The 144,179-nt window shown below is 39.6% G+C and overlaps 1 protein-coding gene across 1 annotated transcript; it reads left to right on the forward strand.

Annotated features, from left to right (window-relative positions):
- Positions 1 to 44,626: 44,626 nt before the first annotated feature.
- On the forward strand, positions 44,627 to 109,382 carry LOC124613915 (hydrocephalus-inducing protein-like). Its single transcript, XM_047142662.1, has 5 exons — positions 44,627 to 44,639; positions 56,450 to 56,674; positions 93,806 to 93,951; positions 99,528 to 99,708; positions 109,181 to 109,382. Exons 2-5 carry the CDS (start codon positions 56,471 to 56,473, stop codon positions 109,325 to 109,327), a joined length of 678 nt encoding a protein of 225 aa, XP_046998618.1. The 5' UTR covers positions 44,627 to 44,639; positions 56,450 to 56,470; the 3' UTR covers positions 109,328 to 109,382.
- The last annotated feature ends 34,797 nt before the right edge of the window (positions 109,383 to 144,179 follow it).

Consider the following 144,179-nt stretch of genomic DNA (forward strand, 5'->3'; position numbering starts at 1 on the left):
TAGCAACTTAATTGTCGACATCCCCCATATTACAGGTATGTTGCCCTCTTGCAGACATAAGTTTAATATATCTGTTATTGGTTGGAGTAGTAGGCTAGTACAACCTTTTATATGTTCATTATATATCCTGTCAGGGACTGGAGCCTTATTGTGTTTTAGAGACGTTATTATCTTGTGCACCTCTTCTGTCATGAAGGGCTTAGTTTCCGCTAGGTCTGTCTCCACAGTGATCGGTTCATATCTATGTTGAGAATGTTACTGAAATGTTTTTCGCAAACTGTCATATCTATTTGTCCACTGCTTTGAGCTTTTCATGGCCTCGGTGCTAAGTATGGGTCCTTTCTGGCTTCCTCCACCATATTGATTGCTTCCTCTTCCATGTAATCCTTTCGTTTAGTCTTCAGAAGATTTTTGTATTCTTTTCTGATTTGGCTGTAGGATCTTATATCCTCTGGGCTCTGGCTGGATTTTGAAATATGTAGTGTCTGGAGGGTGAGCTTTCTTTTTCCATAACATTCTTCTTTGAACTGTTTCTGTGCTCTCCTTTTGGAATTGTACATTAGGGAGACTGAATCGTTTTTATCATGGTTATGGTGCCCAATTCAATGCCATTTCCCTTTATGTGTTTCTCAGATTCTTTCCATTCTTCTGCCTTCTGACTTAGTACATGGCTATTTAGCTGCTGTGAGGCTTTAATTGTTGTGGCTTATACTCTGCTCTTCATGTTTGGGACGCAAAAGTTGGCCACAACAGCATAGTGTTTCATCTGCTGAGTAACATACTTTATAATTATTTAACGTGATGTTGGATCCCTTGAAGAATATTAAGTCTATGGTGCTACATCCTGAGTGTGCAAAGTATGTCCATTTGTCTGCCTTGTTGACCAGGGTCATTTGTGACTGAGTAAAAAAATTGGTACTTTGAACATGAGTGTCCTTAGGAAACTACTTTCAACTGTCCACTAGTCTTTTTACAATCATCACAGACATTAAAGAGCACAGAATACTACATATACTTCTCTTGTTCTTATTTGCCCATACATGAAACTCTATGGACTATACAGCAAGTACTTGTCTGCAGCCGTTCGGTCACCATGTCCATCTTTTTTTCTCGTGGCTGTTCTTTTTTGACCTGCACATACAAATAAACTATGCACACTTGGCTGGTCCATTTCTCCTATTCATCTCTAAAATATTGGGTGTTCGATATGGAAGGCCGAGTGATTATAGAATTTCCTCCAAAATTCTCGAAGCACTACATATTCCCCCCCTTAAATCGAAAATGCAATATTTTATAAAATCATTGTTGTTGTGGTCTTCAGTCCTGAGACTGGTTTGATGCAGCTATCCATGCTACCCTATCCTGTGCAAGCTTCTTCATCTCCCAGTACTTACTACAACCTACATCCTTCTGAATCTGCTTAGTGTATTCATCTCTTGGTCTCCCTCTACGATTTTTACCCTCCACGCTGCCCTCCAATGCTAAATTGGTGATCCCTTGATGCCTCAGAACATGTCCTACTAACCGGCCCCTTCTTTTTGTCAAGTTGTGCCACATACTCCTCTTCTCCCCAATTCTATTCAATATTTCATCATTAGTTATGTTATCTACCCATCTAATCTTCAGCATTCTTCTGTAGCACCACACTTCGAAAGCTTCTATTCTCTTCTTGTCTAAACTATTTATTGTCCATGTTTCACTTCCATACATGGCTACACTCCATACAAATACTTTCAGAAACTACTTCCTGACACTTAAATCTATACCTGATGTTAACAAATTTCTCTTCTTCAGAAACGCTTTCCTTCCCATTGCCAGTCTGCATTTTATATCCTCTCTATTTCAACCATCATCAGTTATTTTGCTCCCTAAATTGCAAAACTCATTTACTACTTTAAGTGTCTCATTTCCTAATCTAATTCCCTGAGCATCACCCGACTTTAATTCAACTACATTCCATTATCCTTGTTTTGCTTTTGTTGATGTTCATCTTATATCCTCCTTTCAAGATGCTGTCCATTCTGTTCAACTGCTCTTCCAAGTCCTTTGCTGTCACTGATAGAATTACAATGTCATCGGCGAACCTCAAAGTTTTTATTTCTTCTCCATGGATTTTAAGACCTACTCCAAATTTTTCTTTTGTTTCCTTTACTGCTTGCTCAATGTACAGATTGAATAACATCGGGAGAGGCTACAACCCTGTCTCACTCCCTTCCCAACCACTGCTTCCCTTTCATGCCCCTTGACTCTTATAACTGCCGTTTGGTTTCTGTACAAATTGTAAATAGCCTTTCGCTCCCTGTATTTAACCCCTTCCACCTTTGGAATTTGAAATAGAGTATTCCAGTCAACATTGTCAAAAGCTTTCTCTAAGTCTACAAATGCTAGAAACATAGGTTTGCCTTTCCTTAATCTTTCTTCTAACATAAGTAATAAGGTCAGTATTGCCTCACGTGTTCCAACATTTCTACAGAATCCAAACCGATCTTCCCCGAGGTCGGCTTCTACCAGTTTTTTCATTCGACTGTAAAGAATTCGCGTTAGTATTTTGCAGCTGTGACTTATTAAACTGATAGTTCAGTAATTTTCACATCTGTCAACACCTGCTTTCTTTGGGATTGGAATTATTATATTCTTCTTGAAGTCTGAGGGTATTTTGCCTGACTCATACATCTTGCTCACCAGATGGTAGTTTTGTCAGGACTGGCTCTCCCAAGGCCGTCAGTAGTTTTAATGGAATGTTGTCTACTCCCGGGGCTTTGTTTCGACTCAAGTCTTTCAGTGCTCTGTCAAACTCTTCACACAATATCATAGCTCCCATTTCATCTTCATCTACATCCTCTTCCATTTCCATAATATTGTCCTCAAGTACATCGCCCTTGTATAGACCCTTTATATACTCCTTCCACCTTTTTGCTTTCCCTTCTTTGCTTAGAACTGGGTTTCCATCTGAGCTCTTGATACTCATACAAGTGGTTCTCTTTTCTCCAAAGGTCTCTTTAATTTTCCTGTAGGCAGTATCTATCTTACCCCTAGTGAGATAAGCCTCTACATCCTTACATTTGTCCTCTAGCCATCCCTGCTTAGCCATTTTGCACTTCCTGTCAATCTCATTTTTGAGACCTCTGTATTCCTTTTTGCCTGCTTCATTTACTGCATTTTTATATTTTCTCCTTTCATCAATTAAGTTCAATATTTCTTCTGTTACCCAAGGAGTTCTACTAGCCCTCGTCTTTTTACCTACTTGATCCTCTGCTGCCTTCACTACTTCATCCCTCAGAGCTACCCATTCTTCTTCTACTGTACTTCTTTCCTCCATTCCTGTCAATTGTTCCCTTATGCTCTCCCTGAAACTCTGTACAACCTCTGGTTTAGACTGTTTATCCAGGTCCCATCTCCTTAAATTCCCACCTTTCCCACCCTAAAATCATTAGGTAAACTTATACCACATACAATTCTAACATTATACATTGCAACACAGCTCTTTGTACTTATTTATAGTAAATTTTAACTAAGTTTTCCTTCATTTTACTCTTACGCTAAGTTGACATCAAACTCGAATATTTCATGGTTCTCTGATAAGTTTTCCTAATATTTAGGATTCATTAGGACTCTGTCTCCATTTCCAATCATAAACTCCAGGTGTCACTGACCCTTTGTTATGGTTGCTCTTTAACTACGATTCTGTACTGTTTTTCTTTTCCTTTTTTTAGTACTTATCTATTTCATTATCTACAGTTTCTCATAGTCTGGAGGAACTCTGGGCAAATAAAATTATTCTTTCAGACATTCTTAAACATACAACATGACACTGCTAGTAAAATAAAGAATTCAGACTTACCAGAATAATTTCTGCAAAATGTGTGACTTTTGTCTTGATACTGCCCTTTTACTTTTAGGCACAGACTTATATCTTACCTATGCGTTGATTCTATGAATGCTCTTCCTCCTTCTGTTTTGGTAGATATGCCCCTTTTAACTTCCTAATCTATGGTACAGGTCAATCCCCTTGTTGGAGCTCCTGCCTGGACAGTATAGGTCAGCCTCTCTTGGGTCCGTCTATCTGCCCTTTTCATCCAATAAATGCTGGGTCCACCCTCCTCCTCCTTCCTGAGGAGGCATCTTAGTTCATTGCCCCAGTATACATCTTTATGTACACCATAATTAAATATTATCTGGTAAAATCAAAATCTACTTCATACTTTGTACTCGCTCTTTAATACCTCACTTCATATCCTAGATTCCTCCTTTATACAAGAACTTCTACACTTCTAGCCTACATCATGCCTACATCCGTATTCAATACATTTTATGCTTACTTGGGTTATAAGAGTCCCACTATCCTACACATCATCAGACTATTTAATAGACTGATCCTCCTTAATAATTTCTCCTCTGGCTTACATCCCCTTTCCTTATCCCCATATCCTCCTGATGCATACTTGATGTAGAATTATCCTAGCTTTCTATACTTCTGTACATATGTGATATGGGGTCATTATTAAGACAATGTAGAACCGTCACCAATAAGAACAATAGTCATAACATTTCTTCCACATCTAAACGTTTTTTGGTACTTGCGCATATGTGATGTAGAACCATCACCACAAATAGAAATGTGTGTATATTCTTCTATGTGCACATACTTTCCCCCTACAACACTTGACAGTTCTCACAATATTTCAATCTGTACTTCCCCTGTTTGCATCTTTGTGTTATGTTGTGTGTATGCTTAAGTGTGTTTGTGTACCCTGATTCTTCAGCCAACTTATGTGAAATAAGTTCAAGGTTATGATGCACCACGGAAATTGAGAAGGACTTCAGTGATAGAATTATATGCATGTGGAAAGAGGGAATGATAGATAGGTACTCAATAGAGAAGTAAGAAAGGAAAAAATAGAGACGGTTGCTAAGATCAAAGAAGTGAAAGAATATAGCCCCAAATACAGGAAACCCTTCCCACCCCCCTATCCCAGGATCCCTACTTCTTCAGTACTTGAGTGAGACACCAGAGGAGGTATGATGTTAAACGTCTCCTACAGAATGGACATTCTCACCTTAACCTTTGAAGCCCCCAAAGAAAAATCTTAGCAACCCCTACGGAACAGCAGATGTTGAAGAATCAGTCACACTTGTGTGCAAGGGTTGTCTGAAAGGTGTGATGTGTGTGTAGTGTTAGTCATTCTTTTACCTACACTACCCACCCCTTTCAAAATCGATACAAACCCTCTCATTTACACCACATTACATAAAAGGTATAAAATATTGTATAAAAAAGAAAATTATAGACTACAATTAAATATTTGTCTAGTTACTCAATTTATATTATACTTTTATACTCATAAAAAATCCTCTACTCAGTTCATGTCACCTTGACATCACTATGTTTAAATAGTACCATCATATTATACTGTCCACTCTCTTGATATGTGGATGGCAGAAGAAACTGGCTGGTGAACCACATTTATATTAGATCTTACAAAAGGTAAAAAAAATTATCTGTTACGTAATGTTTCATACAAATTTCCATCTTCTATTAATCTAATATTTCTTGGTAACTCTCAAAGAAGAGCTTAGGCAAAACTAAGACCTAACTGTATTTTGGTACTGGGAGTCAAGTTGCTCGCTGACTAGAGCAGAGCAATGGGTTACTTAAATACTCAAGAACTTTTTCTAACTTTACCTTGATGATTTAATGCTAACTACAGCAGAATGCATGGGTAACCTAAATACTCAAGAGTGTCTTCTAACTCTACGCTGATGTCGTGATTTAACACAGAACATGGAGTTGACTTACATCTACATCAGGCACTAATTGTTATGGATGTAGCTGTGTATATATTAAATCAGAATCCATCTGCATTTAGAGAGCATATTATGAGACAACTAATAGATTCTTCAGTCTTGACTTGGTATAACAACACAATTTATTCTGATGATTACATAATGTGGACCAGAAGCAAAATCAGCCCCTTTGAGACTACAAGAACCAGTATACCCTTCATATTAGTGATTTGCAGTAGCCATTGCTTGTCAGTTAAGTAAAAATAAGGATGGAGTAGCAATAGGACCATAGGATAGTATAAGAATGGTAGTATAATTTGAGATTTGAAGGGAATTCGGTGCACGAAAAGTAGTTTCAGAAGGAACACCGAAAACAACTTGGGAGCCATCACTCGTCACTCCATCCATTAACACAGAATGTTAACATCCCTGGGGGGACATATGTGACTTTGTGACTCTGCCCAGATCCCACGGATCTGACATTAACCTCACTCGATTGCTTACAGACCAATACTTCTCATTAAATTTTATGTGAAGGACTCCCCACCACAAAACAATTACCATTTTACTACAAAGCATGACATTAAGTAAAGTTATTCTATGTTCTAATCTGTCCTGGACAAGTTTGAATTCTTTCTTTGAGTTGTCTCTAACATTGTTATTATCGTTATGTTTGGAAAAAGCAAGAGTCGAAACGTTTCCGGAGATTATACTCTCAGTAATTTCTCGATCTATAATTATCTCAAAAGGTTCCACCAGACTACTTACATTTATCATGTCAAAGTTGTCCACTTTTTCTCTGACATTCTGTTCTACATTATTTACCCACAAACCAACAGCTCGTGTAGTAATAACTTCTATGCTAACACCTGGAATTTTCGACTGAATAATCGATATTACATCCTTAGGTCGATCTGTTTTCTCTTTCACAATATTCATTACCTGTCTTACAGAATTAAATGTAACATTACATACATTTTCACAAGATTCTAATATTTCACCAAATTCAGACTCTATATTGTTATACTTGGCTTCAATGTCAAATTCTAATTTACGGGTCAACTTCTGAAATTGGTCATCCTGCTTTTGGCTCAGGTCAATAAACATTTGATTCATCTGGACAGTTAAGGAACTGCAAATTTTCCACTTTAACATTTAATACGTCAAACTTAGAATCTAAAGCTTCACCCAGTGCTTATAACTTTCACTTAAAGTAGTATTTATCTCATTCCTCAAAGAGGCAATTTGAGCAGTTGAAGTTGCACTTTGTGCTTCTAATTTAGCATCTAATCTACTTATAGCTTCGCTCTGGGCTTTAATTAAATTTACTAATTCAGACAAGCCAGGCCCTTCATTAACAATTCTCATAGCCATGGCTGGTTCTGACGTCTCTCCAACTGATTGTATACTGTCCATGCTTCTATGGACTTTAGCACTTGTGAGCATATAAGACTAATTTCAATTATACCAATTACACAGTAAAAGTCCCCCTGCACAGTATTTTGTAACACTTCTTACTAGAGTAATAAAGTTTTTTTCCACACTCACCCGGCGTAGAATTCTCACTGCGTAGATGAGTGAATGTGTAACCAGCGACCATGGACAGCACTAGCACCGGTGGCATCGAATGTTGGTTTCAGTGTCGTCATTGGTGAGCGGACGCAAAGTCAACACCGGTGAGCAGCAACTGGTGCAGTCAGCATCGGTGGTTTATTACTGAGTCAGTGTCGGAACGATGTATGTGTGCGAAGACTGCTTACTCTCCACACCCAATCTTCTTAGTCGAAAAATTGAGGTCTTCTCTCCAGTTTTCTTCACTATCACTTTCTCAAGTATTTTACTGCATTATACTCAGAACTTTCTTCCACTGGTTTATTGGACTCAACACAACTATTGGAAACAGTTCTTATGTCTTTTTACAATCATCACAGACTTTATAGAACACAGAATACTACATGAACTTTTCTTGTTCTTCTTTGCCCATACACAAAACTCTGTGGACCATACAGCAAGTACTTGTCTGCAACTGTTTGGCCCCCATGTTTATCTTTTTCCTCATGGTTGTTCTTTTTTGACCTGCACATACAAATAAACTACGCACAGTCAGCTGATTCGTTTCTCCTACTCATATCTAAAATATTGCGTGTTTGAAATGTTGGAAGGCCGAGTGATTCTAGAATTTCCTCCAAAATTCTTGAAGCACTACAGTGTGCTTAGTAATCTTCCCATTTTTGTCTTGAAGAAGCAGGAAATACCTTGTTTCGGCCATCCTCTTGGTCCTTGTGTAGCTGATATATGTTGTGAGTAGAATCTGTTTATTTCTAAGGCTTTAGTTGTCAGAGTTTCTACAAGGATTATTATGTCATATGCATGCAGAAAATTGTTGTTTGTTAGTGCTAGTGTGCTCTTTAGCCCTTTCACATTCCACAGAAGCAGTCTAAGCTGGGAATCTGTCTCCCATCCCCTGGGAGTGAAAAAGACGGTAATGTCTTACGACTCCCTATGGCCATGCTTCTGCTGTGTTGATTTTTATTTGCTCCTGCATTGGAATCACCACTTTGAAGGCCTTCAATGTGCCTCTTGATTGAAGTTCTATTATAATGGTTACATGAATGCTGGTGAGGTGTTTTCTAACTGCTTCTTCAGTTGTGCTGCAGTGTAATTTTCCTATATATAACCAAACTTTGTGCTCTGAGGCTTGTAGTTGCCCTGTTGGTGGTTTGTCATGTCCATTTTCTAGTTTCCTTGTACCCATGATTGTTGTGGTCTTTGTTTGAGCATTGGCCCTGTGATTCAATGTTGAGGGATTGGCAGATATAACTGACCATTGCTTGTTCTCTTCCCTTGAATGTTCTTGGGGTATTGGTTCCTGGGTGATTTGATGCTCTGCCACAGATTTTGGCTTTGTTGTGGTTTTAACTCCCTCTCTTAGCATATTTCTTATATTATTGGAGAAACTTTCCACCATAATTTATAATTTTGTGTTAAATTTTTTGTGATCTTGTCCTCCATTTCGACAGTGGTAAGCCTACATGTGATCTGTATTTGCTTGACAGTTCTGTCATGTGGGGATTCACTGTCAGTCTCCCAGCTGTTGTGGTTCCATTGCTGTCTGCTAGATGCCAGCAGTGGCTGGTTGCCACTAGCAGCTTCCTGTGCCAGGCTGGTAGATGCCGCCACTTGTCCTGTAGATTGACTGCTGTCTCTCTCCATAAACTCTGTTTCCTCTTTTCCAACCTCACTTTCAGATTCCTTTTTTGCCTTAATTGTATCATCCACGGTAAGTTGCAGTTCCTTAAAAAATTTATAATGTCACTTACCATTTTATGAATGCTTTATTTTGCCTGCTTCTTCAGATATCGACCTTCTTGAGCAATATTCACTAAACATTCCAGAGCACATTCGAGACATGTCCTAATCTCGTCTGCCATCTTGCTAAAGTTTTTATCATTTCTGAGCTCAAGTAAAGTGTATCTCTCGGTTGTAGAATGGAATACTTCCTCTCTTCCTACTGTAGCCCTCAATGTGGTTTTACAACTGCTATTCGTAACGGCATCCACTACCACCTCCAATTCTGCATAGAATTGATTCTTTGATTGGGTGTGCTTTCTTCTTTGGGTGCATAACAGTACATCTCCCCAAGTCTATTGTTGATACTGCTATTATAAGGGTCACTGACAAAGACCAAGAGAAGCAGATACAGCTTTACTCAGGTAAAATCCCATATGTAATTTGTCTCTGGAATCACAATTTTCATAGAAGATTGTATAATTTTCAACATTGAAGGTACCAATAACCTGTCAGCAAACTTCCTGTAAAGTTACTAAATCCATCCTATATCTTTTTATTCCCATGACTAAAATAATTCACACCTGGGTTGTGGTAATCTACAAATATTCCACATTCCTAATCACAAGCATTCATGTATTTTGTATTATAAAATTTGAAGGTTTCCTGGTAGTCTGTTTACCATTACTAAGTTTTCAGTTACAGGGTGGTAACCTATAACTAACCCCCAACCTGGAGGACCAGGTTTTTTGATTCTTAGGTAACTTCCTCATAGATGAATTGTTTTCCCCACAGCTGTCAAGGTTCATCTCCCCTTTCCTTAAACATTAGAAAGGATGAAGGACAGGTAGTGAGAAGATAGAGCACTGTGCGACACACTTCATCTAGTTCATCAACTAAGACCTGGTGGGCATGGGAGATCCCATCAGAAGCTAAGCTATCACTGGCATAACTCTTAGTGTCATATCACAACCCTCTCCACCCTCGTGGGCAGTGCTACTTAAAGACAGTGTCTCTGGGAGAGGCTTCGAACAATATGAACACAGGGTGGGTCAGGAGGAAAGGTACAGGCTTTGAGGGGTGTTAGTATTAGTGATTCTGATCAAAAAATGTCTTATGAACATATCTCCTGTTCTCAACAGTGTCTGAGGAAACTAATGAAAACAATGGGGAACAGTACAAATGCAGGTGATAGTAAATGAAATATTGTGATCTAATGGTCTGTTTAACTGTGTACATTTCCTCACAACAGATATTCAGAAAGTTGACCTTCAACTGCAATGCATTTTGAAGCTCTTGTAGACAGCTACTGTGTCGCTGATCTGAGCACATTCATACAGCCCCTTACATGAGCACACACATGTAAAATATGAGCATGAAGTTACATATAGTAAGGAAGACTTCACTGTTGTTTCTATTGAAATGAACATAACTGGAATAGCATCAGCCAAGCTGATGTACAGGCTAATTGTCATTAAGACATATTGGAAAGCTACTGCTAGAAGCAGTGGGATAACTAAGTCAATGCATATTATTTGGTCTCTCACTGAGCAGGTTTGTTTAGTATTAATTTGACCACAAGCCTGAATAACATTTGTGAATAACAACTTTCTATTGTCATCTGGTTTTCATAGAACAACAGTGAAATAAGAATTGTAAAACTCAATGTCATCCTGAATATTATCTTTGAAAAGTTACTTAAAATCACTTCTACCTTTTACAGGACCTCACCAGATGAGATCTGGTTGAGATTTGCAAACCTCATTGGGTGCAATCCCAACAATCAATCTTTCCATCTCTTCATGTCCAGAAGTATCCCCTGACCCAGGGTTCTGGGTGAATTTCCTGAACTCTAGCTCTTTTCATAAACCTCACCAGTCCTCTTCCTTCACCCCTCTTCCTTCTCCTTCAACTCATCTGCCAGAAGAAAGAGCTAGTGGCTGTGACAGCTTGCAAACTGTAATATATTATTTTTGTTGATATGACAAATGACATTGTAACATGTTTTGGAAAATGTGACCACACTCTGTGAACAAGATTTAGACAAGTTTTCAATGTTTAATTTGCATTTCTGTTTAGTACATCAGATACTTGCATCATTTTGCCCCAATTCAAACTATGTCATAGTTACAAAAATTTGGATAACACCAGCAGAAAGAGCATCAGAATGGTGTTTCAAAAATTTGGGGCAGGTTCCTTACACCAAAACAAGTAAAAAAATTCAGTAAACTTGGGCTCTAAAATCCATGCCTGAGCTATGAGAACTTTTTCAGTGGATGAGATGTGTTTTGCTGTATCAAAGATGAACAAGTGCCAGTAACACGTAAGGTACTCATTTTAGAGCCCATTTTTACTGGACATTTTTTTCTTGAGGAACCTGTTTCCAAATTTTTAAATTGTTGTTCTGAAACACACTGTATGTATGTATTAAACGTTCAAGGCACAGTTCATAAACATTAAATATAATCCTAATTATATGAAAATTGCTTTCACTTTAATTACAATTGTGAGTGAACTATTCATCCTATGATTTGTTATGACATATCATTTTACTCAGCATTTTGGCACATATCTTTTGGTATTCTCAGTGTTAAACTGGTGAAGAATAATATGAGTTATTTATCACAATTAAGGAGAAACTGGCTGCCAGCTATAAAGCCTCACTGACCTCTGGACAGTGGGACAGTGTGCTACAAGCATCCGAAGAGGCAATATCTGCCTCACTCTGGATGACAGTTTTGGATTTTTGTGTCTTTTGATATGTGTTATCTTTCATGAATGCTGTGAGTCAGTAACTCTGGTAGGACAATGCATTCACTTGGGAATGTGCTTCTTCCTCCCCCCACCCCCCACCCCTCCCCCACCCCCAAGTGGAAGAGCAAATCTGCACTTTGAATTATTTCACAGTTCATGCAATTAGAGCTTTACCATAGCTAAGAACAATTTTGGACCTTGCACTGTAAAATCTGACAGACACACTTCCATTTTTCAAGCATTTTAATTTGGTGATTTCAAGCATGGGTTAGGAGAGCTTTCAATTTTAAAGACCAATTCAGGCAGTTTTATTTCAAATTATAGTAATTTTGAAACACTATATGAGGGCTCAAATCATGTTCCAGTTTGGATTATGACAGAAGTTAGGTCAGTCTTCACCACTCCACTTCTGATTGTGTGAAAGTGATTTAATAAATATGTGCGGTTTTTAACTGTTAATCACATTGTCAGGTGGTATTATTTATTTTTCATACATCCAGCCTGCCAAACTACTTTTCTGATTATACATATAAGTGATATTTAATTGAAGACTGAGTTTGGTGATTTCAAGCATGGTTTAGGAGAGCTTTCAATTTTAAAGACCAATTCAGGCAGTTTTATTTCAAATTATAGTAATTTTGAAACACTATATGAGGGCTCAAATCATGTTCAAGTTGGGATTATGACAGAAGTTAGGTCAGTCTTCACCACTCCACTTCTGATTGTGTGAAAGTGATTTAATAAATATGTGCGGTTTTTAACTGTTAATCACATTGTCAGGTGGTATTATTTATTTTTCATACATCCAGCCTGCCAAACTGCTTTTCTGATTATACATATAAGTGATATTTAATTGAAGACTGAGTTGGCTGTAAACATTGGTAAGTGACAGTCAGTGGAAAACGGAGTCATTGCATGTAAAACATGGTATGTGACACACTTTATTCACGTTACTTGTTAGTTCCACAATAAATAAAGATGTGGGATCTCTATCTGTAATTTGAGAGTCTTGCTAACGGCAGGTTTGTCAAGGTTTGTGCATGCAAACAATGATAAGTTCCAAACATATGGCTCTCATTAGTAGTAATAACTGTACATGCCAGGAAAATGCGTTTTAGAAACATTTTGTACAAATCTGGGAACTACAACTCAAATAAAGTTCCTAAATAAATTCCTAAAGGCAAATGTGCTTCAAAAGTTGTTGCTAATCAGATTAATGTGAATAATTATACAGAAAAGTAAACAATGTTAAGTTGTGTCTCTTACCACTGTATAGGTCCGCCCCGGTAGCTGAGTGGTCAGCGTGACAGACTGTCAATCCTAAGGGCCCGGGTTCGATTCCCGGCTGGGTCGGAGATTTTCTCCGCTCAGGGACTGGGTGTTGTGTTGTCCTAATCATCATCATTTCATCCCCATCGACGCGCAGGTCGCCGAAGTGGCGTCAAATCGAAAGACCTGCACCAGGCGAACGGTCTACCCGACGGGAGGCCCTAGCCACACGACATTTCCATTTTTTTATACCACTGTATACAGAAATTTATGTGTCAAAACCATGGGAAAAATGTTAAGGGCCACCATTGGCATTGTTTACATGCTGCAGAAAGGTGATGATAAAATTAATTTTATATTGTGCTGAATCACAGATCAATTTTTTGTTCTTATATTTAATTATTGCAAAAAATGGTAATTTCTACTTAACATTATAAAACAAAACAATCTGGACCACTCGGATTTGTATTTTTGAGAGGTTTCGTATTAATGTTTTGTTAACTAACCCAGCAAGTAGGCAGTGATATGTGAATCCCAATCCACGTTAAGTGCACTCAATTTGCAAGTGAACAATCCCAAGCACCCCTTGATATACTTTTAAAAACAAAATCTCGGATAGACTTTATGGTTTTAAAAATATGTTTTTGCTCTAGAAACATTTGAAAAAAAGATTCATCTAAATTAAAAATCACAATGGATGTGATTGAAATATCTTATTTGTGAGATTTTGTTGAAACTTTACTGTGAAACTTCTCAGATCAACCAAATTGTCGCATAGCACTGTACACAGCTGAGGTTTCAATTTAATTTTTATTCATAGGAACAGGTGTTGAGTTACGTGACCATGGCCACTTTGATGTTGATAAGTCAGAGCTTGATTCGTGGGCTGCATTGGTGGGAATATTGCATAAAATTATTCCGAAATTTCACAAGAGAAAAAAATGACTGTAGACCAAAGAATCTATTATGATGATGATTTACAAATGCTTTCTGAAGTTTATTTTTAATAAATCCTTAAATCTTTTGGGAGTATTTCCTCAAGTCATACTTTTGGACAGTAACCAAGATTTACGCTGTTGCACCTATAAAGTATGTCGATTTGGATTAAGGACAGTGCAGTGGCCCTTTGATATAGTTTTTCCTCTATAGGAACTTTAGTGTTTTACACTTATTAGTAAGTATATTTCTGAAAAAAAATAAAAATAGACAGAAAAGATGTCAATGACAAATAAATATCAAATTGAACTTATCTACTTCACAAATAAATGTGAACATGTACTTAGTCTGTTTTAATTGCTATCTTGTGGTCTAACATTCCAATGACATAAAGTGTGAAAGTAGACATACAAATTTACACTTCTTTACGAGATGACTTACTTGGGGTTTGCACCCACTCTTCTTTACTGGATATCTGGCTGCTGGAAACTCTCTTGACTTCTTCTCCATAGAATTATGATAGGTACAGGAACTTCAAAGCCTCTTTCTACTCATGAAATAAGTAGCCATACAAACTTTACTTCTCATCAATCAATGATGTATTTGACTTTCAAGCGCATTAACAAATTCTCACTTTCAACAAATTATGTAAGTTCCAGCAAGTCTCTCATACAGTCATATGTTAGAAACAACTTGTTTTACATTCAAAAGAAAGTCTGCTTAGACACCATGACTTCCAGAAAAAGAGTCTGAAAATATGTCTTGCCTCTAATAAGGTTGAGTCAAAAGTTCACACTAGTACTTTTATTTCAACAGTTTTTCTTATAATTAACAATACTCAGTGACACAATAAGCACAGAGTGGCATGTAAACTCCATGGCTCTTTATTACACACTCACTAACACATCTACGGCCGGCCGAAATGGCCGTGCGGTTAAAGGCGCTGCAGTCTGGAACCGCAAGACCGCTACGGTCGCAGGTTCGAATCCTGCCTCGGGCATGGATGTTTGTGATGTCCTTAGGTTAGTTAGGTTTAACTAGTTCTAAGTTCTAGGGGACTAATGACCTCAGCAGTTGAGTCCCATAGTGCTCAGAGCCATTTTTGAACACATCTACGGATTGCCCAACAGGTACTTGTCGGTGCCGTACGACCGCTGCGTCTACTTTCTTCCCGTGACTGATTTTAAAATGCAAACACAAACATGTGATGTGCAGTAGGTAGGATTTTACCATCCCACACTCATACCTAGAATATCAAGTGTTTGAAATGGTAGAAGGCTGAGAGGTTCTAGAATTTACACAGAAATTCTCAAATCCGAACATGCAATATTTTACACATAATCATTATGCAAGTAATATCACTCATAACAGTAATTTCAAATCGTAATAGCATACATCTCATACATATGTTTATAGACATATCTCTTCTTTCAGTAACAATTCTTTGTTCTTTCTTGAATATCTTATTTGTGAGTTGTTGAAACTTTACTGTGAAACTTCTCAGATCAACCAAATTGTCACATAGCACTGTACACAGCTGAGGTTTTCAATTTAATTTTTATTCATAGGAACAGGTGTTGAGTGACGTGACCATGACCACTTTGATGTTGATAAGTCAGAGCTTGATATGTTGGCTGCATTGGTGGGAATATTGCATAAAATTATTCCGAAAATTCACAAGAGAATAAATGACCGTAGACCAAAGAATCAATTATGATGATGATTTATAAATGCTTTCTGAAATTTATTTTTAATAAATCCTTAAATCTTTTGGGAGTATTTCCTCAAGTCATACTTTTGGACAGTAACCAAGATTTACACTGTTGCACCTTAGGGAGAAAAAAGGATGGGTATACACTCGCACATGCACACATATCCATCCACACATATACAGACACAAGCAGACATATACAGAGGCAAAGAGTTTGGGCAGAGATGTCAGTCGAGGCGGAAGTGCAGAGGCAAAGATGTTGTTGAATGACAGGTGAGGTATGAGTGGCGGCAACTTGAAATTAGTGGAGATTGAGGGCTGGTGGGTAACAGGAAGCGAGGATATATTGAAGAGCAAGTTCCCATCTCCGGAGTTCGGATAGGTTGTTGTTGGTGGGAAGTATCCAGATAACCCGGACGGTGTAACACTGTGCCAAGATGTGCTGGCCGTGCACCAAGGCATGTTTAGCCACAGGGTGATCCTCATTGCCAACAAACACTGTCTGCCTGTGTCCATTCATATGAATGGACAGTCTGCTGCTGGTCATTCCCACATAGAATGCATCACAGTGTAGGCAGGTCAGTTGGTAAATCACGTGGGTGCTTTCACACGTGGCTCTGCCTTTGATCGTGTACACCTTCCGGGTTACAGGACTGGAGTAGGTGGTGGTGGGAGGGTGCATGGGACAGGTTTTACACTGGGGGCGGTTACAAGGATAGGAGCCAGAGGGTAGGGAAGGTGGTCTGGGGATTTCATAGGGATGAACTAACAGGTTACGAAGGTTAGGCGGACGGTGGAAATACACTCTTGGTGGAGTGGGGAGGATTTCATGAAGGACGGATCTTATTTCAAGGCAGGATTGGAGGAAGTTGTATCCCTGCTGGAGAGCCACATTCAGAGTCTGGTCTAGTCCCGGAAAGTATCCTGTCACAAGTGGGACACTTTAGTGGTTCTTCTGTGGGAGGTTCTGGGTTTGAGGGGATGAGGAAGTGCCTCTGGTTATTTGCTTCTGTACCAGGTCGGGAGTGTATTTACGGGATGCGAAAGCTGTTGTCAGGTTGTTGGTGTAATGGTTCAGGGATTCCGGACTGGAGCAGATTCGTTTGCCATGAAGACCTAGGCTGTAGGGAAGGGACCGTTTAATGTGGAATGGGTGGCAGCTGTCATAATGCAGGTACTGTTGCTTGTTGGTGGGTTTGATGTGGACGGACGTGTGAAGCTGGCCATTGGACAGATGGAGGTCAACGTCAAGGAAAGTGGCGTGGGATTTGGAGTAGGACCAGGTGAATCTGATGGAACCAAAGGAGTTGAGGTTGGAGAGGAAATTCTGGAGTTCTTCTTCACTGTGAGTCCAGATCATGAAGATGTCATCAATAAATCTGTACCAAACTTTGGGTTGACAGGCCTGGGTAACCAAGAAGGCTTCCACTAGGCAACCCATGAATAGGTTGGCGTACGAGGGGGCCATCCTGGTACCCATGGCTGTTCCCTTTAGTTGTTGGTATGTCTGGCCTTCGAAAGTGAAGAAGTTGTGGGTCAGGTAATGAGGAAAGAGTTTTTAGGTAGGGTGGCAGGTGATCGGCGTGAAAGGAAATGCTCCATCGCAGCGAGGCCCTGGATGTGCGGAATATTTGTGTATAAGGAAGTGGCATTGATGGTTACATGGATGGTTTCCGGGTGTAACAGACTGGGTAAAGATTCCAGGCATTCGAGAAAGTGGTTGGTGTCTTTGATGAAGGATGGGAGACTGCATGTAATGGGTTGAAGATGTTGATCTACGTAGGCAGAGATACATTCTGTGGGGGCTTGGTAACCAGCTACAATGGGGCGGCCGGGATGATTGGGTTTGAGAATTTTAGGAAGAAGGTAGAAGGTAAGGGTGCGGGGTGTCGGTGGGGTCAGGAGGTTGATGGAGTCAGGTGAAAGGTTTTGCAGGGGGCCTAAGGCTCTGAGGATTCCTTGAAGCTCCGCCTGGACATCGGGAATGGGATTACCTTGGCAAACTTTGTATGTGGTGTTGTCTGAAAGCTGACGCAGTCCCTCAGCCACATACTCCCGATGATCAAGTACCACGGTCGTCGAACCCTCGTCCGCTGGAAGAATGACCATGGATCGGTCAGCCTTCAGATCACGGATAGCCTGGGCTTCAGCAGTGGTGATATTGGGAGTAGGATTAAGGTTTTTTAAGAAGGATTGAGATGCAAGGCTGGAAGTCAGAAATTCCTGGAAGGTTTGGAGAGGGTGATTTTGAGGAAGAGGAGGTGGGTCCCGCTGTGACAGAGGACGGAAATGTTCCAGGCAGGGTTCAATTTGGATAGTGTCTTGGGGAGTTGGACCATTAGGAGTAGGATTAGGACCATTTTTCTTTGTGGCAAAGTGAGGTTTCCAGCAGAGAGTACGGGTGTAGGACAGTAAATCCTTGACAAGGGCTGTTTGGTTGAATCTGGGAGTGGGGCTGAAGGTGAGGCCTTTGGATAGGACAGAGGTTTCGGATTGGGAGAGAGGTTTGGAGGAAAGGTTAACTATTGAATTAGGGTGTTGTGGTTCCAGATTGTGTTGATTGAAATTTTGAGGTTTTGGGGGGGAGTGGAGCTGGAAGTGGGAAATTGAGTAGATGGGAGAGACTGGGTCTGTGTGCAATGAGAGGAGGTTGAGGTTTGCTGGAAAGGTTGTGAAGGGTGAGTGAGTTGTCTTTCTGGAGGTGGGAAACCAGGAGATTGGATAGTTTTTTGAGGTGGAGGGTGGCATGCTGTTCTAATTTGCGATTGGCCTGTAGGAGGAAGCTCTGAACAGCCAGTGTGGATGTGGGAGAGGAAAGATTGAGGACTTTTATTAAGGATAGGAGTTGATGGGTGTGTTCATTGGCTGAGTTGATGTGTAGGTGAAGGATTAGGTGGGTGAGGGCAATGTATTGTTCAGTTTGGAACTGGTATAGGAACTGATGGAAAGAAGGATTACAGGCAGAGATGGGAACTTTAATTGTGAGGCCTTTGGGGGTAATGCCAAATGTCAGACTAGCCTGAGAAAATAAATCATGGGAGTGTAATCTGGCTAGGGCGAAGGCATGTTTGTGGAGGGAATGTAAATAAAACTTAATGGGATTGTTGTGGAGATTTTGTGAGGGTGACATGGTATTAGAAGGTGGAAAGTGTAACATGAGGCTGAAATGAAAATGAAAATAAAAATATATGGCGAGAGATAAGGTGAACTAGAAAGCAAATGGAGATCTGGTGTGAAAAAGGCGAAAAGGTGTTGGTTATAGCTGGGCTATGTTGATCCTGTGGTGAACCTGGGTTGGTAGACAATGATGTGCACAAAGGTTATGTGGTTGTGCGGCCGCCAAAACACGTTAAAGGGTGGAGCAATTCGGGAAAATTTCGAAAAAACTGCGTGTAAATGTATTAAAAGGAGTGGTTTTGTGGTGGCAGATTGTGAAAATGAGGCTAACAATTGTCTGACGAAGAAATAATGACATTAAAACCTGTGGGAAACGGCTAAAAAAGATCAGTGATGTGGGAAAAATGGAAATGGAAAAAAAGCGAAAAAAAGCGAAAGTTGTTGGAACTCGCCGAAATGGCTGTTTAATAGCTGAAAGGAACTATTTGTGAACTGGAAACGGTGGGTTTTGTAGCAGCAGTATTGTTGAAAGTGGAAAAAAAATAATTTTTTTGGTTAATGTTTTGGAGGTGGGTTACATATTATTGAGTATATATAGGTGGGATAAAATTGTATGGTAGATTCGGTAAAGAGGAGAAGGTGAATACAAAGTGAAACTACTTGCAAAAACAGAAATAGAAAATAAGATGACAGGAAAGATTTCGAAATGATACGAATATAACAGAGGGAAACATTCCACGTGGGGAAAATATATCTAAAAACACAGATGATGTGACTTACCAAACGAAAGTGCTGGCAGGTCGATATACACACAAACAAACAAACACAAACATACACACGAAATTCAAGCTTTCGCAACAAACTGTTGCCTCATCAGGAAAGAGGGAAAGACGAAAGGATGTGGGTTTTAAGGGAGAGGGTAAGGAGTCATTCCAATCCCGGGAGCAGAAAGACTTACCTTAGGGGGAAAAAAGGACAGGTATACACTCGCACATACACACATATCCCAACACATATATATGATATGTGTGTATGTCGAGTGTATACCTGTCCTTTGTTCCCCCTAATGTAAGTCTTTCATAGTATTGTCATTTGAGATATATATAGAACACAGCATTTTGTCACATATTGTTCTAATGCCTGTTTTTAACCAACCTTTCCTTCCACTACAGTCTGATTTGATGTATTCTGTCTTTGAGGAGAGAAGGCTTCAGTATCTTTGAGAAATAAGTACAAACATGAGTTGAATTTATCATTCACTGTGGCTGCGTGGTATACTTTATCCCACAGTTCCTGATGTAAACTATTTCAGACCAATAGATTCAGCATTTATTGATCTAAAATGTTTAACCATTTACTATTTTCCTCCATACAACTGTTATGGATCTCATTTGACCATTGTGATCAGACAAACCAGTTATTACAGCCTGTGTTTTCATGTCACTGTAATCTGTGGGGTCCAGGATCAGATTGTCAGTCATAGTCTGGCTGTGACCATTTACTCTTGTTGGGTATGGGATTCTAGGAAGTGGGTTGAAAGTGCACAATAATGATTCAGCTGTTTTCTGTTCTTGATTATTATTTGAAAGAAAATTAATATTAAATCACCACATTTTACAATCTTACTATTATTTCTACAGAGTCTGATACTAACTGAGAAAGGAACTTCTGAATATTTCCCACTGGTGCTCTGTAAGCTGTTATTATTATGAGGGAGCATGTTTCCAGTGCTCATTTGACAACAGGGCACTTGAAATGTTGTTCAATACAGTACTGAGTTATATCTGTGACTTATGGCCTGAAAGTATAGAGCACCTAGATTTCCACCCCACTTTGTCTTATGATTGTCCCTCACTAATGACAACCAAATCTGTAAGTGTTCAAAAGTATCTGATTAATTTCTATAGCTTCTAGGTGATGTTCAGTAAAATAGAGAGCAAAAGCAACAGTTTCACTTGTCCAAATATTTGGGAGAAACTAAGGTCTCACACTTGCATCTGTGTCTGCTATTTCTTAAAGAGCTCCAACTTTTTCATTTGAGAGACTTCTTATATTTTGATAAAATATTTCTCAGTAGTACAGATTAGTTTTTGTATTTCTGATCGGTTACTTAATGCTATGTTTGGTGTGATCTAAATCATTGTAAATGATTCAAATGGCTCTAAGCACTATGAGACTTAACATCTGAGGTCATCAGTACCCTAGACTTAGAACTACTTAAACCTAACTAACCTAAAGGCATCACACACATCCATGCCTGAGGCAGGATTCGAACCTGCAACCATAGCAGCAGCACAGTTCCGGACTGAAGCATCTAGAACTGCTTGGACACAGCAGCCAGCTAAATCATTGTAAAAAGATATATCATTTACTCCATAACTTTCTTTTTTCTTTAAACTAAAGATGGTCTTCAAATGTTAAGTATTTCTAAGATTGGACAGGTGCTGTCCTGTCTGCATGTAGTGTTTTTGGGAATGAGCTTCTCAAGCAATCTATTACCTGATGAATTTCAATGCAAGACACAGCAAGTGGGATGTTTCCAATTTAGTGGCAGTTCATCAGCAAGTTAAATGTGAAAATCATCTGCTTGCTGCAGTGATCGTTGAAGCTCAGTATTCACATGCTGCACTTAGCAGTTCATCTGGGGCTGATAAAAGCATTGCAAGATCAACACAATGTTTATATTGAAGCATGATGCTGTTTTGGCAATATTTACAGTGTAATTGATTGATTGATTTTTATTTGGTCCCATTTGGTAACAGTGGATACAGAGTAAATACTTATAATATAGACAGGCCAACTTAGCCTAATATATTATGATATTTAGCCTACATATTTACAATATAAAACAACATCCCTCAAGTTATTTACACACATCAGACTACAGTATCTTCAACTGTTTACAGTAATGCTTACAACTAATAACAGCACTACTCATTCTTTACACACATACTCCTCTACAAAACACACTTTTCACTAATCAATAGTTGTCACAGAGCCCCCTCCACCCCATCCCCCACTCCGCACCCCAACCCTCACCAGGGAGTGCAGAGCACAGTGGAGAGGTTGTCCAGAGGTTCTGTGGCAGTGCATAGAAGACCGACTGCAGCAAGACATAGTAATCTTCATGCCAGCAGGATGGCTGAATACAGCATCTGGCTCTAGAGACCAGAGGCACATCAGCTTGCATCTATTCAGCAGGAACATTGTTTTTGTCTTTATCCACTGAGGGGAGACCCAAGGGGACATCATCTTGGGACAAAGGGGGAGCCAGTGTCTTGAGGGAGTCTTAGAGGGTCCAAGTGGATTTTACGCACTGCACTGATACTGTTTGAGTTTTGCTGTTGAGCATGATGTGCGTAGTATTGGTGTCACACATGAGCACTTTATGTGACTCCAAGTACTGGGGTTGAAGAATCATCCTGTATCATGATGACGTGGCATGCTTCCAAGTTCTTACAGAGAACACATCTGCAGAGGTGTGAGGCTTAGGTGGTGGTGTCCGAAGAATACAGATGTGTGCACAGACATGCTCAACCAGGGCAGGTAGTGAGTCTTGAGACAGAGGTGGTACATCACTAACTCAGGAGGCAGGATTAGTGGCTCACCATACAGGATTTCTATGAGTTATGCACCCAGATCCTCCTTGTGTGCTGCACATATGTCTAGAATTATCCAGGGATGTGCCTTGGACCAGAGCCCTCCCTGGCACAAGTGTCCTGTCCCAGAATTCTACTAAGCTGTTGCTCTGCAGCTGGTAGGGCATGGTGTGGAACTTCAACACAGCACACAGAGCACACAGCCGGTCAAATAGGTTAGACTCGAACTGGTGGCCCTGGTCCATAGTCAGGGATGAAGGGCAGCCCAGTTGGGAGATCCACATGTTGATAAACACATAGGAAATGATATCAGCCATGATATCCTTCAGGGGAACTGCCTCCTGATACCCCGATCAGTCACAGACAGTATGTATTTGAAACATTGGACAGAGGATTCAGACCCAACTGCCTCAGCCTGCCAGGGAGGGGGTATGGTGAAGGTGCCAATGGGGGCGAGGTGTGCCTGCCAACATTGCTATATTGGCAGGGGGTGCATGTCCTCCTCCACATGCAGCAGTCATGCTTGACTCCCAGCTAGATATAACGTTTGATTACCAGTGTGGTAGTTGCTCTTACACCTGGTGGGCCAAGGTGTGTAAGGCATCAAAGATATCATGTCACAGTTCAGTCAGGATGACTGGTTGGACCATCCCTGTCAATGTGTTGCAGAGCACTGGTCTCATCACTCCAGGAAGGTGGTGCTTTTCAAGTGTGCGTGAACTTGATCAGACAGTGTGTAGCTATTGGTTTGATGTGTTGACAGCCTGCCGGCATGCCAGGTCTTTGGGGGTCGATAGGCATGGCAATGATATTGACCCATGAGAGGTAGTCTGCCACCATATTCTCTGCCCTGTATGTATCTCGCATCTGTGGGATAGTGGTGGAAGAGGTCAAGGTGAAAAACCTGCGGGGAGGGAGATCTTGAGACAGGTTGCAAATGGCATCAGAAAGAGGTTTATGGTCCATACATATAGTGAAAGGATGCCCTTTTAAATCTTATGGAAGTATCTGATCACCTCATAAACCACTAAAAGTTCTCAATCAAAAGCCGATCAATCACACTGAGACACTGTCAGCTTCTTTGAGAAGAAGTGGAGTGGTTCCGTAGTTCATCCATGTGCTGTTGTAGCATGAAGCTGATGGCCGTGTTGCTAGCATCTGCTTTGAGGGGCACATGTACTTCCAGGATAGGGAGGACAAGGGTAACAGTCTTGGAAAGCATGGTCTTCAGATTGTTAAATGCATCAATCATGTCATTTGTCCAAGGGAGACTCCATTTGTCTGATGCGTTCTTCATGGACAATTCATCAGTCAAGGATATTTGTATAGAAGCTCTGTGGGGGCAGTGTTGGTGATAAAAATTGACCATGCCTAGAAGCACCTCAGCTCAGAATAATCTTCTGGAAGAGGCAGGCTGAGAATGAGTTTGACCCAGACCAAAATGGTCGCATGCCATCAGACAAAATAGTATGACCCAGAAAAGTGATAGTGGTGCCACTAAGCTGTGAGTTTTCATGATTCATTTAGATGATGTTTGATTCCATGGCCACTTGAACTTGTTTAAGGTGCTGCTGATGCTCAATGGCAGATGATGAGAACAAGAGAATATAGTCAAGGTACACCTAGGCAAAGGGAAAGTTAGGCAACACTGAGTCGATAAAATGTTGCCATGTTTGGGTGGCATTTTTAAGACTGTAAGGCATGAATTACTACTCAAAGAGTCCAAATGGTGTAATGATATGAGTGTTTGGTATGTCGGTTGAGTGCATGGGAATTTGATGGTGCATCTTATGACAGCTGAGTACTGTAAACACTTGGGCACAATATAGCAACTGTGTGACGTCCTGGATGTGGGGAATAGGTTGGTACCAATGATCGTGCAAGAATTTAAGGTGCTGTAATCACCACACATACAGAATGTACATCTTTCTTTAACACAAGATGTACTGGTGAGGACCAGTTGCTGTCTGAGGGTCATAGGATACCTATATTGAGTGAGTCTTTGACAATGTCTTTAGCACAGCATAGCTTGAATCCTTTAAGGCACCAAGCCTTGTGTCAAACCAGAGCCCCTCTGTGGTATTAATTTCATGACAGGTACCACTACTGATGGTACCTGAGCAGCAGGTGAGGTGGGAGAGTGGTGGTGGGGTCATGTGGGGTGAGCTGTGTGCCACTGGTAGCTGATGAAACATAACATTGACAGGAGACAGATTGTTGGTGTGTGGGAGGTGCAGTTGGTTCCACCTGCAGTATGAGGAGGTCCCAGGTGAGGACCACTGTGATGGTGGGCTGGGTAGTGTGGCAAGCATGCTAACAGCAAGGACAATGTTGCAATCAATATGCACATCACACAGAAGTGTGTGCGGTTGCTGGGCATCATGCAGTGGTGTCCATGTAGTAGCAGTGGATGGAAGGAGCAGGTTGTCAGCCCAGGTTGTAACTGTCAGGTCAAGATCGCACTCAGAAGCCCAGACATTTGTAGAGAGGTAATGGAAATCAGCCGGTACACATGACAGTTTGTGAGACATCACCCTGATGCATGATATCAGATCCGAATTTTGTGTGTGAGGAGCTGCTGTCTGAGAGCCATTGAGCAAGAACTCAGACAGCGTGATCACAGTCTGGGAGGCCAGTGATGCACATTCCATGAGGATTACCAATTGCGGGGCATAGAGTGTGGCACATGGCTGTCATTACAGGAGATCAAAGCATCTAAAGAGTGGCGAAGTGTTGCAACTTGAAGGTCAGGTGAGAGGTCGTAGTGGTGGAGGAAGTCCAACCCTATAACAGGTTCATGGATTTCTGCCACATAAAAAGTTCATAGAAAAAGTGTATCGTGTGAAAGATGGAGTGATAACCTTATAGAGCCCTGAACGGCAATATGTGACCTGTTTGCAGTGAAGAGAGGTAATGAAACTGGAGAGGGATCAACAGGCATCACAGTGGCATGGATGACATTGACATCTGTTTCTGTGTCCATGAGGAAGTGGAGACAGGACACAATGTCATGTTTGTAGGGGCAGTGGGACTGTGCCGGAAGCAGATGCTGCATGACCTGGGCTGGTAAGCACTGTGTAGAATTGAGGCAGGATGTGGTGCCTAAACGCCTAAACGTGCCCGCCATTGGCATTTGGGTGACTGCACAGAGGTCTGCAGTTGCAAGTAGCGGCACTAAATATTGCGTGATACCAACAGTGCGGGTAGGTAGGGATGGGGCGGGGGGGGGGGGAGGGGGGGGGGGGCAGGGGGGGCGGTGTTGGCAGATGGGCCAGGTCATTGCTGAGTGCTCAAGAGCAGGTCAGGCATGGCTTCAGCTGAAGTCGGTGGGCATCAGGCTATTGATACTGGCAGTGTAGGGTGCAGGCCACCAGGCGGAAACAATGTAGCAATGGCAGACTGTCCCAGGCAGGTGTGGCTGTGGTCGCACGTGGGAGTGAGTAACAGGAAGGGTGCTGCCCCCACCACCACGGTCAGTGACAGTGCTCAAGGCATGCACTGGTGGTGGCAAACAATAGCGAATGCTTGGTCAGCAAAATGGAGGCATGACTCCAGAGGGGCCATGACATGTGAAATCAATTGCAGCTATAGCTCATAAGGAAGTCTGACAAGGGAAAGGGTCCAGAGAGTAATGTAAGGCATATCTTCACTGTCAATTTGTGGGGTGAAGGTGCCACCAGAGCTGTGATACCATGCACTCTCCTAACAGTTTATTGTGAAGAATGTGGCGTAAGGCCCTAGCAGGAGGGAGGTGACAAAGGTAGTAGTTCACTGATGGGGTCGATGTGGTCATGCAGATGACTGATTAAGCTAATAAACCTCGTGCTATTGTCCAAGACGCTATGGAAATTAATGGTATTGTCCACTAGAGCAAACCATGTCTTAGGACTGTCTTTTTGCAGGGCTCGCAGCTTGGGAAGACTTGGAGGAGTAATATCATAAGTGGGCAAGGAAGCAGCTGATGTGCGCTGAGGCTGGGAGCCATACCAGCCTGTGGTGTGGAGTCATGATTGAGTGGCACGTGGGTCATTACCAGAAGCAGCAGAAGCCTGGCCTGTAGTGAGATGCTTGTTAAAGTCTGCTATTGTCCAGAATTGGCATAGTCTAAACAGATGTGCCAGCAACAGGAGCAACGGAGGATTGCAGAGCAGGAGTAGGTGTAGGCAGAGGGGGAAGGGGGGGGGGGGGGGCATAGTCAATAACAGCATGAACGACACAGGCGAGAATAAGGAAGGGATGCTGCGGCCCATAGCAGCAGCAGTGATCATGAGTGAGGTGGGCATGAAGCATGCTGCGGTGCTGTGGGCCAGTGCTTTTGAAGTGGGTGCAAGTAGAGTATGTGCATTGCAGAGGCAACAGGAAATGGCGAGGAAGGTGCAAAAATGAAGGCTGCATCATGGCAGAAGCAACTGGCATCACCAAAAATCTGTGCAGTTGGGAGGGGAGATGCACAGGAGGTATGGGAGCAAAGGTGTCTGGTGTGGCAGAAGGAACCAACATCATTGAAAATCTGTGTAGGTGGAAGGCAAGATGTACAGAGGTGTGCCCATCTGATGTGGTGGAGGTGAATGATGTCGCTTCTAAAGCAGGCAGTGGAGCCGACTCAGAAGAGGTGAAATGGGATACCTGGTGGGTATGAAGGCAAACCAATGCAGCAGAGGTGACCGGCATCGCAGAATAACCATATGAAAACAAAATCATGTGAGTGGGGTCTGTTGTGGCAGAGGGGGTGAGTGTTGCTGATGCAAATTATGAGAACACTGCAGAAATAGGTAGCATGCTGCAGACATATTGAATGAGCCACATAGCTACAAGCTTGTCTCTGGGCCAGTGATGTGGTGTGGAATGGTGTGGCGACATTCTTTACAGGGATGGAGTTGGCAAACCTGCTGCTCGGCATGTTGTGCTTGGCATGCAGAGCAACAGGCAAGGTCAGCCATATTGTGCCTGGTGAGGCTGGCTCAGTGGCATCAGAAACCCATGAAACAGTCACACAGTTTCACCTTAGCTGTGAATGCTGAGGTAGATACAACAGCAGATTCACAGTCAAACTTCACTAAAAGCCTGGAGAAGTCCGAATGCAAAGGAATGATAAGGTCCATGTAGGTGGTGAACAGTAGGAACTGAAACACATGAAACAAAGGTGTTAACCACTCACAGTTTTTTAATGTTACTAACAGTTATTGGGGTCATCAATGTGGTTATTAACCCTGTGGCAGATGCATGGCAGCATATAGTATCACCAATTCACTTTTCTTTCCGTAGATAAGTTACTGCACCAAGCACACAGCAGTGGTGCTAGACATGCTTCAATGATATTGTCACATGATGACATTGTCAGGCAACAAGTTTCACTGTTGTCACACTATAAGATCCTTCATAATAGCTGTGACTGACCTGTGAAGTAGACAATGACACTGAAGTGGCACAGTGTACTGCAAGTGCCCAGTGATGTAAGTAAATGTAGCATAATTGCTGCTGAATGATTTGAAGATCAGAAGCTATATTCTACAGAAACACTTCAAGTAAATGATTATTTAGTTACTGAAGATTAGTATTATATTTCTCCTATTGTCTTGAAGTTTCACCCAAAGAAAAGAATTGACATTAGATGAAATTGAATGGCTTCTTCTGGAATCATCTGACAAAGAGGATTATGCTATTATCTTTGACAGTGATGACGAAGCACAAATAATCAAGGCTGCAGATTATTCCAGTGAATCTGAACAATCATACAAAGGAAGCAATGAAGGGAATGAATTATCAAATATGAGAGCCTTTTCCATATTGGTAAGGACCAGGAAACTCTATGGATAAATAACCCATTAGTGGTGCCATATCAAACAACACATAAAAATATAATAAAGTCTTACCTGGCCTAAAACATAATGCAACAGGGACTAAAACTAAAATTGAAAGATTTTTTTAATTATTTTGATCCTGAGATAATTGATTGTGTTTTTGCGAATACCAATAGCAATATATGAATAACAAGAGATCATCTGTGAATTATGTGAGGGATAGAGACGGAAGAAACGCTTCTGCTTCTGAAATAATAGCTCTGTTTCTCAGTGGTGTATAAAAAAGAGGATGAACAAAGGTGTTATAGCCGTGGACATTAAATGGCACAGGAATGATTATTCTGAGGGCAGCATTTAGCTACAAGCGCTTTCTGTTCTTACTCCGGTCACTGAGGTAAGATGATACTTCAACAATAAAAGAGCAACTTGCAATTGACAAAATTGCCATATGTGATCTCCATGATCTCCATTGTGCATTTTTGAACAACTTCAGAAATAACTGCAGCCCAGGGGAGTTCACAACAATAGACAAAATTCTTGTTCATTTTCATGGACACTGCGGTTTTGTACAGCACGTGCCCAATAAGACTGACAAGTATGGTTTGAAGTTGTATGCAGTGTGCGATAGCAAGACATTTTACACTTGTAACTCTGGAGTATACTGTGGCAGAAAGAATCCTGGACCATATCTTGCATCTAACCAGCCTATGGATATTGTGAAGAGATTAGTTGAACCAATTAAGGGCACTTACAGAAATGTAGCTACAGACAACTATTATAGAAGTTATTCCTTACGACAGTATGTTCTAGAAAATGGGATAACCTTCATAGGGGCACTGAAAAGAACAAGAAGGAAATTCCTCCAGAATTCTTACCAAACAGGATTCAAGAAACTGGAAACTGTCTTTTCTGATGACTAGATGACTTCTGTCTTGTTTCATGCCAAATGAAAAGAAACAAGGCTGTGCTTTCTCTGACATGCATGAAACGGATGAAACAGACACTTCTATAGTAAAGTATGTTGTAAATCTGGACTACAATGCAACCAAAGGTGACGTAGATACTGTTGATTACATGTGTACATCATATTCCACTCAGAGGGCAACAAGAATATGGCTCTTGGTCTTGTTCTTCTGATATCTGGGTATTACTGGAATTAACTCTCAAGTGCTGTTCTTTGCAAATAATCCAGATAAAAGGTTCAGAAGAAGAACATACCTCACAAATCTGGCCTTGGCTGTAATGGAGAGCCAGTTGAAAGAAAGGACTCAACTCTTTACTTTACATCAAAGGATTTCCGTCACCCTACTGATCAAATCCCCATAGATAACAAAGAGGTTTTTAGAAGGTGTCAAAGGTGCTATTTTTGTGGTGGTAAAAAATAACAAAACTACTGTGACTTGCAACAGTTACAAAAGATTTGATTGCAAGCAACACAGCCACAACACTGTGACTTGCAATGACCACAGAGCTTCTCCAGATGAACAAGTGTGTGATTCTTGATATATATTCACAATTTTTTTTCTTAATGGGATGTCTCTTTCTTTATTATGACTATACAGTATTTCTGTTCCTTTCACTATACATTTTTGTAAGACTTGCTTTAATAAGGGCCTGTAATAGCACTGAAATCTGTGGTTATAACAATCTTACATGAGCTCAAAACCCCTTCTACAAATACTACCAGAAAATTAAAAAAAAGTTAAATGGTATTTGATGTTAGGCAGCACTGAGTGCCGCATTAGCCCATTAGCATAATTATCTTCAGCGTGCCTGCCATAGAGTTAATGCAGTTAAGGTAATGTACATCACTAATAATGCATGTTCCAATGGCAATACCTTTATTAAACAATGAATAACTAGACACGATGCAGCAGAAAACATGAGTATTACAGCATGTGAGAAAGATGGCACTGAACTCCTCCTAAGAAAGTTGTTCACAGATAAAGTAGTAAGTAAAGGAAGAATAAAGGAGGATAATATTAGGCCTAATGAAGAGTTAGAGTTTGAGAGTGGCAATGAGGAAAAGGATCATGCTATCTGTCATTTGTCAATGTCTGATAATTTTTTTGGTAAGCAGGATGATAGTTTTTCCAGGGAAAGGATTAATGAGGATTTGTTGTATGAAGAAGATCACATGGTAAGTTAAAATTGAAGTGTGGTACCCTGTAATAACAGCAAGTGTACAAGGTACACATGTGAAGTGCTTACTGGACAGTGGTAGTGATTTGAATGGCATTTCACAGGCATTTTTTGAATCTATTAAGAACACAGAGGGTATAGCAGTGATGCATGTTTCCAGAATAAAAATTATTGGTGCTACTGGTAAGCTATCAAAGAGTGTGAATCAAGAGGAACTATTAACTGTGGAATTGGCAGGTGATTCAAAACCTCAGCATTGATGTAATATTTGGGACTAATTTCTTGTGCAAAGAGCAGGTAGGGGGTTCAACTTTCTGTGCTGGATTCATTATGTGGTGATAATGCTTACCCCAGCTGTCTGTCTCATTTGTCATGCTTCCTGAGACAGTCAGACTCTTCTCCTATCCTATCTGTAGTTATAAGTGAATCAGAAACAGTCTATCTTTGACTTTGATGTGATTTCGTACAGCAGGATACTTTGGTACAATGATATTTTAGAAAAGGTTTCTCCAGTACTATTTATATATATTATTGTATGTTAGTGATAAGTAATGGAATCATAAAAGGATGGAAGAATGAAATGAAGAAAGTATGTTGGTGTCATGGTTAAAGAATTTCTATCAAACAAAGAGATAAGATAAATAGAAAATGAAAGGTGTCAGTGTAATGTGGAGGATAAGGTGCAGATTATTTGTAAACTATAATTAACATCTGAAGTAATCAGGTCATTGGTGCAGCAGCAGAGGCAATATACAGTAAAAACCATCTTGAATACTGGGTTTTAATATTAACTGTGGTATAACAGAAGTGTTTGTGTTCAGTGCAGTCAGTATATGGAGATAACTATCTACCCATAGAAGTGTCATGATACAGTCTCTTCTAACATTGAGGACATAAAACTTTAACCATAGTTGCCTGGAGTAATGTGTGTGGAAAGAATGAGCAAGATTTGTATGTATCTCACCCTTCTGGCTAGAATCTCAAACAATTTGATGGAATACAACAAAATAATAGTTTTTCTAAGTGATAATTTTGTCTTATTGGTAATGAGAGTTAAGTTTGCTGTAGCATATGGATCTGTTACTGTGGAGTGTTTTTCAGTAGAATCAGTTTTGCATTGGATAAGCAGAGCAGGTGCTAGGGAGCCTGTCTCTGCAGTAGGGATGTTTTTTGAGAATGCACTCCACTAGCTAATGAGGTAAGAAAGGTAAGTAAAATAATGAGCTGACACACATGATTGAGTAATGAAAAAGATAACTGTGTACAAGCAAATGTGGTGTAACTGTATTGAGGATCTAAATTTTGAACTAGGCAACATTGGATACTGTGTATATTGTGAAATTCATGACACTGCAGCTAGAAATGACAGCTTACCATAAAGATCAATATTTTACTGAGGTACAAGTCACATAATGCTGCATTATCAGATCTGTAGGTTATCTGTAAACTTCTGTTTGTGTTCTGAGGAATTATGAGCTTAAAGTGGTAAAACTGGAACCATGAAAAGTAATTTTGCTGATTAACTGGTAACTGTGGTGCTAGAATTATGTGAGTATTTCTGACAGGTCAACTAACTGGTAACTTTTTTTTTTTAATTTTGTAAGGACTTAATTTTCTGGTTGAATGAGAGCAGTGCTCAGAGTTGAGTGGAGAAGTGGGGCAATGATTTGGTACAACTTCCATCCCTTTAATTTTGAGCTGAGTAGTAATTAAGTTATGTGATGGTGACTATCCTTTTTTCATAATGTAATGATTAGTAAAGCTATCCTACTGCACATCTTGAGTTTTTGCTATTTTGCAAATGGAAAAGAGACCCAAATCTTTCAAGTTTAGTTAGTTTCAGACAGTTATGACTTAGAGTAATGCTTTGTAGTGTAATGAGCACTTGATTTTAAAAATTTTACTAATCCCCACCTTTCATACTATAGTCAATTTTAGTGCTAATTATTGTGATGTTATGAGAACTGTGTAATGTAATGACTGTCATTTTTGGTGTGAAACACTTTTCTTTATACTTAAGTTGGAAGTAAAAGTAAATGTACTAAAGTAGAGTATTTTGTCTAATTTTTTCATGTACTGTGCTGGAGGAGAACCACCTCCTAGGGAACTGACAGCAGTGCATTTCCTTGCTAACTGCCACTTGGACCTGCTGAAGAGGTGTGGCCAACTTGATGAGAAAGTGTGTAAAAGCTCATTAAAAGTGTGAAAGGACTTGTGAAAAATACTAAACATTGAGCAAGTGAAATTTTCTCTCTAAAACGTGAACTGCAATGTGCACTGTAATTTAACTTTTTGTAACCCATGAGGATTTATTGTTTTAAGCAAGACAGGACTTGTATAAAGTGATATGTATCTTTGAAAGTAATCCTTGTTTACCCAAAAAAGGGCATCACTTACAATGAAGATGCCTAAATTTTATTACTAGTATAATGTGTGGATATTTTGTGACATTGTACAATACACTGTACGTAAATATTTTGTATGGGGATTTTCATATGGCCAGTTCATATAAGTATAAATTTGAAAAAGCAAATGTACTGTAGTTTTGACAAGATTTCGTATGTAATATTTTTTTGTGTGTAGATTGTTGAACCCAATTTCTGGGATCACTTAAGGTCACTGACTTGCCCAGTTAGCTATTTCAATATCTATCAGGTCAATCCAATGAGGGGATAATGTGATGAAGAGAGCTGGGATCTTTTCATTTCCTCTCTTGTTTTGCCATCTGCCTCCTTAAATTTGTTTGTTTCATTTTTGACTCATTATCATTAACATGTGTGAGTATAATCGGCATTTTCATAAAAGAGGAAGGTTGGCCCACAGTTTTAAATAATGTACCATGAGATCTAATTTGTGTTTAGTTTTGTGTATGTCATCAATTTCCTAATTTATTTTGACTATTCCTAGTTAATATCTTTCATTATACGGTGAAATCAGTAACTGTTCCATGACTTAAATTCTATTGTTGACTTACAAACAAATATAAATTCTGTTATAATGATAAACATTTGGAAAAAGAATCACTAGGATTCTTAAAGTATTTATTTGGCTCTATTCGAAAACATGTTAGCAAAGCCAGCAGTTAATTAATTCAAAAGTAATTACCAGTCTACTCCAAAGTATTGATTTCATAACTATATCTGTTAATTTTATCATTTAAATAAATAATTTGGCTTAACGCTCATGGTAGAAAAAACTGTTAAAAAGAACCAAGTTTTGATGTCTTCACTTAATTTAATGAGTTATGTTTTAATTGTAAATTCTGTAAATTAAACATCAAACCATGTATAGTTTCAGTACCTATTATTGTGATGATATGTAAAGGTCTGATTTTTGGTCCCAAGACAGTCAGTCCACAGCTGATTTTCAGACGAGAAACCCGTATTGGTTAGGTCAACAACAATGCATCAACTTAACTGTGAAATAAGTGTAAGAGAAATAGGCCATGTGTTAAAACAATGACAGTGCCTGTTCAGTACATACCGTATTATTCTGCAAGAACTATGAGATGTGTGATTGGGTTTTTACTGCTCATAGATATTCCACAGTAAACTATTGTAGCAGTATGGTGATGTTTGCCTGCAACCTATTAATGAGGCTCGTAATTGTTAACCAGACCACTGGACTGGCTATATTAACTGTGTATATTGGGGAGTTGTGAACAGTGAAAGTAAAGAACTGTGAAACACAACTGTGCACCTGTCGGCTACACCATTTACAGTAGTCAATATTGAACTTCGACACTCTCAGTTTTTCAGCCAGTATCATAACACAGTACATCGACACTGAGGACCATCAACAAAGAAATAAAGCAGATGAACGTCACATGCTCTCCTCCATGCTGTCACTCTGCCACACCCAGTACCTGACGCCCTCATCTCCATCACTGTCAATGCAAGCAATACATCAATAGGTGCAGTTTTGTAACAGCACATTGGTGATACTACTGAAACCCTCCAATCTTTCTCCAAAAACTCTTTTTTGCACGGTGCAAGTGATCTACATTTGACTATGTACTCCTTATTTTCTACAAGGTGGTCAGACATTTTCACAATGACATTGATGGGCATGAGTTTACTATCTTTACCAACCATTGCCACTTGCAGATACCATACTCAATTTGGGCAAAGATGTCCCTGCCTGACATGTGCAGGATATGGACCTAATCAGCCAATATTCGACAGACGTACACTATATGCATTGTTCTGACAACATTGTCACCTATAACCTGTCCTGGATGAACTTGTATCATGTCCACCAGTGACATGAGCAAGTTGGCCTGCCTGCAAACCAATGACACTGAGTTAGCAGACATGCTATAGGACACAAAATGTTCTCTGACTCTTGAGTCACGTCAACTGTTTGGCTCCACCACCCCCATTGTGTACAGCACTTCAATGGGTACTCTCCGACCAGTGGTACCCTCCCCACTCTGACAAGTGGTTTTCAACCCCCTACACTCACCAAGGCATCAAGGCCACAACTAATCTGGTTACTGAATGATTAATCTGGCTGGGCTTAAGAACAATTGTGATTGTGTGGGAACCTGTGTACCTTTCCAGAGAAGTAAAGATGCACAACATGCACAGCCTCCTCTAGGACAGTTCAGCATCCCCAAATGGTTCCTCCATCATGTACATATCAATACTGTTGGTTCCCTCCCTCCCTCCCAGTGTTTTCAGTATATACTCTCACTCAACAACCAGGTCATAAGGTGGGTTGAAGCCGTCCCTCTATCTGGTATTACAGCAGACTCAGGTGCTCATGCCTTTGTCAACTCCTGGTATCATTTTGGTTGCCTTTCATCTGTAACCACCAACAATGGCGAGCAATTTGAATCCTCACTGTTCTACAAATTGTCAGCTGTGCAGTTCCACATCATCTCCTATACCCACAGAGCAACAGTCTCATGGTGTGTTGGCACCACACCCTAAGGCAGCACTCATGTGTCACAGCAGTTGCTGGTCAAACACACTACCATGGATGCTCTTGGCAATATGCACCACTGACAAACAGTGCTTACGAGTTTCATTTGCTGACAACCTCTACAGTGAACCACTAATGGTCCCAGCCAAGTTCATCACACACACCCACTTCCCTTCCCACTCTAGTCAATAACGTACGTGAACATATTACACATGATCATACTCCTCCATCAAAATTGGATTTAATATCATGAGTCTTCATTCATAAAGCTCTCACATCCTACAGTTATCAATTATGTTATCCTTTGATACCTCTGTCCGTGCATCACCCCCCCCCCCCCCCCCCCCCCATTTCCCCCATCTTCCATACCCAGGTCCTAGATCCTCACAAAGTCCTTGACTGTGAACAGAACACATTGGACATCCTACTAAATTGCAAACACCAAGCAGTCTCAATAAATTGAGTAAAGCCAGCTTGACCAGGGGTAGATGATCTACAGCTCTCTGTTCCCACAGCTTTGCTGGCTACAGTAGATGCTGCTCCTCCATGAGACACACTTGGAGTGCACAATGACACCACCTCCCAGTGTAATACCCCTCACCCCTCTCCAGACTTGTTTGCCCCCTCTTGATACGGCGTTTAGTGTAGAAGTCACAGATTTCAATCTGGATAACCTCTCCATGTAGGTTTGAGACAGAAATGTCTTCGTTTTCACTGGCCTTCTGCCAACACAATCCAATTCCTCAACAACACACATACACCTGTTGAAATACTTTGAGTTCCCACCATATGCCATGCAGGACCTCACAGTGGCCAGAATCTCAGACCATGGCATCCTCTACATTGTTGTGCCTCTCCATCCACAAATCATGGACCTATCTCACTTAACAAACATCACTGCTCCCTGCTTGGGATGACAACTCCGCCCACCTATATGGCTTCAAGATTTCACTGTGGACAGCATCTCTGTTCCTTCTCCATGCTCTTCACTATTTGGAGAGGGCTCTGTGGTGACTATTGACCAAAAGACACATCGTGTTTGAGTTTGACTTGAAGAATCTTTGGCTGAGGATCTTTGATATGTTTGTCTTTGTGCGGTTGTGCTTTTAATGTCATGCTTTGTGTGTATGTGTTACAGTTACTTAATAAAAGTGTTCTTCAATGTATGTTGTGTTGGTGATTGTTATTCGTTTGCCATAAAACTCAAGGAACAGAACTGCCACATGTCCATTACAAATCTTCATAAAATGTAAATCATCTGGTGTTTTAGTATGATAAGGCTGAAGTATAATGCAGTGTTTTTTATTATTAACACTTTTTATTTTATTGTTCACTCGTCACAAACTTCACATATTTCGAAGGATCTATTAGTCAAATTAATTGATGAAATGATTTTCACTTTTAATAATAGAGACAAATTTAAATGAAATTATGTTCTTTATGAATGAAAAATTTCTAGAAATTTAATAGGAACAAAAGACATTTATATAGCTATGAAATAAATTAAATAATTATCAAAATATTTCATGTTGCAAGCTTTACAGAAATTAAATTTTTAAACTAATCATATATAAGTGGCAATATCATGGAAGAAGAGTTGCTACTCACCATATAGCAGAGAAGCTGAATCACAGATAGGCACAAAAAAAGACTTTCAATCAATGCTTTCAGCCAAACAGGCTTCATCAGGACAGACAACATGCACACACAAACACACATACTCAAGTAAACGCAACTCACACACACATTATCACAGCCTCTGGGTACCAAGGCTAGACTGTGAGCAGCCATGCATGATGAGAGAAGCAAACTGGGTGGTGGGTGTAAAGAGGAGGCTGTGGTGGGGAAGGTAGGAATAACAGGGCAGGGGTATGAGGCAGTAAAGTGCTGTTTGTGGAAGCATACAGGGACAAGGTGGGGATAGGATAGGGCAGCTTGGTACAACCAGGAGTCTAGATGAGGGTAGGGGTCAGGAAATGGGGGCACGGTGGGAGGAGGGCGGGGGCGGGGGTGGGGGGGGGGGGGGGGAGGATAGCAGGAAAGAAGAGAGGCAAAAAGACAGAGTATGTTAGTGGAACAGAGGGCTCCATAGTGCTGGAATGGGTACAGGGAAGGTGATAGGTGGGCTACCTATCCCTTTCCCTGTTCCCATTCCAGTGCTACACAGCCCTCTATTCCACTAATGCTCCAACAGTCTTTTTACATCTCCCCCCCCCCCCCCCTTACTGTCCGACTAACCTCCCGACTGCACCTGGCTGCCCTATCCTCTCCCCACATTGTCCCTGTATGCTCCTTCAAGAAGCACTTTACCATCCCCCACCCTCACCCTGCTACTCATCTATCCCTTCCGCTCCACTCACGAGTCTCCTCATTACCCCCAACACCCTGACTGCTTCTCCCATCAAGCACTGCTGCTTGCAGTTTGGCCTTGGCAGCCTGACACTGTGCTCATGTGTGTGAGAGTTGTGTTTGCTTGAAAGTGTGTTATTTTTGTGTGTGTGTGTGTGTGTGTGTGTGTGTGTGTGTGTGTGTGTGTATGTGTGTGTGTGTGTGTGTGTGTGTGTGTGTGTGTGTTTTTTTTGTCTTTTATGATGACAGTCTTTTTGTAGTTGCTATTTGCAACTCAGGGTCTCCATTATATGGTGAGTAGTAGTTTTCCTTTTCATAATATTGTCATTATTCCATCCTGTATTTTCCATATATTAGTGGCATTTGTTATAATTATAGCACATCAATCTCAAGAAGAGAAAACAAAATCAAGATTGTGTTTTGTACTTTACTCTGAACGTCATAAGATAATTAATTTTCATGACACAACAATTATTACAAAGAATGAAAATATTATTATGTAATGGGCAAACTTTGAAACACACAGAACTCTGACAACATACCACTATATTGTGTTGTTGTTGTTGTTGTTGTTGTTGTCTTCAGTCCTGAGACTGGTTTGATGCAGCTCTCCATGCTATCCTATCCTGTGCAAGCTTCTTCATCTCCCAGTATTTACTGCAACCTACATCCTTCTGAATCTGCTTAGCGTATTCGTCTCTTGGTCTGCCTCTACGATTTTTACCCTCCACGCTGCCCTCCAGTGCTAAATTTGTGATCCTGTCATGCCTCAGAACATGTCCTACCAACCGGTCCCTTCTTCTTGTCAAGTTGTGCCACAAACTCCTCTTCTCCCCAATGCTATTCAGTACCTCCTCATTAGTTATGTGATCTACCCATCTAATCTTCAGCATTCTTCTGTAGCACCACATTTCGGAAGCTTCTATTCTCTTCTTGTCCAAACTAGTTATCGTCCATGTCTCACTTCCATACATGGCTACACTCCATACAAATACTTTCAGAAACGACTTCCTGACACTTAAATCTATACTCGATGTTAACAAATTTCTCTTCTTCAGAAACGCTTTCCTTGCCATTCCCAGTCTACATTTTATATCCTGTCTACTTCGACCATCATCAGTTGTTCTGCTCCCCAAATAACAAAACTCCTTTACTACTTTAAGTGTCTGATTTCCTAATCTAATTCCCTCAGTATCACCCAACTTATTTCGACTACATTCCATTATCCTCGATTTTCTTTTGTTGATGTTCATCAAAATATCCTCCTTTCAAGACACTGTCCATTCCGTTCAACTGATCTTCCAAGTTCTTTATGTCCCTGACAGAATTACAATGTCATCAGCAAACCTCAAAATTTTTATTTCTTCTCCACGGATTTTAATACCTACTCCGAAATTTTCTTTTGTTTCCTTTACTTCTTGCTCAATATACAGATTGAAAAACATTGGGGACAGGCTACAACCCTGTCTCACTCCCTTCCCAACCGCTGTGTCCCTTTCATGCTCCTCGACTCTTATAACTGCCATCTGGTTTCTGTACAAATTGTAAATAGCATTTCGCTCCCTGTATTTTACCCCTGCCATCTTTAGTATTCCAGTCAACATTGTTGAAAGCTTTCTCTAAGTCTACAAATGCTAGAAACATAGGTTTGCCCTTCCTTAATCTATATTCTAAGATAAGTCATAGGGTCAGTATTGCCTCACGTGTTCCAACATTTCTACGGAATCCAAACTGATCTTCCCCAAGGTTGGCTTCTACCAGTTTTTCCATTCCTCTGTAAAGAATTCGCATTAGTACTTTGCAGCTGTGACTTATTAAACTGATAGTTCGGTAATTTTCACATCTGTCAACACATGCTTTCTTTGGGATTGGAATTATTATATTCTCCTTGAAGTCTGAGGGTATTTCACCTGTCTCATACATCTTGCTCACCAGATGGTAGACTTTTGTCAGGACTGGCTCACTCAAGGCCGTCAGTAGTTCCAATGGAATGTTGTCTACTCCTGGGGCCTTGTTTTTACTCAGGTCTTTCAGTGCTCTGTCAAACTCTTCACGCAGTATCGTATCTCCCATTTCATCTTCATCTACATCCTCTTTAATTTCCATAATATTCCATAATATTGTGTAACTAAAGAAAAACATGAATCTCGTATTTTATGGCCAAAAATCAAAATAAACATTACTAAAAATATAGAAGCTACCATAATACTTGGTTTCTTATAACTGTTTAATTTGAGGCTTTTCTCCAATACCCATTTCCTTGATATTCTTTATACATGCATGTTTTAATTATTATTCTTTCTGCCAATTTGTGCTGTATTGGTCGTTTTGGAGATGGTTTCAGCTATTGTGTCACTGTTTTATATTGTTTTAATTTTGCAGTTATTGATAGGTTTTTGTGTTGTATATGATTCAGTAAGCCTAATTTTATTTGCTTTGTTCAGATTCTTAATTGTATTTTCCTATTTCACAGTTTTATAAATACAGTCAACTTTTTATTTTCATTTGAAATCATAAAAGAATTCTGCTAAATGGCGATAGAACATTCACTTGTTGCATTCACATTGTGCTTCAACATTCTTCTTTACTCTTCAATCTTTCTTTTCTTTCTTGATCTTACCCTTTTTCTGTTCTTTGTTTTATCTTTTTCCTCTTGTCTTTCATCCAGCACTTTTTTCATTTCTTAGCAACAATTTTTAATTGATGCTGTTTTTAATGTGACTGCAACCACTGTAAATGTGTGCTTGCATATCTACTGTCTGTCAGGTGTATCCTCTGTCTGTCAGTTTAGATAGGTGTGTGTGTGTGTGTGTGTGTGTGTGTGTGTGTGTGTGTGTGTGTGTGTGCGCGCGCGCGCGCGCGCCTGCAAGGGGAGGGGGAGAATGGTGAAAGAGAGAGATTATTTTCTACTAGGAAATGAACAGAAATTTAAAATCACATTATGATGTGCCACACTTGATACATCTGCATAAGAGTAGTTGCCTATCCTCAGTTTTGTCCATTTCTTAGTTACTGTATTTTGTTACGTGAATTTGCTTTATGTATTCCACGTTATGTTAATGTGCTATTTTATTCACTTATTGGAATTTAATTTCTACCTAAAATGCGTTGATGTAATTGTTTAAATGAAATGTATTCTAATATTGCAAATGTTTTAAAGGTGACATTCATCAATGAAGACACTGAAGAATATGAATTTCATGAGCTACTTATTCGTGCTGTTAGATGTGGACCTTTGCAATGTATAAATATGACGACCTGTGTTCGTCAATCTACAACTAACCACATCATGCTACAAAATCCAACCACAAACAACATAACATATACAGCTTCTTGCACTGCATCTGATGTGTTCTTCACTTCACCATGTATTGTACCAAGCAACTCTGAGGTATAACTTGTAGTTCCTTCAAAATGATGTATACATTTCTCATTATTGCTTCACATAGTATGAGATAGTAGTAGTAGTAGTAGTAGTAGTAGTAGTAGCTTTATTCATCCATAGATCTCTTTTTACAAGGATATAGGACATGTCAAAGTATTTACAAGTTTATGAATATAATAGAGGGAAACATTCCACGTGGGAAAAATATATCTAAAAACAAAGAAGATGTGACTTACCAAACGAAAGCGCTGGCAGGTTGATAGACACACAAACAAACACAAACATACACACAAAATTCAAGCTTTCGCAACCAACGGTTGCTTCATCAGGAAAGAGGGAAGGAGAGGGAAAGACGAAAGGATGTGGGTTTTAAGGGAGAGGGTAAGGAGTCATTCCAATCCCGGGAGCAGGAAGACTTACCTTCATAGAATCTTGTTGTCGACTGTATCAAACACCTTAGAAAGATCCAAAAATATGCCTGTGACACGCTCATCTTTATCAAGAGCATCAAGTACAATGTTTGTAAATTCTACTGTGGCTGATTCCGTATTTTTGACACTTCGGAAACCAAACTGTAATTTGCTTAAAAGATTGTATTTATTCAGATAATTCATTAATCTGTCTTTCATAATTGCTTCTATTATTTTTGAGAATGCTGACAGCAGGGAAATGGGCCAGTAATTTTCTATGTCATCTGCATTACCTTTCTTAAGCAAAGGTACAACTCTTGCCTGTTTTAACTCTTCTGGAAATGACCCTGATGTGAGTGATTCATATATTTTATTTGTTAAGAGGCCTTTACGTTTTTTTTTCAGTACACCCATTGGTACTTTATCTAAGCCTACTGACAGTTTTATTGACTTCATTCTCTGTGGTTGGAAGTAACATCGTTGTATTTAGTGCAACATTATTTAAAGGTGTTATATTTGTTTTGGGGAATTTTTGCTGTAACTTCTCTGCAATATTTGAAAAATGCTCATTTACATAGTTTGCTAAGTGTTGTGGATCATTTATTACCACATCCCCATCCCTCAGCAGTATGTTGTTCTGTGTTTGTTTCTCTCTCCCCATTTCCTTTTTTATAACATCTCAGACTGCTTTGCTTTTATTCTCTGCATTATATATTATTTTGTCATTAAATGACTTTTTTGCAGCAATCAGCACCTTCCTATAGATCTTTTTGTATGTATTATAGAAATTTAAGAATTGTGGATCACTGCAAATCTTTTTCGTGGAACTGAGGTGTTTAAGTGTTTGGGACGACTTCTTAATACCTACTGTTATCCATCTATTTTTGTGAGATGTTGATACAGACATGCATACTTTTGGAAATACCTTTTCAAGGTTTAATTTAAACAATGTGGAGAATTTAGAGAATTTCATATTCACATTGGTTTCCTTGTACACTTCATCCCAGCTTTGTTTTTCTAGTTCTTTTGAAAAATCTTATGTTTTGATTTCTGATAGATGTCATTTGTAGGCTTTTAGTTTAGGAATAATTCAATGCCTGATTTTACCATTGTTATTTGGCAGAGATGGTTGAATAGTCCAAGATCTTTTACAGGCACATCACATTTTTCCCTGTCCATATTTGTGGCCACATGGTCAATTACTGTTGCACTATTGACCAATAGGGACATGCAAAAACTTTGAATGATGTTTATGAAGGTGCTCCTGGATTCATTTATGATATTAGTGGTGATATTAATGTACCCACACAGAATTATGTTAACCTTTGTACTTGAGACTTTATATAGAACTTCTGTTAATTTATTGAAAAAAGTGTCCACACAGCCACTGGAAGATCTATACACAAACAAAATGATTGATTTCTTGGTGATATCAAGCCCTGTTAATTCAATAGCTGATATTTCAAAGTGTTTGTCTTCACTTACTGTACTGAGGTCAGGTCTCGATTTGAACTGTGTTCCTTTTATGATATAAATGCATGATCCTCCACCCCATGAAGAAGCCTACAGTAAGAGTTTGCCTTTTCATACAATGATGATACTACATGTTGGATTTCTTGTCTCTACACCAGTGCTCCGTAATACAAACTACTGTGCAGTTCAAAGATTAGAGCTCAACTTCTAATAGTTGTATTTTATTTTTTATTGATTTCATGTTATGATGGGGGATTGTTAAGTCTGTGAAATGCTTCATGTTACTCTTTCCAATGGTTCGTTTTTCTTTGTGACATCTTGTATATGTGATATTTGAAGTGTTAAAATCTGTTTTGTGAGTGATTGTTTCAGTATTTTTTAAACTGCTGGAGATACTCTTTAGGCAGAGGAACCTGTTGTCTCTATTTGTCCTAAAAATGATCTACTTATCCTACCTATTGTACTGTTACCTTTATTATCTTCTCCTCATTAGCTATTGAAACAACCTCGCTTTGTAATGTAATTTTAATTTTCACCCAAAGCACATTTAACCATCGCCGAAAAATACACGTCTTTCGTATCAAGACAAAAGAGAGAGAGAGAGAGAGAGAGAGAGAGAGAGAGAGAGAGAGAGAGAGAGACCTCCATTAGTTCTTAAAAACAAAAACCTACGCAAAAGTAAAAAAAAAAAAGAACAAAATTATTTATAAAATCGGTCGCTGGCGCAGCGCTCTTCTGCGTGCGCGATCGTAAATTATAACTTTGTATTGGCAGAGGCGCGGAAGTCAAAGTACCATTACAATGCCTCCTCTACTGACACGCTCCGCAAGCGAGCGTGGCAGTATAGAAAATTTACATAGATACATATATATATGAGAAAATAAGAAATTTACATATTACAAAAAATATTTCTGAGCACAATGCTCTTTGCATATCAGTCTTTGTATACAGTCTTTTTGGTGTGTATCTTCTTTAGGAGTCGTAACATTAATGTCTTTGAATTGCAGCGTATTATCGTTGCTTAGCACAGCGTTTGAATTCAGTTCACATGATTCGTGTTTACAATGGAATTAATTCGAACAATAAATGTTTCTATTATATTGCTCCAATGTCTTTAAACGTAGTATCAGATTCTGAGTGTGTGTGTACTGCCTGGTTCTCTTGTGTGTGACTTGAAGAAAATCCAAAGTTTGTTCAATGTGTCAACACGAAATTGTGATCTCCAGCAGTCGAATTTTGGTGGCGTCTACCGGGGTATAAATGGTCAATGAGGGCACAGGAAACACCTCACTGCCTACGACAGGTGATGAGCTTGTCTTTTACACCAACCTGAAGACCTGCCGGCTTCCACAACACCGTACACTTCAAAGCATATTGACACTACGTAAATATTGCTTGACCAGTGTTCCATCACGTTGGTTTCTTCTTTGCATTTTCAGTTCCATTTATATGAATCATGTGCTACATGCACAAGTCCTTTGCAGCTCATTAACATCTCCTTAAAATACATTTCTTGATATAGTAAGTACATAAATATACTAATATTTACAATTAATCATTTCATGAGATAGTTACATTGTTGTCACATAGTACGATAACAGTCGCGACACTCACTGCTGTAAAAGTTGTTGCCGTTTGACAGATGGAGCGACACTAGCGCTCAGAGCGGCAGGTAAGGTGAACGTCAGACGCGTCGTAAGCATAATGTTTGTTTGCATCCATTTCCTACGTAATTTCCGAATTATTAGAGTTAGTTTCTTGCCTCCAAGAGTTTGTGTAGCATCAGAAGGCATATATGTTTCTAAAAATGATTCTAAAATAAGCGCAAGTATAGACAAAAACCATGAATAGAGTGGCAAGCTACAGCACATTCGTGAAGAAACACTTATGACATTGGACAGAATTGCAGCTTACCACGTTGATATCAAAAGAATATAAACACACAGATTCACATGTAAGAAGCACAGACATGTACTTCTACATGCAAAAGTGTTGGACAGCTCGTTTATCGTTCTGTAGGCCTACTGTGTTTGTCATTGTCACTTGTTTCCACGACCTTCATCTTTATATTATTCTAAGTGGGACAAGCAACTGACAAATAGTGGGAGAAATATGCTGAAAACATAATGAGCTGATTACATTTCACGAAAAACCAAATATTTGAATAATTTTCAAACAATCTGCCTGTAGGCACTTTCTTTGTCCCATAATAGTTTCGCTCGAAGTCTAGCGATCTGCACATTCTGACACTTCACACGCTTTTGTAAGACACGAACAGCTGCACTTAATCTAACCACTTCATCGTCAAAGCAGGTCTTGTGTTGATGATTCTCACAAATCTGGCACTAATAAATGGAGAGTTGAACTAGCTGCTTCTGTGTCATAGGACTGTTTTACAGATTTAGATTGACTGTCAAATCTTTGTGGCAGTTTCTTCTTCATCGTCAGTTGAGGTGGCTTATTTGGAATGTCAAACAGTGTAGATACTGCATTCCACACGAGTTTGTTATTGTCTGCGTTCATGAACTGGTTTTGTTCGAAACGTAGCGAACAAAACCTAATATTATTATACAGGTAAACCGGGTCTTTCTTCATAAGGTCTTCTCGTCTGCTATTAACTAGTCATTTTTTCCTCCTAAAACGAAACATTCATGATTTATACACATACATTTGCAAATGAATCCTGACGATACAGTTTGGTAACATGATGGTATATACCTCTCAGGATCCTTAGGAAACCTAAAAAAGACAGCTGTGGTGTCTTCTTCCTCTTGCTGCTGCAATTTATTGCGCTACAAACGCTCCCGATCGTAAAAACCATTGTATAAATCAAAATAAACAATCACTATTCGCTTTCACGATCGCGCCGAACTCACAGTTCAACCTTCCGGCCGCTTGGAGCGCTGCTGGCGCTGAAGGCAACAAAATCGAGGCGAAGTGTCGCGACTGTTATGTTAGACTGTGGTACATATACAGAATTAAATGAAAAATATAATCAATTTTTTATGTTACATTCAATATCATTGTGCTGACATGTGAATTACATTACATTCAGATTGAAATATACGTTTTATTTGTTAGCTCATTCTTTTTTCTTTTCTTTCCTTTTTTTTTTTTTTCGTTACACTTGCAAGATTTGAAGATAATTGTGGCAACTCGCTTGAATATTCAACTTAAAATTCATCTTGCCTCCTGGAATAAAATTTACATATATTTCAAGCTTCAAGACAGCCCTCTGTAGGAGGATAGGTTCATGGGATGGTTGCTAACTACTTCATAAATACTAGTAAAGTCATCTCCTACAGTTGACTATACAAAATAAAATATGATAAATAAAATACATGTTAACTTAATATAACGTAAAAGTCCCTATACCTAATACCGTTCCTAAGTGTGGTGTCCCCACTATTGCTGTTTCTAAGAGTGGTACCTCTCTATTACCGTTTCTAAGAGCGGTGCCCCTCTAAATATCTTAGGATCCTACAAGTATGTACATCAGTGTGATAAGTATATATATATAAAGTCAATCATGTTCCTATAAAGTTTGTGTAGTTCATCTCCTTCCTTTCATGAGTATCAAGCAATTTAAATAAATGTTTTACTTAATAAATAAATAAATCTTCTTAGATAATTGCTGCTGCGTTCCATGCTGTATATCCATTCTGTATTTACCTTGTGGTACCTGTAAAATTCTATTCATAAATAAATATTTGTGTATGTGTCTCCATACTGTCAGATAATCATGGATTATATAATGTCAAATATTTCATTAACATGTATAAATTTTCCTAAGGGAAGGATGAGAGTATGAGCCGCAACAGAGGACTGACGTTTTGTTTTCTCCTTATTCTCCTTTCTATTTAATGGTGCATCAGTTCAGTTCAGTAGATGAGCTTTAATTATGTCATTAGATGACTGCTAAATATGTTCTCTTAAATAATTCTCCCAATCTGAAGTGTCAAGCCTACATAACTCCAAAAATTTCGCTACAAGTTCCCATTAGATTAGTGTTAAAGTGTTATAGATTTAAATCTTCTGGTATATTTCCAACAGTGGCTGCTGTAAATAATTCTTTCCACATAAATCGATACTTTCACCTTTAGTTATAAGAATATATAAAGCACCACATAAGTTATTATCTCAGGCATACCAATCTTTCAATAAATAATATTCTTTCCACTACTTTCATTCTGTATTCCATGAGTACATGTGATATAGCGTTCAAATCTAGTTTCTCTCCTCCCAACATATTCTCAATTACTCATAACATTCTCACCTATCCATTATTCATTCTTCACAAAATAACATATACTTATTCCTCAGCATTATATATATTTTCCTCTTATTCATCACCATTTACTTTTTACTTCAACAACAATAATAATAATAATGATACCCTTTTCCCATCTTGTATTCCATTTACCTCTCTCCGTATTACTATTTATCCTCTTATTAAACTAAAATTACATTCACTCATCTCATTCAGTCACTCACATCACTCATATCAACATTACTATTATCACATGTCTCCTAAAGAAAATAATTCTGTTCAGTTCTCTGCCTCCTCTAATGTGTATATGCCTCCTCTAATGTGTATACGCCTCAATAGCAACTCCTCTTATAACCAAATATCTTATTAGCTATTGGATGGTTCACATTGCTTTCTAGACTTACATGCATTCATTAGATTGTAAGTATCTGTATAACTTAAATGTAGGCTAATCATAACTGTATATCATATTAATTATCTTCTTCTCATTAGCTAACATTTTACTGTATGTATTTTTTCAAATGTCTGTGTGGATGTAGACCTCTGGGTTTATGTGTTAATGGATATTCTAATGAATAACAGCCAGGGTGTGGAATATTTGCAATTTGGTATGGTCCAGAGTATAAGATCTGCCATTTCCTGTTTAAATGTTTCAGTTTTGTGGGTTTAGGATGTGTTCTTAGTAAAACTAACTCATCAACTTGAAATGTTTGTGCTTTCCTGACACCTCTGTCATATTTCTGCTATCTTTCCTTAGCTTTGTCACATAATGTTGTGTAAGCTTGTCTTACCTTTTCTTCTAAACTAACATGATTTGTTGTTGCTGAAAATTTAGGTAGAGGGTCTGTCCATTCATTTCTTTCTGTTTTATCCATAATAAATTCAGTTGGTGTGTATCCAGTAGAAATGTGAGTTAAATTGTTCACTATTTGTTCAAATGGTGCTAGGTATTCTACCCATTTTGTGTGCTTCTCTGGTGTGTGTGTTCTCATAAACTGTCCAAATTCTCGAAATGTTCTTTCTACTGGGTTTCCTGCTGCATGAAATCTTGAAATTAAAATATGTTTAACATTCTGTTCTTCAATAAATGTCTTCCATTTTAAACTCGTAAAATATGCTGCATTATCCGTGATCATAACTTCAGGTTTTCCTATTCTTACAAAAAATCTGTTAATAGACATCTGGTAATAGCAGTGGTAGAAACTGAACGTAAAGCATATAATTTTAAATACATTGTGAAAACATCGAACACAGCTAGGATGTATTTCATTCCTCCACGTGCTTGTGGATAGGGTCCTGCAATATCTAAATAAATTAACTGTAATGGCCTCTTAGGTATGATTGTGCGATTAGAATATTTGGCTTTCTGACATATGATGCATTTCCGAATATTACTCAATACTCTTCGCCTTAAATTTGGAAAGTAGCAGTATTGTATAATTTTATCTGTACATTTGGTTACACCATAGTGTCCCCAAGTTCTGTGTGTAAATAAAATAAAATCATCAACATGAGCTTCAGGTAAGCAAACACACCAGTGCTGCGATTCAGGGTTTCGTCGGTGAAATAATTCTTCTTTGTGTAACGTGTAATATTTTTCAAGATGTGGGTCTGTTCCTGCACGTAATTTATTCTTTATCTGGATCCACCTGGGATCATTGTCCTGCAATATGGCTAACTTCCTGCACATGTTTTTGTAGTAAGGTGCAAATGTACCGTCATACATGAGTAAAATTTTGATATCTGATGTTTGTTCTGTCACATCTGAAAATTCTTGTAGGCCTTGTGGCAAACGAGATAAAGCATCGGCTATAATGTTGGATTCTCCCTTTATATATATAATATCAAAATCATATTCTTGTAGTGATGCACACCAGCGTGCAAGACGTGGATGTAATAACTTGCATGATAGCAGGAAAGAAAGAGCTTGATGATCAGTATAAAGCTTAGTACATTTTCCCCATAGAAAGTAGCGAAACTTGCGAAATGCCCATACTATGGCAAGTGTTTCGCGCTCGGTCACTGAATATGATTTTTCGCATTCAGTGAGCGAGCGGCTAGCAAAACTTATAGGTTTGATGACTGTTTGTTCATCTTCTACATGAATTTGGAATAAAAATGCTCCGAGCCCATAGGAACTTGCATCTGTTACTAGGCAAAAGTCTGACGTCTTGTCAGGATGACATAACAACAATGCATTAACTAAAGCATTCTTAATCGCTTCAAAATCTGTCTGACAGAACTCTGTCCATTTCCAAATATTATTTCTTTTGAGTAAAGATAGAAGATGTGGACTGTTAAGAAGGTGGTAGGGTACAAATTTCCTGAAGAATGAAGATAGACCAAGAAAGGCTTTGATATGTTTACGATTCTGTGGGGATGGAAAATTCTTTATTGCATCAATTTTTCTTGAGTCTGGATAAATGCCTTCAGTTGATATGATGTGACCAAGGAATTTGATTTCTCTCCTCCCTAATTTCGTCTTAGATAAATTGATAGTGACACCTGCATCAGAAAACTTTGTCAGAAGTTGCTTCAAAAGATTTACATGTTCTTCCCAAGTAGTGGTGGCAATGACAATGTCGTCAACATAAACTGTGATTTGCGATAACAATTGTGGTCCAAGAACAGCATCTAAGGCTTCAATAAATACTCCAGCACTCACTCATAGACCAAAGGGTAGAACACAAAATTGATAACTACGTCCCTCACATAGAAGTGCAGTGTATTTACGACTGTTTTTATGGAGGTTCACCTGCCAAAATGAGGAGCAGAGGTCAATATTGGTTAAATACTGTACATTATGAAATTTTAAAAGTTGTTCCTCCAAATTAATAGGTCGTGTGTTGATTGGGATTATAACTTTGTTAATTTCTCATGCGTCCAGCACTAACCTTACACTACCATCCTCTTTATTAACTGCTAGTATCGGACTGCAATATGGTGAATGTGACCTTTCAATGATACCCCAAGCTTGCATTTTTTCAATCTCTTTCAAAACTGCGGGTTTCTTTGACCAAGGAATATTATAATATGTTCTACAGTATGTTTTGGGTGGCTTAACATCCATCTCATAAGTATAGCCTCTAATAATTCCAGGTTTCTCCACAAATACCTCAGCAAATTGCTGCAAAACTTCAAGTAATTCAAGTTGTTGTTCCTTCGTCAGATATTCAGATTCTGTGCATTTCTCATATAAATCATTAGGTTTAATTCCCTGAGATACAGCTTCATTAAAAGTTAAATCACATATTTTTTGTTGCTGGTGGATACACAAAATGTATCTGTTCAAATTTACCTTGTTTACTGTTTAAGTTTTTACACTGTGTTAACTCTATTGTCAGTTGTTGTTGGTTTACGGTTAAATGACATTTCCTTTTTCCTAAATCTACGATTGCTTGATATTCATTCAAAAAGTCAATTCCTAATATGCAATGCATAACTAATTTGTCTACTACCAGAAAACTGTAATTGAGTGGTATATCTGAAAATGTGAAGTTAATTAGCACTTGAAATTTCACATTCTTTGATTTGTTATCAGTGACCCTTATAATGTGACAATTCTGTACCGGCAATGTTTGTATGTTCATTATTTGTTTGAGTTCATTATATAAGGACATTGAAATGACACTTGCTGCTGCTCTTGTATCTAACATTACTTCCACTTCATAACTACCAATCATAACTCGTGTTATAGCCTGAATAATCTTCCTTGTTTTACTGGTACTATTAAAATCTACATCCTGATATAATTCTTTTTCTATTTTCTTACTGTCATCATATCGGAGAAAACAAATCGTCGGTTCCGTTGCGCTCTGCTCCCTATTGACCGTAACTCGAGCGCTTAGCTCGGTCATCGTTCGTTTTCCGGCAAATTCGGTTGTTGCTGCGGATTGGGTTCATTGCCCAACTCAATAATATTTACATTTCTGTCGCGCGTCACCCAAGTATCAGCTGTTTGGTTGTTGACATTACCTCGCGTCGCATTGGGAGTTCCGTTAGGTACGAATTGAGGGTTGCTGTATTGCATGTGTCGTGGCGGTGGTCCATTGTGATTTCCCCATACATTATTTCGCCCACGACTGTAACTGCTATTGTCATTGCTGTTATTCCTGCAATACATGTTTGGATGTTGTTGGATGTTGTTTCTCTGAAAATATCCTGGATGGTACCTGTCTCTTCTTTGATCTGTATAATTTCGGTTCCTTCTTCTGTTGTTAGTTTGAATATAACTGTTATTGTTCTGATTGTAATTACTGTTCGGATAACCATTATAGTAATAATTACTGTTTCCTTGCCAATGCTGCGAGTTGTTTCTCCTAATATTGAATGGATTTGTCCCAGTGTAGTGCGAATTGTTTCTTTGAGTGTTTTGTTGTGGTGTCGGAGGCAGATTCCAATAGCCTCTGTCATTTCTGTTGTGCGTACGCAAATTGCTTGGATGGATCGGATACAATTGATTGAAATTCCTGATCTCATCTCTGTAAACAACATCTATCTCATCAACGTAACTAAAAAAATTCTTTATGTTGTCCTCGGACACTCCTATTAATTTATCACGGTAAGGAAATGGTAAGTGGCTTTTAAGTGTTCTAATTACGTCGGGTAAATCTGCTGGTTTTGTCCAATATAATGTTTTGTCTAGGTAGCGTTCAAAGTATTGTCGTAAAGTCTCTTTCTTCGGGTTGTAAATTTCTGGATTGTATACTTCTCATTTTAAACTTTGCTGTTCTGTGATCGACCAGAATTCCTCAAGAAATGCTTGTTCAAACTGTTCAAATGTTAAACATCGTCTTTTCATTGCTGCTCCCCACTTAGCTGCTCTTCCACATAACAAATTTGTAACATATCGAATTTTATCGGCTTCTAACCAATGTCTCGGGAAAATACCATCAAAAGAGCGGACGAAAACAATCGGATGCACTTTGTCTTTCTCATCACATGAAAATGTCTGAAAGTATCCATGTCGTACTAATGTTTCATCAGCTACTCCCGATGGTATTATGGGTCCTGCATTTTGTGTCAAACTGTGCATAGTATGTGGTGATGTCTGATAGTAATTTTGATCTTGTGGTAGCATTGAAAATGGTTCATTGGGATTTGTATCACTCATTGATTATTCTATTTTCGGCTGCGTGCTGGGTCTAGCATTATTATGATTCTCATTTATGTTTTGGTTGCCTGTTATGGGTTTTGGTAGCACTGACGAACTTGGTATTACATTTTCTTTAAGTTTACGTACCACTTTCTGAATATTATCTGTTTCTCCCTTTACTTGTTCCTTTGTCTTATCTAAAATGATCTGTGTCATTGTCTCAAACTTCTCATCTAAATAATCATCACATAATTTGCATTCATGTACAAGTTTTTCTGCTAGAGTTGTGTCATTCTTTAAAGAATCTACATCTGCTCTGTCTTCAAGCTTTTCTAACTTTTCCTGTAAGGATTTCTGCTCCAATGTTACATCATTTAATCTGTCTGAAAGGTCTGTAATCGTCAGGTCTAAGTGTTCTTGGTTTGTTTTTACGGAATTGTGTGAATGTCGTAATTCGTCAACTTGGGTACTGGTTTTCTGTTGTTCAAAAACTACTGTTAACAATTTCTCATTACATCGTTGTAAGTCAGTTTTTGTCTCGTCACTGAATTCCACAAATACCTTTTCTTGTCTCGTAACCTTGTCTGTTAAGTCAGTAAATTTCCTTCCAAGACTACTGGTGGTTTCTGTCAAGTCGGCAATTTGTCTCGATTGTTTTTCAAAATTTTGTTTTATGTCTCGTGTCAGTTCATCGAATTTAGTGTCAAATTTCCCAATGTCACGTTTTAAATTGTCGTGTAAAGTGTCAAATCTTTTGTCTAAAGTGTCAAATTTTCTGTTTTGGTCACCAAGTAACTTCAGAATCTGGTTGAGCATGTCAGAGTCCTGTGTCTTAGTTTCGTCATTTTTTCGTGTCTGATTGATGTCTGGTTCTGAAGTTGACGTTGTCAATGTCACGTTTTGTCGCGTAGTACTCACTCTCATTCGCCTGTATATCTGTTTAAATATAGGGGTTGTTGTCTTAATCGATCCGGTAAAATTATGTCTTGAACATCCTCACTATTAAGTTCAGTATTCATTTGACTGTCGGACATGTTTTGCAATGTGTCACTTTCACTAAGCTCGTCCGTGGAAACAATTTCTACGCGTCTAGCGTCCATCTTGCGATTTTCGTAATTAATTGCAAATAAAATTTTCCAATGGTAAAAAAATTTTTTAAATATGATATGTTGAAATCTGAAATTTCTCTTATGGAAATGGATATTTCTATATGATTTCTAATTAGAAATTGAATTATTAAATTGGCACTGAAATTTCCCTCTCACAAATAAATGACTGTGAATATGCTCTTCACTTATCATTTGCAATAATAGTAGTAAATCAGTTTTAACTACAATTTGAAAAAATAATTTCGAAATAAATGGATCGGAATAAAGGAAGTACAGATGGCTGCTTGAAACTGGAAAAAATGTGAATTTCTGTACTCACCAATTTTTTTTTTTTTTTTTTCACATTTATGTTGCAAATGTAGCGTCAAATATACAGTTTTCAATCCAAAATTTTTCTTTCGCGTCCATGCAAATTATTTTATGGAACATTATCTTTTTTCCCTTTTTTTTACCAAATTAATTTCCTCAACATGAAAATGAAAATTAACACGAATTAATAACAGGGAAAACAATATTGTTGTAAATTTCATGCACTTAACATTACAATTGAAATGAATGAGACTTAGTCCAAATTCATTTTCTGATGCTATTAAGTGGTTAAAATTAGATAAAATGTCCAAAATTTATAATAACTGCACTTGTATCAAATCCAAACTGCACTTGTATCAAATCCGAAGATTGCAAGTCCTGTCACCAGAACGCCAATTGTACTGTTACCTTTTATTATCTTCTCCTCATTAGCTATTGAAACAACCTCACTTTGTAATGTAATTTTAATTTTCACCCAAAGCACATTCAACCATCGCCGAAAAATACACGTCTTTCGTATCAAAACAAGAGAGAGAGAGAGAGAGAGAGAGAGAGTCCTCCATTAGTTCTTAAAAACAAAAACCTACGCAAAAGTAAAAAAAAAAAAAAAGAACAAAATTATTTATATTATAACTTTGTATTGGCGGAGGCGCGGAAGTCAAAGTACCATTACACTATGACAACAGGTATTTGACCATGTGTGGCCCGAGATCCACCCCCTATATTTTCAAGAATCAGTCCCAGTCCTGTTTTGGTATAGGCCATGCTTAGTGAAACCCCATCTGTTGATAGTCCCGATGGGCACCAGAGAAACATGAGCAAAGTTGGCTGTCCTCAGGGCCATCCCTAACCCCACATTGATTCGCCTCACAGCTCCATCAAGGTGTGGTCGATCATGACACCAGAACAGCTCAACAAAGTGTATGCTGGCTTCCTCTTCATTTCATGAATTATCTTGCCTAATAGATATGAAGCATAAACCATGATTTTTCTCAATGGCAATTCATGTTTTCCTCATTATTGGTTCCTTTAATTTGAAATGGTGTAATATTTTTTAGTTAAATTTATTCCTGCGATGTATTTTGGCTATGTAAATGATGCAACACTTACATTTTGAGCTTCAAATAAATAAATAAATAAGTAAATAAAGTCTGAACTTTTGTTCTGAAATTAGTTTAATAGCACTACTTCAGATATGCATATTCAATATCTTCAATAGACCTGTAGCTAAGGAGATACTGAATAAAAAGTGTATGTCAATTTTTCATTTAGAACTCATAAACAGAAATGAAAATTATTAAATACAGTTCATTATACATCAATCCAATTTTAAAGGGAGAAATATGATTAAGCCAGATTTAAATTAGACATTATGTATGATATGCATCATTCTTTGTGTATTTTGAAGTAACTAATTTCCAATCTAGTGTTTACAGTACTGTATTTGTATTCATCTCATAACATACATTTTACAGATCTTGTGATCATATTGTACAGCAAGAGATTCATCAATTTTTGGCCTATAATATATATAGTTACATAATTAGTAACATAATTTTTAATGCTCATTTTATCAGAAAGGTTTATGTTGAACACATTATTAACTGAAATGAGATTTTCACTCTGCAGAGGAGTGTGCGCTGATATGAAACTTCCTGGCAGATTAAAACTGTGTGGCCGACCGAGACTCGAACTCGCAGGAGAGCTTCTGTAAAGTTTGGAAGGTAGGAGACGAGATACTGGCAGAAGTAAAGCTGTGAGTACCAGCCGTGAGTCATGCTTCGGTAGCTCAGATGGTAGAGCACTTGCCCGCGAAAGGCAAAGGCCCCGAGTTCGAGTCTCGGTCGGGCACACAGTTTTAATTTGCCAGGAAGTTTCACATTATTAACTGTTTTTCTCATGATGTACAGTATCTAATGTTTGAATTTTCAGTCATTATTTTATACAAACATAAAAGTGTGATATTAAGGATCTTTTCAAATGATCATCTCATTGTGTATAAATCTGTCAGTTGAATGGCAGCATTTTTCACTGTAGTGAACCTATCTCCATGCTCAGTACATCTCTGCTCTTGAGTTTATAGTAGACTTTCATTCTCATATTCTTGGGACAGTGTTATAATCTACCACTTTAAAAATTTTTAAGGAGAGACATTACTTCTTTGTGTGCTTTATGTTATTCATCAATAAATGTCATACAACTTAACAATGAAATGATTAGGTACTGCTGGAAAATAAACATCTGTTTTTCTTTCAATATTATGAGAAGGAAAGTTGCTACTCACCATACAGCAGAAATGCTGAGTTGCAGATAGGCACAATACAAAAATTTTCACACTTAAAGCTTTTGGCCAGTGGCCTTTGTCCACAATAGACATACATATGTACACACACATCCAAATGCAACTCACAAGCATGACTGCAGTCTCAGGCAACTGAAACCACACTCTGTGTGGTGAGTAGCAACTTTCCTTCTCATAATACTATTGCATTCGATCCTGGATTTTCCATTGTCTCTTTTTCTTTCAATTCTTTTTTTTATAAACCTATTCTCTACTCATCACTAGTTTTTTTCCATCCCAAACTTTCAATCATCATATACATGATTCATAGATACACAGATACTATTATTTTTCATTAGCACTGATATACAGATATTATTATTTATCATTAGTACTGCTTTGTCATAGGTAGAACGATTAATGATTAATTCACATTTTCAGATTGAATTCAGCATTACATATATGCCACTGTTTCCTGGTGAATTCAGGGAAAAGCTTGAAGTAATCTGTACAGAACTTGGTTTATTTCCCTATGAATTATTGCTCACAGCTATTCCAGCTCTGCCTGAGAGACCAATGAACCTGAACTGCACACTTGGCTGCAATGTTACTGCACTTGCTTCTATTGAAAACAAAGCAAGTGTTAAGGCATCATTTAACTGTGAAGTGAGTAAACATAGTAGCTAGCTATTTAAACATGCTTTACCTGAAATAAAACAAGGGGAGGTAACCTATAAAATATTACATTATTAGGCAAAGTTTTGACATATTTTTTGCAAATATTTAATCATGAGGTAATATTAGTAATGCTGCTGTACACAATGAGCACAACATAAATATATCTAAAAACTGTGTAACAAAATTCCAGTAGTTGATTTAATTTCTGCTGGGTGCTAAATCAGACCAAAATGCATATCTAAATACTGTCTCAGTGGGGGAGGATGAAATGCAAGTGCTTTCAAAATGTAGCTTCTTCATGGGTGCAAACTTTTATTAGCAAGATGCAAGTGACAGTAAAATGAAAACATACCGATGGAACTATATTGAACATTTATGTTGATTTAGAACAATAACAACAACACATTGCTTGAAATTAATGATAACACACAGGCAACAGAAGCTGACTGTGAGAAACTCAGGGCATCTTCACTGCTTGTGTAGGCATGATTGTGGGATACTGGGGGCCTTGAAGTACAAGGATTCTAATTTAAAACATGTGTCCCATGGGGATGGGGAAAGGTGGGTGGGGGGGGGGGGTGGAAGGGGGGTGCAATGCATTTGAATGGCATACCACTGAATTGAATTCCAAATATTGATAATATGTTGGGAACCTATCACCTCCAAGTGCTGCTAGGCTTGTCCAAGAAAGATAGACCTTTGTATGAATGAAATTTATTTTGCTACCTTCTGACAAGATGAAGAATGAGTCTTCAAACTCTTCCCTTCAACTCCCAGCCTACTAAGAGAGTGTGAGACGGCAGTCTTCCTGAGCAGTCATTTAATTAGAAAAAGCACACACATTGCAACAGGACACTCAAGTGTCAAATTCACTTCATCATCATTGCAAGGAAGTGTGAGGTTACCTACCTGTAAACCCTTACACTGGTTACAGGAAATATTCCAATAATGTACACTACACAAATCTTAATTAATATGGCTTTTCCTACATTTGTTGTCACTATAGGCACTATGAGCACAAATTCAGCTCACATGCAACTGCCTCACACAGGAAAGCATCTTCACATTACTGCTCAACAGTATAGCAGTGACAGAATAATAACAATACACAATCAAAATTGAATTCCAATACAACAAACACTTTGCTATAGTGGCTTCAGTTTAAGTGGGTGATGCACTGTGTCTTTTAATCAATGAAACAAATAGATGAGTGTCCATAGAGACACAATACATAGTCAGGGTCCAAATTATTCAAAGGAAGATTTTGTAAAAATTAATACCAATCAGTATTCGGATTTGATATATTAAGTAGGTGACACAGACACACTGATAAGTGATGGTGCAAATGCTGGTGACAGACATGTACTTTATACAGTTCGCTTATATAAAATTGTTATGTAGACGTTAACGTGACATTGACTACAGGCAGAGTTTACTATGCAAACATGCTACATAATGTTGTTGCTGTGATTTCTGAGCTCAGACTGAAGATTTTGGAGTAGGGTTACCATTATAAAGACTTGCATATGAACATTTATGTATTTCCGAAACTACATAATGATTTGAAAAACTGGTTGATGAAATTTTTCTAATTTACATGAGCTATATGTTACAACAGTAATTTGGTAGGGGTTAGTAAACCGCAAAAGATTTGGGACCATTTTGTATATCTATGTTGGGAATAACTCATTTACCGCTGTATAGAAAATTGTATTTAAATGTATTGAAGAAAAAAAACAGCTGTATTGAAAATTATGATAAATTATGCAAATTCTTAATTAATAGCTTAATTAACTAGTGTAGATTGTAACTCAATCTTAAAAAATTAGAGCAACAAAAGTATAGCAGTAGAAACTGAAATTTAACAACAACGGCTAAATCTGCAATAGAAATTTTGAGTATGGATGAACTTTAATATGAATTATCTTTTAAGTTAATGAGTTTCAGAAAAATCACAGCATGATACTGTAAACTCGTTATGTTGGTCTTTATAGTGAGTAATGTCAATATTTTTAGGACTACCCATTAGCTTCGTTCAAATTAGCATTCACTACAGTAACAATTTCAAGTCTCAATTATTTTTAATTAATATGGATTCCAGAAAAACTAAATGCACCATTGGGAGCTGCATATTGAAAACTATAGTCTGACTAATAAATTTACATGAACACAACCCATTTCTTGTTTTGAAAGGTTCAACAACATATTATACATATGTGCACTAGCAGACTACTAGATGAAAGGAACAATGAGATGAAAAAAAATTAATTATTAACAGGGTGTAATTACAGAATGAATATTGGTTCCAGCTTGCTGTGTTATGGAGGGAGATTAGTTTCCACAAAGCTTCATCTTTTTATGTTAAGAAGAGATCATCTACAACTACATCTGTATGGCAGGGGTACCTCGTTGTGGGATGTGTCCTAAAATGACATACCATAAGGGAAAAACTGTTATTTGGTTGCATTGTTTGAATTACCAGGTTCGTTTCTTGTGATAGCAGAAAAAAACTATGTTGTACACAATATGATTATTACAATGTCCTATTAGAGAACTTGCACAATGTCATGTCATGAGAGTGTTTGAGTAAAATGGTGTACTTACATGTCTTCTATACATACTGACTGGATATTCATTTTTATTTACAAACATAATATGTAAACATCACAAAAGTGTCAGTTATGAAATTATAGGGAGGCTAATGAACACTTATTGTTTATTCCATGTCTGCTAGCTGAATTTATTGCCTGTTTCATTCCTCTTGGGTAACTCAAATACTAGTTACTTACATTTATTTATTTATTTATTTATTTATTTATTCTTTGCCCATGGACTCCAGCTGAAAATCCAGCTGAGAGTATTGGGTGTGTCATACAATAGCCTATTAACATCAAACTTGATTTCAATATATATATAAATGAAACAAATGATTAAACAGAAATAGTCCATAATCATACAAAGGTTTTACATGTTTCACATTATATGTACACACAAATCAAAAAAACATACAGAAATGATAATTTTTACAGGTACATTTCAGTAATGATATATTTAAACACATCTTAGTATTCACTCAAACTGTATATACATTTCTCTGTGAGATATAGTTTCAAATGATTTTTAAAACATTTTAGATCTGTTTCTTTTTTAATGATTTTGGGGAGTTTATTAAAAAACCTTTTGCCTGCTTCTTCTGGGGCAGTCATAGACAGTTTTAGATTTCTGTTTATCATGTAGTAATTTTCATTTCCTCTTGTACCGTGTTTGTGTACATCTTTATTTAGGAGGTGTTTATCACTTGACCTTACCACCATTATGCTTTGGTATATATACAGTGAATATACTGTCATAATATTATAGTGTACAAAAGCTTGCCTACAGGTCTGTCTTGGTGGTATTTTTGCAATGCATCTCACTGCCCTTTTCTGAATTGTGAATATTCTTTTTAGGTAGCCAGCTTGTGCATTTCCCCATATATGAACCGAATAAGACAAATGTGGGAAGACAAGTCCATAATACATTGATCTGAGGACTTTATCATCCACAGTCTTAGCTGTTTTATGCATGATGAAGATCTGTTTGTTTATCTTTTTACACAGTGCATCTATGTGCTCCCCCCATGCCAAATGTTTGTCTATTATAGTTCCTAGAAAATTTGTGCTGGTTACTTCTTTAATAGTGTTTCCATTTATATTAACATTTATATTATAATTTTCACTATGCTTGGTCTGAAATACTACATTCATTGTTTTAGACTGATTCATAAACAGGTTGTTTTGTGTTAAATATTTATTTGCATTTTCAATAGTCAGGAGTGCTTCCTTCTCAAGCTCCTCCTTTGTGTCAGCTGTGCAAATGATTGTTGTGTCATCAGCATACATTATAAGTTTCTGATTTATATAGTTAGGGAAGTCATTTACGTAGAGTATGAATAGTATTGGCCCAAGCACAGACCCTTGCGGCACACCGTGTTTAACTGTTTGTAATTCTGATATGTAGTTTGTTATGTTTCCCCCACTAGTATGTCTGATTTCTGTGCATTGTTTCCTATTTGTAATGTATGATTTAAGTATGTCATAGCATTTTCCTCTAATTCCATACTGATATAATTTCATCATTAATTTTGAGTGGTTCACACAATCAAATGCCTTAGATAGGTCCATAAAAATCCCACAAGTCTTTTGTTGCCTGTCAAGTAAATTAAGAATGTGCTCAATTATATCTGTTGATGCTGTTTTTGTTGACTTCCCTTCTCTGAAACCATGTTGTGATGAATGCAGTATACTGTACTTTGTTATAAAACTTACAATTCTATTCTTTATTATCATTTCATAGATTTTAGCAAATGTTGAGATCAATGATATTGGCCTGTAATTTCCTAATTCATCCCTGTTCCCTTTCTTAAATATTGGCTTCACTTTACTTACTTTCAGTGAATCTGGAAATATACCTTCTTCTATCGCAGCATTCAGCATGTGTGTCAATGGTTTTAACATACATTCTCTGCATTCCTTTATGAGATGTGATGTGACACCATCCAAGCCAGAAGAATGTTTAATTTTAAGTTGTTTTATTAGGTTTGACACTTCTGCATCTGTTGTAGGTATGAAAACCATAGTATGATTTGTATGTGGGGGGTTTAACAATTTACTTACTACATTTGTTTTATTTTGACTTATTAATTCGTCTGCTACAGTAATATAATATCTGTTAAAAGTATTGGCTACTTCTAGAGGGTTTGCGTTGCTTTTCCCACTCATCAGTGGGCAGATGTCCTCTGCCCGATTTGTTACTTTTCCTCTCTCTCCATTAATGAACGACCATAAACCTTTTGAGTAGTTCTTTCCCTTATCTATAGACATCCTGATGAATGATGCTTTAGTTTCTCTGATAAAACTACAGTACTCTTTCTTTTTTATTTTATACAGTGTGTTGTAGGCCTCATTATTTTTTTGTTTGGAGAGGTCATAATACACTCTCAGATTATTTCTGGCATGGATTACTTCTCCAGTCACCCAGCTTTTCTTTTTTTGTTGCTGTTTGACAAGCCTTTTACTAACAGGACATGTAACATCATAATAATAATTGAATAAAGAATAAAACTGGTTCCATTTGGTGTTTGCATCTTTAGCTGCATATATTGTTTCCCAGTTTTCTGCCTCTAACATCTTTTTTAGCAGATTTATGTTATGTGGGTAGTTCTGTCTTCTCATCTCCCATATCTTCTGCACTGAATCACTAGTCTTTATATTTATGTCTATCATGATTGCAAAATGGTCTGCTAATGTGGAGTTTATTACCTGTGTGTCACAATAGCATGTAGGAATATTTGTTATTACATGATCAATAATAGTTTCACTATGCTTTGTTACTCTGATGATTCAATGTAAGTCCAAATAGCTCAGATTCAAGGTCTTTAATGAGTTGTAACAGCTCAATTTCTAGATGCATTAAAATCATTCGATGAAACTGACCTAAACTTTTATCAGCTGCTACAACTTGCTTATTCTTGCCTTGTACTCTCCTTCTTAAAGTAGCTTGAAACATGACAAACATTTTTGAGGCATGCCGCCAGACCATTTGCTTGTTAGTAACACCATCAACAGGGTTCTGCGTACTCACTGAATAATAATAATAATAATAATAACAACAACAACAATAACAATACTGACCTATATGTTATGGTCCATAACCAGAAATGAATGACAAGACATAAACTGTGATTGTGGATAAAATGACATATCTATAGCAAAGTATTTTCACATCCTTTTTGTAAAAAATATTATAAATCAATGATCCACATGTAGTATGTCACAGAAGAAAAATTGTCACAACTTGTACAACCCAGTGTGCACAGATTCTTCACATAACACTTAAGCATCTATGGAAACGGGGCTTGTCATTTCTTGTGTAATAGTGTTGCCAACATGAGAACATGATCTTATGCCAAAAAGTTATACCTCTTGTGGAAGTAACAAGAAACATGAGGTACGTCATTTTAGCAGACTACCATTGCTAGTCCTTATGTTTCCTGTTCCACTTCCAAAATGGAATGAGAGAAAAAGTACTGTTTTCTACATGCCTCCATACAAGATCCAATGTCCCTTATATTGTCTTCATGTTGCATACACATGTAGTCAGTTGCAAATGCCCATTCTCTGAAACTTTTTAACAGCATTTTGTGACAAGAATGTTGTCTTCTTTCCAAGGATTTTCATTGCATTCACTAACCAACTTTGTAATGCTCACATGTTGATCAAACCTATCAGTAACAAATTCTAGCAGCATACCTCTGAATTTCTTCATTGTCTTTTTTTAATCTTACCTGGGGGGTGATCCCAAACTGTTGAGCAGTACTCAAAACTTGGTCACACATGTGTTCTGTACAAGGCCTCCTTCATTGTGAACTAAATTTTCCTAAAATTCCCCCAGTAAACCAAAGATGACCATTCACCTTACCTACTACCATCTTTACACACGTATTACACTTCATACTGCTTTGCAAAGTGATCCCTTCTAATGGTTTTGGTGACAAGAGAAGTGGTGCAAAACTGGACTGCGAACTTCACACTTCTCTTACCACAGTTGACTTACCTGAAACTTTTAGCCGACCCTCTTCTCAAGATATGCGACTGCGTCAATCTCCGCAACTTCTTCTCCAAAGAAATAATGCTGGTTAGAGGAACTAAAAATGCTCTCTCTCTCTCTCACTAGAAATAACTCGGTACCCTCATACTTTCAGTTCAGTTCAGGTATATTTTCATCTCCACAAGTTTCACATAAACATACAAATTCTTGCAAGTCAACTACGATGATAACTTTTAGATACTACTAAATATAATTACAATGTGGTAGGTTGAATAACCCCCAGATATTCAAAAACAGGTCTTGCTTCTAGCAAGTCTAACACCAAGATTAAGCAAGATTCTCAGACAAATCATGTTTCAATTGTATACAACAATTACAATTATTCGACCACCAAGGAGTAATATGTAGTTATTCTTTGCACCCTCCATACGGGTTCTATGGTGTGAGCGGCAAACACTTGTCAGCAGCGCTCATCTGAAGCAGCTCCTGTCCTCCAAGAACCAATGTCCATCCTGCAAACACAGACATGTGTTGCGCAGTAAATAGGCTCTCTCACTTATCTTTAAAACATCGGGTGTTCGAGGCAGCAGAAGGTCGAGTGGTTCCAGAGTTTACATGGAAATTCTCAAATCACTACACCGTATATATTTAATTGATGTGAGTGTGTCAAGCAGCACATCAATAATACTACAATCAAATATTACAAGATTGTTTTACCTAACCATTCGCAGTACCTTACATTTTTCTACATTTAGAGGAATCTACCATTCATCACCCAAACAGCACTTTTACCAATGAGTTTGCTACATCACAACACACAACAAAAGTTCTAATGTCAGATATGTTGGATGAATTGTGCAACAGTCCCAATTTTTGTACATACAAGGTCTGTTTAAAAAATTCCAGCACTCTGTCCACAAAATTTTTCAATGCTTACGTTTTACTTACTGTGCATGGTCTCCTTCAAATACTATCCTCCACATTTGATATACCACTCTCAATGCTGTTTCCACTTCTGGAAGCAGTCTTGGTATGCCTTGTGTGAAGCACCATCTGAAAATTTTCTTTTATCTCATCTATCATTGCAAATATAGGAATGACTCAGTTCACTCCTACATCCAACCACGATCCACCCCCACTGCCCCTAAATTTTCCCCTGTTAACGTTCCAGAATTTCTTAACATCAAACCTTGCCTCACTCTCATTCCCCAAATCCCTCAAACTGCAAACTAACCATACATCCACAAAAAAAAAAAAAACACAGTCCACCACCTAAAAACTGATCCTGACCTTCTAATTCTACCTGCTGACAAAGGCTTCACCACTGTAGCTTTGAACAGCATGGATTACCTGGCAGAAGGACTCTGCCAGCTGTCAGATAGACTCTGCCAGCTGTCAGATATATCTACCGACAAACGCTGTCACAGTGACCCCATTTCAGAAAGCCAACAGGATCTCCAGCCTCTCGTCAAATCCTTAGGCCTATCCTGCAACCTCTCCCCAGGTGGATCTCTCTCCTCACCCCTATCACACCCCACCCTCCTACCTTCTACATGTTCTTAAAACCCATAAACCCAACCTCACTGGTAGCCCCATTGTGACCGTTTAATGAGCCTCCACTGAGAGAATTTCTGCTGTTGTAGACCAACACCTGCAACCTATTAATCGAAACCTACCCTCCTATATAAAAGCTACCGACCATTTCCTCTAGAGATTCTCGACAATTCCTTTTCCTTTACCACAGGGTATCCTGCTCATCACTATTGATGCCATCTCCCTTTACACTAACATTCCTAATGTCCATGGCTTTACCGCTATTGAACACTGTCTTTCATAATACCAGATGGATTCCAAACCAACAGCCTCCTTCCAAGTCAACATGACCAACTATATCCTCACCCACAATTACTTTTCCTTTGAAAGTATTACCTACAAACAAATCTGGGGCATGGCTATGAGCTCACACATGGTACCATCCTATCTCACCCTATTCATGGGCCATCTAGAGGAATCCTTCCTAAAAACCCAGAATCCGGGTCATGCACATTCGCAGTTCTCGTAAAGATAAGTGTTTAATTGCATAGCAACAATTAATTAAGGCAATATTACATCATAATTAGCAAATTAATACCTATTGTAAGCTATCAATTGATGGATTCACATTTTTTGTGTATTTTTCTGAAAAAAGAAAACATTTCCTAGGCACGAGTTTTGGACTAGGATTTGTTTACGTTGTTATATACTGTAAAGTTACGTCATTATTTCAATAAAGTAAAGTTGTGTTTTTAATGTATTCTTATATGATATCCATTTGATTCTCTAGTAGGTAGTCAAAGTGAAAAGTACCAAAATAAGTGGAAACTTTATACAGTTTAGGCTCAATTCTTTGTTTACTTTTTGTTTCATTACATAAATAATACACGTTACATAAATTTTGTTTCTCCAGAAGTTTTGAATTAGTATCTGAACTTAAGGCCTAAACTTTCTAAGAAATTTAATATATTAATTGAGTAGTCTACAAAGTTATTCTTGTTGTAACTCAGACTAAAGATAATATTTGTTTGCCATGAGTGAGAAGTATATGACTTGCTGTAGGACTGTTAGTGCTGGGGTGTGAGGGTTGTTGCAGTTTCTTTCGTGTGGGTGACTATAGCAAAAAATTTTATATATTAATTGAGTAGTCTACAAAGTTATTCTTGTTTTAACTCAGACTAAAGATAATATTTGTTTGCCATGAGTGATTGTTGCAGTTTCTTCCATGTGGGCGACTACAGCAGCGTGGGAATTGGGGAAATGAACAAGGCTCATTGGTTGTGCAGGATTTGCTGTAGAGATAGGAAGATAGTGGAACAGGAGCAGAAGATTGCTGCCCTTCAGGTGGAACTAGACAAAGTGAAATTAGATCTGGAAAGGTTAAGGGGGAAGAAGGGAAAAGAGAGGTGGGAAGTGACAACAGGTTACAGAAAAAATAGGAAGAGGATGTTTTCAGACAGTGTGCTTGTGAATATGGAAAACAGGTTTGATCTGCTGTCACAGTTGGAAACTGATGACCCACAAATAGATATAGGAGTAGACAGGACACAACAAACTTTCAAAAAGTGTTTGAAAAGTAAGAAGACAGAAAAATCTGCGAAGAAGAAGGAAGTTTTGTTGTTAGGTAGTTCACATGGTAGAGGTGTTGGCAACTGTTGCAGGATGAACTAGGGTCAGATTGCCAGGTCACAAGCTTTTTTAAACCTAGTTCAAGTCTGGGACAGGTGATAGAGGATGTAGTTTCACTTTGTAAAGACTTCACAAAGGAAGACACCGTGGTAGTAGCGGGTTGGGCGGGCAACAGCATAGGTAGAAACCAAAATTATTCAATTGAGAGTGACCTGATAAAGATAGCTTCAGCAATGAGACATACTGATGTTGGGCTTGTGTCTGTTCTGAGTCACCATGACCGGCCTCATTTAAACTCTTCTGTTAGGAGAGTTAATTTAGAGGTGGAACGGCTGCTTGGATCAGGCATGGGGTCTCATATCGGTGTGGTTCCTGTTGACTCTATCAGTAGGTGGGACTATACTAGGCATAGCCTTCACCTCAACAGGACGGGGAAGGGAAAACTGTCTGGGCTAATAGCAAATAACTTAAGGGGGGGCATTGTCACAAGTGGTAAAGTACCAGTGGTTACAAGTGACAGATCAGCAGTTTTTTTAGGGTAGGAAGGGCAGTGTGGGGCGGCGGATGAGTTTGTAAAAATAAATGCTTGCGTGTTGAATCAGTTTCTGGCTTTTAGAATGTTGTTAATGCTGTCTTTCGCCGTTCTCAACCCTGGCTCTCTATTTACTTCTTGGCACCCAGAAAGTGATTTAATAAAACATGGAGCCAGTATTTAGAGATCCTAGTGCCCACTTCAATTGAGATACCATTATAGCTGCAGCTTATAGCTCTGAGGAATTAGGAGATTGTGCGGGATTTCTAATCAAAAACGGTTTTCCAAAATAGTTGAGTATATTCTGAAATTCACTGATAAAAAAACACAAGTATCCCTACAACCTAACTAACAGAGCAGTTCAGAGTCTAATGCGCTGATGCAATTATAAATGTCCGAATTAAATGTTAAAAAGAATGCTCGCCATAATTTGATGAAAATATTTCATCAAACGCCACGCAAAATTTTTGGTAGAATGTCTGTCCCGCGACGGCACGTGAAAATACGACAATACGCAAACTGAAGCTAGATAATGAAAATCATTCCAGAATTAACACTTCACATGAAATGTTTTCATGGTTCCGCATATCTCTAGTAACTTAATACGGCACCCGAGGCTGTTTGTAGCAGATACACTGATGCGACGCGACTACCGACACAGATGGCGTGTCATTCAGCGTCTGGAGAGAACTGGGGCCTTGCTTCCTCGCGTAGCGTCCTTATATATAAAGCCGCGGTGCGGACGGCGAAGGGAACGCCTGATCTTTTCGGCTCTCTCGACTAGCCGCTGGGCTAGTAACGCACCACTTCAAGTTACATAATAATTTATAGCTTCTTTTGCTTATGGCCGATGAAGCTTTTAATTTAAACGTGCATTCAGCACGCAGGTAAGTATTGATAATAAAATTTTGACGTGGCTAAGTTAAATATTTTGGGCGACAGAATTAATTAAATTACACTGCACGCAGTAGATGAGCTCTGAACTGGCCCTTTTGAGATCCGCTATCGCTATAATTTTATAGGTATTCAAAAGAAACTTTACACATCTTCATAGTCATAGCGGACCTCCAACCTATTTAAATCTAAACATCCTAGCCTTATTTATTAGCCTACTTAATCTATCTTGCTTCCTTCAGTTTTGAGACGAAAACCACAAAATCATGAATTTCCACTAAAATCTTAATTTGTGAAATCCAAAGTACTGTTTTTATTAAATCATTATGAAAGATGAATCTATATATAAATTTTGAAGTCTCTAGCTCTTTTCTGTTGCGCCAATGATTTTTTCAGAAAAGCGTCCAAATTTCGAAAATGACTTAAGTTATCGAACTGATATTCAACACACATTAATTTAGTATTATTCCTGACATGCTAGAAAAGTTTTAGTTCATTTGCTTGATTTTTAAGGTATTGCGCAACATTTATGACGTCAGAGCTAGTTACAGCAGACTGGTTGGCACACAATGGAAACTGATGTGAATTTACTACAGTGTGAGTAGGCTGCTTCCCTACATCACCCTCTACTTAAATTTTTTTTTTGTTTATGAATGTTAATGAATGAAAAAAAAATTTAATTACAAAAAGGGAAGCAAGAGTACAGTTTAACTCCCTATGAAAATCAAAATTGAAATATAAACCTGTAGAAACATTAAAGTAAACTGATTACCTACATTAATTATTTAAATTATGGGCATGTTCACTGCCTTTTAAACAATGTCATTACTCAAAATTTTAAGCAAAGTCAATGAAATATTTTGGCATACATATTGCCTTAGACAAACACATACAAACTGAAAAATTATGAAAATCTTAAATCCATTAAATACATGAGATACATTTTTACATACACAAATTCAAAGAAAATAACATGACACATAAACAGATGATTATCTCTTAGCAGTCTTTTCTAAACCTGAAAGAAAAAGTTCACAAATAATTTTTACACACGTGGTTGTAGCCGCTTTGGCTGGCGTCCTACACTTCCATTCACAAGGGTAGAGGAGGGGAAGTTGCTATGGTGTGCGTCCTTCATGTTCTCTCTAAATTACATGGGGGAAAGGGGAGGGGTCACTGTGAGTTGTGTCCAAGTCACTCCACGCTTTCATGCAGCTACCAGGCTGCCATTATCTGGTTTGTCCTGTAGAACAAACAAAAAGAGTGCCTCAGACTCTGTTCACTTTACATCTAAGGGTGGGTCACAATGAAATGGGGATATATACATTTTATCCTTCAGTATGTTGCTGGAACAAAGTTAACAGAACCTTTCTCAATTTTACTCGTACAGTTACTTAATTGTCATAAAATCGTTAAACAAATGGCTCAAAACGCCTTTAGTCATGTATTAGAGAAAATTTATGCTCCTAAGGCATACAATCATAAATCATATTTAATCTGAATTTATTATTTCTGGGCCGGAACACTGAACCAATGCTCGGTACATTCCTGACAAATCTGCATCTTATTTACTTAACTGACTCATCTTTGATTACTTTATTCTTAGAGATAGTATGAGTATGATTAGTGGTTGTTTTCTCGGCTTCCATGTACATGTGAGTAACTTTTGGTAATAGTGCAGTTTTGAGTGCTCAAAACACACTACGTTTAGTTGACTACTAAATCCACTTATTGGTCCTCTGCTGTTGTCAGTTCCACATCTGCAATTAGGTACTTACTTACTTTGAAGTGTATTTATGCTGAGCTAAAATAATGTTTTACGTCTGTCAGTATGTTATTTATTTATTTTGCTAGTGTATGTACTTATTTAACACTCACTCTATTAATATTTAATGCATAGGATAGCACATTTATTTCATATTCATAGTGTATTGCAGCTGATTAGTTTGCTCACGTGGCAATCCATTTCCACTCGATCGGACGCTGAAACCTCAGGTAGTCTCTCTCAGACCTACCACTAAAGTGCATCAAGTAATTATGGACGAGCGTAATGCTAAATTCCTTAAACCTATAGGACACCATGAGCTGCTCTGTCTCATCTAACATAAGGGTACCTATGGTCGCATTCACGCCTCCAACTCATAACCTCAATATGTGTAGGTGTATCCTGTCACACACTACACTAAAATAATGGCCAGCTCCAACCTTATAAATACTTCACGGACATGTCCTTCACGTCTCAACCACAAACACTGCTCAATTCTATTACACTGCCTTTCCTTGCTACACCAGGTGAGTTTAATCTTACAACTTATCTGCATATTTTTCCTAACACTAAGCAATCTCTTTTACTATTTCTTAGTTAGCTCTAATGCATACACTAGGTTTCACTACCACTTCAGATACTGCTTGTACATGAATTCATATATCTCTTTAAATTACTGTTGGTGGACCATTTCCAATAAAACAACACTTTGTACTTACTATATTACCAGGGTACTATACATAATTGTTACTCAAATACATTTGTATCTTAATTACGTCATACTTCTCTATTGTTTGTCACTATTAGGTCTGTCACATTAGGTATTTTTCTTCACTAATCGGTAGATAGAATAGTTACATAACTCATGGCTTGATAGCCATGACAGAAAATTTTCATGTCTGGAAAGAAAAGGTCGAAATTTTTGTGGATAGGAAAGATGAAGAGTGAGTGAGACCTGAAATGGGAAAGAAGATCTCACACAGCTGGGACTGCACAGCTGCCACACTGTGTAGAGGTTACAGAACAACCTCCTCCCTACATCATTCATTGGTTTAATGCTGTAAAGAAGAGTTAGAAATTTTAGGTGGATAGAAAAGATGAAGAGTGAGTGAGACCTGAAATGGAAAGAAGATCTCACACAGCTGGGACTGCACAGCTGCCACACTGTGTAGAGGTTACAGAACAACCTCCTCCCTACAGCATTCATTCATAACCTTTGACCACGCCACGTCAATCTGAAAATACTTTATGATGCCTTTTTAGAACCTGTCTCAGTTCTTCCTTCTGATTGGCGGAAATGTTATCGATTTCCTGCAATTTAGCATCTATTTTGTCCAAAATAATTGCTTCTTCTTCTTCTGTGTTCAGCTTACTTGTACTAAGATTAACACCATCGTCCCAATACCTCCTATTTTTCAGAACTCGTATAGGCAGCTCCCAAGTTTCATAATCAGTTACTACATGCTTATCACTAAAAGGGACTGTAATTACTCCGGTTATTGGCAAGACCATTTTTAACTGGCTTCTTTCAAAGTCAACAACACTCTGATATTTTGACAAGAAATCTATGCCAATTAAAACCTCAATACTGAGATTGTTTACAATTAAACATGGATGATCAACTAAATTACCATTAATGCTAAAGGGCAGCAAAGCTTCTTGCTTTACCATTTTTGACACCTTGCCAGTAGCACCAATTATTCTTAGTCCTGATACCCTCATGACTGTAAGCTTGTCTTTACCAGGTAATGCATCAAAGAAGGACTGAGATATTGCACTCACCTCACTTCCACTGTCTAAGAGGCAACGTACATTGATACCCAATATATTCACTATTATTATAGGGTGGCTTATTCTAGGTTGTACAGGTAGTTCCTCAAATTCATCTAGTAGTTCCTTTTGGATTTGTCTCCAACTAAAGTGATCGACATCTGTCTTCATTACATTTAGGTCACAGTGTGTAGGGGTTTCCTGAATTACATTTTCAGCTGCCTTTTCCAGTCGGTCTATTAATTTTAAATCGAAACACCGCACGACTTCATTACATTTAGTTTGCTGAACATGACCCAAATTACTGTAGTCTGAGCTATTCTGCGCCTCCAGACCGGGCATAACATTAGTTACAGCTAAACCACTTTCACCATTATTGTCGGTTTCCTTCTCAAGTGACAACTGGTTACAGCTACTGGGTTCATCGACCCTCAACAGCCTACCCTCTACATTCTCACTTACCTCCTGTCCTAAATCTATTAGTACATTATCAATATCTTGCACAGGCACTTTAGATAAGAGCACATCATCTTCATCGTAAATATAAGCATGAATTTCTTCTGCTTCTTCACCTGTCAATTCAGTATTTTGTAGCTCGTCCCTATCGTTACACTGCTGCGCCTTCTCTTTCTCTTCCCACTTAGAAAGCGTCTCTAATACAGTATCTATCAAATACTGTGAGTGATCTAATATTTCTGTTGTATCCTTGGATGCTACCGACTCTTCATCCGCCTGTTCGGTTTGAGTATTCTGATCTGTCTTACCAATTCCCTTAACTACTGGCTTAGGAAAAGTAACCGCCTGGTGAGCGCCAGTGTCCTCATAGACGGGAACTAGTTTTCCTGCCTCGGCCTACTACTGTTTCCTTTATTTTCATTATAGTTAGCTGGCATAGCATTACTTTGCGTACTGTTGTTTACCTGCATATTTCTGTTTGGAACAAAATTATTATCCCTTGGACGCCATTGTTGGTTCTGATAATTATTTCCCCAATTCCTACCTCTCTTAGAATGGCGAACACCTACTGTTCTGATGTTTACATTGCCATTTTGCTCGTTCCTAAAATTACTACCATTATTATTAGCATTTCGGTTATTACGTGCTTGCTCCTCATTGGCAGCAACACGCTCTACACGTTCCAAATGCTCAATGAAACGATCCAGATTGTCTCTAGGGGCAGATATAATTCTAGTTTGCCAATACCATGGCAGTTTGGCTTCAAGACCTAGTATAATCATTTCAGGTTTCAGCTTTTCCGCCAAATGTGACAAACGTGAAATCCATGACCTAGCAAACTCTTTAATTGATTCCTTGCCTGCATTGAAGTGTTTCCCACTCCAAAATTCTCTCAACACTTCATTTTGCTTATTGCTAGACCAATACTCATTAATAAAAGCTGTTTTAAATTCCGCCAATGTTTTACATTTCAACATAACATCAGCTGACCAACGCATGGCGTCACCTGCTAAATGGCTTTTAACAAACGAGATTTTCTCTCGTTCAGACCAAGTTGGTGGAATCACATCTTCAAAATCGTTCCAGAAATCTAGCGGGTGGATATTTTTATCTGGATCGAACCGCAAGAACTGCCGACACCCGATAAAAGCGGCGTTTGCAGCTACAACTTGTTGTACATTACCATTACCAGAAGTTACTGAAGCTACTGTACTCTCAATGTTAGCAATGTTAGTACTGATATTTTCTACTTTCATTTCAACATTATCTACTCTTTGCACAATATGAGTAGTGTCAGTTTTAATTGCATCTACATCTGCTTGACATATGTTTACTTTAATATTAACATCTTTAAATCTATCTGAGCACAGTTCAGATTCCGCCTCAATCTTTTCTGTTAACTTGTGCTCCAGCTTCGCATCTTCCATTTGGAAGTCTTTGCGAACCTCAGCAACTTCGGATTTAACTGTTTTATACATTTCAGAAAACTGTTGAGCAACCTTTTTCTTAATATCCTCATGGTTGTAATCAATTTTATAATTCAAACTGTCTAGATCCTCTTTCAACTTATTGCAACCAGCCTTGAAGGTATCGTCCATTACCTCCAATCGTTTATTAAAATTTGTTTGGCTGGCCAAAATTTCAGACTTTAATTCAGCGTTCATTCTAGCATTACTGGCTGACATTTCAGCATTACTGCTTTTGACCTGTTCACTTATTTCAGCCTTTAATTCAGCATTATTGGATTCTAACTTATTGCCCATTGCCTCAAACCGCATATTAAAATTTGTTTGACTGGCAGCTATTGCTTGTAATATAACATTTAGATCAACAGCCCCAGCATCTTTGGGTTGCTCACGAGCTGGCTTTTTATCACACTCAGGTGACAAAAAACTAGCTCCAATACCAGAATCATTACAACTACATGAAACTTCTGATTGATTAGTCATATCTAACTGCTCCTTCTTAAACTCTACCATCTCTGATGACTGTTTCATTTTTAATTCATCAGAGAAACTATAATCCAATAAATTTACCATTTCTACTTTCCGCTTTACTACAGGAGTCTCTATTATTGAATCATTGCCCCTTCCCACACTACTGTCAGGAGACAATACTTCATATTTCACTTTAACATTACTACTTTCATGCATATTTACACTCGAACCGTTGTCTGGATTTACAGTTCCCTCAACAGACATAGGTTCTGATTTAAGTTTAACCTCAGTTTCTTTTGGCGGTTCCATCGCCGACAGTCTTTTAGTGCAGGTTAGTAAAATTTTTAACAGCTTTTCACTTAACTTAGTTCCTTCTGCACGACGTATGGCATTGCCGGCGCGGCGTACCAGGATTCCTGATGCGACGTGGCACGTTGAACTGCAGACGGCTCTCCGACGGCTGTTGTGTGTTTGCGTGGCCCGCAATTGCAGGCGCTGCGCCGGCTGCTCCAGCGAACGACTGCAGTGCGGCGAGACTGGCTTCTCGCGATGCCGGCAGCACCGCTAGACTCAGTGCCAGCTCCGTCAATCCAGATGTGTTGTTAATCCAATTGCGTCGTCCACATGCACACGTAACACATTCACTGTTCTATTACTCAGCTGCGTGTCGCATTCCACTCGCGAATCCGAATAGTTAAAAATCACTTTCACTTAATTGATTTCCTTTCCCGGCCGATACACCATATGTGGGGCGGCGGATGAGTTTGTAAAAATAAATGCTTGCGTGTTGAATCAGTTTCTGGCTTTTAGAATGTTGTTAATGCTGTCTTTCGCCGTTCTCAACACTGGCTCTCTATTTACTTCTTGGCACTTGGCACCCAGAAAGTGATTTAATAAAACATGGAGCCAGTATTTAGAGATCCTAGTGCCCACTTCAATTGAGATACCATTATAGCTGCAGCTTATAGCTCTGAGGAATTAGGAGATTGTGCGGGATTTCTAATCAAAAACGGTTTTCCAAAATAGTTGAGTATATTCTGAAATTCACTGATAAAAAAACACAAGTATCCCTACAACCTAACTAACAGAGCAGTTCAGAGTCTAATGCGCTGATGCAATTATAAATGTCCGAATTAAATGTTAAAAAGAATGCTCGCCATAATTTGATGAAAATATTTCATCAAACGCCACGCAAAATTTTTGGTAGAATGTCTGTCCCGCGACGGCACGTGAAAATACGACAATACGCAAACTGAAGCTAGATAATGAAAATCATTCCAGAATTAACACTTCACATGAAATGTTTTCATGGTTCCGCATATCTCTAGTAACTTAATACAGCACCCGAGGCTGTTTGTAGCAGATACACTGATGCGACGCGACTACCGACACAGATGGCGTGTCATTCAGCGTCTGGAGAGAACTGGGGCCTTGCTTCCTCGCGTAGCGTCCTTATATATAAAGCCGCGGTGCGGACGGCGAAGGGAACGCCTGATCTTTTCGGCTCTCTCAACTAGCCGCTGGGCTAGTAACGCACCACTTCAAGTTACATAATAATTTATAGCTTCTTTTGCTTATGGCCGATGAAGCTTTTAATTTAAACGTGCATTCAGCACGCAGGTAAGTATTGATAATAAAATTTTGACGTGGCTAAGTTAAATATTTTGGGCGAGAGAATTAATTAAATTACACTGCACGCAGTAGATGAGCTCTGAACTGGCCCTTTTGAGATCCGCTATCGCTATAATTTTATAGGTATTCAAAAGAAACTTTACACATCTTCATAGTCATAGCGGACCTCCAACCTATTTAAATCTAAACATCCTAGCCTTATTTATTAGCCTACTTAATCTATCTTGCTTCCTTCAGTTTTGAGACGAAAACCACAAAATCATGAATTTCCACTAAAATCTTAATTTGTGAAATCCAAAGTACTGTTTTTATTAAATCATTATGAAAGATGAATCTATATATAAATTTTGAAGTCTCTAGCTCTTTTCTGTTGCGCCAATGATTTTTTCAGAAAAACGTCCAAATTTCGAAAATGACTTAAGTTATCGAACTGATATTCAACACACATTAATTTAGTATTATTCCTGACATGCTAGAAAAGTTTTAGTTCATTTGCTTGATTTTTAAGGTATTGCGCAACATTTGTGACGTCAGAGCTAGTTACAGCAGACTGGTTGGCACACAATGGAAACTGATGTGAATTTACTACAGTGTGAGTAGGCTGCTTCCCTACAGCAGAAACAAAAGTTGTTCAGAGACAGGCTGAAAATGACATTCACATTAATAAAACAGGCAGCCAGAAAGCAAATTTTAATATACACAATTCATGCAGACAGCCTCTGATTGAAACTAAAGATACTCAAAAATTGGCAGGAAAATTAGGTTCATCCAGTTGTAATTCAGCCAGTGCACAAAATCAGCTATCACTATTGCATCAGAATATCCAAGGACTAAGGGGTAAGTTTAATGAGTTGCTTATTTGTGTTCAAGAATTAGAGTTGAGCAAACCAGTTGATATAATCTGTCTCTCTGAACATCATGTGACCACTGGTATATATATATAGATTCCAAACTGAACAATCCATTGCCCTCACCCACCTAATCCTTCACCTACACATCAACTCAGCCAATTAACACACCCGTCAACTCCTATCCTTAATAAAAGTCCTCAATCTTTCCTCTCCCACATCCACGCCGGCTGTTCAGAGCATCCTCCTACAGACCAATCGCAAATTAGAACAGCATGCCACCCTCCACCTCAAAAAACTATCCAATCTCCTGGTTTCCCACTTCCGGAAAGGCAACTCACTCACCCTTCACAACCTTTCCAGCAAACCTCAACCTCCTCTCATTGCACACAGACCCAGTCTCTCCCATCTACACGATCTCCCACTAACAGCTCCACTCCCCCCAAAACCTCAAAATTCCAATCAACGCAATCTGGAACCACAACACCCTAATTCAGAAGTTAACCTCTCCTCCAAACCTCTCTCCCAATCCGAAACCTCTGTCCTATCCAAAGGCCTCACCTTCAGCCCCACTCCCAGATTCAACCAAACAGCCCTAGTCAAAGATTTACTGTCCTACACCCGTACTCTCTGCTGGAAATATCACTTTGCCACGAAGAAAAATGATCCTAATCCTACTCCTAATGGTCCAACTCCCCAAGACACTATCCAAATTGAACCCTGCCTGGAACAGTTCCATCCTCCGTCACAGCGGGACCCACCTCCTCTTCCTCAAAATCACCCTCTCCAAACTTTCCAGGAATTTCTGACTTCCAGCCTTGCCTCTCAATCCTTCTTAAAAAACCTTAATCCTACTCCTAACATCACCACTGCTGAAGCCCAGGCTATCCGTGATCTGAAGGCTGACCGATCCATCGTCATTCTTCCGGCAGACAAGGGGTCCACAACCGTGGTACATGATCGTCGGGAGTGTGTGACTGAGGGACTGCATCAGCTTTCAGATAACACTACATACAAAGTTTGCCAAGGTAATCCCATTCCTGATGTCCAGGTGGAGCTTCAAGGAATCCTCAGAACCTTAGGCCCCCTACAAAACCTTTCACCTGACTCCATCAACCTCCTGACCCCACCTACATCCCGCACCCCTACCTTCTACCTTCTTCCTAAAATTCACAAACCCAATCATCCCGGCCATCCCATTGTAGCCGGCTACCAAGCCCCCACAGAACATATCTCTGCCTACGTAGATCAACACCTTCAACCCATCACATGTGGTCTCCCATCCTTCATCAAGGACACCAACCACTTTCTTGAACGCCTGGAATCCCTACCCAGTCTGTTACCCCCGGAAACCATCCTTGTAACCATTGATGCCACTTCCTTTACACAAATATTCCGCACGTCTAGGGCCTCGCTGCGATGGAGCACTTCCTTTCACACCGATCACCTGCCACCCTACCTAAAACCTCTTTCCTCATTACCTTAGCCAGCTTCATCCTGACCCACAACTTCTTCACTTTCAAAGGCCAGACATACCAACAATTAAAGGGAACAGCCATGGGCACCAGGATGGCCCCCTCTTACGCCAACCTATTCATCTTTTGCTTAGAGGAAGCCTTCTTGGTTACCCAGGCCTGCCAACCCAAAGTTTGGTACAGATTTATTGATGACATCTTCATGATCTGGACTCACAGTGAAGAAGAACTCCAGAATTTCCTCTCCAACCTCAACTCCTTTGGTTCCATCAGATTCACCCGGTCCTACTCAAAATCCCATGCCACTTTCCTTGACGTTGACTTCCACCTGTCCAATGGCCAGCTTCACACGACCGTCCACATCAAACCCACCAACAAGCAACAGTACCTCCATTATGACTGCTGCCACCCATTCCACATCAAACGGTCCCTTCCCTACAGCCTAGGTCTTCATGGCAAACGAATCTGCTCCAGTCCGGAATCCCTGAACCATTACACCAACAACCTAAAAACAGCTTTCGCATCCCGCAACTACCCTCCCGACCTGGTACAGAAGCAAATAACCAGAGCCACTTCCTCATCTCCTCACACCCAGAACCTCACACAGAAGAACCCCAAAAGTGCCCCACTTGTGACAGGATACTTTCCGGGACTGGATCAGACTCTGAATGTGGCTTTCCAGCAGGGATAAGACTTCCTCAAATCCTGCCCTGAAATTAGATCCATCCTTCATGAAATCCTCCCCACCCCACCAAAAGTGTCTTTCCACCATCCACCTAACCTGCGTAACCTGTTAGTTCATCCCTATGAAATCCCCAAACCACGTTCCCTACCCTCTGGCTCCTACCCTTGTAACTGCCCCCAATGTAAAACCTGTCCCATGCACCCTCCCACCACCACCTACTCCAGTCCTGTAACCCGGAAGGTGTACATGATCAAAGGCAGAGCCACGTGTGAAAGCACCCACGTGATTTACCAACTGACCTGCCTACACTGTGAGGCTTTCTATGTGGGAATGACCAGCAACAAACTGTCCATTCGCATGAATGGACACAGGCAGACAGTGTTTGTTGGTAATGAGGATCACCCTGTGGCTAAACATGCCTTGGTGCACGGCCAGCACATCTTGGCACAGTGTTACACCGTCCGGGTTATCTGGATACTTCCCACTAACACCAACCTGTCAGAACTCCGGAGATGGGAACTTGCCCTTCAGTATATCCTCTCTTCTCGTTATCCGCCAGGCCTCAATCTCCACTAATTTCAATTTGCCGCCACTCATACCTCACCTGTCTTTCAACAACATCTTTGCCTCTTTACTTCCGCCCGACTGACATCTCTGCCCAAACTCTTTGCCTTTACAAATGTCTGCTTGTGTCTGTGTGTGTGCGGATGGATTTGTGTGTGTGTGTGCGAGTGTATACCTGACCCTTTTTTCCCCCTAAGGTAAGTCTTTCCGCTCCCGGGATTGGAATGACTCCTTACCCTCTCCCTTAAAACCCACATCCTTTCGTCTTTCCCTCTCCTTCCTTCTTTCCTGATGAGGCAACAGTTTGTTGCGAAAGCTTGAATTTTGTGTGTATGTTTGTGTTTGTTTGTGTGTCTGTCGACCTGCCAGCACTTTCATTTGGTAAGTCACATCATCTTTGTTTTTAGATATATTTTTCCTACGTGGAATGTTTCCCTCTATTATAACCATATATATATATATATATATATATATATATATATATATATATATATAGAGAGAGAGAGAGAGAGAGAGAGAGAGAGAGAGAGAGAGAGAGGGGGGGGGGGGGGAGGAAATATGGAGAAAGGAGGAGTTGCCATATTTGTCAGAAACGGTTTTGATTTCAAGAATATTGATATTAATAAATTTTGCTCAGAGCAGCACTGAGAAGCTTGTGCAACAGAAGTAGTATTTCATATTAAGTCATTTATAATAGCAGGTACATACAGATAACCTTCAGGAAATTTTAACCTCTTCATAAAAAATCTGAAAGCTCTGCTGTCCCACCTCATAGCAAAAAACAAGGAAATAGTGGATGCTGGAGATTTTAATGTGGATTAATTGGAAAGCTCTGTCAGTGAACAATTGTTGCAGTCAGTAACACTATCATTCAATTTAGTTCTACTGTGAACTTTGCTACTAGGATATGTAAATGCTCTGAGACTGCTGTTGATAATATCTTTGTAGATAAATCTACGGAAAAAAGTCATATCACAAAACCAATAGTAAATGGGCTATCTGATCATGATATGCAGCATCTTGTGTTAAAAATGTTGAAACTTATCAGGATAAAAAAATCTATTAAATCTGGGTACAGGAGGGTAATAAATAAGTCAAAAATTAAGAAATTCAGGAAATTGCTCAAAGACATGGACAGAATAGTTGTTTACAACACATCTGACTCAAATGGAAAATGCAAAGCATTCGTTAATAAAGTTGCCTCCACTTTTGAGAATTGTTTTCCCCTAAACATAATTCAACTCACACACAAGTCAAAAACTAAACTGTGGATTACATAAAGAATAGAGATATCATGTGGGGCATCAAGGAGACTCTATCTACTATCTAAGAACAGCTCTGAGGTTAGAATTGTAATGCATTACAAAGAATACTGCAAAATATTGTAGCAAGTAATCCAGAAATCGAAGCAGCTTTATTGTGAGAAAAAGATAATTACATAAGGTAACAAAATAAAACCTGTACGGGATATTGTGCAGACAGAGACAGGTGGGGCCAACAGATAGCTCTAAAAATAAATGAAACTTTGGTAACAAGTACAGGTAGTGCTGCAAACCTCTTAAACAACTACTTCATTTCTGTTACTGACAGCTTGGGGCTATCTGGTTATGTGAACAGTGCAATGGAATATCTGATACCAGTCTTTAAAAATAACTTCAGTAAAATGGAAATGACACATCTCCCAAAGAAGTAGCATCCATCATAAAATCCTTAAAATCTAAGTATTCCAGTGGGTATTATAACATATCAACAAAGTTAATCAAAGAGTGCTTATGCGAGTTTAAGTTCCATCTTAAGTTATTTGTGTAATCAATCTCTTATCAGCAGAACATTTCCAGGCTGGCTAATATATGTTGAAGCTAAGCCTCTTTACAAGAAGGGGGATAAAGAGATACCATCAAACTACCGACCAATTTTCACTTTTGCCAGCTTCCTCAAAAATATTTGAAAAGGTTTTGTTCAAGCTCTCATTAAGCATCTGACAGCAAATGATACATTGTCCAAGTCACAGTGTGGATTTCTGAAGGGTTCTGATACAGAGAAAGGTATTTACACTTACAGTGAGGATGTACTTAATTCATTAGATAATAAATTACAGGCTACTGGCAATTCTGTGACCTGCCAAAAGCCTTTGACTGTGTGAACCACAGCATTCTCCTAAGTAAATCAGAGTATTATGATGTCACCGGCAATGCTGCAAAATGGTTTGAGGCTTATCTATCTTGTGAAATATCTGTGCAGTAAGTAGTCAGTCTTCATGTGACTCGGAATTAATTACATGTGGTGTTCCTCAAGGTTTCATTTTAGGTCCATTGCTTTTTATGACCTCTCATCTGTTACATTGCCAGGTGCTAAGTTTTTGTTTTGTTTTCAGATGATACAAACATTGCAATAAGTAGCAAATCAAATACAGATTTAGAAATAGCTGCTAATCAAATTTTCACTGACATTAAAAAGTGGTTTAAAGCTAATTTTTTGTCATTAAACTTTGAGAAGACCCACCATATGCAGTTCAGAACCTGTAAGAGATTTCCTTCCAGCATGAGTATAACATATGAAGACATGCAGATCAAAGAGGTTGACTGTTAAACTTCTGGGATTACAACTCGATAATAAATTCAGTTGCGAAGGGCATACCACAGAATTGCTTAAGCACCTAAACAAATCTGTATTTGCCATGAGAATGATGTCAGATGTAGGAGATATAAATATAAAAAACCTTGCATACTTTGCTTACTTTCATTTTATTATGTCATATGGGATCATATTCTGGAGCAACTTGTCAAACCGAGCAAAAGTTTTTAGGGTGCAAAAGCATGTGATAAGAATCATTTGTGGCGTAAATTCAAGAACATCTTGTAGAAACCTGTTCAAGGAACTTTGTATTCTAACCACTGCTTCTCAGTATATTTATTCCTTAATGAAATTTGTTGCAACTAATACATCTCTATTTCCAACCAATCACTCAGTACACAGTATCAATACTAGGAAGAAGAAGAATCTACATAAAGGCCTAAAATCACTTACCTTGGTCCAAAAAGGGGTCCAATATTCAGGAACACATATTTTTAATAAATTACCAGCAACCATTAAAAACTTGGTTTCAGATAAAGCACGGTTTAAACAGAGTTTGAAAGACTTTTTGATAGGCAACTCCTTCTACTCCATAGATGAATATCTTAACAGAGACTGTTAAGTCAGCTTAAGTAAAAATATCTGTTAGATTTCAGTTTTGACAACACTTCACCACAACAGTCAAGATTAGGCATTTTGCATATGATAAATTTGTTAATAGTGGATAACAGTGTTTCATTCTGACAGTGTGTTAATTCTGTAAATATTAGCTGTCCCAGTTTACTGCATTGTATTAGCTTATTTTCGACTATCTCCTGACAAATAATCAGGGTAGTAAGTATTATATTCAAATTTTTCATGTTTTTATGTCATACTTTCTGACGTGTTCCACACCCACGAAAATCATCTCATTTTTTGGGTCTATGGAACGAAAACTGAATCTAATCTAATCTAATCATCTTTGTGATGTGGGTCAATGGTGAGAATACCCTATCCTCATTCCTCCAGAACCTCCACACCTTCTCCCTGTTCTGTTTGCCTTGTCCTACTAAACCCAACAAACCATCTTCCTAGATGTTGATCTCCTCCTGAAAGATGGCTACATCAGCATCTCTGACCATATCAAACTTGCTAATCACCAGCAATATCTCCACTTTGACAGCTGGCGCCCATTCCATACAAAGAACCCCCTCCCATACAGCCTAGCCACCCATGTTCATTGCACCTGCAGTGATGAGCGGTCCCTATCAAAATATGCCAAGGGACTCACTGAGGCTTTTACGGACCATAATTATCCTTCCAGCCTTGTACAAAAACATATCTCCCATGCCTTATCTATCCAGTCACCCACCACCTCCCAAAGTTTCACCGTCCAGCCACAGAGGAGTATTCCCTTCAGAACTCAGTATCACCCAGGACTGGAGCAACTGAATTATGTTCTCTGCCAGGGTTCTGACTACCTCTTGTCATGCCCTGAAATGAGCAATGTCCTCCACTATCCTTCCCAGCCCACCCCCCTCTCCCACCGCCCACCACAGTAGTATTCCACCATCCACCGAGCCTACACAATATCCTTGTCCATCCCTAAACAACTCCAGCTCTCAATGACTTGCGTCGTGGATCATATCCCTGTCATAGATCTAGATGCAAGACCTGTCCCATACATCCCACCACCACCTACTCCGGTCCAGTCACAAACATCACCTATCCCATCAAGGCAGGGTTGCCTGTGAAACCAGTCATGTAAACTACACGCTATTTGCAACCACTGTGCTGCATTCTATGTAGGCATGACAACCAGCAAGCTGGCTGTCCACATGAATGGCCACCAACAAACTGTGACCGAGAAACAAAGGGACCAATCTATCGCTGAGCACACTACCCAACATGACATTCTTCATTTCAGTGACTGCTTCACAGCCTGCGCCATTTGGATTCTTCCCACTAACACACACTTGTCAGAACTGTGCAGGTAGTAACTAGCCCAGTAATATATCCTACTTTCCCATAATCCTTCTAACCTCAACCCTTGTTAGTCATTGTCGTCACCCATCTAGCCCCTTCCCTGTTCCCATTTCAGCACTACACAGCCCTCTACTCCATCAACGCACTCAGTTTTTTAATTCTCTCCTTTTCTGCTAACCCCCTCCCTCCCCCCCCCCCCCTACCCTCACCCCCCATTGCCCTGCCCTCCATCTAACCTCCCAACTGCACCTAGCTGCCCTAATCTTTCTCCACCCATACCCTGCTATCCCTCTCCCTCATTACCCCAGCTTCCTCCTTACCCTCTCCGCACCTGACCAGTCGTTGTTGCCTAGGGTGCAGGAGATTGATCCAGCCACCGCAAGTTTGATTATTCCATTTTCTGGCAAGGCATCTGAGGATGTGCGTTCGTTTGTGGAGGACTCGGAGACTGCAGTGGTGATGAATGGCTGGTCTGATGATCAGTTGCTACATATAGCCAAGATTAGATTAAAGGGTGAAATGAAAACATATGTAAGGTGTTCTGAGGCCTTAAGGAAGGCAAGACAGTTTAAGCAGTTAAAGGAAGGGCTTTTACAAAGGTACAAAAAAACAGAAAGTGCTCGGTACTTTAGAGAGACGTTGAGTACAATGACGAAGAGACAGGGGGAGATGGTGGAGAAATTTGCGGACAGGATAAGGGAAGTTAATGACTATACTTATGAGTTGTGTCAGAGTGATGAAGTGAATAGTGTTCTGTGCAGGAGTCATTGTCATCACCCATCTAGCCCCTTCCCTGTTCCCATTTCAGCACTACACAGCCCTCTACTCCATCAACGCACCCAGTTTTTTAATTCTCTCCTTTTCTGCTAACCCCCTCCCTCCCCCCCCCCTCTACCCCCACCCCCCATTGCCCTGCCCTCCATCTAACCTCCCAACTGCACCTAGCTGCCCTAATCTTTCTCCACCCATACCCTGCTATCCCTCTCCCTCATTACCCCAGCTTCCTCCTTACCCCTCTCCGCATCTGACCAGTCGTTGTTGCCTAGGGTGCAGGAGATTGATCCAGCCACCGCAAGTTTGATTATTCCATTTTTTGGCAAGGCATCTAAGGACCTAGTAGATAGTGTCGGAAGTTCCATGCGGCTTTTTGCGGATGATGCTGTAGTATACAGAGAAGTTGCAGCATTAGAAAATTTTAGCGAAATGCAGGAAGATCTGCAGCGGATAGGCACTTGGTGCAGGGAGTGGCAACTGTCCCTTAACATAGACAAATGTAATGTATTGCGAATACATAGAAAGAAGGATCCTTTATTGTATGATTATATGATAGCGGAACAAACACTGGTAGCAGTTACTTCTGTAAAATATCTGGGAGTATGCGTGCGGCACGATTTGAAGTGGAATGATCATATAAAATTAATTGTTGGTAAGGCGGGTACCAGGTTGAGATTCATTGGGAGAGTGCTTAGAAAATGTAGTCCATCAACAAAGGAGGTGACTTACAAAACACTCGTTCGACCTATACTTGAGTATTGCTCATCAGTGTGGGATCCGTACCAGATCGGTTTGACGGAGGAGATAGAGAAGATCCAAAGAAGAGCGGCGCATTTCGTCACAGGGTTATTTGGTAACCGTGATAGCGTTACGGAGATGTTTAATAAACTCAAGTGGCAGACTCTGCAAGAGAGGCGCTCTGCATCGCAGTGTAGATTGCTCGCCAGGTTTCGAGAGGGTGCGTTTCTGGATAAGGTATCGAATATATTGCTTCCCCCTACTTATACCTCCCGAGGAGATCACGAATGTAAAATTAGAGAGATTAGAGCGCGCACGGAGGCTTTCAGACAGTCATTCTTCCCGCGAACCATACGCGACTGGAACAGGAAAGGGAGGTAATGACAGTGGCACGTAAAGTGCCCTCCGCCACACACCGTTGGGTGGCTTGCGGAGTATAAATGTAGATGTAGATGTAGATGTAGGCCAAGCAAAGGGCACTTGATGTGCATTTTGACACATATGTCATGGAAAGTGCGTGAAGGGACTCTGAAAGATTTGTATTTGGCCATTCAGCTGGCAATTCAATGTGAGGAAATAGATGTGGCAACAGGGGTACGCGAGGGGTAAACAGTGTTTATGGCAGATGTGAAATATTTTAAGTGTGGTCATATGGGACATGTGCAGAAGCAATGTACCCAGTCACCTAGAAATAGAGGAAGGGGTGGAAATCAGCAGGGTGGAGGATGGAGAAGTGGAGATAGGAGAGGTGGATAATCTTTAAACAACAGAGGGGGCCCAAGACCCACCTAAGGGAGTTCCTGTTTAATTTCAGCACTACGAATATGTATGCAGAGGTGGAATGTTCAGTGGTACGATCTGTAGGAACTAAAAAGTTTAAGATTTTGTTGGACACAGGGGCACAAGTGTCAGTGGGTACTAAGAAGTTAATGGGACGAAGGAAGCTAGACCCACCAAGTGTTAGGTTGTGTGGAGGGGAGGATAAGGAGGTCATGCCTTTGGGGTTGGTGACAGTTGACTTTCGCGTAGGGAAAGTCCGATTTAATGGATGCATGGAGGTAGTACCATGGGTAAGTGAGGGCTACAACATGATCCTAGGAGTAGATTTCTTGCATCAACATCGTGCCAAATTTGACCTTGGACAACGAACTGTGGAACTTGGTGGAATGTTATTTCTGCTAGGGGAAACTGTTGTCAATGCAGAGCTGTCATGAAGGGAGTTCAATGTAATGAACAAACCAATTGAACCATGTAAATTAACATTAAGGCTTAATTCGCATGAGTGTGTGTCTACTGGCACCGGGAAGTCGCTTTGGGTAAGTGTGGAGTCAAATCTACCTGTGGGTACAGTATGTGTTATTGAACCATTGGAGGATAATGAAGATTTGGGTTCAATGGGTTGTTTTGTGAAATGTAGTGTTGTACACGTACAGGAGGGGAACGATGGGCAAGTAGTTCCCATGAACGTGGATAATTTTAGTGTTGTAGATGCGAATTTGAGGAAAGAACTTTTAGTAGCATATTTAAATGTACCAGATGATGAAGACTGGTGTTCAAGAGGTAGGCGAAGCGATCAACCACTAACTGCTGATAGAACTGCATTGCGTGACAAAATTAAACATTTGAAAGGAGAAGAAAGAGAGCATATGGAAGAATTATTGTGGGAATTTAAGGATTTCTTTTTTCCACAAGGGGCGTTGCCAGCAACTGCATGGTTCAACATAGGATACCAACAGGGAATGAAGCACCTGTTTACCATAAACCATACAAAATACCAAGGTATTTTCAGCCAATTGTGGAGGATTTCATTGATCAGCAGCTAGCAAACAGTATAGAGCATAGTAATAGTTGCTGAGGAGAGAGCCTTGTCCTTGTGCCTAAAAAATCTACGGATGGAACTAAGAAATACAGGTTCTGTTGTGACTACTGATACCTCAGTAATAAGACAGTAACAGACGCATACCCCATTCCAAACATATCGGAGACTTTAGATCATTTAGGACAGTGCCAGTACTTTTCTATGATGGATTTGATAAGTGGTTATCATCAGTTAGAGGTGACTCCAGAGGATCATCCAAAAACTGCTTTCTCTACACCTGGAGGCCATTGCCAGTACATTAGGATGCCATTCAGCTGAAAAATGCTCCGGCAATGTTTCAGAGGTTGCTAGACAGTGTCTTGAGGGGTTTGAAACCACGGCAGTGTCTTGTCTATTTGGATGACATTATAGTGTTTCCAAGTAGTGTGGAGCAACATAGCGGTTAATGGAAGTCTTTATGAGTTTAAGAGCAGCTCTTTTGATGTTGAGCCTGGAGAAGTGTCATTTCGTATTAGAAGAAGTAAAATATTTGGGTCATATTATCTGTAAGGATGGAGTGCGAATAGATCCGAGGTTGGTACAGGCTGTAAAGGATTTTTAGGAACCAAAAATAGTTAAGGAAGTGCAGTTATTTATCAAACTTTCCAACTTCTATCAAAATTTCATGAAGGGTTTTGCAGATTTAGCACAGCCGTTGATGCGATTGTTATGGAAGGGTGTGAAATTTGAGTAGACAGAAGAGCGTCAGAAAGTATTTGACAAACTGAAAGAAGTGTTAACATCAAGTCCAGTTCTTGTGTTTCCAGATTTTAAAAAGTTGCCTATACTAGCATGCAATGCATTGAATCAAGCATTAGGGTGTGTTCTTAGTCAGGAAATTGGTGAGAAAGAACATCCTGTAGCCTATGTGTCTAGGCGGTTGAATGCAGCAGAAAGGAATTACTCAACAACTGAGAGGGAGATGCTTAGTGTAATCTATGGAATCACATATTTGAAATGTTATTTATATGGGAGAAGATTTCAGGTAGTGACAGGTCATACTGTGTTTAAGTGGTTGTTGGGGTTGAAGGATCCATCCACTAGACTTGTTAGATGGGCTGTGAGGCTTAGTGAATTGGACTACGAGCTGGTGCACAAGCCTGGGAAGAAGCAAGGTAATGTGGATGCACTAATTAGGAAGGTGTCAAAAGTAGAAGTCAAAGGGTATGACATAGCAGTATGGCAAGAATTACAGGACGCGGACAATGATTGTAAACAGTATCAGACACAGACACAATTTAATATGTACGACGGTCTTCTGCGCAGGGAATCGAAGTTAGGACCAAGCGTAGTAGTGCCAGTCAAGCTGAGGGATGAGGTTTTAAAGGAAGCACATGATCACATGATATCTGCTCATGGAGGGTGGAGAGCGACAAACAGGTGAGTGGTGAAGAGGTATTGGTGGAGAGGTAGGAAAGTAGATGTGGACCAGTATGTCAAGAATTGTATACTGTGAGCGCAGAGAGTAGATGTGAGTCGGAAACAGATACAGCTACAATGATTACTGGAAGCAACATGTCCATTCTCTTTGCTGGGGATTGACATCTTGGAACCTTTCAGGCGAACACCATCAGGGAACAGATTTGTTCTGACAATAATAGACCATTTTTCAAGGTATGTGGAGGTGGTGGCTATCCCAAATCAAAAGGCAGCAATGGTTATGCAAGCATTAGTAAACAACTGGATTTTGAAGTTTGGTGTACCAGAGACAATAATTACTGATCAAGGATCCAACCTTATGTCAGGTTTAATGAAGAAACTATGTAAACTGTTGAGCGTAATGAAGTTGAGGATGAGCGCACTGCATGCACAGGCCAATAGAAGGACAGAACGAGTACACAGAACAGTCGGGAAGATGCTGAGTTTTTATGTGGATTCTCATCACCATCAGTGGGATGAGTATTTGAAGCATATTGTATGTGCATACAATGCAAAAGTCCATACAAATATTGGTTTGTCTCCACATGAGGAAGTGTATGGGTGAAAATGCCATCACCATTTGATTTAGTGAAGCTACAGAAAGGAAGGACCGGTGAATCTGTACGTCAATTCGCAAGGATAATTCAGGATGTTTGGAAATGGGTACAAAAGGCGAATGCGAAGGCTTTGGAAAAGCAGGAAGATGCAGTAAAGCGGAAAGGAAGTTTACCAAAGTATAGAGTGGGGCAATGGGTAATGCTCTCCAGCACCTATACGCAAAAAGGGAAAACGAAGAAGTTCCTCTCAAGGTGTCAAGGGCCATACCAAGTTGTTGAAACCACATCTCCCATTAATGTTAAGCTTCAGCTGCCAACTAGAATGACGATAGTACACATTGGGTGGTTACGGCCATTTAAGGGTTGCCCAGATGTGATTCCAGGCATGTCAAAGGAAGGAAAGAAGAAGAAAGATAGAGTGAAGAGAGGTGCTAAGCACAGAGAAAACCAGGAAGATAGAGTACAGCATGAAGTACCGTATGCTTTGTGATCTAGAAAGTAGTAGAGTATTAGTAAATTTTTTGTTTTGTTTTTGTTTTCTTGTTATGTATCATTGGGTTTGCATATATTAACTAGGCATTGTATTTTCTTATTTGTGTTTTCAACTATTGTGAGCCTGCTCGGGCAGCAGTCTTTTGAAGAGGGATGAAGTGTGATGGTGATCCCTGTCCTCAGGTCACTGAAAAAGGAAGTGTAGCATCTGACGTATGTGGAGTGTTGCTGGAGGAGAAATCAATTGCAGTTCTGGAGAAATAAATGAGTCGGAGGTAATTTTGTGGCAAATCCATAATAAAAATGTGTGGTCGATGTCAGAAGCATACGATTTCCTGTTTAAATTTTTAGTTATCGACAGTGCTCAGTCAGTGAAGTTGTGTGTATTGCACCAGTTCATATAATGTAAATTTAAGAATGAAAGTAGTCACAGAATTGGTGTTGAGTGTGAATCAAAAACAGCGAATGTTGGAGTAAAATCTGTGAAGCTACAAATATAAGACACGTGCATGGTGCAGTTATTTTTAGCCAGGGGAAAAGGAACAGACTGTGCAAGGGACATTGTGGAGACAAAATTGAGTTTTCAATGGGTTGGGATGCATTGGATCTTCTCCACCCACGAGAATATGGTAGTAGTAGCAAGTTGTTTTGAGTGGGGGGTATTTGCAGAAGAGAAACATATAGAGCTCGATGGAAGCAGAATTTTAATCAATGGAACTAAGTGTAACATAATAGGACCAACCTTCCATCTGCCAGCACCAATTTCAGGAGTGTCGCAATTGGATGTTACACAGCCACAGTTGTACTGGCCAGAAGCCCCTTTAGAGTTTTTGCCAAGGCAGAATCTGACCTTGTTAAATCAAACTCTGGAACCAGGTCTGTTGAGATCCATAAACCAGTTAATTTTAGAGCAAGAGGGATGCATATCAACTGAACAGCTTGTTCAACATGTCGCGCTTGTTCAGCATGTCCCTCTGTATAGGGAAAGGCAATGGCAAATAACGATTATTTTGAGCACCTCTGTGCCAAGTGTCATCACAGACTTAACTTTATGTGTTGCCTGCTTTCTGATCAGGCAGAGAGCTAATTCCAAAAGGGAACAGGCTCTTGGCCTTATTTTGTCAGACAGTGATGGTATGTGCTTTGATACAGTGACAGTCCTGTAATGGTATGGACTTATGAATTATATGCACTGACAATGAAAGATAAATACAGGGTGATTCACAAAGATACTCCAATATTTTAATATGTTATTCTACAAGTGAAACTAAAGAAAAAAGTTCATATAAACTTAGGTCCACAAATGTTTAGTTATGGAATTATAGCTAATAAGAGATTCTGCCTGAAATGTAGCAACTTTGCTAATATGAAGCCATTGCAAAACTGTATGAGGTTAAAGTAAAGCACAATTTCTATTTATTTTGTTGTTACTGATCTGCTCCCAGACATGTGTCTACAACAGTTACTATGTGGTTTTACTTAAACACACTCTTGTTATTATTTTCTTTCACTGAACAATACAGGAAACTACCTCACTTCAAGGTTAGGAAATGACTGAAACAACTCACTACAATGACATAAATGTTTCTACATTCTTAATTGAAAGTAAACAAATTTACTTGTATAATAGTGTTTGCTTCTCTGGATGTTCTCAAAACTACTGGAGATACATGCCTGGGACGTGTTTCATTAGATTCACCAGACCAATAACAACAAAATAAATTAAAATCATGCTTTATTGTAACCTCATACTGTGTTGCAGTTGCTTCATATTAGCAAAGTTGCTAAATTTCAGGCAAAATCTTTTATTGGCCATAACTCCATAACTAAACTATTGTGGACCTATGTTTATATTAACCTTTTCCTTCAGTTTTACTTGTAGAATAACATATTAAAATATTTGCATATCTTCATGAATCACCCTGTATGTGTTCAATTGTTATGACGTGAGCCTCAGGGTGCAGTGGATTTGTCCTTAACTTCCTAACCTTTAGCAAATTACAAGGGTGCTTTAACAAGTGTACATAAAGTTTGTTCCTTATCTGTAAGCCTGATTTCTAGCACTCAGAATTTGACCAGCTGGCTGTTGACCAATGCTTGCACTACTGTTGCTGCCTGTCAGTTAGGCATTGCAACCATTTCCACATACCTCTAAAAATGCTAATAATAATCAGCACAAATTGATTCCCAGCTGCAGTCCTTTTGAATGGTCTGAGGACATCCAACCCACTCAGTTTAAATGGTTCCATCACTTCTTGTAACCTCTGCAAGTGCATTAACTTATGGCTCATACTTGCCCACTGCATGCATTGTACACATCCCCTCACATACCAGGCTACATGTTCTTTCCTTGACTTCCACAAGTAGCATTTGACTACTCACTAAACTGTTGTTCTACAACCACCAGTCCTGACATATGTGGTCATGCGCTTCTTTCGACACTTCCTCTGTTAGCTCTGCTGGCACTACTAACTGTGCCCCCAACCTCATTGTCTTACACAACAACCTATCACACACAGTGAATTGTGACTGCAACATGTACTGTCTAGATTCTATGTAAACCTGCTGTGCAAGGTCATGACACAGTGTTTGTATCACTGACACTTTTCAGCTTAATCCACATGTTCCTTACCAGGCTTTGTATCAATTCATACTTGAACTCACTTAATCTCAATGCCCATCTACTCAGGCTATTAGAAGGGTGTTTAAAGCCCCAATAATGGTTTCAGAGCAGCATTGTCTGTTACCACTAGACACTTTTTTCCATACAAATAACATGAAAATACCTGAGTCGACCTACCACAGTAAGTGTCTCTTTTTTACTGCTTAGAAGCGTACACTGCCAGATGTTCCTCTCCATTTAATACTTGACTGAGAACACATCTTGTGTAGCTTAATTGGAAGTGCCAGTTGACAAGATAATCTCTGTCTTGTAGTCCAGAAAAATTATTACTAGAATTGATATTGATGCAATCCTCAACATTCCTTCAAGTGACTGAACTTTAAGCCCTTTTTTAACTGTCGTGTATATGGTCCTGCTACATCTGCAATTCTTTTTATGAATTTTTACAGTTATTCCCTAATCCTAGGAAAGACTGTAATTCCTTGGCATTGATAGAAATCAGAAATTCCTGTGCTGCTTGCATCAACCTCAGATCTGTATCAACCTCTTCACTGCTAATGACATGCCCTAAATATGTATCTTCTTCCAATACAAAGTGAAATTTTTCTGTACTTAATGTTAAATTCACTGCCTACATCCATCCAAAAGTTTATTGGAGTAACACGTAAAAATTTGAAGTAAATTGGTCAGGAATTTTTACTAACAACATTTATTCCTTATAAAGTATACACACATATTTATATACCATATACATTTGGTTACATGATAAATCACAGAAATCTAAAGGCCATAAATTCAACTAAATACTTAGGGATTACAGCTATGAACATTTTCAATTGGAAAAATCACAGAGATAGTGTTGTATGGAAAGAAAACCAAAGACTGCATAGGAAGTGCAACAAGTCTACTAATGAGAGTGGTTACACCCCACTTGTCCACTCTCTTCTGAGTATTATTGTGCTGTGGGTGATCTGCAACAGGTGAGCTGCCTGAGGCTATCAAAAAAATTAAAAGAAAGGCAGCTCATTTTGTATTATCTCAAAGTAGGGGAGAAAGAGCTATGGACATGATATGTGAATTGGGGTGGCAGTCATTAAAATAAAGACATTTTTTGTTATGGCAGGATTTTCTCATGGAATTTCAGTCACCAACTTTCTCCTCCTATTGTAAAAATATTCTGCTGACATCCATCACCTCATACACAAAAATGATCAGCATAATAAAATAACAGAAACCAGAGGTCAGATAGAAAGATTTAAGTGCTCATTTTTCTCATGTGAGAATGGAACAGTAGAGAAATAGCTTGAAGATGGGTCAATGAACACTCTGCCAAGCACTTAACTGTGAGTTGCAGGGTAAACATGTATATGTGAAAATCTGAAGTAAATTGGTCATGCACTTTTGTAGATATTTGATAACAACGTTAAAGAATGACTTGTCTTTGTGTAGTAGTATAGCTTTTATTTATATCATGATTTACCATAAATATTAAAAAATTATGTAGTGTATGTCTTTTCAAACATTTATTAGAGTATCATGAAAAAATTGGAAGTAAATCAATCAAGAACTTTTCAAGCTTTTTGGCAACTACTTTAAACAACTTGTCTTTACATAGAAATATTGATGTAGCTTACAATATGATTCACATTGATATAAAGTAAGCAGAATTTTTTCTATAGCTCTCTATTATTATTTACACTCTATTTCCATGTAATGTGTCATTTGTGTGTGTCTGTTTCTTTTTTTCTCTTTAATAACTATATGAATTGACAAAAGAGTTTCATTACCTTTCATTTGACTATCAATTTCAGATTGATAACAGTGATTTCAAAGTAGAGAAGGTTGTCACACTTGAGTCTGGTGAGAGAAGAGATGTTCCCATTGTTTTTGAGCCAACCAGTCTAGGAACAGTAAGTGCTACACTTGCCATAACATCTCCTGTTGCTGGTAATTTCAGGTAAGAGGATGTTATGTTAATAAAGCACTCATAAAATATCAACACCAATTTGCTTACTACATCACAAACCATAGTTATGGATGTTTTCCACAATGAGATTGTGGTGCCTTGTATTGTACAGATAAATTCATTAATGCTATTAATAAATGAAATGGGTAACAAACAGCACAGTTCACAGCATTCTCCCTACTCTGGAGAAACAGTGACCCACTCTTTCGGAAGTTCTCAGTGGAGCTGATTACAGCACCCTGGACCCAGATCTTGTCAGTTATCCTCTGTATAGCGGCATTGTCCTGTGTATGGATACTAATGGTCTGGTCATGTTGTCAAAGTCTCCTAGAAGCAGTACATTCATCAAGCAGGTCTTAATTAGACACTCAGGACTGTAGCAGGGCTTTATATGGAGGATATGGACAATGTCTCTGCACTTTGGTCTTTTTTAGGAAGATTCATTCATAATCCTGAACTTTGTGTGTGATGTCCAACAAGTGACAAAGGATACTAAATGACCCAAAGAGGCAGTTTAGTAACTTATCCAATAGTCCCACTTTCTGCAGGCATAAAAAGCCATATCAAGTCTCGTGGGTTGTATGTCACTTGTCAGTGCATGGAGTTATAGCACTCTTGGTCCTTCTCCTAGGCATCCAGGATTCATATGTGAGCATGTTATCTTGCTTCTTTGGTCCTGGTTATGAGGTGTTTCATGTAGTCATCTTGAGTATCATCTGGTTGAAACTGGAACAATGTATCATTGTCATTTTGGCCTTGTGACCATGAAACAAAAGGAATATTGTGAATCTTGTAGTGTCTAGCTTTTCTGTGTTTTATGTGACTGTCATGATGGCAGTATTTATGTTGTTCCAGGTGGTTGTAGATGGCTAGTTTGCTCATGTGCTGTAATTTCAAGATATGAATTCCCTCACTGTGTTACTTCTTCATGACTTTCAAACTTAGACATTTCTGACTTTGTTTTCCAGATTCTTCAGTTGTAACAAAAGGGTGTGTCTTCAATAAGACACAAGAACACCACCCAAATAAATCCAAAGAAGCAGAAGCAGTAGGAACCGTAAAGATCCTCCTATAGAATATAGAAGGTCTCAAAAGTGCAATGAACATGGTTGCAAGAGAATTAATACAGGGATAAGATACAGCAAATACAGAGGTATAGCACTAGAAAACTAATTTTCAAGACATTCACAAAAATAACAACAGAAAGAACAAAAGAAACAATCAATGAATACCTCCCCCTGAAAGCCAAATAAGATCCAGGGAAAAAGCATCTACTCTGAGCACAAAGGAACTCCTGTTAAAGAATGTATGGGAAGCCCTTGCAGAGAGAGAGAAAAGTTTTATGTAGTATTTATAGACTTCATAAAAGCCTTTTACTTTGCAAACAGTATGTCCATTCTTCCAATACATATACAAATTGTCACTACACCAGTGGCTATCCAAAACATTTGCCTCCTTATCTCTATGATCAATAGAACAGGAGATATGACCCCCTGGAAAATGGGATTTTCACACATGGCTTTTTGGAACATTGTGGTACTGTGCACTGTTGGGCATGAACCGATGTGTACAATAGCAATAATGTAGCATAAATAGGGAAATAAGCAAGGGCATAAGCTTAAAGTCTGAAGTAACGATCACATACTTGTGGTTGCGAGGGGGGGGGGGGGGGGGGTGGGACTGTTTCTGCTTGGAATCTCATTGAAATCTGTGGTGCAGTTTTTTCACTTGCACACATTGTAACTGAATTACTTTCATACTTTCAAGCTCTTGAGATGCTTTGGGTGATGCTTCATCATATGGCACTGATGTTTGCACGGATGGAATTTGTGACGAAATTATATCACTATTGTCACCTTTTGAAAAAGACTTTACCATGAATCCAGATGGCAATCAATTTTCTCTTGCTTTGGCATTGTTAAGCTGAGACATAGGTATATTTGTATCTCTTACATTCATATTTGTTCACTTGATTCTCGGTATGGATGATGAAAGGAAAATGCCTATACCAGTGCCCAATCATATCCCTCATTACTTGAAAGTCTTTTATAATGAATTTCTGTCTCCTATCAACAGAAATTTCTTCACTGCTCATTCTGTCTGTCCATGAGTTCTTTAAGACTCTCCTCCATTGTTATGTCTCTAACATTAGCAGCCTCTCCTACTGTGCATTTTTCAGAGTCATGGGGTGCAAATTTACAAGAGTTTTTGTTTTGTCAGCTGGTTATTTATTGATTTGATTTCATCTTGTTACACACCATGATTTGATGGTTATTTATTTTATTTATATGTTCCAGCAAATACCACATTCATACCTTCTATAGCCGGTTACAGACTGTATTCAAATTCATGAAAAAATCTAAGCAAAATTTATGTTTTCCTCATCCGTAACTATTTCCTCACACAAGAAAATTAAAATAATCTCTTACTTTCTAAGTCGAAAAATTTAGTTTACATAGCGATACTTCAGATATGCACATTCAATATCTTCAGTAGATCCATAACTAACAAGATACTTAATAAAAAGTATATGCTAATTTTTCATTTAGAGCTCATAAACAGAAATCCAAGTTATTAAATACAGTTCATTATACACTACTTACCTTCAGAAGCAAAATTCCAGTACATCCTCAGGAAGGAAATCTGTCACAGTATTCTCACTTTTAAATGTGTTAATCAGCAGTGGTGGAATTTTGCCTCCCGAAGGTAATTCATAGGCAACATTTCTTTCTACTGAAATTTTATAGTTTTCACTACTTAATTTCCTTTTGAAATAAGAATATTTTTTCTTCACATTCTAAATTGTTATTTTTATTTCTTTGTGCACCATGGCAAGATCCCCCTACAAATAGCCACCTGCTCCTTCATGGCACTTCCCTCACACTAGCATTTAGTTCCCCATAATCCTTATAATATTGCTTAATTATAAAAGTTCTGAGAGAATGCAAATACTGTACAATAGGTGTAAAGGATACCATTCCTAAGTATCAAATCGTCAAGAAGCACACTCAAAAAAAGAATGAAAACTTACTATCTTTTGCTGTAAAACCTTTCTCAAGCTAGTCCACACACACACACACACACACACACACACACACACACACACACACACACACACACACAGAGAGAGAGAGAGAGAGAGAGAGAGAGAGAGAGGGGGGGGGGGGGGGGGAGAGAGAGAGTCACTCGTAAGCCCCTAAATGGCATCATCTAGACAAACAATGCCAGTGCTCCAATTCGGCAGGAGTATTAGATTAGGGGGGGGGGGGGGGTGTTTGAAGGGGTGGGTGGAGGGGGAGAGAGATGGTAGGCAGGAAGAGGGGCTGAGTATGGCTGGTTAATGGAGGGAAGCAGCTGGTTTGCTGCCTAGGAATGCTGGGAGGAGGAGTCACAGGTGCACAGATTAGGCCTGTCATGAACAGTTGGAGGGTTTGGTGGCAAAGAAGTGTTCCCACTGCAGGGGTCAGGAGAAGGAGAGCAGGTCTTTGACAAGTCTAACACTATTAAATTTGGGTGTGAGGCCTTTGGATAGGAATGAAAGTTCTGTGGCATTGAGATTTTTCATAGAAAGGTTAACAACTGTGTTTCGGGTTTCTTTGGGTTCTGGTTTTTGTGAAGTGTTAGCAAGATTTGGAGGATGCAGTCAATTGAGAAGGTCAGATAAGCACGGTCTGGCTTCTGTGAGGGGTTGTGAAGAGTGTCATTGTGGGCTGGATAAATGTGGATGGGTAGTGGGTCTCAAGGCATGAGCAGGACATCAACAGGTTGGACAGATTATGGAGTTGGTGCCTGCAATGCTCTTCCACGTGCTGGAAGAGCAATGGTTTCAATTTCAGAGATGTGGTGTATACAGTAAAGATTGCACATAGATCATATCCCTGTGGAAGATGCTGGTGCACGAACTGTCCAAACCACTCATCCTGCACTTCCTGCTCCTGTCCTGTCACAGGCTTATCTTAGCCCATCAGAGGCTGGGCCACCTTCGAAAGCAGCCATTTCACATACCAACTCTGCTGCAAACACTGTACAGATTTTTATGTTGGTATGACTACCAACCACCTGTACAGCAGGATGAATTTCCACCATCAAACAGTTGCCAAGAAGAAAGTTGACAACCTGGTGTTGCAATATGCAGCCAAGCACAACATACTCAATTTCAATGGCTCTTTCACATCCCAGACCATCTAGATCCTCCTCTCCACTGCCAACTTCTCTAAACTGTGCAGACAGGAGTTATCTTTGCAACACAATCTTTGCCACTGTAATCATCCTGACCTCACACCTTCCACTCAACAGTTCCTCCTTCCTGTCCAATCACCACCTCCCCATTCAAGTCCACATCAGCATGCACCGTTCCCCACCGATTTCAACACTCTTGCATCACATGCCCAACCCATGTGTCTGCCACCATCTCTCCTGCATTCCTGGCTGACAAACCAGCTACCTCCCTCTGACCCCTCTTCCTCCCTCCCATCTCTCTTTCACTTTACCCATCCCACCTGACACACCACCACCCCAGCCTACTCCACCTGCTGAACTGCAACACTGGCACTGTGTGTCCAGTGGTGCCGTGTAGAGGCACCATGTATATGTATCCATGTGAATGTGTGTGTTTTCTGTTTGTATCTTACTCTAGCTGAGAAATAATTTATTGAAAGAGCTACCAAGTTTTCTTTTTATGTGTGCTTGTTGATGAATCTGTGCTTCTGGTTTTTGGTGAGTGATCTCCTTCACTCCAAAAGTAATCTTACTGACATTAATAACCATTTTGCTGGGTATTTAAGGTCCCATTCTGTTTGTATGTAAGCCTTACTGTGTTAAACAACCTGTGCTTATAAATATATTGGGCTCTATGGATATTACTCTTTACTCTGTTTCTCTGTTCTGTGACACTACAGTTTATTCTTTCTATATATATTTATCATTTTCTATTTTCTAGACTTTTGTGTGTGATGGCACTTATTACAAGTTTTGATGCTGTTATTATAAGTTTTGATGCTGGTAACCTGTTTCTAGCTGTTCAGATGACATTTGATGTTTCACTGATGACATCCTCTTTGATGTAGCTTTAATTTTTTTTCCCCCCACATCAACAAAAATAGTTTTGTAGTTTGTATTATAATTTATACCTTCCACCGAGATATACTTTGTCAAGACTGAAGGATCAATCAATATTTCTTTGTCATATCACTTCAATTGAAAAAAGAAAATTTTATTTAATCTACAGCCACTCAAAACTAAAGCCAATAAACTGCACATCAAAGCACCTTAGGAACAAGCATATTCAACAGAAATTTACTAAGGAACAGTTGTATTATGACAAATTGTGCACATCAGCATACAGTAAATAAGAAAGAAAGAAATTGGAAGAATAATATAAAGACCAAAACATGGACCCCTATTATGCAAACACAATAAGAGTACTTTCCTTTAACTATTCCTCAAGCATACAAAACATTGTTACAGTATAAATATCCTATCAGAAGTACCCTATTTTCAGTACATGTTTTAAGTAAAATGACCCATTATCACATGGTAGTAATTAATTTATCCTTTGACTTTTACAGTTTTCCAATTATTGGAAAGTGTGGTTTTCCAAAACCCCAAGGACCCTTCATACTGACGCCAGGAGGCAGTGTTAACATCAACTTCAAAAATATATTCCGTGTAACAAAAAAGTTTAGTGTTACAGTGAATCTGCCAGTATTTACTGTAAAGAAAACTGCTGATACTGTTCAACCCAAAAAGGTATAGTTTTCTGGTAAGCGTAAAGTGGTATGGTACGAATGGCTGGGAGGCCGCAAAGGGCAGGTTTTCCCTGTCCTTCGTGCCTGGAGGTCTCTTTCCTTCATGAAGTATGAGAACTGTGTGTGTGTATGTGTATCTGTTAAGTGTAGGTGACTTAAGAGGTCTGTGTGTAGTGTCCTGTCATGTTCATTATGAAGATGATGAGAGAAGGGATAGTGTGAAACCCAGTCCCAATGCACAGCCTGCTCCTCCCGAAGAGCACCAAGGGCCCACCGTGCTTAATGTCACCAACATCAAATATATATTCCGCGCCTGATATCAGCACACCAAATTGCTTCACAAAGCATAGTGGAGGGTGTGATGTACCACTATTAATCACTCCCCCTCTTGTTCCATTGATATGTAAAATGAGGAACACATGAATGTATTTTATTTTTCCTTAGGTTTTGTGGAGCTATCTTAGTCAAAGCTATTCAATAATGGAACAAGTAATTACAGTTGCAAAACTGTTAAGGCTTTCATGCCCACTTGTTGACAGATTGCCTGTTGGCTTCTACCTTGGGTTCTTCGGCCAACATGTGTTTGATGACTTTTCTATCATTTTGTCAGCACAAGTGGTGCATTGTCAAAGGTCCATCCTCCATTGCTGGTGGTGTCATCAGGAATGGAGGTTGAAGCTTTGACAATGGCAGTAACTCATGCACATGAAACATCACAAAATTCATCAAACGAATGTTGGCCGAAGAATCTGAGGCAGAAGCTGATGGGCAATTTATGCCCTACAGTTACTTAAATATTTTGATAAATTGGGACTTGTTTCCATGTTCCATGGATCTTGTTCCTGACACCTTACTATGATGTGAAAAGTGTCAATTAGTTTACAGTGGCACAGTTTTTGAGTGATAAGCCCTTATCCTTTCTCACTTTCCCAAAACGCATCCCCCTTTCCTCCAAAGGAAGGGAAATAATATTTCAAAAATTTGGGACACCTTGCACTTTTATACATGTCTGTCATCAGTACCAAAAATTTTCACCTGCTGGAGGTGATTGCTGAGCAGCCAGTCTGTCTCATGATTTTATAGTTATTAATCTCTGTTTCAAGTAATTACTCAACAATGTAATAGGAGCTGTCACACAAGAAATATTTCACAGTAAATTTGTTCTTTTTATATATCAATATCTTTAATTTATTAATACAACTGAATACATCCATCATTGTATAATTTGTTTCTTTCTATATCAGATACAGGTCAAGTTATAAATACTGGATGTCATATTTACTTCTACTGATGTATGCCTATATGCATGAATACTTCTTCTTCTTCTTCTTCTTCTTCTTCTTGTTCACTTTTTCTCATTTCTCTACAAGACCAGCATTGGTACATGGGCTTTCACAATGTTCGTCATAGCTGGTGGCCAGATGCCCTTCCTGACACTAGTGATGGGAACAACCAAATGAAAACGATTAATTCATCTGGTTGTTGGAAAACAATCAACTCATTCAGTTGTAGTTATTCATATTGATTGAATTATTCATTTATTCTTTTGAATGAAACCAGGTTGTGGGAGCAACTGAGTGTCAGTCATAGTTTTACTTGTCGGTTGGATTATTATACATTTATTTTTTTCGAATGAAAGCAGTCAGTGGGAACAATCAAATGAAAAAATTTGAACTATTGTAGCTTTGCATATAGACTGAATTACTCATTCTTTCTTTTCAAGTGAAAACAATCAGTAGTTTTTCTCTTGGTTGAACCATGTGTTCACTCTTTCAACCGAAACTGCTCTTTAGTGTTTTAGCTGACCAAGCTATCCATTCTTTCTTCTGAATGAAACCAGCATGCAGTACTTTATTTAAGTGAACTAAAGCAATGCTACATTATACTGACAGAGGGTGGTCCTAAGTGAAAATGTATCTTTGGGGTATGTCAAAGATAACATAAGCAGGAAATGTTTCATTTAAATATGAACTGAATGGAGTAATTTTTCTTTTCAGCATTTAAAACTGATTCATATACTATTGTGGATTGTATTGTTACAGGTGCCATTAAAATGTATCTAATTAACCTGACATATCACTGGTGTCAGCCGGCCATCACTCAAATTGCCAAACCCAGACAAAACCTTTGAAAACTCTACACGTGGGAAACACACAGTCTGTAGACGATAAGTTGGCCGATGGCCACGATGTTCAGTGGGGAGTGGGGACATGAGAGGGGGAATGTTTCCTCACTTGCAGTTTCTGTGCTAACAATGCCAGTGGGCACATCCCTCCTACTAGTCAGCAGATATAAATTACACATGAGAGTAACAAGCACATTATACAGACTGAGCCGCAGGCGGCTCGCTTTCTTGCCGTTCATTACTTGACATCATGTAATAGCGGTAGTGGTGTCTCGATTCCTTCTTGTGTTAATGGTGTCACTGAGTTGCTAGTACTGCTTGTCCATGAAAGGCAGCAGCAGTGGTTATCAACAGCCAGTACTGTGGTACTGTCTTTGGTTCCATGACTAGTATTTCTAGATCGTCGTGTGTGTCAGGCAGCTGGGGGCTTTGGACAGAGTAGCGAGGATGTCTCCAGCGTGGGGGCAGGCTAGGACCTCTGGCGGCATGCAGGCACTGTCGGAATGAGGTGCTGTAACTGGCACCTGAACCCAGGACGTTTGAAGTTGAGTGAACCGTATCCAGTACTGAAACCTCCACTGTTTGAGATCTCGCTGTTGTTTGCATGTTGCTCTTCCCAGGGTCGGTGAGACCAACTGTTACAAGTGGAGACTGGCAGGTTGGCGGAAGCTATTAGCCACCTTCTACTCCTTGATGTTTGGATTTAGTATCATTCTTATTAATGAAGTGCAACCGGTGGTATTTCCTGCCTTGTGACCGCTAACATCCCAGTTACCTGCCCTAGAGGTTACCATACTTTTCCGGCAGTGTACCTTTCCTTGTCGTGTTGATGCTGTCCAACACGGTGTGTAGTTCGACAGCCTCTTGAATTGTGCTGTGCATATGTTTTTGGGAGGTCTACCTTGGTCTAGTGTTTCTTTTGGCCTTGGGTGTTTTTCTGAAGACATAGTGCTGTCCATCTCTTTGCCCTTGCCTAAAAATATTCCATCGTTGTACCAGTGATCGGACGTTAGGCGGATTGGTTAGTCGGTCAGTCGGCGTTTAAGCTACCCCTAGTGTGAGCTGCCATTCTGTTAGGTGAATACAACTCTTGGCTGCCTGTTTCACCAATTACACAGCTGTGGTCACCTTCCTCATGTTGATCCAGGGAGCATTGTCTGTGGATCACTCCATCTTATTTGGACAAGTTGTCATAATTGTTTAAAATTTACCCTAATGTTTTAACATGTTATTGCCTTCCCCACTTGTAATTCCAGCCTTCAGCCATTAATTGTTTGTAACACAGCTTGTGGCCTTCAGCCGACAAATTATTTTCAATTTTCTCTTAATAAGGCCTGCAGCCATCACTATAGCCTGTTACAGTTGGTTAAGATTGTTTTAAAAAGGTTTCAGTATTTTAACATGCACCTGCCTTCCTTACTTGTAATTCAGGCCTTCAGCTGTTGGGTATTCTGAAAATTGCTTGTGGCCTTCAGCCCCCAATAATTTTGAATCCTTTCTTAATCAGGCCTTCTGCCATTAATTGTTTGTAACATTGCTTGTGGCCTTCAGCCGACAAATAATTTTCAATCCTATTTTAGTGAGGCCTTCAGCCATCACTATAGCTTGTTACAAGTTATTAAGATTGTTAGAAAGGGTTTTAGTATTTTTAAGGTGTAATTGTCCACCTTATTTGTAATTCAGGCCTTCAGCCCTTGTGTATTCAGAAATTGCTTGTGGCCTTCAGCCCACGAATAATTTTCAACCTTCTTAACCAGGACTTCAGCCATTGATTGTTTGTAACATTGTTTGTGGCCTTCAGCCGACCAATAATTTGCAATTTTCTCAATAAAGCCTTCAGCCGTTACTATAGCTTGTTACCATTTTGATTGTTAAGAAGAAAATATCTTAGTATTTGTTAATGTGTAACTGCCTTTCTCACTTGAGATTCAGGCCTTCAGCCATTGTGTATTCTGAAGTTGCTGTTGGCCTTCAGCCGTTAATTGTTTGTAGCATTGCTTGTACCTTTCAGCCAACACATAGTTTCAGTTCTGTCTTGATAAGTCCTTCAGTCGTCACTATAACTTGTTACAGTCATTAAGATTGTTAAAAGGGTTTTTGGTATTTTAACCTGTAGTTGTCCACCTTATTGGTAATTCAAATAATGGAAAATCCAGGATGGAATGTAACAATATGAGAGAAGGAAAGTTGCTACTCACCATGTGCCGGAGATGCTGAGTTGCGATAGGCACAATACAAAGATTCACACAATCATAGCTTTCGGCCATTAGGGCCTTTGTCAGCAGTAGACACACACACACACACACACACACACACACACACACACACACACAAGCAAACCTCATGTGAGCAGCAGCACCAGTACATGATGGGAGTGGCAACTGGGTGGGGATAAGGAGGAGGCTGGGGTGGGGAGGGGAAGGGATAGCATGGTGGGAGTGACGGACAGTGAAGTGTTGTAGTTTAGACAGAGGGTAGGAGAGAAAGGGGGGGGGAGGTAAGTAGCAAAAAGAAGAGAAATAAAAATAAAAGAAATTAAAAGACTGGGTGTGGCGGTGAAATGACGGCTGCGTAGTGCTGGAATGGGAACAGGGAGGGGGCTGGATGGGTGAGGACAGTAACTAACAAAGGTTGAGGCCAGGAGGATTATGGGAACATAGGATGTATTGCAGGGAAAGTTCTCACCTGCGCAATTCAGAAAAGCTGGTGTTGGTGGGAATAATTCATATGGCACAGGCTTCGAAGCAGTCACTGAGATGAGGGGTATCATGTTTGGCAGCATGTTCAGCTATAGGGTGGTCCACTTGTTTTTTGGCCACAGTTTGTCGGTGGCCATTTGTACGGACAGACAGCTTGCTGGTTGTCATGCCTACATAGAATGCAGCACAGTGGTTGCAGCTTAGCTTGTACATCACATGACTGGTTTCACAGGTAGCCCTGTCTTTGATGTGATAGGTAATGTTAGTGACCGGACTGGAGTAGGTGGTGGTAGGAGAATGTATGGGACTGGTCTTGCATCTAAGTCTATTACAGGGGTATGAGCCATGAGGTAAGGGACTGGGAGCAGGGGTTGTGTAAGGATGGACAAGTATACTGTGTAGGTTCGGTGGACGGCAGAATACCACGGTAGGAGGGGTGGGAAGAATAGTGGGTAGGACATTTCTCATTTCAGGGCACGACGAGAGGTAATCAAAACCCTGGCGGAGAATGTAATTCAGTTGCTCCAGTCCCGGATGGTACTGAGTTACAAGGGGAATGCTCCTCTGTGGCCAGACTGTGGGACTTTGGGAGGTGGTGGGAGACTGGAAGGATAAGGTACAGGAGATTTGTTTAGTGTACAAGGATGGGAGGGTAATTACGATCAGTGATGGCTTCAGTGAGACCCTCGGTATATTTAGAGAGGGACTGCTCGTCACTGCATATGTGATGACCATGGGTGGCTAGGCTGTATGGAAGAGACTTCTTGGTATGAAACGGGTGGCAGCTGTCGAAGTGGAGGTATTGATGGTGGTTAGTAGGTTTGATATGGACGGAGGTACTGATATAGCCATCTCTGAGGTGGAGGTCAACATCTAGGAAGGTGGCTTGTTGGGTTGAGTAGGACCAGGTGAAGCAAATGGGGGAGACATTGTTCAGGTTCTGGAGGAATCATGCAGCTAGCAGAAGGGAGGCAGGACACAGGGAAGAGTCAGGGTGTTACAAAAATCCCTGCACTCAACAAGTTTGAGCTGTTACCTTCCACTGAAGCCAAAACTGAAACAGTGTGATTCACTTCACCTGTTGTGAAACCTTCAGAGTTTGCATCAAAGATAGAGAGACACAAAAGGATAGGAATCTATCAATCATCATCGGGTCAAATGCGTAGTAAGTGTACCCTCCTTTAGGGAAATGGCAGCAAGGGTTGGGAATTAGTATCAGGTGCACACAGTGTGTATGCCTGAGAGCCTCATTCGACATCTTGAAGAGGCTATTTTGGCAGCCACTGAAGCACCAGAGTGCAATCACCTGCAGACTGGCACACAGTGGAACAAATGATGCTGTCATCTGAGCTGCAAGGTCATACTTGGATCATTCCTGTGACTGGAAGAGAAGAATAGCCTTGTTTCAATGAAGCACACAATCTGCAGCATTGCCCCACAACTGACTGTGGCCCCCATTTCTATGTAGAGTGGAAGGCTGAACCAGAAACTCCGAAAGTTCTATATCAAGGTAAGCTGTGACGACCTATACTTTCGCCATAGGATAGACACTTGTGAGCATCCCGTACATGGGCCAAGTGGCTTACGAGTACTATGTGTGGAGCACACAAGGAGTGTTTCATTTAGGTGACTCTCCATCCAGTTCAGATAAAGATTTTTGTAGAAGAGCTGTAAGTGTATCCAAAGAAATGCTCTCCCATAGGTGAGAATATAAAAATTCTATTGATTAACTACCAAAGCACTCACAAAAAAAGGTCAGATTTGAAGCATTCCTAAAAATCAGTGGAACTCAAATAATGCTAGGTACAAAATGTTCGTCAAAACCCAAAATTGATAGCAGTGAAATTTATGGGGAAAATTTATGATTATTTCAAAATAGTAGGTTAATGGGAAGTGAAGGTGGCATATGTGTCACAGTAAATGAGAAACGTAAATCCATTACAATATTAATTGAAACAACATGCACAATTTGGGCAAGACTCAGTACAAGGGTAGGTATAAACTTTACATCTGTATCCTTCTACCACTCAACAGACTCATCTCCAGATGTAAACAACAACTTTAGACAAAGCCTCAGTTCCCCAGTCATACTGCCATTTTAATCATCCCACAATCAAATGGGAAAATTACAGTTCTGTAAAGGGTGGGCATGACAAGATGTCTTATGACACATTAATAAATGCCTTGACTATCCACCACAGTGGATGAGGGGGTGCAGCCTTGTTAGATAAGTAACTATAAATAAAATAGCCTCTGACTGCAAGGATGATTGTATAACATTTAAGTACGCATCTAATTATATGTCAGGCAACATTTTATTTTCTAGATCACAGCTGGTTCTGGAAAGGAGAGGGGGGGGGGGGGAGCGGGGGGACATCAAACAGAGAATTCCAGTATGCTTTGTAGACAACAAAGGCAAAATATTCTGGGTAGTGGGCACTGATATGTTCCCCAAACACATCCAGTGTGAGAAAGGAAACATCAAATTAATTGTGACAGACATTGTCAGGGGGTTGGTATTCAGACACAGGAACATTACTGACAAGCTTCAGACACAGAGGTGAGCATTCAGCCACAAAATATCTTTCTGTTGTTCTATGATTCCAAAACATTGGTACAAACATGGTGTGAATTGGCATCTGGCATAATAATATAAAGCATGGCTAATGGCAGCTGCATAGCTGTTCACATCAAGTTTTTACACCTTTACGTAGAACAGCTATGGTGGTGGAGATGGATACCTCTACCCTGAAATTACTTGCAGAGAATGACTTGACTGACAATTTCAATTTCACCTGAAATATATTTTTTGAACTGAATTATCTCTGAGGGTCACAAAGAGTAATTGATTATCCAGTTAAATTTGGACTATGATGTGATATTTTGTCATGTTTCAATGTTCAAAACAGTTCATCTTAACATTTTGGAGAATGAATGTTCAGTTACAACAACTACGACATCTACTTAAAGTCAGACACAACTGAAAAACTCCCTGTTTCTGTTATATAAATAACACATGTTTATAGTATTGGTGGTCCATCCCATGGATCTTTCATACCACAGCATAAATAAGAAATCTTAAGGGAAGTTGCTACTCAGCATATAGCAGAGATGCTGAGTCACAGAAAGGAACAACAAAAAGACTGTCAGAAAGTTAGCTTTGACCAACAAGACCTTTGTCAAAAAAAGACAAAAACACACACACACACACACACACACACACACACACAGGCACATGCGCACCCACCCACAAATGGAACTCATACACACATGACCACAGCCTCTGGCAGCTGGAATCTGGCTCCAGCTAACAGAGACTGTGGTCATGTGTTTGTGTGAGATTCGTTTGCATGAGTGTGAAAGTGTGTGTGTGTGTGTGTGTGTGTGTGTGTGTGTGTGTGTGTGTGTGTGTGTGTGTGTGTGTGTGTGTGTATTTGATGAAGGCCTTGTTGGTCAAAAGCTAACTTTCTGATGGTTTTTTTGTTGTGCCTTTCTGTGACCTAGCACCTCTGCTGTATGGTGAGTAGCAACTGTCCTTTCCATTAAATCATTACATTCCATGCTGGAGTCTCCATTGTTTGCAATCTTAAGAGAAATTTGCCAAGTATTTCCACTACATAGTTTCAAAGTAAAGCAGCAATATCCTGGATTTTGTAGTAACATATAGGCCAATAATGTAATAGCATTAGAATATAGAATCTGATATAGTACAGGGTGGGGCAAATAAAAGTGGCCCATACAAGTGAATATAATTAGTCATAAATTTGTGGTAGCATTAAACAGAGACGGAAAAGACCTACAGTCACTTCCAACAAGATGGAACAATGCCCATACAACCAGTTGAATCTTGGAGCACATTTACAAAATCTTCATTCCTAACAGAGTTGCTAGCAGATAACAGTCTGGTTGTGGGCCCAGCTGGCCACCCAGGTCACCAGATCTGTCTGTGTGTCATTACTTTGTGTGCGGAGCCCTCAAGTCTGACCCTCAAGTCTAACCCTCATAGCCTTCAAGAACAGCAGCAGATCATTTCAGATGAGACTGCAACACTTCCAACTGTCCACCTACAGCAACTTGCTGACCAGAGATAAATGGTGAATTCTTTCATCATCCACTATAGTGTGGTCAGAGCTTTATTTTCTTTTCCCTACTGTATTTTTTTGTACCCTGTAATTTGTTCTCCAGTCCACTTTTATTTGCCCCATTCAGTACATTGTTTATTTGCTCAACAAATCAGTTTCATACATATTAACAATCTGTACATTAAAAATCTATCCTGCATACACTTTTGGAAATGAAATGAGGTTGAAGGGTCATGAGTCTTTACTACAAATGATTTAAAATACTTGATAACACAATCCAGTAACACTGTCTAGTTGAAAATGTCTCTTTCAGTGTTATCACTTGTCGACTCACATTTCTATTCAAACTTTCCCTTGATGTTAGGATTATATTAATTAACATTACTCTGTAAATTGCTCTTTCAGATTGTTTCTCTAATCTGCTGTCAAAAGTCAATCATATATTGAAATCTAATTAGTATTTAAGGTATCTTAAATAATTATTCAATGTTGATTAAGTGCTATAGTTATAATCATGACTATCGGTTCATGTGTGAGTCCTTCAGGAAGTAACTTATCTTTTTACAGGAGCTAGCTATAAAGGTAACACTGGCAGCAGCTGGCAAGAAGACCATGACGTTTCCTATTTATGGAAAGCTTGTAGTTTCTTGTGATGACATGGAAATGAAAAATATTCAGTGGACATATTTTCTTAAAGGTGTCATTGAATCTTGAACAACTTGATTTAAAAATATCACACATTTTTCTCTATTGCTGATGTAAATATCTGTTTAATGTACGTAAATAAAAGTTAATGAATATCAGTGTAGTTTACCCTACATGAATTTGGCCACTCGTCACTTTGCCTAATCAAGTGTTTGTTTAGCTGCGTGCTGCTTGTAAAATGGTTCCTCTATTTTCTCGTCGCTTATCCACTCAACTACTGTTGCACTCTATCACATTACAGTGAAACAGTTTGTATTTATTTGAGCCAATGCTCAGTCCGCTGTAAGATAGTGGTATTTAAACAACAACAACGAACATGTGTTCGAGGCTTTCCCTTCTCAACACAAACACCAACTACTACCAAACCACTTCAACAAAATGGCTAACAACCCAATTACCTCTGGGTGAGCTGCAACCACTAATTGTACTACACGGACAGGATATCGGTTCCACCGAGTCCCAAAAACTCAGCATCTACAATCTACTTCTCTCTCAAACCAGGCTCATGCTGGATTTTCCTACAGCAAACTTTATGACTGAAACTTGTCCACAAGACGACAATCAATCAATAGCTCATGCACCTAAATTCACCAAAACCAGGGTATCAACAGTGACTATTCAGAAAATCCCACAGAATCTCTGTATATTCCATTGCTCAGCGTTGGGAGGAAACAACCATCACAGCCACGTATCTGAGCATGGGCCTATACCAGACTAAATAGCCACGCTGCCTCCACAAACTGCAACAAATGAAAATACTGGTCCTACTAATCAAAACTCCTTTCCCTCTCCCAAGCCTTAACTACCAGCTGCGGTGCCTCACTACACTCAGTGGGTCACTCTACTATCAGACCTAGATGCACACCAACATATCCACTTAGTCAGTGAGAGGTCTACATGGGAACTAACTAACTCTTTATGTCACACCACAGGAACCATTTAAAATGAACAAACATGCAGTGCCATGCCAACTTTTGACAATTAATTAATTATTTGTTGCTGCTGTCGGTTCTCTACGACAGCGGCCGGCTGCTGCGCATCACTCAGGCAGCATCTCTGGACCCAGCGATGGCGAGTTTCTGCATCGCTGAAGTCACGTGCACTCACCACCTGTTTTTTCGTCGACATTTGCGATTCATCTACAACATTTTTTTTTTCTTAATACACCGTACATGAATATTTACAGTAACCAACAGCTGTGGTTATTAAGTTATCATATAGGATGCTCAGCACTAGTAAGGGTGAACATAACCCGTGCGTTCTGACACAGCACAGAGTCTCCTCCTTGCCTTTACTAGTTGCTGAGCAACCTCCCTTACATATTTCCTTTTACTTCTAAATGTGCTAAATGGGACTTAATCAACTAATTCAGGCAACATTCGATATATATTACATTTCAATTATTGGACTGAGGCATGAGACGTTGAAGCAAATTACCTACTTTAGCATTTCTTGCTACTTATCCTATTCCATCTTGTTCTAAAGGCATCTTACATACTACGTATACTTTAAAGGAACAGGACAGTTGCAACTTTCTCTCAGCCTCCTCCCATTTTTGACCTTTTTATTCTTATACTTTTTAGTGCAACCCACCGATAACTTATGAGATCGACGAACACCTCGACTCATCGCCTTTTTTATCCTTGATCATTGCACTTCTTCCATCAGCATATTTGGTAACGAACTATATTGCTTATTTTCTAGTTTTATTTCCTGCCCATTTTCATACTTCTCTAAACTTACATCCAGTTTATCACTTTCAAAAATTGGTTTCGTATCTAAGTTATCCATATCGTTTAAGAACTTTCCTCCTTTTGGTCAACCATCTTAGCACATTGCACCACATACCTTTTCACATCACTCAAATTATATCTGCCAACCTCCTTATCGGATTCTACCTCCTTCAATAGCACAGTTGTAGGATATGTGATTGCCTTAATCACAAATGGTCCATCATAAAGATAAAAGAATTTCTTTATACATTTATTATTCCTTTTGCTCTTCCAATGAGTACGTATCAGCACAAAGTCACCTACTTGAAAGTTACAACTAACTACCCAAGCATTCAGGTGATTAGACCTCCTTTCCGCATTCCTTTTCAAATTACTATTTACAAATTCCTCCATTTTACTATTCCAATCTGAGTTCTTTGGTGGATATTCTATTTGATCTAGTAATCCATCTCCATATATCCTACCTTCCACTACTTCTCAGGGAGCTACTCCGGTACTTTTGTTTGGTAGATTGTTTAAAACCTTTTTAAATTCATTTAAAAACATTGGATACTTAGTATGTTTCTTAGTACAGTATGTTTTCCCTAAGCTCCCTAACTCACACATGACTCTTTCGGACAGGTTGGCTTACTACCTGTACCGGGCGATTAACAAATGTTGCACACCCCACATTTGCATAAACTCTTTAAACTCATGTGCCAAAAACTGTGCACCATTATCCGACAAAAGTCTTTTCAGTTTCCCCACTTTGGAGAATTAATCCTCCCACAACACCCTTATTACCACTTTACTCGTAGCTGACTTAAGCGAATAAAGCTTCACTAATTTCGACCATACTTCCAAAATAATCAGTACATACTCCACACCTCCAATGCCATGAGGTATCAGACCAAATAAGTCGACAGCACATAAATCCCATAAATGTGATGGTACAATAGAGAAGCTCAACACCTTGACCTTTTCATTATGTCTTTTAGTCTGTTGACACACTTTACACTTTGGTAGTTCTTTCCTAATTACTTGGCTAATACCCTTGCAGAAGTAATAACTCTGGATATGTGACAGGTACTTCTTAATCCCAAAATGCCCATATTTTCTGTGAATATACCACACCAGCTTATTAGCATACTTTTGTGGAATACATGCTCACCACCTTAGCAAACCATGGCTACTTGAGTTGAAGAGTATATCCTTACGATACTTCCAAAATTTCTTCCACAACACTGAATCCTTTTTGTTCAATAGCCTCTGTCTCACATGACTTAACCAACTGTCGTTTAACTGTTCCCTTTGCAAATTCTTAACTACTTGCTTCAATTCCTTCTCGAATTCCAGCAATTTTACTCTGAGTACCATAAATTTCCTATGTACTTCAACACAATCCAGATGATGTGCGATCCCAATGGGTAAATGTGACAAGGCATCAGGCACTTTGTTGTCAGTTCCCATCTTCACATACTTAATATCAACATCATACTCCTGAAGGAATAATGCCCACTGTATCAATCTGTCATGCAACAATTTACTTGTCATCAGAAATTTTAATGCCTTGTGATCCAAATAGATTATCACTTTATGCCCATAAACGAGATATTTAAATTTCTTCACAGCCCATACTATGGTTAAAGTTTCCTTCTCCATCATAGAATAGTTCTTCTCACAAGCAGTTAACATTCCACTGATGAATGCTAAGGTCACTGGTTGCACAAATCCATCAACTTCCTGCTCTTGAAACACCTGACAACCGATAGCATAACCAGATGCATCTACTGCTAAACAAAACTCCTTGCTTAGGACCGGATGCCCGAGTATGGGTGCTTCACATAAAGACCTCTTAATAGCTAGCCACTCGGATTGACAGTTTTCACTCCATGACCACAGGGCCTTGAGTTTTAACAGGGCATTTAGATTACTGCAATTCATGACATCACTCGGGATATAATGACGGTAATACCCAGTTATCCCAAGGTTCCTAGGTGTGGAACATTCATGAATAGCTTTCAATTTCTTAGGGTCAGGTCTAACGCCCTTATGGCTAATTAGATGCCCTAAAAACTTCATCTCACTGCACCCGAAATGTGCCTTCGCAAACTTAACAGTGACCCCTCTTGTGTCAACCTTTGTAATACTTCATCAATAAGTTTGACATATTCTGCCCAACTCTTTGAAATCATTCGAATATCGTTGACATATACAAAGACCTTGTCAAGTAATTGCTCCCCCAGTGCCATGTCTAGCACTCTAATAAAGTCTGCCACTGATACATTAAGGCCAAAAGGTAATACTCTAAAATGATATAACCTTCCATTGAACAAAAGTGCAGTGTACTTACATGACTCCTGCACATGGGGGACCTGCCAATATCCCACAGATAAATCAATTGAACTTAAATATTTCGCGTTGTTAAACCTAACTAAGATTTCCTCTACAGGAACTGGTCGATCTCGTTTTAATTTCTATGATTCAATTCACTGTACTGTCACCTAAGACCAGTCTGATGTCTCCATTAGGCTTCTTTACAGCTACTATTGGATTGTTATACAGGCTGTCAGAATGCTCAATAATATTCCAATGTACCATCTTGTTAATTTCCTTAGTTACAGCATCTCGTATACTTAAAGCTATAGGATACGGAGCTTTAAAGAATGGTATATGAACCTTAATTTTTAATTTGCATTCATACCCCTGTAATAGTCCTGGCTTGTCGTTAAAAGCTCTTTTATTCTGTACTAAGACCGCTTCTAACTGTCCCATTTCATCTTCATTCAGTCCACTGGACTCCGCGCAATTCTGCTTAACCATACTTGCCCAATCACTAGTATTTCTTTCATCTAGCGACCCAAACGCTTCTTCATCTTCAGTTAACTTCACAGCACCTTCCCATCTTATATTCCAACTCTTAAAATCCTCTGTTCTCTCTAGACAAGAGCTACTCTCATTCAACTTAACCCACAGTAGACAGTTATGAACATTTATCCTCGTTCTCTCTCTTGATGAATCTAATAATACCCAATTCACCTCTAACCTGTCCATACCTAAAAATACAGGTAAATTTATTCCCAATACAATTAACATGGATTGCTGTAGTGTTACTCCAGAAATGGTGAATGTGAGTAACACTTCCCATTCTACCTTCTTCCCTTTGTTTCCGGCTAGTCCCACTACATGTATGTTAGTTACCAGATAAGTGGGGCACTTCCACTGGTGTTTATACCTTTACCACACTTCTTTGGAAAATAAACTAAATTTGACTTCCCGTATCCAACAGAAACTCATACTTCAATCCTTCTACACGGCCCATCACTATCAGAGTTGATGCATTAATCACAGGATCCTCGTTCTCTATCAAAAGTTCCTCATTTAAAGCTTGTTCATCCCTGTACCTCAAAAAGGCATTCCTGTATCCTTGTGTTTGGTCCCAAGAACAACCAGGCATAGGAATGGGCTCACTATCCTCGGTGACTTCCTGTATTAACACTCCATTATGATTCTGACTACCCCTACAACTGCCAACTTGTTTAAAATTATTGCCATTATTATCACCATTGTTAACATTATTTATACGCCCCACTTTCTGTTCACTATTTTGATTATTTGAGAGACCAGTTCTTCACCTGTTCACATCACTTTCATTCCACTGATTTCTCCTGTCTTTATTTCTATTTCTATAAACAAGATTATTCTTGTTATAATTAATTACATGAATCACCATTATTATTATTATTATTACCACATCCATTATTCTTAAACTTATCTTTTGATTGTTCTAGTCCTTGTGGACTCCCTCTTACATCTACCCAGTTAGTAACATGTGTATCATTCCTTTCCTTTGGTTTATGTAAATAGTCTAATTGATCTAAGAACTCAAGTAATGGTTGTGGTTGAGTCCAACGCTCACCTACCAGCCGTTCTCTAACTTTACTGGGTAAAAATGTAATCAATACTTCGATTAAGTGCATTTCATTTACCTGCTCATCTAAATATAGTGCTTGGTTCAAATAATATTCCACAAAATTACGGTATCCTCCACAACTATTGGTATACCACTGTGGTCTGAACAATTCTAACCTAGCTTTAAAAGCTCGCGAAAATTCTTCCACAGTATTAAAACCATTTAAATTCAACATAGCCCAATGTAAGGTATCCTCCTCAAGATGACTTACTATAAAGCGAATACTTCTTTTACCATCCCAAGAAACAGGCAATGCTATCTGAAATGACTTTAAAAATATTACTGGATGCACTGGTCCTCTTGGTTTAAATTTAGGAAAATTACCACTACCATTTTTAATACCCAAATGTAATTCTTCCACCAACTCACTACTACTAGTTGTTTTGGTTCTACAGGCATGTCCATTGTTCATCTGTGAATTTATCGACTCAGGAATCACACTACTATCTTGTGAACGATTCGCCTCACGGCTACATGGAGTTGAAGTTACATCTACCTACTGACTACAACCAGGCTCACCCATGGTTCGCTTCGTTCTATCAGTAACACTAACTTCTGACACAGAAGCCAATATTGACTTTAACTTACTTACTACCCAAGTCTGCGTCTTACTGATTTTGTAATCAACAGACTTAGACCATCAAGGTCCTTACTCAAACCATTAATATCCTCCTTTAACTCTTTCTGCAGCCTGATGTGTCCTTCAGCAACTTGATTGGATACACCTTTTAATAATAATCCCATCTACATATGCTGAGCCTCTTTCAACTTTTCCATTTCCCCAGGAAGTGCTGACACTTTTGCTTCAAATCTAATACCTCATTCCTTAATTCTTCGTGCCCCTCATTAACATCCATTTCCAAATCCGCTAAACTTTTATTTGCACTTTCCAAGCCCCTATGCGTACTCTCCCTAAGTTCTTTCATTTCTTCCCCAAACTCACTTTGTCCAGCTAAAAGTTGCTCCAAATAGCCTTTCAAGTTTTCATCCATTTTGCTATGTTTAAAAAAAAAAAAAAAAAAAAAAAAAAAAAAAAAAAAAAAAAAAAAAAAAAAAAAAAAAAAAAAACAACTAAGTCAACAGTTATCCTTCCAAGAACCTCAACACTCCCTACACAACAGTTTTCTGTGCGTATAACAATTTGTCCTACCAGTCTTATAGTTCCTCCAAACACACAACACTGATCACTACCAGCAATAAATAAAAAGTTAATTAAAAATAAAAGGTACTTAAATTTTAGGCTTTACTGCCTCCTCCAGCTTGAAGCTGTGCCTGTATTGATGTCTCGGCTGAAGAGATGTCTCGGCTGAAGAAATGTCTGCACTGCAGCGTTGGTTCAGCAGCAGTGACAACTGGATTAGGTTTCCTCTCGGCTCAGCTGAATCTGATTAGCAAACGTGTACAGAACTAAATCCGTCTCCTAGCAATGGAACCCTCCTCAAAATAACCTTTAATAATGCAACGACGTGCGACAAACTAACTTCCATCGTCCAGGACCCTTCCACTACGTCTTGTTATTCAGGATGGCCTCAGACTAGGCACATCCTGCGCCAATGTCACCACGGACTGTAATGAGACTAACTGGCAGTACCCAAGATCGAACTTACAATGACAATGGATCGTACTGTACCAACATCACTATGCTGTTAAAGTATGGCTTCCTGCCATGCCAAAGACTTGAGCGAACCAATCGACCACTACAGCTTTAGTTAGGTTCAGTTTTTAATTTCACAGTTGATGTTATGACTGCAGATCGCTACCTGATTTTAGAAGATTCCAGTCATACTGGAGTGCCTGGCAACTACATGAAGTCTAGTTCATACCGTAATCACACTCTCAAGGAACAAATTGAAGACAGCTCAAACTTAGTATAATTACTGTGGCAAACTCAACCACAGATTATGCAGCCAGCTCGAATACTGAATAACGAAAGACAGAACCCTTATGAAACTTCCTGGCAGATTAAAAATGTGTGCCGGACTGAGACTCAAACTCGGGACCTTTGTCTCTCAGGGGCAAGTGCTCTACCAACTGAGCTACCCAAGCACGACTCACGGCCCGTTCTCACAGCTCTGACAGCACCCTTACTTTACACAACGTCGAGATTGAACAATGACATGATTACACTACGAATAGACCCATTCAAACATTCTAATGACAATGATCAACAATATCAAGCACTAATTACAAGATAGGCCAATTTAGATAACAACTCTCGTTATCTAAGCTATTGGTCGAATCCAAGCATCAAATCTCTTTAAATACAGTACCTGTTCGTATTATGTCAAGATAAATGCCACATATGACTTGAAATTGTTCTCCCACACAATGAAATTCTCACGATGCAGTACATTATCTCTGGAAAAGACTCATAACTTTTTTAATTACTTACAAAATTCCTATTCCGTATACCGTCGTGTTATGACCAGTTTGTATTAAGACGCTTCCACCAATATGGATAAGAAATGAAATAGTTTATGCTACCACTACATCTCTTTCCACTTAGCCCAGCATTGCTACGTAAATAATACGACATCATGTACTTCACAGATTTACTAATCTTTGTCCTTGGTGTAATCGCTGACTTTTCCGTAATAAATTACGACAACTTCAATTCTACTTGCATTTAAAAAATTACTTAGACACTCTTTCCATCAATGAAATCATTTTAACTTTTTAGAATATCTACCCTCTGTAGGTTTATTGTGGTTCCACTCAATCAATGAACTTTTGATTAGGCAAACTTACAAATACCAGCATATAATTGTGTCCTGCAACATGGTATTAAGATCTTTGGAATTCACCCTTTTCTTTTCTCATAAAATATATTTACACACACCAGATACTAATTAAATACATGTAAGGTTTATGTTAACCCAAGTAAACTTGAATTTATTTTCTCTAGGTATTTCAGTAGAATTTCATTCACGTAAGTGAGCGAGTGCTATCAAAGACTACACCCCACAACACGGAAATTCAGTAATAAAAAAAATATAACAAAAACCCTAGGCGCCACCGCCAGTTGAAATCTAACCTTAAGTGACAATTCAAAACAATTCTGAGCCTCTTCAGGCATTGACAATACACGATACGCTAAGTTCCCTACTTGAATTCAGCCACTTGTCACTTTGGCTAATCAAGTTTTTGTTTGGATGCGTGCTGCTTGTAAAATGGTTCCTTAATTTTCTCAGTGCTTATCCACTCAACTACTGGTCCACTCTATCACAATATAGTGAAACAGTTCATATTTATTCGAGCCAATTCTCGGTCTGCTGTAAGACAGTGGTATTTAAACAACAACTACGGACATGTGTCTGAGGCTTTCCCTTCTCGACGCACACACCAACCAATACCAAACCACTGCAACAAAACAGCTAACAACCCAATTACCTCTGAGTGAGCTGTGACCACTAATCATACAACATGGACAAGATATCGGTTCACCGACTCCCAAAAACTCAGCACCTACAATCTACTTCTCTCTCTGACCAGGCTCACATTGGATTTACCACAGCAAACTTTACAACCGAAACTGTCCACAAGATGACAATCAATTGATAGCTCGTGCACCTAAATTCGCCAAAACCAGGGTATCACCAGTGACTGTTCAGAAAATCATACAGAATTTCTGTATATTCCATTGCTCAGCAGTGGGAGGAAACAACCATCACAGCCACATATATGAGCAGGGGCATAACAGACTAAATAGCCGGGTCACTCTACTATCAGACCTAGATGCACACCAATATATCCACTTAGTCAGTGAGAGGTCTACATGGGAACTAACTAACTCTTTATGTCACACCACAGGAACCATTTAAAATGAACAAACATGCAGTGCCATGCCAACTTTTGACAATTAATTAATTATTTGTTGCTGCTGTCGGTTCTCTACAACAGCGGCCAGCTGCTGTGCATCATTCAGGCAGCACCTCTGGACCCAGCAATGGCGAGTTGCTGCATTGCTGAAGTCACGCGCACTCACCACCTGTTCTTTCGTCGACATTTGCGATTCATCTACAACATTTTTTTTTTTTTCTTAATACATCGTACATGTATATTTACAGTAACCACCAGGTGATATTATTAAGTTATCATATAGGATGCTCAGCACTAGTAAGGGCGAACGTAACCCATGTGTTTCGACACAGTACAAACACTATAACAATTTGAAACAGTTTTCAGTTTCAGATAAGATGGATAGTTTTTATGACACACTCAGTGATGTAGTTGTTGGAGTAAAGGACAAGGACAGTGTTCTGCTCATGGGTGATTTTAATGCAAGGATTGGAAATTGAACAGCAGGGTATGAAAAGGTTATGGGTAAATTTGGAGAGGATATGGAGGCCAACAGGAATGGGAAACAACTCTTGGATTTCTGTGCCAGTATGGGCTTTGTAATCACAAACTCCTTTTTTAAACATAAGAACATTCACCGGTATACTTGGGAAGGCAGGGGAACCAGATCTGTCATTGACTATGTAATAACAGATCAGGAATTCAGGAAGGCTGTGGGGGACACACGTGTATTCAGGGGATTCTTTGATGACACTGATCACTATTTAGTCTGCAGTGAAATTGGTATTGTGAGGCCGAAAGTGCAGGAGGTCAGGTCCATATGTAGGAGGATAAGAGTGGAGAAACTTCAGGATAAGGAAATCAGGCACAAGTACATAACAGTGATCTCAGATAGGTACCAGTTAGTTGAATGTAGTCAATTACAGTCATTGGAAAAGGAATGGACAAGGTACAGGGACACAGTACCAGAAGTGGCTAAAGAATGTCTTGGAACAGTAGTGTGTGAAGGTAGAATGAAGCAAACAGCTTGGTGGAATGACACGGTCAAGGCAGCCTGTAAAAGGAAAAAGAAAGTGTATCAAAAATGGCTACATACTAGAACTCAGGTAGACAGAGAACGTTATGTTGAAGAAAGAAACAAAGCCAAACAGATAATTGCAGCATCCAAGAAGAAATCTTGGGAAGACTTTGGGAACAGGTTGGAGACTTTGGGTCAAAACCATTCTGGAGTGTAATTAGCAGTCTTCGAAAGGGAGGTAAGAAGGAAATGACAAGTATTTTGGACAGGTCAGGAAAACTGCTGGTGAATCCTGTTGATGCCTTGGGCAGATAGAGGGAATATTTTGAAGAGTTGCTCAATGTAAGTGAAAATACAATGAGTAATGTTTCAGATTTCGATGTACAATTGGATAAGAATGATGATGGAAATAGGATCACATTTGAGGAAGTGGAGAAAATGGTCAATAGAATGCAGTGCAATAAAGCGGCTGGGGTGGATGACATTAAGTCGGAACTCATCAAATACAGTGGAATGTCAGGTCTTAAATGGCTACACAGGATAACTGAAATGGCATGGGAGTCGGGGCAGGTTCCATCAGACTGGATGAAAGCAGTAATCACACCAATCTTTAAACATGGAAACAGAAAAGATTGTAACAACTACAGAGGTATATCTTTAATGAGCATTGCGGGTAAAATCTTCTCAGGTATTGTTGAAAGGAAAGTGCGAGTATTATTTGAGGACAAATTGGATGAAAATCAGTGTGGGTTTAGGCCTCTTAGAGGTTGTCAGGACCAGATCTTTAGCTTACGGCAAATAATGGAGAAGTGTTACGAGTGGAACAGGGAATTGTATCTATGCTTTATAGATCTAGAAAAGGCATATCACCGGGTTGCTGGGAGGAAGTTATTGTCTGTTCTACAAGATTATGGAATAGGAGGCAAACTTTTGCAAGCAATTAAAGGTATTTACAAAGATAGTCAGGCAGCAGTTAGAGTTGATGGTAAACTGAGTTCATGGTTCAGAGTAGTTTCAGGGGTAAGACAAGGCTGCAACCTGTCTCCACTGTTGTTCATATTATTTATTGATCATATGTTGAAAACAATAGACTGGCTGGGTGAGGTTAAGATATGTGAGCACAAAATAAGCAGTCTCGCATATGCCGATGACTTGGTTGTGATGGCAGATTTGATTGAAAGTTTGCAAAGTAATATTTCAGGGCTAGATCAGAAATGTAAGGACTATGATATGAAGATTAGCATCTCCAAAATGAAAGTAATGTCAGTGGGAAAGAGAGATAAACGGATTGAGTGCCAAATATGAGGAACAAAGTTAGAACAGGTGGACAGTTTCAAGTGCTTAGGATGCATATTCTCACAGGATGGCAACATAGTGTAAGAACTGGAAGCGAAGTGTAGCAAAGCTAATGCAGTGAGCGCTCAGCTACGATCTACTCTCTTCTGCAAGAAGGAAGTCAGTACCAAGACTAAGTTATCTGTGCACTGTTCAATATGTCGACCAACTTTGTTGTATGGGAGCGAAAGCTGGGTGGATTCAGGTTACCTTATCAACAATGTTGAGGTTACAAATATGAAAGTAGCTAGAATGATTGCAGGTACTAGTAGATGGCAAAAATGGCAGGAGTGTGTCCACAATGAGGAAATAAAAGGAAAACTGGGAATGAACTCTATAGATGTAGCAGTCAGGGTGAACAGGCTTAGATGGTGGGGTCATGTTACACACATGGGAGAAGCAAGGTTACCCGAGAGACTCATGGGTTCAGCAGTAGTGGGTAGGAAGAGTCGGGGTAGACCAAGGAGAAGGTACCTGGATTCGGTTAAGAATGATTTTGAAGTAATAGGCTTAACATCAGAAGATTCACCAATGTTAGCACTGAATAGGGAATCATGGAGGAATTTTATAAGGGGGACTATGCTCCAGACTGAACGCTGAAAGGCATAATCAGACTTAAATGATGATGATGATGATGATTCAGTTTCTTGGAATAGTGCAGGGGCTGCATGTTTCCCAAGGGAATCTTATACCATTCCTCCTAGAAAATAATGGCAAGTAGAGGTAGCAATGATTGAGGTGGATAGCAATTACACATCTTTCTCTCCAATGTAGACCACAAAGGCTCATTAATATTGAAAGCTGGTGACTGTGTTGACCATTGTAGATGCAACAATTCATCCTCATGCTCACAAAACCAGTCTTGGATGATGTGAGCTGTGTGAACAGGAGCCCTGTCATCTTGGAACACAGCATCACCATTGTGGAACAATCAACAATCATTGTACCATGAGATGGACCTGACCAGCCAAAATGGTCACATAATCCTTGGCACTATTGTGACCTCGCGGATTACAAAAGAGGACCATGGAATACCAAGATATGCCTGCCCAAATCTTCACCACACCTCACCATGTATCACTCTTGAGATATAAACTCAGCTAGAAGTTGCAACAGTGTGCAACAAGAGTCATCTGACAAAATGTCTTCCTTTCATGGCTCCATAGTTCAGATTTTATGGCTTCAATGTCACTTTCTTCTTCTATGGGTATTCACATCACTGACGTGTAGTTTTGCTATTTCAGCTATCCCTGCAATTCTCAGCTCATGGAGTTCCCTTCGTACTGTTCTGGTACTGACAGGCTTTGTGAGTGCGACGTTCAGTTCTGCAGTGACTTTTGCAGCTGCTGTCCTCTTATTTTTCATTACAATCCTCTGCAATGACCATCTGCTATGATCACTCAAAATGCACTTTCGTCCACAGAATGACTTTGCAGATGACATTTTTCTGGTTTTCCAGTTTGCAGTATAAATCTTTGATATGGTGCCTCTTGAAACACCAAACTCTTCAGCTACGTTGATATGGAAGAACCCACCATATGGGCACCAACAATCTGCTCACATTCGAATTCACTTAGATTCAACATAATGCACACACAACTAAACAGAAAACTGTTCTGACCAGACTGATACTTGCAACTTATTGAGGACATCGCACATGTGCCGTTCATAGTCAAATACAACTTGCAGGATTGGCTAGCATCTGCATTTATGTTAATTCATGCATTTCTCACAGTGTTCCCATATTTTTTCCCAAATCCTTGTATTTTAATGGTCTCAAACAACACCAAGGGAACCACTGTGCACTATGTGCCTGTAAGAGATAGAAGGATGGATTGGAATTTGACCCATGAGCGTGGTGGTAAATGACCCTCACACATTGACTGACAATACCTCCTTCTTGTTAAATATATCAGGGAAATTTACTACACCTTTAAATGTTGCCAGCTGCTCATCAGTGACAATAATGATGTTAGATAATCTATTTTTCCTAATGTGATGTCATTCAACTTCAGCAAAAGGCAGATATCCAATACAACAGTGAATCACATATTACATAAGACAATAACATGTAGCATATGCATTTATGTAAATAAAGTGTAATGAACATAATGACAAACATACATTTTCATCACAAAATGAGACTTATTTTCAATGCAGAGAACTTTTAAGTGTGGAGTCATGGTATTTAACACATATTGAAATAGTTCCCTGTTTCTATATGTCAAGATAGCAGTTCAAAAGTTATCCCAGGTGTCTTGCTGTGTTATGCTATCTGGATGCTTCCTTCAGATATTTTCCAGTCCTACAGAAAATGTCTGTCTTACAGGCAATAATTTAGTTGTTATTTGGTATGTACACACACATTTGTTTTCATTATATGTTTTATCACACATAAGAATACTGGCTGAGAACAGTAACTGCATCATGAAACTGGCAGCAATGTATGATTATTTTTAAACCAACCAGGCAAAGCCCCATCTCAATATGGTACTATAAAATGGGATGGAGTTTGTGCTGTCAACTGTAGTTACGTGTGCTTAGTGATGAAAGAGAAATAGAAACAGAAACAAAACAACAACAACACAACAGCCAGTGTTGAGAATTAACACCACAGTGTCATGAATCAGCATCAAAGGTGCTCTCTTGTAGTACTGATACAGTTACTTTCACTCTGGGCACTCATTATCACTTGTATATGGTGCACACAAATCATGTTGATGCTTGGGTTCCATAAAATCACCGTCATTTGAATGGGAATTTATCTTTACTGCACGCAAAATGTCTGGTCCGCATGAATCTATTACAATATTCTTTGGATAAAATTTACCTTTTCTGCTACTGAACAATCTATTGAAGCTAACTAATAGCCTGTAGATTCAATATGAATCACCTAAAGTGATACAATATTTCATAAAATAAGATAAATGTACTTAATGAACAATTACCTAAAGTGATACAATATTTCATAAAATAAGATAAGAATACTTAATGAACAATGTCATTATTTTGAATCAAAGCCAAAAGGATTATCCAACAGTACAGAACAGCTGGTAGATATTCCTTCTAACTTTCTAATATACATTTCCTGAATGTGTCCTGTAGACAATCTCTAAAACAAAAAGCACTTCATTACCAGGAGGGCACTTACAACAGTCACAGTATTTAGTAGCCCTTTCATTTGGAAGGGAATAGCAACAGTTGATTGCATCTTATGCTTCTATTTCCCATGAGAATATTATGAAAAGGATAGTTGCTACTCACCGTATAGCAGAGATGCCGAGTCACAGGTATCACAACAAAAAGACAGTCAGAAAGTGAGCCTTCAGCCAACTAGGTGTTTGGCGAAAATAGAACAACACCCATAGACACACTCTCGCAAATGCAATTCACATTCATATGACCACAGTTTTTGGCAGGTGAAGAAATACTGCAAGCAGCAGGGCATGATGGGAGAGGCAACCGAATAGGAGCAAGGAGGGGGCTGGGGTGGGGATAAGGAGGGATAGCAGAGTAGGGGTGTAGGATGGTAAAGTGGTGATAGTGGGAGAGTGGAGAGGTGAAGCAGAGAGAGGGATAGGGCAGCTAGGTGCAGTCAGGAGGTTGGAAGGAGGGAAAAGGAGAGAGGGGGGTAGCAGAAAAGGAGAGAAGTAAAAAAGACTGGGTGTGTCGGTGGAATAGAGAGCTGCATAGTGCTGGATGGGAAAAGGGAAGGGGCTACATGATTAAGGACAATGACAAATGAAGGTTGAGGCCAGGAGAGTAACAGAAACATAGAATATATTGCAGGGAGAGTTCTCATCTGCACAATTCAGAAAATCTGGTGCTGCTGGGAAAGGATCCAGATGGCACAGGCTGTGATACGATCATTGAAATGAAGAATGTCGTGTTGAGTGGCATACACAGCAATAGGGTGGTCCAATTGTTTCTTGGCCAGTTTGTCGGTGGCCATTCATGTAGTCAGAGTTTTTGGTTGTCATGCCCAGACAGAACACAGCACATTTGTTGCAGTTTACTTGTAGATCATATGACTGGTTTCACAGCTAGCCTTGGCTTTGACGGGATAGGTGATGTTTGTGAATGGACTGGAGTAGGTGGTGGAAGGAGAATGAATGGGACAGGTCTTGCATCTAGGTCTATTACAGGGATATGAGGCATGGGCTTGGAAGCAGGGTTTGTGTAGGGGTGGACAAGGATAGCATGGAGGTTCAGTGAGTGGTGGAACACCACTGTGGAAGGAGTGGGAAGGGAAGTGGGTAGGACATTTCTAATTTCAGGGCATGATGAGAGGTAGTCAAAGCCCTGGTGGAGAATGTAATTCAGTTGTTCCAGTCCTGGGTGATCCTGAGTCACAAGAGGAATGCTTCTCTGGAGCCAGATGGTGGGACTTTGGGAGGTGGTGGGTGACTGGAAAGATAAGGCATGGGAAGATCTGTTGTATAAGATTGGGAGGGTAATTACAATCTCTAAAGGCCTCAGTGAGAACCCTCACTATATTCTGCAGGGGACTGTTTGTCATTAGAGATGTGACTGTCATGGGAGGCCAGACTGTGTGGAAGGAACGTCTTGGTATGGAATGGGTGGCAGCTGTCAAAGTGGAGGTATTGCTGATTGTCCGTAGGTCTGATATGGACAGAGCTACTGATGTAGCTATCTTTGAGATGGAGGTCACCATTTGAGTAGGGCCAGGTGAAGCGAATGGAGGAGAAGGTGTCGAGGTTCTGGGGGAATGTGTATGGGGTTTGCTCACCCTCTATCCAGATTAAGAAAATGTGATCAATGAATCTGAACCAGGTCAAGGGTATGAGATCCTGGGTGTTTAGGAAGGATTCCTCTAGATGGACCACAAATAGATTGGCATAGGACGGTGCTATATGGGTGTCCATAGCCGTACCCCGGATTTGTTAATAGGTAATGCCTTGGGAATCCATTAGGTATTGGGAAAGATGGTGTTGAATGGCATTTAGGCCATGGGCCTTATGGACATTAGTGTAAAGGGAGGTGGCATCAATACTGATGAGCAGGACACCATGTGGTACAGGAACAGGGTCTGTGGAGAGCCTCAGGAGGAAATGGTTGGTATATTTCATATAGGAGGGTAAGCAGCAGTTACTTTATTTTTTATTTATTTATTCTTCAAAATTCCGTGGGACCAAATTGAGGAGCAGATCTCCAAGGACATGTAACATATCAGTACAATAAATTACAACATAAACGTAATAACAGATAAAAATTAATGTTCGTGAACCTTAACAAAGTAACTCCATAAGTTTAAGTAAACGCTATCAGCAATACAATAAAAATCAGCTTAATTTTTCAAGGAATTCTTCGACAGAATAGATGGAGTGACCCACGAGAGAACCCTTCAGTTTTCATTTGAAAGCACGTGGATTACTGGTAAGATTTTTGAATTCGAGTGGCAGCTTATTGAAAATGGATGCAGCAGTATACTGCACACCTCTTTGTACAAGAGTTAAGGAAGTCTGATCCAAATGCAGGTTTGATTTCTGCAGCGTATTAACAGAGTGAAAGCTGCTTATTCTTGGAAATAAACTAATATTGGTAACAAAAAATGAAAATAAGGAATATACGTATTGAGAGGCCAATGTCAAAATACCGAGACTTGTGAACAGAGGTCGACAAGACGTTCGCGAACTAACACCACTTATTGCCCGAACCGCCCATTTCTGAGCCAAAAATATCCTTTTAGAATGGGAAGAGTTACCACAAAATATAATACCATACGACAATAGTGAATGAAAATAAGCAAAGTAGACTAATTTTCGTGTCGAACGACCACTCACTGCTATTACTGTTCGAATAGTAAATATGGCAGTATTAAGTCTTTGAACAAGATCCTGAACGTCGGCTTTCCACGACAGCTTACTATCTATCTGAACACCTAGAGATTTGAACTGTTCAGTTTCACTAATCATATGCCCGTTCTGAGAAATTAAAACATAAGGTTTTGTGGAATTGTGTGTTACAAACTGTAAAAACTGAGTCTTACTGTGATTTAGCGTTAGTTTATTTTCTACAAGCCATGAACTGAGGTCATGTACTGCACTATTAGAAGCCGAGCCAATGTTGGACACAACATCCTTTACCACCAAGCCAGTGCCATCAGCAGATAGAAATATTTTAGAATTAGGCATAATACTAGAGGGCATAACATTTCTATAAATAAGGAACAGGAGTGGCCCCAACACTGATCCCTGGGGCACCCCCTCACTTGACAGTACCCCGCTCAGACCCCACATCACAGTCGTTATCAACATTGTGAATAATGACCCTTTGCTGCCTGTTGCTAAAGTAAGAGGTGAACCAATTGTGAGCTACTCCCCGTACTCCATAATGGTCCAACTTCTGGAGCAATATTTTGTGATCAACACAATCAAATGCCTTAGTTAAATCAAAAAAATATGCCAAGTGTTCGAAACCTTTTGTTTAACCCATCCAGTACCTTACAGAGAAAAGAGAATATAGCATTTTCAATTGTTAAACGACTTTTAAAGCCAAACTGTTCATTTGATAGCAATGCGTGTGATATAAAATAATCAATTATCCTTACATACATAGCCTTTTCAATAACTTTTGCAAACACTGATGGCATAGAAACATGTCTAAAATTATCTACATTATCCCTTTCTCCCTTTTTATAAAGTGGCTTTACTACTGAGTATTTTAATCGCTCAGGAAACTGACCATTCCTAAAAGAAATATTACAAATATGGTTAAATACAGGGCTAACATGTGATGCACAGTACTTTAATATTCTGCTAGACACTCCATCATAACCATGAGACTCCTTAGTCTTCAGTGATTTAATTATTGACTCAATCTCCCTCTTGTCTGTATCACAGAGGAGTATTTCAGACATCAATTTCGGAAAGGCATTAGCAAAGAAAGTTATATGATTCCCTGTAGAAACTAAATTTTTATTTAACTCACCAGCAATGCTCAGAAATTGATTGTTAAATACTGTACATATTTCTGATGTATCAGTAACAGAAATATTTTTACTGCGAACTGACTTTATATCGTTGGCCTTGTGCTGCTGGCCAGATACTTCTTTCACAACTGACCATATGGTTTTAATATCCTGTGAATTAGCTAATCTATTTGCATACCACGTACTCTTTGCCTTCCTGATAACATTTTTAAGCACCTTACAATACAGTTTGTAATGGGCTACTGTAGCTTGATTGTGACTACTTTTAACATTTTGATATAATTCCCACTTTGTTCTACATGATATCCTTATCCCACTAGTCAGTCACCCGGGCTGCCCATTACTGCTAGTACCCTGTTTAGAATGTTCTAATGGAAAGCAACTCTCAAAGAGCATGAGAAATGTGTTAAGGAAAGCATTGTATTTATCATCTATGTTATCGGCACTATAAACATCCTGCCACTCTTGTTCCTTGACAAGGTTTAAAAAACTCTCTATTGGTGTTGGATTAACTGCCCTACATAGTTTGTAATTAAATATGACATTGATTTGAGTACAAAAGCCTTTTAGTGTTAAAATTTGTGCATCATGGTCTGAAATGCCATTCACGCTTTTACTAAAAGAATGCCCATCTAGTAATGAAGAATGAATAAAAATATTGTCTATGGCTGTGCTACCGTTCCCCTGCACCCTAGTTGGAAAAAACACAGTTTGTATCAGATCATATTAATTTAGGAGATCTACCAACATCCTTTTTCTTGCACCATCATATACAAAATTTATATTGGAGTCACCACATATAACTAGTTTCTGGTACTTCCTACAAAGTGAATCAAGAACCCTCTCTAGCGTGACCAGAAATGCTCTGAAGTTGGAGTTAGGGGACCTATAAACAACAACAATTAGAAGTTTAGTTTCACTAAATTCAACTACCGCTGCACAACATTCAAATATCTGCTCAGTGCAGTGTTGTGATACGTCTATGTGTAATGGAAATGACAAATAGACGTCATTTTATTTTATTATACACTAAAGTCATGTTAAAAAAGCTTTTGCTTAAGATAATACTAAGTTAGGTGTTACGATCAATAATCGATATTGGAATTGTATGTTCTTTGTAGCTTATGACCGTGATCTTTGGTCTACAACGGGTTTTCAGCCACTTGAGTGTTGGCCGCGGTTCAGTGTAGTTGTGTATATAGTTTTGGCAATAAATGTGTTTTTGATACAAAGAAACCATGGAATACTGCGTCATTTTTCGATAGTCCAGTAATAATTAAAAAACCCGCACCTTTTCTTGGACCCAGAGCAGCAAAGGAATCATCGCCTAGACAACGAGAAGCCACATGGACAACGCAGACTCAGCAGCATCAACAAAGGAGACATCATAGCCAGCTCTACTAAAATACTATACAGCTATTAGCCACACCGTAACGATGTCCTTATGGAGATAACTTTTCCTGCACAGTAGAGTGGGTTCGTGACATATGGACTCAAATGGAATACTGTTTTTTACGTACAGAGCCACTCCCCCTCCCCACAAGGAACTTCTTGAGAAACAGCCAGCTAATCTGTAGCCTGGTAAAGGAAGCCTCTGAATTGTCAAATTATGTAAGTGGTGCTCTGATATACCAATAATTTCATAGTCAACATCTATAAGAAGTTACCAGCATGGGAAACACGAAAAGATGAATGCCTAGTTTATCCATTATTTCAAGAAATTACTTTACACTAACTTTATCTCGAGTACCTCTTAATTTTGATGACATATGCTAATTCCTTCTCTACTTGGAAACATTACATCCTCGGAAGGTGAGCCCTTAGTTAGAGGGACTTCCTTTAAACATGTATACCTATCAGCTGACTTCAATCCAAAACAGGTGCACCTCTAACATCAACTACTACTGGAATTTTTCCATGAGTGACGCCACCACCACCACCACCACCACCCACTACACTGTCACCTATATGCTTAGCCAGCATCCCCTTCCCATATCTATTGAGGTGCAGGCCATGCCTAGTGAAACTCGATCTACTGATAGACCCATCTAGCACCACTGAGATGTGACCCATGCCCTCTGCCATCAGTGCCCTCCCCAGCCCCACATTAAAGCACCTGACAGCCGCATTAAGGTGAGGTCAATCATGATGCTGAAACAGTTGCATGAAATACACATCTGTCCCACCATTTTGAGTAGCTATCTTAACCAGGTCACCACCTACATCATATTCCCTGTCCCTATCAAGACTGTTCCCTGCTCCACCCAGTATCACTAGCTGATCCTCCTTCGTAAAATTCTTACATAACTCCTCTACGCTGTCAGTCACCTGAGCCAACCCTGCACTAGACTACACAATGTTGGTGACCTGGTACTCACTCCCCAACACTTCCTGCAACTGCTGGCCCACACCTCTACCATGAGAACTACCTAGCAGCAGAACCTTCTTCTCTCTGCTAGACTTTGCGACTAACCTAGGCCTCCTAATTGCTGAGGACTGCTGCATGTTCCCTACATCTACAGCTACATGAGGCTCCTCTCCACTCAACTCTGACAGTTGGTCATATCTATTGCATGTACGCAAAGTAAAACTGTCTGAATACCTCCTCTTCCTAGCTGCCTTCTTGCCAACTACCAGTTCCCATTCCCCACCACCCTTCACCCTCCTCAACCTATCTAGTTCCTCCTTTGCGCATTGTAACTACACCTGAAGGGCACAGATTTTATGCTCCTGCTCCTCTATCAACTTATTTCTACTACTGATTCTGCATTCCCAGGAGAGGATCTCACTAAAATGACCACTGGCTTCCCCACTACATTGCCCCCACTGAAAATACTTTGAACAAATCCCACACCATAACCCACTACTCACGAACCTACAACAGAGCCCATGCTTCTCACTCATGCTAAAATTTTACAGTTACTGAAAAAACTATATGTCTACGTCGCCAAAGTTCAGTTACACCAGTAGAAATATTTAAGAACTAACACTAATGGTCTAGAAATTCTCTGCCTATTAAGAAAGCAATTAGTCATAATAATACTACTACACCACTGCTAATACCAATACCTACAAAATTTCACAAAATTGTTAGCTAAAACCAAAAAATTGAAACGGCCACTGGAACACTAAGCAAAGTTAAAACATTGAATAAAAATTTTACTGAAATATTTCCCTAAAAACAATAAGAAATGTCAGTTGAAAACTAAAGCACGAAATTTACTAAATGACTTCAACACACAGAAAACTCTAAAAAAACAAAGTAAGCGAACGATTACAAAACTTTATTAAGTTGTTATTTCGCCACAAACAGCACGCAACACCACTAAAAACTATTAAATTTAATAATTGTATTACAGAGCACAAATAAGTTTGTCAGTACTTAGCTTTATAACCACTACAGCTGCAGTGCACGCTGCAAAATGTAAACATACTACTGAGGTGCGAGGCTTAGATGAACAACGCAAGCACGCTCACGAATAATAGACCACTTGAGTCAAGAACACAGGAATAAAGACTGAGATTAATGAAAATCCACTAATAAGTTACTTTTACGGCAAATATTAACACAAATCAACTTGAAAATAAGTAAATGAAGTCTAAAATTTTATAAAATATTAACGAACAATTTCAACAGCAGTGCAACACACGTGATGTCACACCAAAGATCCCCAAGTTATGAACTGCAGATTTAATAGGCTGCAGGTGTTGGTCTATGACAGTAGAGATTCTCTCAGTGGGAGCACAATAAATGGCCACAATGGGGTATCCTGGCTGGTTGGGTTTATGGGCTTTAGGAAGCATGTAGAAGGTAGGAGTGCGGAGGTGGTAGGGGTGAGGAGAGAGAGGAATTCCAGGGAGGGATTCTGGGATGGGCCTAAGGCTCTGAGGACAGCCAGGAGATCCTGTTGGATTTCTGGAATGGGGTCACTGTGGCAGGGTTTGTAGGTGAGAATGTGAGGTTAGTTTACTTGTTGAGGGATTTGGGGAATGATTGTGAGACATGGTTCAAGGTTAAGAAATTCTGGAAAATTAACCAGGGGTGATCTGAGGCAGTGGAGGTGGATCACTGCTGGATGGAGGAGTGAACTGAGTCAGGCAAGTTTCAACATTGGTCTTTGGTTGAGTCTGATTGGTGGGGTTGGTGGTGAAAAAGTGTTCCCACTGTAAGGATGGGAGAAGGAGAGAAGGTCTTTAACAAATCCCACTTGATTTAATTTGGGAGTGGGGCGAAAAGTGAGGCCTAAGGAAGGGACTGATACTTCTGTGGGTCTAAGGCATTTGGAGGAAAGGTTCAGGAGAGCATTTGGAGTCTGTATAGGTTCTGGATTGTGTGTGTTGGGGGAGGGAGTTTTGGAGGGTGGGGTAAATGTAGTAGGTCTGCAAGATAGGGTTTGTCAGCTATAAGGGGATGTGGGGCAGGTTTGGAGTTTGTTGCAGGGGTGGTGGAGAGTGGTAGTTGAAGACGGGAGTAGGAAGTTGGCAGGGTGAAGAGTTCTATCGGGTGGTGTTGTGCATGTTGCTCTAGTTCCTGGAGGACAAGAGTCTCAATGTGTGTTATGGGGTTCAGGAATTTGGGATTGCATAGCAGGAGAATTTTATGGATGGAGAGAAGGTATTTCAAGAAGATTTGGCTTTGATTGATATGGGTTTCCAGGACTATGTTGGTGAAGGCTAAGGATTGGTAGAATCTCAACACAAGATGAAATCTGAGGGAGGCGCCAATAGTGAAAGGTGAAACCAACTGAAATTGGCATAAAATGACAATTTGATCAAAGAAAAAACGAAGAATAATTTTTTTTATGTGGACTGCAGGTCTGTGGGTGGATAAGTGTGCTTGGCTCATGGAAACCCCCCATATTGCCTTACTATCAAATTCATCACCTCCAGCTGCCACCCTTCCTTCCACAATTACCTCCTTTTGTTCGGGTTCCACAAATCTTTAGCCCTCACCAACATAGTCCTGCAAAACCATATCATTCAAGCGCAAATCCCCTTCCAATACCTTCTCTCCATTCATAAAATTCTCCAGCTATGCAATCCAAAATTCCTGCAGCCTACCACTCACATTGAAACTCTTGGCCTCCAGGAACTAGAGCAACATGTACAACACCCCCTCAAAAAACTCTCCACCCTGTTCACTTCCTATGACTACTACTGTCTGCCACTCCTACAACAAACTCCAAACCTGTCTCATGTCCCCTCATAGCTGACAAACCCTGTCTCACTGACCTACTACATTTGCCCTACTCTCCAACACTCTCACCCACAAACAAACACAATCTAGAACCTAAGCAGACCCAAAACCAGTCATAGACCTTTCCTCCAAATGCCTTAGTCCCTCAGAAGTATTAGTCCTTTCCATATGCCTCACCTTTTGCCCCACTTCCAAATTAAATCATGTGGGATATGTTAAAGACCTTCCCTCCTTCTCCCAGTCCCTACAGTGGAAAGACTTTTTCACCACCAACATTACCAATCAGACTCAACCAAAGACCAATGTTGAAACCTGCCTGACTCAGTTCACTCCTCCATCCAACAATGATCCACCTCCACTCCCTCCAAACTGCCCTGTTACCTTTCTAGGATTTCTTAACCTTGAACCATGGCTCACCATCATTCCCAAAATCGCTCAACATGCAAACTAACCCCACATCCACAGAAAGAACCACAATCCACCACCTCAAAACTGTTTCCAACCTTTTAATCCTACCTGCTGACAGTGGCTCCACCAGTGTTGTTTTGAACTGCAAGGATTACCTGACAGAAGGATTCCAACAACTGTCAGATTCATCCACCTACAAACCCTGCCACAGTGACCCCATTCCAGAAATCCAGCTGGCTCTCCTGTCTCTCCTCAAATCCTTAGGCCCATCCCAGAACCCCTCCCTGGAACCCATCTCTCTCCTAACCCCTACCACTCCCTGCCCTCCTAACCTTCTACATGCTTCCTAAAGCTCATAAACCCAACCACCCAGGACAGCCCATTTTGGCTGGCTATTGTGCTCCCACTGAGAAAACCTCTACTGTCGTAGACCAACACCTGCAGCATATTAACTGCTGCCTACCCTTCTATCTGAAAGATACCAACCATATCCTACTGAGACTCCCCACAGATCCTGTTCCTTTACCACATGGTGACCTGCTCATCAGTCTTGATACCACATCCCTTTACACTAACGTCCCTAATGCCCATGGCCTAACTGCCATTCAACACCATCTTTCCCAATTACTGATGGATTCCAAAGGCATTACCTACTAACAAATCTGGGATATGACTATGGGCATCCACATAGCACCATTCTATGCCAATCTATTCATGGTCCATCTAGAGGAATCCTTCCTGAACACCCAGGATCCCTAACCCCTGACCTGGTTCAGATTCATTGATCACATTTTCTTGATTTGGATAGGGGGTGAGTACACCCCATCCACATTCCTCCAGAACCTCAACACCTTCTCCTCCATTCACTTTGCCTGGTCCTACTCAAACCAACATGGCAACATCCCCAGTGTTGGCCTCAACCTCAGAGATGGCTATATCAGCACCTCTGTTCATATCAAACCTACCAACCATCACCAATAACTCCACTTTGACAGCTACCACCCATTTCATACCAAGAAATCCCTTCCATACAGCCTGCCCACCCACCATCGCATCTGTAGTGACAAATGGTCCCTCTCAAAATATACTGAGGATCTCAATGAGGGCTTTACGGACTGTAATTACTCTCTCAATCTTGTACAACAACAGATCTCCCATGCTTTATCTTTCCAGTCATCCACCACCTCCCAAAGTGCCATCATCCAGCTACAGAGTAGCATTCCCCTTGTGACTCATTACCACCCAGGATTGGAGCATCTGAATTACATTCTCCACCAGGGTTTCAACTACTACTCATCATTCTCTGAAATGAGAAATGTCCTACCCACTATCTTCCCCGCTCCTCCACAGAGGTATTCCACCACCCACTGAACCTACACACTATCCTCATCCATCCCTAAACAACACCTGCTCCCAACTCTGTGCCTCTTGGGTCATATCCCTGTGACAGACCTAGATGCAAGACCTGCCCCATTCATCATTCCACCACCACCTACTTCAGTCCGTTCACAAACATTACCTATTCCAGGCAGGTCTACCTGTCAAACCAGTCGTGATCTACAAGCTAAGCTGCAACCACTGTGCTGCATTCTATGTGGACTTGACAACCAACAAGTTGTCTGTCCACATGAATTGCTGTCAACAAACTGTGGCCAAGCAACAACCCGACCATCCTATTGCTGAGCACGCCACCCAACACTACATTCTTCATTTCAATGAATGTGGCACAGCTTATGCCATCTGGATCCTTCTCACCAACACCAGCTTTTCTAAATTGTGCAGGTGAGACTCTCCCTGCAATATATCCCATGGTGCTATAATCCTTCTGGTCTCAACTTTTGTTAATTGTTGTTCTTACCCATCTAGCCCCTTCCCTTGCCTCATCCAGTAATACACAGTCATCTATTCCATCAACACACCCAGTCTTTCTACTTCTCTCCTTTTCTGCTAACCCCCACCCCCTTCTCCTACCTTCTGTCTAACCTAACAATTGTACCTAACTACCCTAACCTCTCTCCACCTTGTCCCTGAGTGCTCCCCACTAGCAGCACTTTACTGTCCCCCACCCTACCCTGCTATCCCTCCACCTTCCCACCCCAGCCTCCTCCTTACCCCACTTGGTTGCCTCTCCCATCATGCGCTGCTGCTCACAATCTGTCTTCAGCTGCCACAGACCGTGGTCATGTGTGCGTGAGTTGCATTTGAGTGAGTGTGTCTGTATATGTTGTCTATTTTTGACAAAGACGTTGTTGGTCATATGCTCACTTGTCAACAGACTTTTTGTTGTGCCTAACAACTCAGAATCTCCCCTATATGGTAACAACTATCCTTTTTGTAATATTGCTACATTCCATTCTGGATTTTCCATTATTTGATTTCTGTAAGGTTTTTTCTCTTTGCAGAAGTCACTCTCAAGTGTAATTTTCACCAGTTGATACAGCCAAGTATTGCAATTAAGTTGGGATATTGATGTAAAAGTTCATTGCTGTCCCTGAACAAATAAAAGATGCATTAGCAACTGTCCACTAGATTCAGAAGACCACTATGAAATGAACCATTGGTTAAGTATAGGTGACGTCTCCTGTCACCTCAGACACACTGTATAGCTTACATGTATTTCTTTTCACCAGCGTGATTTTCAGAGAAACATGATCTGTTACTGTACAAACACATGATGAAGATTAGTGGTTCATACCCTGATCTGGAGCTGTTTTACAGAAGAAACTGTAAGTGCCAAATGGTCAAAAGGCTAGCCCAGTGCTTTTAACAAAAAGAGATTTGAGGTATTGCCAACCATCGATAATGCAACAAAGCCAATGGGATACACTTCACCTGCTTGAGCAGCGACCTCTCTACTAACAGAGTCTAAGCAGCCACAGAGGGAAAAGATAGACCTGTTATTTGTAGGCAGCTAGAACATTTGGCATGTGGTGATCCCTCTTTAGGAGATAGCACCATGCGAGGGAAAGAATTAATTGTGCATTAATTCTGAATTCTGGTGGGAATTGTTTTCTAGATGGAATAGGCCAAACCAGGAGCAATACAAATAAAGATTGCAGTCAGTCACAGATCATCAGTCACATTGGCAATAACATCTGTCATCTAGGATCTTAAAATATTCACAGTGCATTTGAGAGAATGGCAAAAGTGTGGAAGACAGTTAGTCTTAATAACATGGAAATACCAAAACCATTCTGTAGTAGTGATGATGACTTTAATTCCACGTATTGACAGGAAAAAACCATGTATAAGTTACTGAAAGTAAGGACATTGCAAAGTAATACTGAACACATGATAAGACAATTGTCATGAACAACTAGTCTGACAGTCCACAAGTGAGAGAGACAATTTAGATTTATTGGTTACAACAGATCTGATCTTTTTGAGAGTGTCAGGAGAGGGATTGTGTTTGTGACGGACTCTGTTAAATAAATACCAAGAAAATAATAACAGATGCCAAAAGCCATCCTGGTTTAATCATGTCATTCAGTGAATGATGTGAACACAGGGACTGTTACACTACTGCTATAAAAGATAATGTATTTTCACAGAGACTGTGAATGAAAGGCTGTCCAATTAATTTACAACGCATGTTGCAATCTAGCCAGTTGGCATACGAAATGTGACTGCCTTGTTCAAGAACAATTCTTAAAACTTCATTTACTCATGAACAGGAAGGCAAGTCTTGTTGATGGAGAATGCAGCTTTGAGGAGTTTTAATTTATGATAGAATTATCCATGAAAAGAACTGACTAGACAATTAGACTGTTACTAAGCACTATTTATTATCAAGGAAGGTAGAAGTTTCGGTATATCAGTAAGCATGATATCATTGCAGAATGCAGCACCTCTGGCAGCTGGTGCAAAAATATTTTGACAGTGTGATGTGAATAAGCACTTGTAGCACCACACAACACAGCAGTATACTGAAGAGCAGTGATCTTGGCTGCTACATCAGCTGCCTCAGGGAAAGCTGAACATCATCTACATAGAGTGCCAGAAAGTGGACATGTCGACATGATATCGAGGCATGTCCTGCAGGTCTGTCTGTGCTAGCTGGTGAAGGTACCAGTGCTGGTGATGGTGTAGACGCTGATACTGCAGTAGGTCAGCATCTTGTTACATTAGTAGGTAGCTCTTCTAGAAAAACATATATGGGGTTCACCCAGTCAGGAGAGACAGTAGAAGGCTTGTTGTCAGCAAGTACACTGATAGTGCACAGTCCATATTGTATGACTTTGGATGAACCCATGTATGGTGGTTGTTGCATAGGCTACATTATCGGTGCGAAACACGAAGTGCATACATTTGTCTATGTATTGATGTACATAGCTGCAAACTGTGCTGTGTTTTGATCCTTGTTGGAGACAAATGCGGGAAACGTTTTCCCTCAATTGATTAATAAAGTCACAGTTGTCATGGTCGGGCAGCTGTAGAGAATGTGCATCTACAAATTTGCCTGGTAGGAGTAATGCTTTGCTGTATGCTAATTTGGCTCCTCAAGAGTCTAAATGTGGTTTATTAGGTATTCCTCAGGCCAAGTAAAACTAGTGGTACATCAGTGGTCTCATCCATATTGTGGCACATGAAGACTACCTTAGGAGACCAGTGTTGTCATTCTATCATCCTTTTAATAGCTGGGTGATAGGTGTGGTCTTATGGTGCACTGTGCCACAGAACTTAGTATACTGGACAAACAGGTCATCATGATGTGCAGAGGACAGCCAAAACATGATATACATATGGAAATGATGGAGGAATCTTAAGTCTCTGCTGAAATGTTATCTACTGGCGCTGCTTCTGGAAATCGGGTGAAGCAGTCAATCACTGTTAATAGATAAAATAGGCCATTGGATGGAGGTAAAAGCCCATGACATCAATATGGAAGTGCACAGAGTCAGCAGTTGTATTCAGAAAGTCTCCCACCAGTGAGCATATATGGCAGTTAAACTTGCTGCACTGACATCTGATGCATGTTCATGTCTGTTCCAAGCAGTCTTTCTAGACATCCAGCCACATAAATCAATGTGAGACTGAGTGAATGGTCAGTCAGACTTCAGGATGACACAGATTATGTAGGCTCCAATGTGCATTGTCAAAATGCAATGGTCAGGAAGGACAAGGTTTACCATTTGACATGTCATAATATAACTTGATGTCAGCTTCAGTAATGTCAATTAATTGGAGGTCCAACATTGTTGATCTAGCTTTAAGTCGACTGCATGGTTCTTGGTCAACTTGCTGTGCTTCAGCAAACTGAGTGAAGTCAAACATGAGATACTGCTGATAGGGAAGGGCAGTCAGCTACTATGTTGACAACTCCCAAAATGAGTCTAACATCCATGCTGAATTGGTCTATGTATAAAAGTTGATTGTGCTGCCGAGATGAACAGTTGATATTGTTTTGACAGAAAGTGTAGGTAAGTGGCTTATGTATGGTGTAAATGGTAAACTTCCGGGTTTCCAGTTGTGGTTGTAAGTACGTATTAGCCTCTTTGGTAGCCAGAAGCTCTCTATCATATGAACTCCACTTCCATTGTGACTGTGACGGCTTGTGGAAGAAGAAAGATAGCAGTTGCCATGTGCCATCACACAGTAGTTGTAATGCCATGCCAATCATTGACTGGCTCGCATCAACCACTAATGCCAACGGTACATTAAGCTTGGGATGCGTGACTAATGCAGCATCCACTATGCTCTGCTCGGCTGCCTCAAAACTGGAGATCATGTTATCTGTCAATGAAACTGGCACGTTATCTTTGCTCTTTGGGCCAGTGAATGACGCCATTAACAGTTCTTGCAAACCAGCTGCATGTGGCAGGTGTCAGTGATAGAAGTTAAGTGCACAGAGATGTTATTCAGGTGAGGCTGAGACAACCAGAATATCATCCACATACTGCTCAAAGCAAAAAGGGGGGAGGGGGGGGGCGCTTGTTATACAGAGTCCATAAACCTTTGCCAAGTATGTGCAGCATTTCAGAGGCCAAACATCATGAAAAAGACTCTCGAGTAGACCAAACAGGGTGATTATGGTTGTCTTCAGTATGTGGCCTCTGCCACAGGGATCTGAGTGTATGCCTTGGCACAGTCTCAGACACTGACTAAGGTTGATCCACTTGTTAGTGTAGTTATAGTCTTGTAGCAAAGGTACAGGATATTGGTCTGGTACAGTTCTGGCATTGAGGGCTCTGCATGGATGCCATGCACCACATTTCTTAGGTACTAAGTGAAGTGGAGATGACCAAGGATTACTCCATGGGCACGTAACATTCCCTGTGGCATAATTTCAATTTCACTTTTGCTATGGCTAGGTGATCTGGGGGCAAACTTTAGGGTCAACAGGATACTGGTGGGCCATCAATAGTGATAATGTTACGCACTGTGTCATAATGTACCTCTTTCTGCAATCCCAGAGGTCACATCTGGGATGGAATTAATACAATTACAGAAATTGTAAAAAAAGAAAACCTCTTGCGGGGTTGATGTAATTTCCAACAGAATTCTGAGAAGCTGCCCTTTGTGATACGTGCAATGCATCTCTGGCACAGGGAAGTTTTCCAGACAGGCTAAACTATGCAACTATTAAACCATTTCATGAGAAAAGTGACAGGCAGAGTTAAACATTTACCATCCAGTTTCCTTACTGACATCTTTATCCAAATTATTTGACAAAGTAACGTACTCAAGAGCAGTAGCATAGTTAAGCAGAAACAATTTACTTAGCATATTACAGTTTGGATTCCAGAAGGGTTGCTCAACTGAGAATGCTGTTTACACAGTCACTCATCAAATAGTACATGATTTAAATACTGATAAATCCCCAGTTGGTATTTTTTGTGATCTTTCCAAGGACCTGATCATGATACTCTCTTACAAAAACTCAAGTTTTATGGAACTGATGGCTTTAAGCACAGCTGCTTTGAATCATACAAACAAAATGCAAAAAGTTGCACTGAACAATTCAACATTGACGGAAAGGTAGAAAATTTTAGTGACTGGGATAAAATCATAAAGCGAGTGCCATAGGGTTTAATTTTGGGTCCATTCCTATTCATTATTGCATAAATCAAAAAAAGTTTTGCATCACCCCGGTTCCAAGAGTTCCGGAACTTGTACAGAAAATTGGAATAGAGATCAACATAAACATCATTTCCACCCCTTTTATTGCTCATGAAAACCACACATTGCATGTTGTACCACCATACAGCAAGAGCTTCAGAGGTGGTGGTCCAGATTGCTGTACGCATCGGTACCTGTAATACCTACTAGCATGTCCTCTTGCATTGATGCATGCCTGTATTCATTGTGGCATACTATTCACAAGTTTATCAAGGCACCTTTGGTCCAGATTGTCCCACTCCTCCATGGCAATTCACCGTACATCTCTCAGAGTGGTTGGTGGGTCATGTCGTGCATAAACAGCCCTTTTCAATCTATCCCAGGCACCTTTGATAGGGTTCATGTCTGGAGAACATGCTGGCAACTCTAGTCAAGTGATGTCGTTATTCTGAAGGAAGTCATTCACAAGATGTGCACATGGGGGCGCAAATTGTCATCTATGAAGATGAATGCCTCAGCAATATGCTGCTGATATGTTTGCACTCTCGGTCGGAGGATGGCATTCACATCTTGTACAGGCATTACAGCATCTTCCGTGACCACCAACAGTGTATGTCAGCCTGACATAATGTCACCCCAAAACACCAGGGCAGCTCCAGCTTGCTGCACTCACTGGACAGTGTGTCTAAGGCATTCAGCCTGACCGAGTTGCCTCCAATCATGTCTCCAATGATTGCCTGGTTGAAGGCAGATGCGACACTCATCGCTGTACAGAACATGATGCCAATACTGAGTGGTCCATTGGCATGTTGTTGGGCCCATCTGTACCAGGCTGCATGGTTTTGTGGTTGCAAAGATGGACCTCACCATGGACGTCAGGAGTGAAGTTGCGCATCATGCAGTGTATTGCACACAGTTTGAGCTGTAACACGAAATCCTGTGGCTGCACGAAAAGCATTATTCAACATGGTGCCATTGCTGACAGGGTCATCCACTGCAGTAGTAGCCCTTGGGCAGCTTGAGCGAGGCATGTCATTGACACTTCCTGCCTCTCTGTATCTCCTCCATGTCCGAACAACATCACTTTGGCTCACTCCGAGGATGCCTGAACACTTCCCTTGTTAAGAGACCTTCCTAGCACAAAGTAACAATGCGGATGTGACAAACCATGTTATTGACCATCTAGGCATGGTTGAACTACAGACAACATGAGCCATGTACCTCCTTCCTGCTGGAACGGTTGGAACTGATCAGCTATCGGACCCCCTCCAGCTAACAGGCGTTGCTCATGCATGGTTTTTTACATCTTTGGGCAGGTTTAGTGACATCTCTGAAAAGTCAAAGGGACTCTGTGATACAATATCCACAGTCAATGTCTATCTTCAGGGGTTCTGGGAACCAGGGTGATGCAAAACTTCTGGCAGTTTCCAGTGACTAAAGGGAGCAGTGTGGTGCTGGTGTGCCAGACTCCCACTCCCACTTTATTATTGAGCTTACATGGAGTTGTTTTGCTGATCTTCTTTTCAGGATAGCCAGCTGCGATTGTCTGCCCAACTTCTTCTCCGAAGGTAAGATGCTGTTTTGGAGGAATTTTGTATACTCTTAAAATAACTCCGTACACTCAGGATACTTTTAAACCAATCTCATTATATTTTCACTTCCACAAACAAGACACCATATAAATGATTCATTTTTTGTAAGCCCAACAATTACCGGTCTGACAGATACTCTTACATACTTTATAACAAATACAATCTCGAAAGCTCTAGCAAGTCCACCATCCGGTCCTCACGAAAGTAAGTGAATAAGTAAGTGTCTTTTCTTTTCTTTTCTTTAACAACATTCAACTGTTTTCAATAATGACTGATGTAGCAATGTTATTGGGTACATTGCGTTTGGTCCTTGTGCTGGGCATTTAACTTCTGAGGCAAGCACTGCGACTACCTGCCCGCGCCGATCAACCGTCCAAAACACGCCAGTCCTGCACATACAAAATCGTGGCACAGTACACACAGTTCCACTTTCACACACTCATCTTTAAAATAACACATGTTCAAGACGGTGGAAATATGAGTGTCTCTAGAATTTACACCAAAATTCTCAAGGCACTACATATCCCTCCCCTTGGCCCGAACACGTGGTATTTTATACAAATTTATTATGTACATCAATATTGTATTCATATAACATTAATTTATAGTTTGACCAGTCTGCATGACATTCCTTTTAACAATCATGTACTTAATATACAGCTCTCCTTTTTTTCTTGGTTTACTACCATTATAAAACTTCAGCCTTTTGATCAACGTTGCAGTCAGCTCTTTCAAAATCTAAAATTCGTGAGGACAAGAATTTTTCCATTTTCTGTCCCCTTTTCCAATCGTAAAATCCAAGTGTGCATGACCCATGCGTATTCTGTTGTTTGCTCTTACTTTGCTTACTACTTTTTCTAAGTATGTATTTATTATTTACTTAGGCCTATTACAATCTGGGGGAACTCTGGGTAAAGAAAAGATTTTTGGGAAGATCTTGAGAAAGAGTGTTGTTTCTGTAGAGAAAACCACATACAACATGTTAGCAAAACCAATTCTAGAATACTGCTCCAGTGTTAAAAGTTCTAATCACATGGGCATGATAGCAGACCTCAAACCAATTCATAGTTACAGTGCTAGGATTGTAACAGGTCAGTAAGCCCATATGGAACTGTAATGGTGGTGCTCAGAGCACTTAAATAGAAATCTCAAGCAGAAAGATGCTATTATTCTCTCAGAAAAGAATATCTGAATACATTTAGAGAACCAGAATTAGAAGCAAACTGAGTTACAGTTCTATTGCCTTTAATTTAACACATTTAACCCTTTGAATAACAGTGGTTTTTGCCTGAAGTCACAAATTCATTACTTTTTTTAAATATGAGAGCCTTTTGCATGAAACCACTGATACTATTGCAGGAAATACACTTCAAGTGGTATAGTGAGGTACTTCTATGAATTTAGTGCAAGGTTGCAGTCTCTTACAATGTTAAAAGCAACATTCAGTATAGAAACTGGCCTATGTGATTGCAGGAGACTGTGACATGGTTTTTTATAGTGATCATATTGAGAGATCATTGGCAGTGAAATTAAGCACATCTAAAGTTACTGTAATGTAAATTTGAGCTTCTGCTACTGGCTTTGTGAGTGATTACAAAATGAAAGCACTTGGGCAGTGTGTACTTTTGTAAATATTTATTATATTTTAGGCCCATTTTTGCTTGCTATTTAATTCTATAATTTAGGTTAGGCACTGTGAGGTCATCCAAGTTTCAAGATGTGGGGTTGTGTCCAGCATAAATGGGAAATTGCTTTAAAAAATATCTCATGAAATAGTGGGTGGTTGAAAACTGTGTGTCCCTGGGCTTATAAAGTGA

The sequence above is a fragment of the Schistocerca americana genome, chromosome 4, assembly GCF_021461395.2.
Source record: "Schistocerca americana isolate TAMUIC-IGC-003095 chromosome 4, iqSchAmer2.1, whole genome shotgun sequence".
In the NCBI taxonomy this organism is placed as follows: Eukaryota; Metazoa; Arthropoda; class Insecta; order Orthoptera; family Acrididae; genus Schistocerca; species Schistocerca americana.

What these genes read in the sequence shown, in the direction of transcription:
- LOC124613915 (XM_047142662.1), top strand. Translation starts at nt 56,471, where the DNA reads ATGCCACTGTTTCCTGGTGAATTCAGGGAAAAGCTTGAAGTAATCTGT. An exon ending in AGGCATCATTTAACTGTGAA is followed by an intron (nt 56,675 to 93,805) that starts GTGAGTAAACAT and finishes TATCAATTTCAG; the next exon opens with ATTGATAACAGTGATTTCAA. An exon ending in CCTGTTGCTGGTAATTTCAG is followed by an intron (nt 93,952 to 99,527) that starts GTAAGAGGATGT and finishes TGACTTTTACAG; the next exon opens with TTTTCCAATTATTGGAAAGT.